Source organism: Corapipo altera, unplaced genomic scaffold, assembly GCF_003945725.1.
Source record: "Corapipo altera isolate COAL_440 unplaced genomic scaffold, ASM394572v1 22b, whole genome shotgun sequence".
In the NCBI taxonomy this organism is placed as follows: domain Eukaryota; kingdom Metazoa; phylum Chordata; class Aves; order Passeriformes; family Pipridae; genus Corapipo; species Corapipo altera.
The window spans coordinates 29,666,853-29,811,031 of NW_020884876.1; the positions used below are offsets into that span (position 1 = coordinate 29,666,853).

A 144,179-nucleotide genomic window follows, 5' to 3' on the forward strand; every position below is an offset into this window, starting at 1 on the left:
GGCACAATAGAAATGTGGAAAAATACGTGCTGTGAAGTAATCCTGAGGGATAAAACCTGAAATTATTAGCTAGTTTTCCTTTCACATGTGCATGTACAGAGAAGTGATGTGCCCTTTGAATGGTTCATAATTGTGACCTTGTTATTGAAAAAGATTTAGCAAAACTGGTGTGCTACACAAAGCTGAACATCAGCTGTGTCTTCTCTTTGGGTTTAAGCACACTGCTGCTAAAAGTGAGGACCTAAGGAAGAGGTTTACGCTGTACCCACTGTTGTACCACAAGCCTTTGAATGTAATAATTTATCTGTAGTTATTGGCCATTTATGCCTCATCCTATTTCTATACTTCATAATGATGCATATGAAGTATTTCTCTAGCATTGCCCATAGGCATCTGGTGTCATTTCAGATTCTAAAAGGTACAGGAAATACCTACATGAGCCTGGTAGGGGCGGTGTGTGATCGATGGCAGATGTGCCCTTCTGGGGCATTTCAAAGAGTGTTAAAAGCTTACAAGGGGCAACTGCATCCCATCCTCCCCATTGGCTGTAGCTGCAGTTTAGACACTTAGTTCCCATGCAGGTTCATATCTATGAGCCTCTAAATACATATCTCTAAATATGTTAACTTGATCCCACCAATAGATAAGATGGAAAGGAATATCCTGAATCACTGAGTCCATTCCTTCACTTTTCTTGCATGCTTTTACAGTCAATATTGTCCTAAACCAATATTAATTGCAGTCTAAACATAACATTGGCAACTTTACATGTAAAAAAGCTCTGAGGAGATGGATATGGCCTTAGTGCCAGGTAAGGTTATAGAACAGATTACTGTGAGTGCCCTCACACAGCACATACAGGACAACCAGGGGATGAAGCCCATCCAGCATATGTTGAGGAAAGGAAGGTCCTGCTTGACCAACATCATCTCCTTTACAACCAGGCGATCTGACTACTGGATGAGGGAAAGGCTGTGGATGTAGTCTACCTGGACTTCAATAAAGTCTTTGATACTGACTCCCAGCATTCTCCTGGAGAAACTGACAGCCAAAGGCTTGGGAGGTGTACCCTGTGCCGGCTTAAAAACTGTCTGTATGGCCAGGCCCAGAGAGTGGTGGTTAATCTAAATTTAGCTGGTGGCTGATCACTAGTGGCGTTCCCCAAGGCTCTGCACTGGGGCCAGTCCTGTTTAATATCTTCATGGATGATCTGGATGATCTGCATGATTTGTACACCTTCGGTAAGTTCACTGACAACAGCAAGGTGGGCGGCAATGTTGATCTGCTGGAGGGTTGGAAGGCTCTGCAGCAGGATCTGGATGGATGGGCTGAGGTCAATTGTATAAGGTACAAGAAGGCCAAGTGCTGGGTCCAGCACTTTGGCCACAACAACCCTAAGCAGTGCTACAGGCTGGGGACAGAATGGCTGGAAAGCTGCCTGGTGGAAAAGGACCTGGAGGGTGCTGGTCAACAGTTGGCAGAACATGAGCCAGTAGTGTGTCCAGGTGGCCAAGAAGGCCAGTGTCATCCTGGCCTGTATCAAAAACAGTGCGTCCAGCAAGACTACGTAAGTGTCCCTTTGTACTTGACACTGGTGAGGCCACATCTTGAGTGCTGTGTTCAGTTTTGAGCTCCTCACTACAAGAAAGACATTGAGATGCTGGAGTGAGTCCAGAGAAGGACAATGAAGCTGGTAAAGGGTCTAGAGGGTAAGTCCCACGAGGAGCAGCTGAGGGAGCTGTGGCTGTTTAGCCTGAAGAAAAAGAGCCTCAGAGGAGACCTTATCACTCTCTACAACTACCTGAAAGGTTGTAGAAGGTGGGAGTTGGTCTCTTTGTCCAGGAAACTCATGACAGAACAAGAGGAAATGGCCTCAAACCAAATGGTGGCAGGGGAGGTTCAGATGGGACACGAGGAAGAATTTCCTCTCCAAAAGGGTAGTTGAGATTGGGATAAGATGCACAGGAAGGTGGTAGAATCATCATGCCTGGAAGTTTTCAAGAAACAACTGGACATGACACTTGGTGCTATGTTCTGGTGGACATGGTGGTGTTCAGTCAAGGGTTGGACTCAATAATCTTGGAGGTCTTTTCCAACCTTAATGATTCTATGATTCTATATTCAATATAAAGAGTAAAAATAACTTTTTACGCTGGAAGGGTAGACAAATAATGTAGCAAGTTATTGAGAGAGGTTGCTGGTTCTCCATGCCTGGAGATATTCAAAACTCAACCAGAAAAGACCCTGAGCAATATGATCGAAGTCCTGCTTAGAGTTGGGTTTTAAACCAGATGGCCTTTGGATGTCCTTTCCAATCTATATTACTCTATGAAACTATGCTTAGTAGCTGCAAGGTTGAACACTGCAGTCAGGAAAGAGGAGATGAAATCTTTCCTCCTCCACTGGCATTCTCCAGCTGTCTGAGACTAAGGCTGGTTTCTTGTTGAAGGAAAAGGTACAAAGCAGCAACAGAATAGACCTGTCAGGAGCCATATAGATCTGAAAGGCCATTGCCAACTGGCTCAAAAAGCCTCTGGCCACTGACACATGTGCTGTAGTAAGGACTATGGACAACACACCTATGAAAGCAACCTCATGTATCTGGGAACAGAACAGCATCTTCTGAAGATGCTTCATATTATTTGAGGATCACCTTTTCTCCAAAATATATTCAAAATCCCCATTCCATGGAAGTCTGTTGATTAACAGGGCCACCATGGAAAAGCTGGTAAATAACTTGCTTTTTTTTTTTTTCAGAAATTACTTAAAAAACCCGAAAAACAAACCCAAACCCAAAAGCAAAATACCAAACATGGAGGATAAATAAGTAGACCTTGTTGCAGTCAGGTAAAGCTCTGTGATGACTGTTCCTGTTTGGAAGATTTGGATAACAGTGCTTTGCTTTCAGTTTCCATGTGAAAAGGTTTAGATGTGCTTAAGGGTTGGGGTTTCCATTTGTTGTGGTTTTATTTTTCTATTTTATTGTCTTGGTAAAACATAGGGTTCTGTGTAAGTAAAACAGATGCAATTTTATGATACAACATTTTAGAAAAGACACGTAGTTGTGCTTCCACGTTATTTCCCCTCTCTTTTTCTTATTCATAATGAAAATCTGTAAATGACCTTTGAATGTAGGACACAGGAGACAATCTAATGAGCAATTTAATTTAAAGACTAACATAAGCTATTTCATGTGAGTGCTTATCTTTCTGAGCTTTATATTTGAGATTTTGAATTAATACCATTACCTGATTAAGCATTTGGCATATTTTTTAGAAATCCCAAGACAAAATTAAGGGTAAATTAGTGTTGACTGTATTTGCAAATTAAACTCAAGCTGACTTAAAAAAAAAATCATAGCAGCTGCGTGTTGTGTTTATTCATGCAGTTAGAGTGCCTAATAACAAACAAAGCTTGGATTCTGCTTTGAGTTACTTCACTGCAAGTGTTAATTCTGTCTCTAAATTGAGGGCAGCTACTACAGATTTCCACCAGTGCAGAGAATAGCAGTGTAGAAAAGTCTGGCTTTCGGTCATTGATAGATTTCATTACAGCAGTGTTTATTTCCCTGTCTGAATACTCCAAAATGAAAATTTATTGTTAATATGATTTGATTAGTATATGTCTGGCCTGTAGATTAAAAGATTAAGTTGTTTGAAGTTGTTTTTATTTATCAAAACAATCTTGACACTGTGAGAAACTCAGGATATCCATTTTCATGTTGTTGCGTGCTGGATCTAAATCCCAAGCTCATTACAGATTGTATTGCAGCATTTGTTCACATCCAAGTACTGCTTGGTGCAAATTGAACCCAGGGAAAGATCAGCACTTGGATGCATTTGGTGAAACTTAGGTAGAAATAGGTTCAAAATTATCCTGAAAATTCCCATTCAACATGCTGCTCACTCCCTTAAGCATAAATCCATAGGTGCCACATCTTTTGTATTAGTTGTCCATCAGTGGTACTGAAATCCCTGCCTGTTGGGCTGGCCTCATGGGCTTTCCCTGGAAATTATCAGAGTTGACCTTGGAGCAGAAGCTGGATCTCAAGTTTCCCATCTATATTAAGTGTCCATCTCAGAGTCTACATTCGTGCTTGTTGTTGGACAAATATTCTTTCACTCGATGAGTCTTTGCTTCTGTATAATGTATTATACATTCAGCAGGATGAAGAGTCTCATCTCCCATGAGAGCATGGAATGGTAAAAGAAGCAGTTTCCTGGGAGGTGGAAATAGAGTGTGAAGATGCAACTGCACTCCTGGGGGACATTTAAATCATCAGGCCACATTACATTAAAGAGCAGTACCCTTCTGCTCACAAAAGAGTTATCCCTGTTTGGTACTGCGGAAGAAGGAACAGGGTCACAGCTGCGGTTCTTCAGATAAGGCAAGTACTTTGCTGATGCCTGAGTAAGTTGACCAAAGCCTGTGATTCTATAAACAGTTTTATATTTGACATCTGCTAATGGCACACACTCAACACTCTGACTTCAGACAAATGCCTGAATATCTCATTGAATAACTTGAACCATCTTCAGAAACTTTCAGCTCTCCCCAAGCACTGTAAAGAGAGCATCTCGCTTTCTTCTAAGTTACTAGACTGTATAGCCACTTTGGTAGAGCTACTATTGATTCTCCAGATTATTTAATAACTTCTATAAGTTCACCTTGGATACCCAGCCAACAGTCTGCCTCAGAGCTCTGTGAGCTCTGTCATCCTCACTCTTTGGGGTTTACCAGTAGTAAAGCTATCCCCAGTCTTAGTCAGTCCAAATCTATAGGGGTTAATCATCCCAGAACCACTCAGGCCAAGGCCTGCACAGCCAGATCACCTTCTCTACCTATGCTGGCAGTTACAACAACAGATGTAACACACTGCTCACACCATGGGCTGTATGCCTCCTTAGCACCTAGGGTCACAAGTGAAATGGTGAAAGAAGAGAGTTTCTGTGCAAGTGTCATGGTTTAATCCCTGCCTGACACAACCACTTGCTCACTCCCCCAACAGTGGAATTGGGGAGAGAATCACAAGGGCAACAAATGTAAAACTGGTGGGTTGAGATAAAGACAGTTTAATATGAAAAGAAAAGCCACACACACAAACAAAGCAAAACGAGGAATTAGTTCATTACTTCCCATGGGCAGGTAGATGTTCAGCCATCTCCAGGAGAGCAGAGCCCCATCATGTGTAACAGTTACTTGGGAAGACAAATCCCATCACTCCAAATGTCCCCTCTTTCTCCTTCTTCCATCAACTTTATACACTGAACATGATGTCATACGGTATGTTGGGTCAGTTCAGGTCACCTGTCCTGGCTGTGTCACCTCCCAGCTTCCCATGCACCCTCAAAAACCTTGCCAGCATGGCAATATGAAAAGCAGAGCAGGCCTTTGCCTATGTAAGGCCCACTTAGCAGTAATAAAAACCTCTCTATATTACCAACCCTGTGTTCAGCAAGAATCCAAAACACAGCCCCATACTGGCCACTGTGAAGAAAATTAACTCTACCCCAGTCAAAACCACCACAGTGAAAAAGCTGTTATTGAATAGCACTTTATTCCACTGGCATGACTACTGCTGGGAGAATTTGGCTTTCCTTTGCTCCACATTAAACACACTTGTATTTGACATAATTTCTCATGATTCTTGCAGTGCTTCTTGGTACCAGCTGAGCTGGTCCAGTGAAAAAGGTACTTTGCTTTCTTCTCTCATATACAGATGGACAGAGCAGCACCAAATGCATGAAAATACATCAGTATACTGTAGTCAGTCCACAATATTGCAGAAAATTCTTATCAGGTTTTACACGAAGACCTTTAAATACCTCTATATCAAAAGGTAAAGTCTCTTTTCCTTGTCATAATGTTTCCTCTGTAAGCCCCAAAACCATATTGAAGGCTTCTGAGCAATTCTGAATCCCCTTAATTGTTATTTGGTTTTGGGTTTTTTTAAGAGCTCATATCCAACATGTATGATTGGTTAGCGTGAATTAAAAGCATATATTACGAAATATGCTATCATGCTTAAGGTGGCTACATCTTACTGGTTATAATCATTATGGACAAGAATATTTCTCCAGGAAGTTCAAATTTTACACCCAAAATAAGATTCAATGAATCAATAAGATTTCTTAAGTGTTGTTTTGGTCACATAATATAGACCACCATGTCCCTCTCAAAAAAATAACTCTTTTTAATTTTAGTTTCCTTAGAACAATAGTAACAGAAGAAATCATTACTTCGTGTAGAAAGAACATAGTAGCAGAAGGATATCCCAATTAAAGGTCAGGATGTGAAGTTTACATATTTACAGCAAGAACTCTGTGTTTTTGATGACTCAGCTGCAGTTGGGATCCAGTTAAGGCAGAGAGCTATATTCCATGATCAACATCATCCTTGATCAAACCAAGCAAACAAAATATCCTACAGTATTTGAGTATACCTTTGCTGCAGTATCATGTAATAGCTGTGATTTTAAAGTGTATTCTTTTGCTTTGGCTTTGGGCAAGTTTTTAGCCTTCAGAGTCATTTATATATTCTTTCACATACACTGTGTGAACAGTGGTAGGTGATGAAGGAGATTGCTCTCTGCTTGCTCTTGCTTCAGCCTGTCCTTAGGGCAAAGCTGACATCAGGTAAGTGGGAACTGGCAATTGTCTGGTTACTTAAAAAAAGAACCCAACCCTTTTAGCCTTTCCTAGAATTTAATTTCTAGAAATGTCTTTGATAGGCATGATAAATCAAAGAACACTAGGTTTTTTCTAGAACAAAAGAAGTAACTCCTGGGTGCAGAGCTCTAACTTCGGCCATTTTCTTCCCAGCATTGCCTCCTAGATGTGATGGAGGCACTGGGTTTTGGTTAGCACTGTAGCCTCTTTTACCAGACTCTAGGGGATGGTGCTAAAAGACAGTTTAGCTTAAGGAATGCTCACACTATTCCCAAGCGCCAAGAAATCAGCAAAAACCTAGGACAGCAACAGCTACCTATATAGCCCTTAAAACCAACACCAAGAAAAGCTTGGCTTTACCTTCAAGAGAATGTGGCAAGCTGGGGACTAAGCAATGATGTCTGAAGGACAGAAGCTTCCTGGATGCACTTTTCTTCTGTCTGATGGTGTGGAATTCCCATGCATGCGATTGTTACTGACAAAGATCCAATAGCTGTGAAAAACAAACTCCCATGCTAGCTCATTCCCTAGTGTAGAGATCAATAATGTTCTGTGGAAACTAGAAGGAACCAGGACTGCAACAAAACGCCAGAGAAGTAAAAATTTCCTGTATTGGTAGCATATATTCATATCTGTGCTGGGGCATTCTCCTGCAGCTGAAAGTGGTTCCACAAGGGGTGATCGACCCTCCTGAACAGCCATGATGCAAGGACAGTCAAACCCCTTGGCATACTTTATGGGCAGGACATCAAGCACTGCAAATTCTTCTGGAGTGTGTATCATATGTGTTTTGCAGAGTGTAGTGCTAACAGACAGCATTCAGCATGTGAATCTCTCTCCTTTGGCAAAAATGGTTTATTGATTTTGTTCATATCAATAGGAATGAGAAGGGAGATTGGGATGCTTCCACTACACCTTTGGTAGCAAAAGGAAGGGAATAATGAAGGGAAAGAGAGGTGACTGAAGAGGAACAGAGCATGAAAAGGAAGGGAAACTGGTAAGAGGCAAAGAACAGAGAGATGACAACTATAGAAGTAGCGACAGTTCTGGAAAGGGAACTGTGTGACAAAATTTGTATTTACTACTTCAATTAAGATTTCTTAGACCCTCAAAGACCTTTTAATGTCAAGCTTATCCTGGTACGGATGAAACAAAAAATTTCCAAAAGTAGAACACCAGAATACGCCTGCACTGCTTTGTCTCCAGGGGGTCTCCAGGGGGCCTCCAGGGGGTCCCTTTCCTTCCTTACGCTGATCGCCTGTGCCAGGATGTAAAGAAACAGATGAATGTGTGAATGAAATCAGGGCTACTGCTGGCCTCACAAAAAATGAAGTGAGTGTCCAGAGTGAGGTGAGAGCCCATTCCACCCTTGCTTTCTCCTTTCCACTTCATTCCTCATATTTTCTGGATATTGTAAAGGATACCTAGGGCATTTCAAAAGTAGCAGCCAGAAACGATCCATAATTACCAACCTAATAATACTGATGAATCTGTCAAGCTGCATAAGGAGCAGCCTACTTTTAGCCAGTTTGCTATGACTGCATGCTGCAAAAATCAGACTGAAGTTGATACTCCTCTTATCACTGTGTTTCTTAAAACTGCTGTTTCCATGGCAAATATACAGACTTGGCTTTCTACAGTCACACTGTTTAATCACTTTTCTTGTAGATATGTGTTTCACGGGAAAATAGATTTCTTCTCCGCTCCTTCTTCCCCACCTCTCAAGCAGCACTGTCTGGAGTGAGAGTCACAGATCCTTTAAAGGGCAGTGAGAAGCCATTTGCTTCTTATTAAACAGAACAAGCATTGCACAAGTTATGCAAAGAACAAGTCTTTATGGATCCAATAAAGATAAAGATCTGCTATAAAAAGCTATCTGCTATAAAAATCTGCTATAAAATCTGCATGTGTTTTCCTAAGACCATAGGAGTTCTGCTCATGAGGTTTTATTTTTCTGCATTTTGCTCTTCTGAGGCATCTCTGGGTCGATTTCATTTTTGTCATTTTATACACAGAATTGCTTTTTCTGTTTTCTATCACTCAGGCCCCAGCGTTGCAACTGGTAGCGTGCAGATAGCTGTGAGGTTCTTCCGCTACTCATGAGCTATGGCCTGTTGCCAAACTCTGTGGCATTTGGAAAGGCTTAGTGAAATAGAAAACTAAGAGGGAAGGTGATAATACATCTTTAATACATTTCAATATACATAAATTTAAATTTAAGTTTGTCCATTATTCTGTCTCCTAATTTTTGCTGCTGTGCTTGAAATTTGTCCAGGGTTAGTTGAATACAGGACTAGAGCTTGTTGCTGTTCATAGGGTGGGTATATGAACTGCACTGGAATAAATGTGTCAGTCTAATTTTTGTAGTGATCTCGGTCTGATAAGGGTGTTCTAGTTCAGTAGAGTGAGTCACTTGATTTGCCTGGTGTTTTGCAACTGGCACCTCTGTGGTTTCACGTGTATCGTGTCAGGATATGGTAGTGTCTTTATTTCACTGAGATATGATTCAGGTAAGTTGAGACACAGAACTCAATCAGTTAGCTGCATATTTCAGAAGAATCTGCAAAAGTATCTCTCTCTAGGGTGAAGCAGTGCTGTGGCAGTGAGTTTTTTCTAAATGGATTTTTAAGCATATTTTTATGTAAGTAGGCTTGATAGAAGAGCTAAGGATGTGGAACGCCTATACAAGAGATTAATCTGATTTGCAACGACTGGCTGGAGTCAATTTCCAACACTGATTTTGATTTAACCTGCTCAGTTTCTTTTACAGAATTTACTTGATCATGTTGTTCTCCCTTTCCCCCTGATGCCAAAATTGGCAGAAATACGACTGCTCAGAGACAGTTTTGAGTCTTTAAGCAGCAAAGGTATTTATTTTGAGCAACGTTGGGGAATTAGGCAGCTCTCACTGCACAAACTAGCTCTGAAGTTCCCAGTGAAAAGTCAAGTAATTTATACAGTTTTCATGAGTGATTACAACATCTTTGCATGTATATTCATCTAATTTCACAATCTAATTATCATATTCATAATAGGTGGAGTTTAGGCAGAGCTTGAGGTGGAGTCGTTCTTTTGGGGAGTTTTCTGGTGGTCATTCCTGTTCTTCGGCCTCAGGAGGGTCATCTCTTCTGTTCTTCTTTGTCATGAACTTTTCAACTTTTCCTGACTACGTAGTGGGAGCTTGCAAAAACCCTCCCTTGATTCAGCTCGTTTGTCTCCCCGGATGTCCATTCTCTCTAATTCATGACTACTAATCATGAATTGTCCTTTCTATTATCTTTTCATTAGCACAGAACATACGCAGGCAGAGCTCTTGGAGCAGGATACCACTGTCTCTGCTACCCCTTGCATTAATGTTGCAATCCTCAGAGCGAGGGTCTGTAATATCTCCTCAGAACAGAATTCCAGCATCTCAGAACCCTTACTCGGTTTCACCCCTACTTAAAAAGATACTTGAGGATCTATGTTCCTTAAGACATTGTTTGAAGGTAGGGCAAATTGCCTCCAGATGTGACCAGTGATGTTGTGTTTTAATTTTTCCAGTCAAAAAAACTGGTACTTAGCCATGGATTTGCCAGAAAGGTTACTCCAAACTAGCTGAAATTTACTCTTCAACATAGTAAGAGTTTCAAAATTATCCTTTCCACCCAGACTTAAACTCTCACATTCAGTTACTATGTGGATTGTTACTAAGTGGAGCCATATTTTGTTTTCTTGCGAACTTAGATAATATGTAAAACTAATCCATATTGAAAGCTTCTCAAAATCCTCTGATCTTGCAAAAGAAGGACATTGCTCCAAGCTCTAGGAGTGAGCCCTCTGCTATTTACAAAGAAGCTTTTCCCATCATACTGAAAATAAATTTGAGAGACTTTTCTCTAGCTCATGCAATTAATTCTATTCCTAGAAAATTCAGTCTTGACGTGCCCTGGGAGAAAAACAAAAGGAGGGCAACATGAACCTCTGTGTGTTATCTTCTATTTGAGTAATTGTAGATTATTTGTAGTGACTAATCTTTCCCTTGGAAAAAAAGTGAAGTAAGGTTGAGTAATGTGCGATGCAATGATTGCTGCAGCTGGGAGTTTAGAGTTGGACTGGAGCCTGAAGTGGCCTCGTTTAGAAAATAATGAGCTTTGGGAGTGAGTACTAAAATCTAAATATATGTGTGTATGCTCATGTACAGTAGCCATGACACAATAAGTGCCAAATGAGTGCTGGGATTTGAAAGATCTCTCTGTCTTAGCTGTATCAGTAAGAGGAAAACTGGAAGTTAAGACAGTGTCAGAGTAGGTCATATCAAGCAGTAAAGGCCACCAGCAAATGATTTCAAATTGAAGAGTTGGGAAACCTTGTACCAAGTGTATAAGTATGATTTCTTATTTCTCAAACTACCTTCTTTTTTTGTTCGCATTTCAGATGGAAAGCCTGGGAGAATGTCAGAAGAGGTTGATTTCTTTTTTTAAAAATAGAAATAATAATAAAGGCTTACTTCAGCAAAATGTTTGGGGAGTTTGGTGTATTTAGAAAATTCTCAAATTAATAAGCTGTGTTTTTTGTCACCACACCAGTCACTACTGGTGAAAAGATGAAAGAGAAGAGAAAAGGAAAAGAAGCAAGGAAAATAACTGAGAAAAAGCTTTCAAAATAAAAATAAAAACCAAAACAAACCAACCAACCAAAAAGTAAAATTGCTTAAATTCATAAGCTAAGGATTTTGATTTTGAAAGCTTTTTGTGAATCCCTTTCCTTCTATTCTGTCAGTTCTGCTACAGAGCAAGAATGGTGATGCATTGCGACTGATATATTCTATCATATGTAGCTGAATGGTAGGACCTGCTACCACCTCTTTTGGCCACTGAGGAATGTAAGACTGCAGTAGGACACCTAGGACATTGTTCCTACAGGAGCTACAGGCCTGTCTGATCTGTTTTCTGAAGGGCCTTTAAATGCTCATGAAAAAACCAAGCAGCTTCCTAAGCCTAGCCAGGAAGGCACTGAGACATGCTCAATCCCTCTGCATAATATTCAGGCACTGAAAAAGAACAGGAAAAGCCATTTTCCAAGCATCAACTGTACTGTTCAAACTTGGTACTGGAGAAGAAAAAGGACCCTGGGAGCACAACCACTTGAGTGCTCAACATGAACCTCTTTTAGACTGGATCTCTGGAAGTATTCAGAGTGAACAAGGCCTGACCTTCTCTTCCAGCTTAAACCTTAAGCCACTATTTCCCTTGCTAGAGGGAACATGAAACATCTATTACAGAAAGCCCTGGTGTTTCATTGGAAGTCATGTTGATGGACTATAACCACCAGACTCTTTCAGAGACCTAGAAACAGCAGAGCAGCCACTGATTTAACCAGTTGCATCTTGGCCTGGGACAGGGGTGACTTCATATATTGTATTGCAGCGAATATCCCAGGTGAGAAAGGCCCAGTGACTTTTCTACATGTTTTTAATTTCTTCCAATCTCATTTTAATAGAGAGAGGAATCCTGTTCTACTCTTTCAACATCTGCCGACTTGGTTTCTCCAGCTGATCCTAGTGCATGTAGAAATGTCTTTCCACTCCTGGGGAATGCTGGACCTCTGAGACCTTTGGGCACAGATTATTTCTATCTCCTCAAGCTCTTTCTGTATATTCAGAGGAAGGCAAGTGATATAGATGCTGCTTCTCTATTCTCTGTTTACCAGAAAGCATTTCTGGAAGGTCTGGACTTGTTTCGGTTTCCTTGAAGCTTTTTCGGTTTCCTTTAACTTCTGCATTGTAACAGTAATTAGCTAACGGTCAGGTAGCTATTGTTTGCTTAGCTCTGTATAATTGTGTGATGTGATATTTATTGTTATCTGTACTTATACATAGCAGTAGCAAGTAGTTTTTATGTGTAGAGTGGATTATCTGTGACCCCCCAAAAATGCACCATAAAGAACCACAGGCATGGGATCAAAGCAGGAGCTTTAAAACACAGGTAAAGGATCATATCAGCAAACTCATGATTACGGACATCTCAGCACTGGTCAGTTGTTATAAATAACATACAAATAAGTTATCAAAGGAAAGCAACTCATGCAGCTGGCTAAAACCAGTGCTAGTGGTAAGGGAAGAGAACAAAGAATTAGTATATAACATATGTTCAACTCACAAATGAGGCTGCAATATGGTATCACAGACCAAGGAAGAAAGAGCAGAGTGTAGATGCTGTTACCAAACATAGAAATGATCCCAACCACAGGTTCTTGGCTGAGAAAGGAGAATTAACAACCCACTCTTCCCAGAGAGGAGATACTGACTGTGATGTAACTCTCTGCCCATGGCCTGGAGCTATCAGCTTTCATACCCAGAGGGGCAGTGCAAGGGTGAGCACAATACCAGAAAAAGGGGTAGGTTCTATGAAGTTTGTGTATATACCATTTTTAATTGTATTTCATTTGAACTGTAAAAATATCATTTCATTAAATGACTTAGTTTCATAAAACTAAAAATAAGTTCTTGATTTTGCACTTAAGGTGTACTCCCCTTTTTGCTCATGAATTTGGAGTATAACTGTGGAGAATTCAGACAATTAAGTCTTTTTTATGGATGCATAAAATGGGTAACTCAGTGCAGAGCAGAATCTGTACTGGGAGCAGCAGGGAAAAACCCATTGGTGTGTGTTGCAGTCCAGCATAAGCCTTGCCAGTAACCTGGGCCATTAATCAGGGGTGTTTCCAACTACTGGATGGGGAGTTTCAGTGGATTAATTTCAGTAAAAGGACTCACTGTCAATGACATGCAATTCTGGTGAAAATCCAAAGAAAATGTAACAGAACAGGGCAGGACAGGCTGTTCTCAGCTTCCTGTGAAGCTCCATGCTTCTATAAAATGGGTTGTATGGTCCGCTGGAAAATACAGGCTTCACAATTTTATGAGGCACAGTAAAATAAAATGATTGATGGCTTATTCCTGGCTTTTTAAGCAGCTTGAACTGAGCAAAACATTTTTCTGTCATGTGGTGTGTTAGGGCCCAAGATGAGTGCTTATGTTTGTGTACAAGCTATGCTCACCCTCTGCAGTAATAAAATTTCCTCTATGGACCCCATTTCAATTTCTACATGTTCTCGGTTGGTTTACCACTGCTAGCTACATTTACTGAGTTTCAATCAGCCCTGATACATTTCTGAGTCAGAGGGGTGGAAAAAATAGCTTTACTTTAGGATGGTGTCTGTTGCTGTGCAAGAAAATATGCATATCTAAAGTAGCGGCTAAAGCCTTCCTAAAACCACTCAGGCAGGCATTGTAGGGTGTATAGAAGAATACGTGACTGAAGGTGAATCATGATGTTGAGTAACCCAGAGTGGCAGGCATGTAATAAATTTATTTAATACACAGAATTTGTGCATGCTCCCTTTACTTTTCTTCGGCATTCAGCCTCACTCTTGTCCAGATCAGGTGTGGGGTGGCAGTGCAGCATGGCTCCCCCAGCCTGCGTGCTGGATCTCCTACTTAGGGCCACTGGCAAACTGGTGGAGAGTCTGGGAGGTGACTAGAGACCCCTGATTTGACCAGGTTGTGTTTCTATGGGTTTTTTTCCCCCATTTTGAGTGGTCAGCTTTATGTCAGTAAAAGGAGAATGAACCCTCCATTTACTCAAAAAGAAGAAATAGGAGGAGTCTCAGAAGTACAAGCTACCCTGTTTCAGTAGTATGTTTTCAAGGCATTTTTGAACTCTTACCCTCTAGCTATTCTTGCCTCAGCAAAATAGACATGAGGCTTTGGACATGGAAGGCCAGACAAAGGATGAAGAGAATGAAGGTCCAGTTACACCAGAGGTGTCAATACAATCAGAAAGACCAACCCCCTGTATTAAAACCACTTTCAAGAGGAAGAAAAGTTGCGTTATAGTTGTAGGCAATTCCTTTCCAAGGGGAACAGAGGGCCCAGCATGTATTTTCTCATCTGATATGGTGACTGAGGTGAGTGTGGTCAGCTCTGGAGCTGAAGCTAGAAACATCAGCCCATGAGCAAATCTGAAACTTAAAAACATTTGGGAAAGTAGGGAGAGGAGAAAACAAGTGCAGTCACCCTTTTTATAGTAAGCATTATGAATTCAGCCAAGGGTTTTCCAGCAACACCTAGCAGTCATTAAGCACTTGCCAAGTAAAATTTCCTTGGAATTTTAAGGAGAGTAATTTATCCTGCTGACAAAATAAAATTAAATAGTAAACATTTCAAAAGGAATGTAACAGAAAATGTTTTGGGTTTTGGTTGGGTTTGTTTTTTTTCCCTCCTTTAGATCTTGCTGACACATTTCAAATGGATTATAAATCCATTATTTTGTGACTTGATAGAGTATGTTTGAACTTGTACTTCAGAAAGGGTTAAGTTCTTGCTTTGATTGAGGCCTTAACAAGTTTGAGACATAACTTTTAAAAGTACAATTTAAGGAAGCCATTTTAATGGGATGACTTAGGGGGCTTGATTTTTCGGAAAAGGATTACTAGCACAGAAAATGTGCACATGATACTGAAGGATGAAAACCTCACATCATTAGTATAAGTAAGTTATATCCTCAACATGAATTCGTGATAGACTTCAAAGGAAACTCAGTATTATAACAGTTTAAAAGTCCTAGAGACAGTCATCTATAGAAAATATATAAAATATGATCAGTAATTTCAGGAACTCTTGCCAACAAACTGAGCATTAAACATGTATGAAGACTGTTGCTCCTGTGCATACTTTAAGAACATGCTGATATACACTGTTGAATTGAGGATTCTGAACTACCAGTGTTCCTATACAAAGCAATTATTTCATTTAGGCAGATCACCATAAAAATTTATTGGAATGTAAAAATTTTTAAGCCTTATCATATTGAAGGATATTGTGGACTACACAGTATTTGGTGGGACTTTTACATGTGTAATCATTGAGAATCTTACTGCTTTAATTGAATTTGAAGAGTTTAATTATTTAAAAAATCTAAAAAATCTGCGGTTCTCAACTGAAAACTACCATTCCTGGAGCTGTTCATGTAGAATATGGTAGAATTTTTTTCTTAAGAGGAAATTGAGGATCCATTATTAATTCTGCTTTGGTTACTGTTTACTTATCAAGGAAATTATTTTTGAGATATACCTGTCTATCCTTATCCAAAGCTTGTTGGAGAAAATGGGGAACCTGCAACTGATCTCATCCATTTTGTAATCTTGTCTTCGGTGTTCAACAGCTTAAACAAGAAGTTTACCTTTTTTGATGGGGGTAAATTTAAAAAAAAACCTCAGAATTTGTCAGGAAAGCTGCTTGCTAGCTGACATTTTTAATTACCATGGGAAAACAGACACATAAGAATTCTGTGTAATATTTGATTTCCAGCATAATTTTTCAATGAATATTCAGATTGGAAATGTATGTGGAAGAGAGAGGCACTTCAGATGAAGATGTTACTTGTGAGGTATATATACTGGTTGTTAAGGTAACAGAAGAGGGAACAAGCAGAAACCTTCATCTAAGCCTAATTCTCATTGAACTCAACACATTTTGGCTGACTAGAGAGTTCAGCATCTAAAAACTGGAAAGAACATAGCAAAAGGTCAAATACAGAGACATGTTAATCCTCTGGAGAAAACAGTTGATGAGTCTGCTCGAGTTATCAAACCGCTTCTTCAACCACGTGAAATACTCTTCATGTCCTAGTATGCGAGTCTTGTACATTAAAAAGAGAGAGACAAGGTTGTAACTCACGAATTACAGCAGAGGATAGGAAAGCTAGTGACACAGCAGAGCATCTCAGAGCTTAGAGCCTGGTAAACAAATGCAGTTGAGCTTCTAATGTTAATCACAGTTCACGTGTTTGGAAGAAAGCCTGAAAGGTTGCAAACCACACTGAAAGACTATTCAACCATAACTAAGTCTATTGGTTTGTCTGGGATAGAGTCAAATTTCCTCATAGTAGCTGATATGGGCTGTGTTTTGGATTTGTACTGGAACTAGTGTTGGTAACACAGGAATGTTTTAGCTATTGCTAAGCAGCGCTTACACAATGTCAAGGCAGTTTCTGCTCCTCACACCACCCCACCAGGGATGAGGCTGAGGATGCACAAAAAGTTGGGAGGGGACACACCCGTGACAGCTGAACCCAACTGACCCAAGGGATATTCCATACCATATGGCATCGTGCTCTGCCATAAAAGCTGGGGAAAGAAGAAGAAAGGGGGGGGACATTTGCAGTTATGGCATTTATCCTTCCAAGTACTCATTACGTGTGATGGAGTCCTACTTTCCTGGAAAATGGCTGAACACGTGCCTGTTGAGGGGAGCTAGTGAATGAATTCCTTATTGTGCTTTTCTTGTATATGTAGCTTTTGATTTATCTATTAAAGTGTCTTTATCTTAACCTGCAATTTTTTGTGCTTTTACTCTTCCAATTCTCTTCCCCATCCCACTGTGAGGGAGTAAGCAAGGGTCTGTGCAACAATGAGTTGCCCACAAAGGCTTGACTGTGACACTAAGGCAAAGCTTGACAAGACTAACATGCAGGAGGCAAGCAAGCTGCAGTATTGATCTACTCTGTAACTGAGACTCACTAAGACATTTATAGAAGCTGCAGTAACATAGACAAAGTAACTTTTCCCCTAGCTAAGCCTGCAAATGTAGCATACCCTTGGCTGGAGAGGGGCCTTTTGTTTCCATGAACACTTACTCAGACTTAGAAACTGCATGTCACATTAGCAGGGCTGTATTTTGCTGTAGAGCTTCCCAAAATGATCTTACTTTCTCCAGCGGACTGAGGTCCTCCTACATGTGCCTATGCAGACATGTCATTGAGAGAAATACATTTGAAATTCACCCGATTCTCAGCTAGAAAGAATAAGTCTGTATTTGTGGACTTATGTAGAGAGGATTTTATTGCAAGAAATATCTTTCTCTCTCCTTACAATTACAAAGGAATACTGCAACAGGATCCTGCTGTTCCATTGATTAAGACTATTCTGCTGTTTCTTCGAGGAATGCTAAATGCATTGCTCTCTTAGGAAGCCCAATTCTCTCAAGCAGCTCTGCCTCTGAAATCTGTAATCACAACAGCAGATTAAAAAACTCTCAGACTGTCCCATTAGCCCTTGGGCCAATGCTCCATGCTAAAATACGCGATTTTCTTTGTCAGTGCTCAGACTATCACCATCTTCAGTGTGGGATTTCAGTTCAATATCTGAGCTTTGTAATGTCTCCAGATTTACAAGGACACAGCTGCTTCCGTCCAACAAAGCTCTGTCTGAACAGGCTGTGATACTTGAATTAACAAATGTTTCAGATCTCAGGGTAGCCTGAAGGAATTGTATGAATGCTTGCTTGGCTAATGAGAATAGCATCATGGACCTAAGGGCACCAATGACCTTAACTGCCCTGAGTAATCTCATTTGGGGTTCCCACTCCATACCCTCTGTGCAAGGGCCTAGGAGTCCTGTTTGACCTTGATCCCAGGTCCGAAAATTTTGCCCGAGCTCACCATGAGGGAGCAGCAGGAATGGGGGCTGCCCCACACAGCAGGGATAGGACAGTGTACAGGGTGGCTCCACCATGGTCAGGGAGCTTGCTGTTGGGCAGGACAGGGCTGATGACAGCAACTGGCTCCTGCCAGCCCAGGGACAACCAGCACAGCACAAGGGGACAACATTATCCTGAGTCACTCCCTCAAAGGGCTGGGATTAGGGTGAGGCAGAGTGGGGTCAAGCGTTGCTGCTCAAGACAGTTAAGGCCACTGAGTGCCTTCATGACCTTGAGAAACAGAGTGGTTCAGCTGCATATTGCCTATTTCTCTGCAAATGATTTATCCAACTAACTATTTTTACTGCCTAGAAGTCATAAAGGGTGTATTTTCAGTTTCATGATGAGTATTGTCCCATCTGTGATGATGGCTCCCCATGAACCTAATGGCTGCAATATACAGAAAAAGGCATAAAAGCTGCTAACCAACTTAAGTAACCATAAGAAACATGTTACTAACATTTGATTTTATCATCTCCCTTCTATATGTGTTAAAACCGATATCCTATCTCACAAGCAGCCTTGATGCCATGAAAGTCAACTTTAATTCAAGGGTGACTTTGAAACTGGGACATCATAACATAATGACATTATTCATAGCCTTGATCATTTTATCAAGAAAAACCATGAAAATTTATATCAAATAATATTGAAATAGTGTTCCCTCTGTAGGAAACTAAAATCTAAAGGAGATATTGCATTTTAAGAGGGGATAAGGTTCTCTTTAGACTGAATTTATAATCTGAGCCACAGTAATCTGAAGGCATACTATCGTACTAATGTTATCATTGCTCTAAGCTAAATGTCCCATTTATTGTGCATACAGGAGACTGATCACAGCCAAGGTTAAGCAAACTAGGGTTAGACAAGAGGGAACTGTCAGGGTCTGGATGTTTCAGAAACATAAACAATTTTGAACAGAGAAATTCTACCTGATGAAACTAAATAAGTAATGAAAAAAATTGTAACATCAACCTGCTACCAATCACTGTAATTTATTTTATATAAACATACATTTAATGAATACTTTCCACACATTGACATCTACAATAACTCTATTCTTCATCTAGTCCTGCTAGAATAACCAAATTTTAATTCTTAATGGCTTTCCATATGCTATGAAGCATAGAATCACTCAGCTTGGTGCCATCTCCAAATTTGCTGAGGATGCCCTCAATCTCTCTGTCTATGTCATTAATGAAGAAATTAAATAACACTGGTTTCAGTATGGACCATTGAGGGACACCACTTGTTAGTGATGTCCATTGTGACTCTGAGCCATTGACCACTACCATCTGGATGTGACTGTCCAACCACTTTCTTATCCATCTAAAGGTTTACTCATCAAATCCAACTCTCTTTAGTTTAGAGAGAAGGATGTGGTGGAGGACTGTGCCAAAGGCCTTACAGAAGTCCAAATAAATGACATCTGTAACATTTCACTAGTCCCCTGATGTAGTCAGTCCATCATAGGAGGCCTCTAGGTTGGTCAGGCAGGACTCTTTCTTGGTGAATCTTTGCTGGCTGTCACGAATCACCTCCCTGTTCTTCATGTGCCTTAGCATAGTTTCTAGGAGGGTCTGTTCTGTGGTCATCCCAGGCACTGAGGTGAGACTGACAGGTCAGTAGTTCCCAGGCTCCTCCTTTCTACCCTTTTTAAAGATGGGTATTTTTTCCAGTCAGCTGGTACTTTGCCTAATCGCCATGACTTTTCAAATATCAGAGAGTGGCTTGGCAGCTACATCAGCCAATTCCCTCGGGATTCTGGGTTGCATCTCATCAGGTACCAAAAACTTGTGCACATTCAGATTCCTCAGGTGGCCATGAACCTGAGCTTTACTTATAGTGGGAGGGACTTTGCTGACACAGTCCCCATACTGCTGTCCATCCACTCAAGAGGTGGGGGAAGAGATGTTCCTATATCATCACTGAGAATTTTAGATCCTTTGGGGTTTTACATAATGTTTGAAGCTAGAAATACAAGTAATCTTTAAAACTAACCCCTATTTCCTCTCTTAAGAGTGGTAAAATTAACTTAGACATATAAGAAGGGGTAATATTTTTGCAGAATTACAATACAATAGTTTGGTTTTTTACACTCTTGGAAATTCCTCATTAAATGCAGATGTAGTGAATCTATCATACAATGTAAGCACATTTTCTTCTACAATTCAAATCCCCCATTTTTAGCCGCAAAATAGATCACAGTAGACCAAAATAAACCACAAAGAGATATTCCGTAATCGATACAAAATGAGCATTTGCTCATTCTGTAGCTGTGTACATTTGTACAACTCAAAAGAAAATGCAAGTGAGTCTACATTTCTAGAAAACACATTGATGGATCCATTGTTTCATTGCTGGAAAATGATATTCAAAACTGGTTTAGGCTGTATGACAATATATTTTTTTTATATTCATGATTGCATTAGGGGAGAGATTCACCTCAGTGCATTTACATTACTGATAGGGAGAGCTCTTTGAAGCAGACCTTCCACTCTGCCTGACTTACTGGTTGAATAACAGTCCAGTCGCAGAGTACGAAAACTTTTCCTTCCACTTATGGGTATTCTGTCCATAGGATCAAATTAGAGCATCTAGAACAATTCTGTTGCAAATTTATTCTAGATGCTTTGGATTATCCACTCTAGAACACCATACTGCTTACAAGTGCAGACCTGGCATAAGAAGACAGGGTCAGGAAGACCTTCTAGAAGCAGGAAGATATTTCAATCTCTTTTGTGGAGTGTTCAGGGAGGGAAGGTCCTATGGCAGGGCCACATAGCACCACCTGCAGCCAGAAGCCAACAGCTCACACAGCTTATGGATTCTCACTGAAGAGCAGAGAGCAGCTCCCTGACCTCAGGTGAGCTTGAAGAACTTTCCAGTGACCAAAGAGGAATGTATAGGGCTTACTTGCTGCAACTCAGAGAGTTAATGAGCTAGTCTGGAAGCAAGAGCTGCTGATAGAACATGGCAATCTGGGACAGAGCCAGGGATAAACTACTTTCATTTTTGGTTGGGCTAATCAGTTGGCCTGATCTAATTGGACTTCACTAGTAAATTTGGGTTATTTACCTAGATTTTACTCAGATCATACCTGGATTTTTGAATGTTTTGATCTTCTTTATGGAAAGGGACAAGACATATCCCCCTCAAAGCTTTGTCTGACTCAGCATTTCATACCAGGCCATGTGTAAAGTTAGTTCTGTGGTCCTTGCAAGGAATCAGTCTTTCACAGAGCTGGGCTAAATGGTAGCCCCAGTCAGACAGGTAAAGTCATATGGAGATCATTGAAGCCAAAAGCAGGTGAGGATGGTTTTCAGTGATTACACACTAGGTGTGTCAAAACTGCAAAACTGTAACATGTGATGAGAAGGTGCTGGATTGGAGCAATAGAGCTGACTTGTAGAAAATGTTAAAGAGACTGGAAATGCTGTTCTAAGACTGAGATGGCTTAATGAAGTGTCAAGGTCTCATTTTCTCATTCATGCTGTTAGTCCTTCACAGCACAGATGACCCCTGCAGAGTGAATACTATTTTATTCATAATAGACAAAAGTAGTGGTGACTGAAACACAATCTTTTAAAATCACCTAATGGAAATATAGTACTCAACAATTCTTTAAGGTGCTCAGCACACTGATTTTAAGTGAAGAACATTAAAGTTCATTTAGGAAGCTGAACGTTCATTTTAAAAGTGTGTCATCAGTCACATTTCAAATTGAAACTCAAGCTTGCTGACGATGGGAATGTCTTTCTTCAGCAGAGCATTCCAACTACTCATAGAATAATGAAAGCTGAATTTGGCTCATGAATAACAAGAAGAAATTTTTTATGACTTCAATTTATGCCCATTTCAAGTAGTTCTGAAAGAGTATAGTATTTGGAGGGAGCTTCAGAAGTACATAGTAACATGGTTATGAGGATGCCAGCAGAAAATATGCCACAGGTACAAAGAGTTTACTACTTGATTAGACATGAGGAGTAAATAATAATTACTAACACTTTACTGAAATATTGAAATTAGACCTTTATAATCAATTTATATACTAAACTGTTACCTGTGAGAGCCCTGATTAGGGACAATAGCAATCAGCTTCTGTTGCTGTAACTCCAGCAACTCTGTGCCTGAAGGCTTGGAAATGAAGAAGATATGGAAGGGGTTCTGTGTAATGCACAAAAGGATGCATCAAGTTCAATGCATATTGACATAGACATTTTTGAGCAGTGGCATAACCAGGATTTTTTTAATTGAACAGCAAAGCAGATCAATCTCTTTCAGAGAAAATGCAGCAACAAAGGCAGCATCTTATGGTCTGTTATCCACAAGTCAAACACGTGTGGATCTTGGCTGCAATCAGCAGAGAAGATTACAGTGAAAGCTGAAGAGAAACAATCCACTCCATATTCAAAGTTCACTGCTAAAATAGCTACAGGGATGTTAAATTCTCATTTCACAGGGCAGTTGGTACCTAGAAAGGCAGTGATCTGTGATTATTGCTTGCTGTAAACGGTTCACCTGTTTCATTCTCACGACTCCTTCTCAGATCCTTCATCTGTGCTTTATTTCCCTGTTTGTATCTTGTCATGAAACCAATATAATAAGCCCTTTTGAGCCAAGAATATTGGCTATGAAATGTCAAGTACAATGGGGTATTCATCAGCAGTTATGAGTTATGAGTGAAGTGAATGCAAAAATACATTGATGGGGGAAAAAAAAAACTTTTTTTATATTTTGAATATTTCCTGCGGATTAGGACTGTGAGGAGCAGGCAAACTCCTGAAATACTGATTCTGCACAAGTTCTGCCTCTGTATTTCAAAACACAAAAGGAAGTATGTATTTTAGCCTGGAGAAAAATGCAGTTGCCAAATATGAAAGCAGACCAGCCTATTGGGATCTTTTTTCTGGAGATACATGGAACTGACTATTTGTTTTAAAAATGGAGATTTAGCTGTTTCAGGCAAGATCATTTGGATTTTTTACAGAGAGCATGTAGCAGGTGAATGACTACTGAGGGGTTTGAGCCATAACATTGGATATTGAATGCTTCTTCAAATCTATTTTGATAAACTAAATCAGTAGACCTGTTTTGGGGGAAAACTGGTTTTGTGCTGTTTAGGGCAACAATGTTGAAAATCTGGCCACTTGTTTAGCTGCTATGGGTGATGGACCTCACTCACCCAAGCGTTAAAGTCTGAATATCTCTTGGGTTGACAATGAGTTGCCTTAGAGGCAATGATGGTACAAACAGCCTGGGAAGCAAGCACTCCAACAGCTGGGACTTTGGAACTTATATCCTAATAGAAGTAGGCCATGATTGCTGTGACTCTGACCTTGCTGACTTGGGGGATTTAAAATGATCTGGTCATCTAACAACTTGGAGGCTTTGGCAAATACAGCACCTACTTAGACTTTTGCAAGTGCAGTCTTGTTCCAGTATCCCCACAGTAAACTGCTGGAGAAATAATTTGCCTAGCACACTGTTTCTACCATGTCACATCTCTTTTTTGTGTGTCCTCACTGTCACTTCTCTTCCCTGGACAAAACACCTGAAGGTTTCCTGTAGCCCATACTTCCTGAATCGACCACCTCCTGGCTGTCTGCTGCCAGCATGCCAGTTCTTGCCCCTCTTCTGACAGGTGCCTGTGGCATCTGATCACTAATGACTGTTTGAGAATATTTCATGCCCTCTACCTTACCAATCTGCATGCACGAAAAGTGATTCTCCAGAAATCTCTACTCGGCCCACTGACAACCTGCAATTTCTTTCTGGACAAACCCCTCACGGACATGCCTAGGCAAATTTGACTTGAGTTTGAATGTGGCCTTTAATTGTGACCACTCTCACCATGTTTGCTGCTTTGTCTTCCTTTTGTCCCTTACCTAACTATCTTGTCCCCTACTGAAGTGATCTTTCAAGTCTTTTTCTCCTGCCTCCTGGGCATCATTGCAAATGTGAAACTTCTTGTGAATTGAAACAAATTGGAGAGCCTAACAGAAATTAAATGTTTCTAAGGTATAGTTTTTTTCAAGATCTGAGCTTGAGGCTGTAACTGGAATGGCAATTTAAATTAAATTAAATTAAATTTACAGGTACATTTATTTTGTGCATGATTATAAGGAAAAGTAATCTTTTTTTTTTCTATTGCTTGTCAACATGCCCAAGCCTGAGTATACATCCCTTTTAAAGAAATCTGAAATGTCTCCCCCGAGTCACTCTATGCCCTGCTTAGTGCTCCATATAGACCAATTTTAATAGCCCAGACGCTACCTTAAAATTAAGAATTTTAGATCAAGACAAGTGCCTATATGTTTTGTGGTAATACAAACATCTACAAGGAGGTACAGGCCTGTTGGTTGGAAATTGCACTAAGATAGGACTCTAATAAGTGATTCCATGTAATAAATAATGGAGCCAAAGAAATCAGAAGTGATAATAATATTCTCATATTGGTATTTCCTTTGTTATTTTTTGCTCCCCTGAGTCAATCTCTGGTTTAATGTCAGCATGAATGGGAGTTGGACAGGATCTGTAGTTGGTGTTACAAAAAAAGCGTTGGCAACTGATGACCGTGTCATGAGCTTTTGGTGACTGGAGTAGCAACAGCAAAAGGTGTCTAAGGGACTGACTTGGCTGGGAAGCTTGCAAGCTGGAGTCAGAGAAATGAGAAGAGAATCATGTGTTGTTTTTTCTGGAGAAGACTTTATGTTTTCCCTACAGGTTAATGTGGAAAAAACCCCAAACAATCCCCAAGCTATGGAGTCTTTATGTACTTATTCCATATATTATTGTTTACATATTTTTTATTTGCACACGCTGAATGTTCAAAAAGAGAATCCCCTTTTTTGGTGCAGAGAATCTCCATTTAGAGATTCTCCACTCTGCCAGGAAAATGTTAGTGAACATCAGATACATGTAAGTTCTGTTTATTAAATGTATCAGATAACAGACTTTTAGCAATAAAGAAAACTTGGTCATGAGCAACACAAAACCCAAAAATTTCCTGTGTGAAGATGCACTCATGTGTTTGTATTGTTCATATTTTTATCACCTCTGGATTATTAATACCTCTGATGCAAAAAGTGCAATCTGAATGAAAATGGTCACTTCTATTTTATGTGATGCCTACTTTCCCTTAGAAAGTACAGAAAGAAGACAGTTTGATGGAGTGAAGTATGCTCCTGTTTGGGTTTTCCACTTGTTTAAACAGTTTTCTGGTGACTAACTTTAGTATCTAATTAAAGCTGCTGTCTTCCTGGTGTACCTCTAGAGAAATGCTGCCATGCCATCCAGGTAATTAATGTGCTGTGCCTGCACTGGCTCAGATACCTATATTTGCAGCAGGCTACTTTAGAGCATGCTGTCTTATCATTGACCTTGGAGAAATCTGGTGCTGACCTCTCACTCAAACAGACTTCAGGACAAGACAGGCATCAGACCCGACTCTGCGTGATGATTCCCACTTTTCTAGCATTAGCATTTTCAGTTATATGAGATGCTGATAACATGTTGCATCACATGTGAGGAAGATGATTATATCTTTCGCTTACAATCAACTCATCTGTGCTATGTAACAGGAAACATCCTAAAGAACAATCAGCACTGATTTTGCCAGGTACCCTTAGGTCAGCCTCTTCTGACGTACTGGGTGTCTCTGAGTAGAAACATACTGCCAGATGGCCGCCTTGGCACTCATGATGTTGCTTTTCATAGCACAGCTTCGCTTAAGGTTCCAGGTGAAACAGACAGAGTTTCTTTGCCCTTCAGCACTGAATTCCTAGCCCAGACAGATTAATTAATTAATGAAATGTTACGGCTGCTTATGAAAGATAAGCCTGTGTGATAGGCCTGTAGCTATGAGAAGAGAATCATGTGATGTAATAGGCCTGTAGCTTCACCCGTGGCTGCAAGTAAAAGAGGTGAAGGTCTGGCAGGGTTTGTCTGTAACAGAGGTGGTATAAAGCTGTGAGACCCTTCTATCTGGTGATTAATGTCAAGATTAGTGTAAGTGAGCTGATATCTACCAAATGAGAGACATACATCAATCTTTCTTATATATATATGTATATGTACATGTGTGTGTACATACCTCCAATACGGTACTTCAGCATATATGTCTGTATCAATTAAAACACTTTTATATATATACACCTTGTAAATATTCTCTCAGATATATCTATGCAAATACATAGAATCATAGAATGGTTTGTGTGGAAAGAGATCTTAAAGATCATCTAGGTACAATCCTATTGCCGTGGGCAGAGACATAGTAGGAACATATACATATACATACACTAAACCACCCAAAATGTCTGAGCTATGCCTGAACAGATTTCGAGGAGAAAATCTGCTTTACCTATGCTAAAATATTGTGGTGAACTTTTCTTATGAGAATGTTTTTATTGTTCATGTTTGAAAGAAGGAATTTGATGTTAAGCAACCTCAGTTGAGATATACATTATTATAGATATATTTTCAGTTCTAGCCTAATTTGTTCAAATGTTAAGACTTATGGAGTATTCTTGCCAGGATTTTGCCAGCAATGGAGAGCAGAGTAATACCACGGTAATTTGAACAGTCTGATTTAATTCCTTTCTTCTTATATAGGGTGATGATGACTGCATCTCGAAGGTCTGATGGTAGTTTGCCTAGTTCCCAACAGTGTACCACAAACTAGTGAAATTTAGCATGGAGTGCTGCAAGGCCCCCATGTTTCCAGATTCAGGTGGAATTCCATCAACCCCAGCTGCCTTGCCGATTTTCACCTGCTGAACAGCTTTGAGGGTTTCTCCTAAAGTGGGAGCAGTATCCAATTCATACTTCACCAGTTGCTGTGTGATAGACTGAATGGCTGTGTCTTGGACTACACTGACGGTACTGAAAAGAGTCTGAAAGTGTTCAGACCGTCAATTCAGAATGGAGGTTTTATCTGTTAGAAGCGTTTGACCATCAGCACTGAGTAGAGGACTTTGGGCTTTGTATGTAGGCCCGTATGCTGTTTTCAGGGCTTCATAGAATCGTCTGTGATCACCCGTGTCTGCGCATAATTGTGTTTTTTTAGCTAGACTGATCCACCACTTGTTCTGGATGTCACGGAGTTTCTGTTGGAGCTTGCTGCACGTAATGCAAAAGGCTGTTTTTCTTATGTGACAGGATGGCAGTGCAAGGTGTGCTTGGTGGGCGGTTCTCTTCTTCCTCAACAATTCCTGGATCTCTTGATTGTTTTCATCGAACCAATCCTTGTTCTTCTTGAGGGAGAACCCTAAGGTTTCTTCAGAGGACTGCAGGATGCTGGTTTTAATTTGGTGCCAGAGTGTAACAGGAGAGGTATCTGTAGAATCTGTGGAATAGCTATCAAGCCTAGTTTGAAGATTAGCCTGGAATTTGGCAAAATCTACCACCTGCAACTCCTAGAATGCTTCCATCAACGCTGCCTTCATACAATCCTAAACATCCACTGGTCAGATTATGTGACTAATATGTCTGTTCTAGAACAAGCAGCAGTCACAAGTATTGAGGCCATGTTGCTGAGAACACAGCTGCGCTGGGCAGGGCACGTCTCCAGGATGAAGGACCACCACCTCCCTAAGATCTTGCTTTATGGTGAACATGCCACTGGCTGCCACAAGAGAGGAGCCCCAAAGAGAAGATACAAGGACTCCCTGACACAACATCTCAGCCTTGGCCATATTGATCAACATAACTGGTCTACTCTGGCCTCCAATCGGGAGGTCTGGAGACACACCATCTATAACGCTGCTGATGCCTTTGGGAAAGCACGCAGGATCACTCTTGAGGAGAAAAGACAATGCAGAAAGAATCATGCCCTGCAGAATGTACCACCTAAGGAGTCTTTCTGCTGTGCCTTTTGCAACCGGATGTGCCTATCTCATATTGGCCTTTTTAGCCACCAGCGTGCTTGTAACAAACATGGGTAGAGCCCTTCCCAAATCTTCGTTCACGAAGCCCAGCCATGATGATGAAGACTTATGGAAGAAGCCCTTCTTCTTCCACGGTTTCCACCCATACACTTTTTCCTTGGTTAAATCTCTGATGCATCCACCTACACTGGACGTGTTCTGGTCTGAAGCTGAACAAGGCTTGACCTGTAGTTTTCAGATATGAGATGGTACATGCTGCGCTGCATGCAGACAGGAGCTGAGAACAGGAAGGACTAGACAAGTTGTCTGATCTGACTATGTCAAATACAAGAGCTGGAACTGAGATTTCTGAGAAAGAACGTTATGTCAGATAGAAGCAGGTAAACCAGAAGCAGAAGAGAAGCAACAAGAGTAAAGGCTGGAGCTAGGTCTGCTCATGGAGCACTAGTTGATCTTTAAGAACCCTTTCAACTCAAACCATTCTGTGAGTCTGTGCTCTCCATGAAGTGTTCTGTTTGTGCTCTGGTTTTGATCCGAGATGAAAGACTCTATGCCCAAAGGCAGTTCTATTTGTGTCTCTTGGCAATGGTTGCAGGGCATGATAGTGGACATCAAATAATCCAGCTCACAGCCAGCACCGGGTTAAATCTATCAAAACAGTTCACATGCAGAAATCTTTGCAATAGGGATGAACTGGAAATGGCAACTTCTGCATAATAATGAATTAGGGAAACTAACTCTGAAATGGTAAGTTGTGACTTAATTGCATGAATATTTTAATACGTGTCCTTAACTTTCAGTTGAGTAAACATCAGGGAACACTATGTACGCTCCAGAGTGTTACACTATGACACTTGCAAGCACACTAAGTGTTAAGATAATACTCTGCTAAACCCCAGGGTTACCTGTAAGCAAGGATGAGGCTTTCCCCATCTTTTTTTTTAAATTGAGCATGTTTTTGATTTCTCAGAAATGGCCTGTGCACACAGGTAGTTACAGCATGGTCAGTAATGACAGCAATGGTCCAAAGAGGGACCCGAATGGGAATAGAAATGCAAATGTTGTGATGTAAGAGTCCAGAAAAATGGTCTGAACTCCCAGTTGCCTCTGAGGTAGTCCACAGTTTTGTAAAAAATCCAAAGACTAAAATATGTTTGCATAAAAACTGCAGTTTCACACAGTTAATGTATTTCTCAAATTAAGACCATTTTCAGATTATCTGCAATTGGTAGAAAGACTCTCCAGTGGAATGATCAGTGTTACCTGTTACCAAGAGCCTTACCTAAGACAGCTTCCCTTCATACTGCAGTTTTGAGGTTTTCAAAGGTACCTTTTTTCTGAGTAACATCACCTATCAGTTCCGTAGTAACACAGGGAGCCTGTATGAGTCACTCTTTGAATAAACAGGAGAAAGCTGTCAATTTACTTGTGTTCAAGGGGAGCACTTTTACAGTGTTTCCACATGAATAGTTTTATATTTGAATTTTTTAACCCAGAGAGAGTAAATTCTGCAACATTGTTCAATTATCTATAATTCTTCTTTTCATATTAATAAAGTAGATGTACTTGATCACAAGCAACTAAACCAATAAGTTAGCCTGCAAGGCAAGATGAATTGAGGGAGTTTTTATTACTAATTAATTGATTTTTGCTCTAGATGCTCATGCAAAGTAAACAGTGTCATTAAATAAAGATTTGTTTTAAATGCGATCGGTGGGCAATCTGCTTGCTACTATCCTTCTTCAGACAGGAAAGGCTTCAGGGGAGAACTTACTGTGATACTAATAGTACTGAAGAGACAACCTACAAAAAAAACCCCAACCAGCTGTTGTAGACAATGTGGTTTAAATAGAAACTGCCTTGCGGATACAATGACAATTCTGTGTCATATTTAATTCTGTTTTCCACTTAAGTCCCATCAATTTTCAAAATGAAGAATTTCTTGTGTCAACATTTGTGCCCTAGTTTTTTTCCTTGCTTTGCCTCTTACCCTCTGATTTAGAATTTAACAGCTGCCTATTTTGAATACTACAGATGAAATTTTAAGCTCTACTTCTGCTGTGGCAACTGAATCCCTCTTGCCTTTACCTCTCTATTCCTAGCTGCATGATTTTGTCAACAGACAGGTTGCTACTTTGTTTAACAGCGGAACATAATTCCTGCCTTTGATAAACATAAGGCAAAAAAAGAATCCTTGGAAAAGCTGGGAGTTGCAAACATCTGAGCTCTTCTTCGTAAAGTTTTCGGAAGTAGAGCCATAAATGTATGAGGTTATTTATCATACTGGATTCTCTGTTATTGCTAATATAATTAAATACTATAAGTCTATCCGGATTTATATCAGCAAAATAAAAAGCAACAGTCCCTTGCATGCCACAAAAACAAAAGTCTTCTTTAAATCTGGAAGAAAATACTTACATAAGGAGTGCAATATTCACTTTAATTCTAATTTGGGGTCTATGTTTACTGACCAGGGTAGAAGAAAGTGACTGAAGGAATGACTTTCAGTGAGCTAGTTTACATACCTAAATTGCTAAGCCAGTTAACAAAATGTGGAAAGAATATGATTTTGATTAAATTTTATTTACTGCCTGAAACTGTACCTGTTTTCCTCTCCCCAAATTGGGAGAAAATAGTACCATACCTAGTTCTTGCACTACAAACTATGAATACGCTACACAGTATGAACGAGATGAGTTAACTTATGTAATTTTTTTTAAGGTTTTCTTGAGAGCAGAATTGTGAGGGAATGATTTATATTGTCACTGCACATTCTTAGACAAAGAAATAAAATCTCTTGTTTAATGGTTGGTTGATTAAAATTACTAGTGGAACGAAGCGAAAGAAAGATGATCAAACAGCACAGAAATATTAAGGCTTATGAAGAAACCTGACAAGAGGAAGACTCTACACTTCGTGTTTGGAATGAAAATAAAATCAGGGATGCATGAGCAGTCTGCACAGGATGATGGATGAAAGATGCTCTTTGCAGCTCACAGCCTTGTATCTCTTCTATACTATGTTCTGTTTCTCCTTTCGGAGCGCAATAAAACCCAAACTGTTTCTGTAGGTCTTGCAGGATTTGAATTGATGTACTGAAGCTGAAGGTCCATCTGTTCTAGTGCCTTGTCTCCTACTGGTCTTGGCTTTTCATGCCTAAATTCTGTTACTAAAATAGAGAAGTTTGATAGCTTTCCCTTTCTGGGGAGAAAGTGACTTCTACGCATCAGTTTAAGATTTGAGTGGCAGTGGACATGGAGTTTGCGGTGGAGAATGCCAGTAGAGGTATAGGGGTCAGTCAAGTCTTGCCGTACTGGTCTCCACCTGGGATGAAAATTTTTGTGTGTCTACAATAGGCTCAAATTATACTTGTAAGACCAACACCTCCCATGCTTAAAAATGAGCTGGGCTCGTGGATCTTGTGAGGACAGTCACATTGAACTGCAGTCATTTAGGGTCAAAGATCTGGAAGTAGATGAAAAAGCAACTAGATGCTTGGGGAGATTTTCTATGGCTTTGGTGAAGTGAAACACGGGGGTGCTGCAGTCACCATCAACAACTTCCTTACACGTCTCCTAAGATGTGGTCGTCCAGCCTTTGGAACGAGTGGTGGGTGTCCGGAGTCCCAGGGGGGTCCAAGTCGCCTGGTCTGCCTTTTACCTGTCGATCCTCTCCTGATCTGCGCTGATGGAACAAGTGCTCTCAGCTGATCACGCCTCTCACCTCACCGCCGCGGAGGATGTGAGCGGGTGGGCGTAGGAGGCTGGGTGGGGGGCGCAGCTCTTCAGCGCACACCCCGGCAGCGGGTGGGCCGGGAGGGAGCGCGGTAGGTGTCTCCGCGCCTCCGCCCCTCCCTCCCTTCCTCCTTCCTCCCTCCCTCCTCCCTCCTCCCTCTCTCCCGCGGCGCATCCTCCCGCCCTCGCCTCTCCCCGGCGCTCGTCGCCTGCGGGGCTGTTGCCGGGGGTGGTGCCAGCAGCGCCAGCCCGACCCCCCGCCTCGGGATGTGCTGAGCAGGGGCAGCTCCGCTCGGGCCGCTCCGCGCCTCACCTGCCGCCTGCCCGTTCCCCCGCCGCCCCTCGCCTGCTCGGAACGGGTCGGGTCGGGTCGGGTCGGTCGCCGGTGGCGGAGGATCCCGGCGGTAAGTGCGGGACAGGGCGGGGCGGCCGCTGGCCCCGGGGGCGGAGGGGGGTCTCGGGGGGCGCGGGGGCCGCTCCGGGCTCGGGCGTGGGGGGAGCGGCTCCGCTGCGCGTCGGTGCTGCCGGGACTGAGCTGTGTCTGTGGAGCCGTGCGGGATGCGCGTATGTGGGTATGAATATATAGATATAATTATATCTATATATGTAATATCTATCTATCTATCTGTCTGTGTGTCTGTCCATCTATCCATCCATGTATCCATCCGTCTATCCATCTATCTATCTATCTCTCTGTCTATCTATCTATTTATCCGTCTGTCTATGTATCTATCTCTCTATATAGATAAATTTCCTGTTGAACGTCCTCGTGTGGGCACGGGGGAGGGAGGAGAAGCCGGGCGCCGTGGCCGCCTTGTGCCGACGGCGTGTCCGCGGGAGCCCGTGGGTGCCTACACGGTCGCGCCGCCCTGCCCTGCTCGGTAGGTGCCTCTCTATGTGTATGTATGGATGTATGTATATGTATGTTTGCACATCTGTATGGGCACGGCGCCCTGCCCTCTCCCTCCCTCCCTCCCTCCCTCTGCAGGTGCCTGTGTGCTGTGTGACACACCCGGTGCCGCACGCCCGCGGTCCCCAGGTGCCCCCGCACCTGTGGTCGCGGTGCTGCCCTGGGTGCGGGTTTGGGGACATCCTCGATGGAGGAGTCGGAGGGTCCCGCGGGCTGGGTCCTGCCTCCGCCCCGTCTCTCTGTATAAAGCACCCCCCCAGGGTGACAGGTACTGTAGGCAGTTTGGCTGGAGCACAAACACTGCCTTTCTTCACACGCTCGTCACGAGTTAGTAGAAAGCTGCGACAGCCCAGATGCCTTCCTAGACATCCATTCCTCCTACTCAGGCTCTGGCAAAGAAGAAAAGATAACAGGCAGCACTTCTGTCTGTGTGGGTGGAGGAAGAGAAAGGAATATTGATAATGTATTTGTTGAAGGGACACTAATTCTTGGTTTTAATTACTATTTTAGTGGTTTCAGTGTAGCGCTGTGCTGCATAGCTGCCACGGAACTCATTTGGTGACTTTAGTTCAGTGCTTTTAAAACCCTGCGTTCTTCCTTCTGCTTTTTTGTAAAATCCTTTCTCCGTCCTGATGCATACAAAGAACCCAGTCAGGAAAGCTCAATTTCCAGAAGAGGGATGTGGACTGTGTGCAAAATGCTGAACAACTGGAAAAGCAGCATTTTCTATTTGCTCCAGTCCTTCTGGGTTGTAATGGCAATTTCCTACAACAAATGAACATTTGTCATTCAGGAGGGATTTTGGTTAATGTGGTTTGTTTTGCAGGTTGGTCTGTTTGTTTGGGGATTTTTAAGTTGCTGGTGTTTTTTTAATTTTTTTTTTCTCTGAATGAGAGGTGGAGTATCATTAAATGCAGGGCTAAATCTTGTGATCAGCACATGAACAGAACCATCCTTTGGAAGGAATGATGCCTTGTTAGACAAGGAAGGGACTCATATCGGTGAATCCATCTTCCAACCAGTACTGCATTATTGGCAACCTCTCTTAGGATTCTCTGGAAACAGGATCTCTGTTTCCTATAGCTAGATGTATAAATAATATAATTTTTAAGTAATTGTGTTCCCATTCAGTTGGAATAATTTTTTTTCCCCTTTCTGGAATAAAAGACTTAAAAACTCTTATTGAAAGTGTACTGTCTTTTTTTTTTTTTTTTTCTCTAGAGCTGTGTGAAGAAAGTCTTCAACCATGGATGTGTTCATGAAAGGACTTTCCAAGGCAAAGGAGGGAGTCGTAGCAGCAGCAGAAAAAACCAAGCAGGGTGTGGCAGAGGCGGCAGGAAAGACGAAAGAGGGAGTCCTCTATGTGGGTAGGTGGGCAGCAGAGACCTAGTATTCTGAAAAAAACCCCTAATCACTCATAGGAGACCATTGCAAAACAAACAAGAGGAGAGTTGTGCCTCCTGAGCTCCAGTTCTTTAAAATCAAGTGTTGGTTCTTATGTCACGTGCTGGCCATGTGTCACTGCTCTGTGGAGCCACATCTGTAACACCAGACTGAATGAGGTTGTATCATGGGAGGTGCCTTGCAGTACAGGTCACTGGCTGGTTATTCTATTCAAGAAGTTGGTACAGTAAAAATAAATTAAAAAAAATATAAAAGCTGAAGTGGAAGGTAACTTGACAGCATTCTATAGAACGTGGAGTTTAAATAGGAATTTAAGAGACGACATTTGAGAGGTTAATTCAGGAATTGAGGTTTAGACAGGCTGACTGATTGGCGTGTTGACAGTAATGTTTTGTATGGCAAAGTGTCATGTCCTCATCGTTTGAATTTAATTTCGTATTTTGTACTTACTATTGCAAATTCCTAGCATTTCCATGACTTCTCCAAGAAGAACAGCTACAATTAATGGGGTAGGGCAGGTAGACCCCAAGGTAGCAAAGCAGTTATTAGGTGTCATTCTAGGACACAAAAGTCTTGCATAGAGGCAGGGATAAAATTCTTTTCAAATCCCAGATTGGTACTTTTATGCATGATAGTCATCTTCATTTTAGCAGGTATTAGGCTTTAGAGGACTGTCTTGCAAATGCTGCCATGAAAAATTCACAGAAAAATAATCTGCCAAGACTATAGGAGTAAGTGGTTATTTTTTAAAAAAAAGTAATTATGGATCTGTTTCTCTTATTTATCAAATAAAGTTAGTGTGTAATATAAAGGAGGGGAAAACATAGCCTTTTCTGTAGGTCTTTTCTATTTTGCTGATTTTGTAGCTGTTCAACTCTGTAATGGATGCTGTGTGTGCCAAGGGAGATGTGCACACATAGCAGAGAGAAGTTAAACAGAGCTGAAAACCGGAGGCATTTCTTTTCAATGGGAGCACTGAGATCGCTGCAATTCCAGTGTCTTTTTAGGATTCCCTCCACCCTTGCAGGCTAGTGCCAGTTTGTGAGAAATTATTTCTGCTCCAGATAGTGTGGACTACTCATTTGGAATATACTTCTCTCATTTTGAGCCATAGCAAAGCTCAGTGCTCTTGCCAACAGGGATGGCAATTATTTTGAACACTAATTGTAAGATGAGTCTATTTTAAAATGAGCATCTGCTCATTTTCAAGGTATCAAAATAGATGTTCTCTCACCATAAATTGTGCTTGATGTTGGAGTAATTTTTCAGGGGTGAGGCTTTCTTCTATTTTGTTTTCTTGTAGTGCTGACCATGCTTCTGGGGTCATTGCTTTCTTTGTATTGGAAACCTCAATTGCGTGCTGAATTAATCTTTGTGTTTGACCTGTTCTCCAAACTGTAATAATATTTGAACCTAGTTCTGCTCCCAAAGGCAACAGATTTCCTGTTGACTTCAGAGATGCTTTTGCTGAGGTTGAACTTTGGAGGGCATGCTTGCTATTTTTTTCAAGAATAAATGACTGAGGACAGCAGAACCCTGAGCCATGACAGGGACTTGTGCATGTGACTTTAGTAATGGTGGATGATCGTTCTCGTGCCAGATGCCTCCTTTTCAGAAGGAAGGAGCTGTATGCACACTTTGTTGTGCAGGTAAAAAAGCCTTTGGTTGGAAGCTGTCTCCAGGAGCTCTGGCAGCCCGTGTACAGTTGTGTGCTTGTCCATACCTGCAGGGTGTTTCAACAGGATCATGTAGGGTCAGGGGTAAATTGGGAGCTGGGTGTCTCTCTACTTCCCAGGGACACAGGAGAGGTGGCTCTTCTCCTGTACAGCGTTAGCAAGGGCCAGTGTGATAATCTCTGGTTCTGTAGGCTGGTAATGGTTTCAGTGCAAAAAATGGTGAAACCCCTTCAAGAGGAGAGGAGCAGCACAATGCAGTAGACCTCCTGAAGATTTCTCCCTCCCTTTATCGTTGGGTTTTCAGGTTTGAGTTTCACAGCCAGATTATACTGTGAAAGCTGCCTGACATCTTGTAAAAAAGAACCTAACAGCACTGGGCTAAGAGGGACGTGTTGATGGTTTTTAGTTTCATAACATTCAGCCTTCGGTTGCTGCTGGAGAATTAAGAAGATGCAAAGTCTTTGGTCCAGATCCTCTATATGGTATGGTCTCTCACTTGAATGAGTAGAATTGAAGTAAATATGGAAAACATCTGGACCTTCCTGTCCAGGCTGCTGTTAACTATTATGTGAAAGATCATAACATAATTCTATCTAGTAAAGGATTAACTGGGGATCTTTTTTTCCCTGTCTCTTTTTTCTTCCCTCAGTCCATTGTCTTTATCCTCTTTTTAAGTACTCAAGATACTTTTCGATACAGTCTACAATGTGTTTTTATGCTTTCATGTATTGTTTTTGAGGTTTCTTTCCTGCCAAATTCCTCTGCTGATGGGCTTCATCATTGGTCAGCTGAAATCGGTGGCTCTGTCTTGACTCATACAAGTGCAGCATCAGAACCTTTCTTGATGTTAAACAAGGACCTGATCATTGTTTAGAAAGGATGACTGAGGCTCAGTAGTCCTGTGCTGCTTGCGTTTGCTGTAAATTTAAAACTGGGTCTCTCTTTGTCCTTCAAGAGCTGTTGATGTGAAGCAGTGAGGAAGTGAGTGGCAATACTTACCCCCACTCGCTTTGAAACCAGGAACTGAGAGTAAGAAGGATGCATTTGCATGCTCTTGGTGATGTAGTGTTCAAGATGTCCACTGAGCTTTTTGTGTGCTACCAGTGAGCTGAAGATTTTGCTCAACTGACTCTTCAGTTCATGTTCAGTGCTCAGAAATGGAAGTTTCCAGTCCATTTTTTGGTATGTCCATACACTAACACAACAAAGGAATAATTCATCAGCTGCAGGGTTGCTAACAGATGAGTTGTTTACTACTCCCTGTGCTGGCACATGGCCGTAGAGTAGAACAGTGCAGTCATGACCTATTTGGCAAGACCATCCAAATTCCTCTGCTGCACTCTCTTTTCATGAGGTTTCTTGTTTTCCTTTGATGGTAGAAAAGCCAGCAGAGTAGTTGAGGGACTCAAGATCTGTCTGGTGGAATAATGGGCTTCAGGACTTGGAAGCAACCATTTTCCTTAGATGTTAATTTCTCCTTCCCCTAATTTGGGCTTATGTCTACCTGTCTTTAGCCAACTCTGATTAAGCAAGGTGAATAGTCTGTTGGTCTCTCAAATAGTCCAGAAATGAGTGTATTTCCAAACTGCTGATACACTCCTTCTTTTTGGCATAATGACAGTGATGATAATAAATTATGAAGAGAGTCTATGGTATTTTTTATAATTGCGAAAAGGCAGAAATTCTGTTTTGGCTTCTCCCTCGCCTCGCACGAATGTGTACTATAGCTAGGAAAAAAAGCATTACCGTGTACTACTATTGCTTCTAAGTAGTTTAGGTCAGAGTTAGGTTTCTTGGTCTTTATATTATCCCTACTCTGATTCCTCTTGTTTTGCAGGATACAACAAACAAGACTATTGATGTTTTGGGAATGCCAGAATGAAAGACAGCTAATTTCTCTCAAATACAATGTGGACGACCAGCTTTCCTTCATTGCCAGCCAGAAGTCACCCTACTGAATTAAGTTGTTGTTATTTATAGGCCTGTTCTGGCAGCTCCTAATGTAGTTCTAGATGCTGTTGTAGCTGGGATAGCAGAAACAGCTACTTGCATGCAAATGTGCGGTAGTGGGGCAAGTAGTATTGAGCTCTAACATATGCTGTAAGATCTGGAACACCAACTAGCTGGTTGTTTGCCAATTAATGGATTTGGCTATACATATCCCTGTTCGGTATGGGTCTATGAGCCGAGTTTTCATTAAAGAAAAGCCTCTCTTCCACTAACAGAGAATACAGAGCATTTCTTTATGAGTTGTGGTTATAGCAGTGTTACATCAGGGCGAGTGAAGTAAGAATCAGCTTACATAGATCCCTCTGGAGCTGTATGCATTGCAGAGGTCCTCAGGGAGTTCTGTCATACCATCCATCTCTTACTGGCCTCAGGGAACCGAGTGCTTGATAATTCACAGGTTTCCATGTCTTTAATAACTTGGCTTGCAGGCTGCAAATTCAACAAGATGAATGAGATACTGACCAGGTTTAACAATGCATTTAAAAGCATATGCTTAATATTAGGTATTCCAATAGACACAATGGTGTTTAGTCCCTTTCTAGAAGTCAGTAGAACAGTCATAGGCTTGAATTCCAGCATGTGTTCACAGTGCCCTGCTTTTTCAGGTCTCACAGTATCACAAGATTGAGAACCAAAATCTAAAACAAATCCGTAGACATTAACACCTTGCATTTAATGAAATTTATGATTCTTCAATGGTAAATATTTTCAGTGAGAGAAAACAACCTTTTTTTATAAAGAGAAAATTAGAATAAAGGGGGAAAATACTTCTCAGCTGTTTAACCTCGTCATTAGCTAACTGAAGGAACATGTCATTTTACTTGATGCAGTATTTTTTTCCCTTTTATTTGTTGTGGATTATTATTCTGCTGTTGCTCATGGGTAACAGAGCCATTTCAATGCTGTAATCAATCTAATAGTGTCATGAATAGATGGCTAAAGTTCCATAAATTGGCACTAGTAGCCAGTAGGACATGCTGATGAATGAACTTGTATTTTATTTCAATGTTTAATTGTGTTATTGTAACAATAAGTTTCTTTCTTTTAATATTTTTCTGCTCATGCATTTTCCTCTAGTATATTTCTACTTATATCAGTTTGTATATGATTTTTATAGGGTTAAGATAAAATTGTATCTATTTTAAAAGTGTAAAGTCAGAAGTATAAATTTTAATGTCTCAAATACTGAATGACAGAGACAAAAAGTTGCATTACAAATAAGGTAATTCTGTGTTGCTAATAAAAAAATTCATCCTATCTCTGGCAGACTAAGTCAGATGATTAACTAGGAGCCATAAACTCTGTCATTGTAATGCTCAATTGCACATTGTTAAGTGTCATAGTCCACAGATGGATACTAATCCCTGAAATGTAGCCAAATTCTAAAACCTGACAAGGACATGTAGAGGTCTGGTAGGGAAAAAGGCATGGAGGTAGATTTTGAACAGTGGTATATGCTAATTTGTTTCTCCTCCTGTTGAAAACATAAGCAATTCTTCCCTTTGATGCATCATGGTAAAGAGTTATAATCTTTTTTACTTAGCTGTTCCAAAAATCGGTTTGGTCTTCAGGATGACAATTACATTGCTTTCACAGCTCTTGTGTTATGACTCAATCTAGTACAAGTTCTAGGTTGCTGCCTGCAAATCATATATGAGCTGTCACATGTGCCTGTGACAACGAGGACACCAGATGCAAAAGACCTTGAGTTTGATTTCGGTGGCTTTTTCATATTTAAATCCTATCTACCATTTAAGGTTTCTCTTTTGTATTAATTTATGTCGAAATCTGGCTAGCACTACCAGCTCCCCATGATTTTAACCTCTAGGTCTTTCTGTAGTTCAGTAATGGTTGTCAACCCCTGCGAACTGAGATCTGGCCAAGTGTTGTAAAATGAAATTGTAAGGATCTTCTGGGAACTGTGGCTCTGATCTTCTCCAAATGCATGCAAGAGCCTCCTTAGGATGTCAACATTAACATGGTTTCTGTGCAGGATCATCCATGTGAGTTTGCAAACTGAGAGGCTTAATACAGCTGTTAGGAAAATGGCAAGGAAATGAGTATGTACAAGAAATAAACTGCAGAAGTGTTTCCACTGTTACTCACCTTTCCACAGTCAATATATATCCATGCAGTTGTTCTTTATTGATGGTTTTACCTCTTCCCTTAGATTAAATTCCTCTTTAATTTCTTTTAATAACCTTAGAAAATACTGTATGCAACTGTATGTAATCTATATATTAATCCCTCTTTATCATCTGCCTAGTCTTTAACAGTACTTAAGAATATGCACTTTCAACCTAATACTGTTCTTTTTTTAGGTTCTAGGACCAAGGAGGGAGTTGTTCATGGTGTCACAACAGGTAAGACAGTTATCTCTCAATTTCAACTTCATCTCTACATTTGATTAATCAACCATTTAGCTGTTAAAAATTCTTTTTGAGAGCACTACAATTTACAAAAGATAGAAAAACATCGGAAAATTGAGAGAGCTGGTTGGGTGGGATGACTGAAGAGAAATGGCTTATAGGAAAGAAACAAATTTCAGAGTTTTGATCAAATGATTTGAATTTTTCACAGTTATGAGTGTTTTGAGATGTTTTTGAGAAGTACCTAATCTCTCAGTAGCAAGACTACTTTCAGACTTTGGAATTAATGCCAGGCATGTATATTCACGATATCATTTCTACACCAAAAAAGGAGTAAATTTGCATTTTAAATTGATTTGCAAGAATCGTTTTAGGTATGAACTGAAACCAGTAATTTGTTTTAGGGGCAAAATGAATGGAAGTCTTTGATATCTACAGAGTGCAGGAAAGCCTTAGCTGACCATAGTGCGCTGAATAGAATGTGTAATTTTCTACTGTAGAATATGAGGCTTCTGGAGATGTGAAGAAAATGCATGGTCAAGAATATTAATTTGTTTTTCCCCAAAGAAATGAGAAAACAAATAAGGTAGTAGAAAAGGATTTTTTTTCTTAGTGTACAGCCAATGTATCATTCATGTGTGCTCACATAAGCCAGTGCCAAGGATAAACAATGGTACATAAAAATGTCAGTACTTAATATCACAGCCCATATAAATGATTGAAAAGTCAGTCAAGAGTATTTCTAGTAACAAAACTGAAGAGAACATCTATGATAGTCCTTCAGAGTTTAGCCTCTGGCTAAGCATGCGTGCTGTTGTTATGAGGTTTGAAATCTCAGCCTGTTAGACCTCAATTAAGAGAAACAGTCAAAGGGACCGTTACTTTAACCAGTAGAGGATTGCAGTAGAATGAGATTTGAGGCACATATATCTAATATCGTCACAGATGTGGGAACGACAACTGACAACAGTTGCAAGCAAGTTAGTAGAGGTGATGTACACCAAGCTGGGCTGTGGTAGAATCCAAGTCAGGGGCATTTGCACATGGATGAAACGTGCTGAAGCAATAGGACTCAAGTAGACTAGCTCAGTGGGGGACTTCTTTTCCATCTCCCAGAAGAAACTACTGATCTCAAACGCTGTGTCTTTCTTTATCTGATTGCAACATGTGTAGTGAGACAGGAAATTTTAAGTAAATGAATAGAATTTTTGACAGGTTTGAAAAGATGTTAAATTTTGTTCTGGAAGGAACAAAACAGATTATAAAGCCAAACATAAGGAGAATACATCTGTTATGTGCTGTGCCTGTGAACAGAAAATTTTGAAAAGTTGCTGTCAATTTTAGGCAAAACAGTGGTTGTTCCTCATGCACTTTATGAAATGGGTGTCGCAAAGTGAAACACTGAAAGCTTGGGAGTAATGGGGTTTGTGCTACAGTTTGCTTCCTTCTGGCCTGTTCAACTGTTTGAGATGAGTTTGGCTGTTGAATGGAAATGGAAAATGAATAGAAGTTGAATTTCAGGTTGAAATATGACTGTGAGGAGACTTCAGGCAGACTCTAGAGAGCATGGTGTCCAAAATGATACAGTATGGACTTGGTACTATAAGAACAGAGAAATTTCTTGGGTCATATTTTAAGAATAAAAACTAATTGTAAGTCTATAAAGAGTTGTTCTGGCCAGCAGAGAAGGTACATGAAAACAGATTTGGGTTCAGTGTAGTCATGCTAGGAGGTGTAACATGAAGACACTGAGAAATGCCAGTGAAGTTGCTGTAGAAATGAAATCCCTTTAAATCAATGCTATTAAGGTTGATATAACAAAACTGCCCTTTAAGACACTTGTAAAGACCTACTTGTCTCTTTTCATAGGACTGGGAGTTCACAAGTTCTGATTATCTTAGCATATTAACTCCCCAGTGCATCAGGTGAAACCTGAGGTGAAATAAATATTTTATTATGTAAATAAGAAAGGTTCGAGAGGTTGGAGACAGTCAAATGCAAACTAGAACCACAGATCAAAACAAGTGTGTTCACAGTTGTGCAGTTAGTCCTTTCTTACTGTCTGAGTTCCAAAATCTTGCTAGTTTTGCTATTTTTTAATAGTTAGTGGTTTAAAACCCTATGCTGGTGAGATAAATGTGAGCTGACATACCTCAAAGTGCTATAAAACTAAATACACTCTTTGGTTAATTACTTTCCAAACCCAGACATTCTCGACTGAGATGTTTCTTGCTTTAAATGTGACCTGATTGTACCACGTTTAGTGGCATAAAGACACTGTGAAATGAGGATCCTAGGCTGTGCTTCGCAGGAATATGGTGAGAGTGTTATTTGTGAAGTCATCCTTTCTCAGAACTTCTGAAGATGAAGCAGCTTTGCTTATTGGTTTTATGGGGTGTTTGCTTGTGTTTAGAATTGCCTTCCTAATTAACGTGTCTACTGGCCTTTGACTATAAATGCATAATTCATCCACCTTGCTTATCTCCCACGGATAAATGTCCAGAAATGAACAGTATCAAAGATAAAATATTTACAGTTCATCTCCTGATATTCAAAATAAAGCATTATTTGTAAATAGATCAGGGAGAAAAAGCCCTTGGTCCTTCAACCATGTGTCTGTTTCCTGAAAGTGAGTGAAGACACAATATCAAGTTATGAACCATAGTCAAGCATTTTGATGAATTGTTTTATCCAATCATTCTTGTTTTTCTTAACACAGTCTTTGGCATTCCTGCTGCGTTTATTTTAACTCCATCAGGTATCTTACAGAAAAATTCCATAAATTAAAGGACCACCAATGTATTTATGGCATCTTTGTAAGTGAATTCTTCAAGTACTTAAGACTAACTTATTGTCTGAAACAGATATTCAAAAATATATTTAGTGCACTAAGAAGAAATTCAGAGAAATCCTGTAGTTTTCATCTACTTTTATTGTTCAAAGTTGAAAGCAACTAGTTATCATTTTGAATTAAGCCAAAGGTTTCACAATGATATTGCATCTTACCGAGGTGCCTATAATAAGTAGGGAAAAGAAAGCTTCAATGCTAATATTTTTTGCACTGTGCTGTACTAAGTATTTGAACTTCAAACTCAAAGTTAGCCTCGGGATGGTTGTTGTACATCGTCCCGGGGTCATTTAATGGAATGGACAGTCTCTGCATAGACAGAAGTAATCAGGCCAGAGCACAGCAGAGCTCTGCAGAAGCTGATTTACTCTGTTTCTCAACACTGTGATGCAAAGCATGTATCAATTCTACAAAGACTTAAGGGCTTAAGATCATTAAACAACCTGGTATTCAGATTAAATTAATTAGTTGGAATCAACCCCCTACATTCTGAACTGATTTGTTAGTGCTTTCCCCTGCTTACTACTTAATGAAGGCAATAAAATATGTGAGACTATTTTGGTTTTTCTTCTCCTGTCACTGGGGTTTCAGAGCTGGGTGGTCACCAGGCTGGAGCTAATTATCAGAGTCACTCTGGTGACTTCGATGATGTTTGGGTGCTCTAATTTCTGAAGCACTGTGTGAGAGATCTTTCATGGTAACTCCTGTGTCAGCTTTCTTGTGCTATGTCTGTGTGCGGGTTTTGGGTGGGGTAGAGTTAGTTTTCTTCATAGCGGCTGGTATGGGGCTGGTTTGGATTTGTGCTGGAAATAGTGATAGTGTTGATAACACAGGGATGTTTTAGTTACTGCTGAGCAGTGCTTACACAGTGTCAAGGCTTTTTCTGCTTTTCACCTCACCCCACCACGAGGGTGGGGTGCACGAGGAGTTGGGAGGAGCCACAGCCAGGACAGCTGGCCCCAACTGACAAGAGGGATATTCTATACCATGTGGCATCATGCTCAACAATAAAACTAGGGGTAAGGTTGGTGGGGGGCAGCTGCTCGGGGTCTGGCTGAGCATTAGTTGCTTGGTGGTGAGCAATTGTTTTAATTTGCATCATTTGTGTTTCTTGGGCTTCATCTCTCTTTCTCTCTGTTATTTTCCCTTTTATTACAATTTGTTAAAGTTATATTATTTCAATTAAACTGTACTTATCTCAGCCCACAAGTTTTCTTACTTTTACCCTTTCAATTCTCTTTTCCCCTGTCCTGCTGGGGGTGGAAGTGAATGAGCAGCTGTGTGGTGCTTAGTATCCAGCTGGTGTTAAATCACAAAACAGTCTGAAATAGAAGCAATCTTAAATATATCTCTTTTGTTACTACTTTTATCAACATCTTATTGTTGTGCCATTAACGGTGTTAGTGGCCTGATTCTTTTTGATTTTACTTTGCATGTACTAAGCCTTTCCTAGGATAATATGTTTCTGAGAGGAGAAAACAGACTTCAGGCAGAGCTTTTCCAAAACATTCTAATAGTGGGAACAGCAGCCACTGGATAGTTGTGCTTGGTAGGTGGTTGTACTTGCCAGGACAGCATAGAAACATGGCTTTAATAATGGCATCAGGAATTAGGTGTTTTCTACTGAAGCATCCACAGTGCTCTCAATTCCACTCTGTTTCTTAATATTCTGCTTTTGAGGTGCAGTTTTTTTAATAGCTTCAGATAATGAAACTAATTATGACTTGGCAAGGAACACGGTGCAACCATAGTTTATCGTTTTATCTGAAGGGGTGAATCTGCTTAAGGGCAACTGAGCATGTGATCCTTTGTCAGCATTGAGCCTGCTGAATTTGTCCTTTATATGTTCTGCCATTCAACATGTTTTGGAAAAGAGAGTTTTCAAAACAGTGTATGTCACTTGCATAGAAAACAAAATGAACAGAACGAAAGGACCCAGATTTATAGAATCAGGGAATGTCTCATAGACTGGTTTGGTTTGGAAGGGACTTTAAAGATCATTTAGTTCCAACCCCTTGCTGTGGGCAGGGACACCTTCCACTAGGCCAGGTTGTTCGTGTCTCCATCCAATCTGGCCTTGAATATTTCCAGAGATGGGGCATTCACAACTTCTCTAGGCAACCTGTTCCAGTGCCTCACCACCTTCACAGTAAAGAATTTCTTCCTTATGTCTAATCTGAACCTTCTCTTTCAGTTTGAAGCCACTCCCTCTTGTCCTATCACTGCATGCCCTTGTAAAAAGTCCTTCTCCATCTTTCTTGTAGGCTCCCTTTAGGTGCTGGAATGCTCCTACAAGGTCTTCCTAGGGCCTTCTCTTTTCCAAGCTGAACAATTCTAATTTTCCCAGTCTTTCCTTATAGGAGAGGTGCTCCATCCCTCTGATCATCTTTGTGGCCCTCCTCTGGACTCTGTCCAACAGGTCTATGTCCTTCCTGTGTCAGAGCCCTAGGGATGGACACAGCATTCCATGTGGGATATCACAAGAGGGGCAGAATCACCTCCCTTGACCTGTTGGTCATGCTTTTGATGCAGCCCAGGATATCTCCCAAAAAATGAATGAGACAGAGGAAAATTGAAAAGCAATACTGAAATGTACCCAAAACACTTTTTTTTTTTTAATATTTTTTTGAGAATAGAATTTTTAAGTCTACTTCTGCAAGATGCCACTCTCTTTAACATCTCTGTTTGAGGTTTCTTTTTGCTATTTGAAATAATAATGGAAACAATAGAGAGTTTCTGTCTCATAATGTTTCTCAGCTTGTTTCTGCAAGACTCCGTGTACAATCAGGTCTTAACATTCTTTGCAAGATACAATGTGTCACTAGGACACACTTTAAGAACGTGTTTACAAGAACTAGTTACATGTAGAATCCAGAGCTTTTTGTAGTCTGTAGCTGGTAATAATCAAGTGGGGCATACAGAAGTCTTTTTGCACTTACTAGCATTAAGTCACACCTTCCCTGAGGGCAACATTTGCTTTACAGCAAAAACCACTTTTGATTTATTTTTTTTTTTTTCTGGAAAAAACATGGCAGTAGAGTAGTGGATGTATGCAATAAAACTTCTTGAGAAGTTTTTATCTCATTAGCATGTATAGTTATGGAACAGACTTTCTCTGTTTCTTGTTTCAGACGATGTATAGTCTGTTGTGTCCTACTCTGTAATGAAGTCTCCTGGTCATAGCAGAGATAATACTCAATTGGTTATTAACTTTTCCCTTTCACTTAGAATGAGCATTAAATTATCAGCATCCTTTTTCAGTCAGCAGATATTTATTATTTGGGTCTTTAATAAAAATTGTATTGTTTACCTTTCTAGCTTTTTCCTAATTGCTGTTTTTAATGTCAATCATAGCAATGTATTCTGCCTGCCCTGCGATATGGATGGCTGATACTCTTTATGCAAGAAATTAAAGAAATGTAATTTATCCACAGAAAGTCTAATTTTTTGCATGTGCTTCCTCAAAAAAAAGACTCAGAAAGGATGGCCTAGCTACCAAGCAGAATCCATCCTGTGCTCAAAAAGGGTGCAAATAAAGCTATGAATACATTTTATGGATCAGAGGGAATTTATCCTGGAGGAAAATATAGAGTTAGTTAGAATTGCAAAAGTATATGGGTGTTTTTGAAGAACAGTCTCTTGTTTAGATGAGTAAATGTGTTTTTTGTTGAAAATCTGGCTGCATAACTTTAAGGCATGAAGTCATTCCATTCCTTTTCTTAGTTCAAGCTGCTGTCAGAAAGAGCCCTTGGGAATGAATGAACAGAAAAGAATCGAGTGATATTCTGAAAGGTAGAGTGGCAACTGCTGATGTATATGTAGGCAAAATGAGTTATTGTTTCCCTGGGGCTTGGAAGTTAGCTATTAATCCAGTTTGCTTTGGCATCTTTGGCATTCAATCTTTTTGTAGATTACTATTTTATGTATCAGCATCAGGGCAAAAATCTCTAGAGGGTCCAATAAAAGGCTGTATTTGAAATTCTCTGGTTGAGCATTGGTAGATCTGCTTTTTAATGAAATATATTCTAAAAAATGAAAATACAAAGAATAATCAATGCTTTTGAGTCTAATGAAAGAAATCTTGTCTTCCATGCCCTATACCATGCAGCAAGTGTTTGGTGGACTAATTAGAATGCATTATCAAACTGGCATACATGACACAGTGAGTTGAACATAATAAGGGCCCTTAAATCATGACTTTTCTTCCCTAAAGTACAACTAGACATGAATGAAAATGTCAAATATCTTTCACATGAAAGATATTGAGCCAAAAATAAGGGTTATTTTTACCTCTACTGCTCCAGTGTTATCAGTTGGATAGTTTAATTTCTTAAGATCCACTTGGGGTACAGAAAATGTAATGACTTTATGGCTTTTCATGATGTTGGGCTGCCAGTGATAAATAAAATTCTCTGAAAACCTTAGAGCTCCCAGAACCCTAATGTGTTTTTCCATCATCTGTTTCTCCTCAGTGGCTGAGAAGACCAAAGAGCAAGTGTCCAATGTTGGGGGAGCTGTGGTGACAGGAGTGACAGCGGTGGCCCAGAAGACAGTGGAAGGAGCAGGGAACATCGCTGCAGCCACTGGCTTGGTGAAGAAGGATCAGCTGGCCAAACAGGTTTGTTTATTTACAGTCTTTTCTAGGTGAAGAAGTGAACAATGAGTGGTCTCCATGAACTGAAGGGCAGGTGGATCATTTTCTGTCTGCCAGTTGATCATTTGTGTTACGCTAAAGGAACAGCAAAAAAAAGTCTGCTGTTTATAGCTTGTAGTTTGAGTGACTTGAAGAATTTGAGAACTTGAATAGGATTAGGCATGAAACTTTACTATTCTGAAATGTCTTAGCAAATTTGTATCATGGCTTAAAGTGTGATCTAGTGATGATTCTGAACTCAGCAGCCTCTAGTGGAGGCCAGCCACTGTAGAATAACTGTTTCATTGAATGAAAAGGTAACTGTTTTTCCCAGTGACTCAAGAAACCGGCTAGTGCTGAAAGGTCAAACAGCAAATCTCAGGTTTAACAGCACAATTTGTGTCCACTGTAACTGAAGATTGGTACAATTTTGTGTACCAATCCACTGACTGGTTAGACATATTACATCTAAAGTCAAGATCTAGCTGGAGAGTCTCTATCTTCCTTTAATATAGCGACACTATCTCAAAAATGCCTCCAAGTATTCTGAACTCTTCAGATTAAATTTGCTCTAGCTCATCCGGTAAAGCACTCTGTAGGTGTTTTTATTCCAGTACCAAGGTGAACATAAGTATTTGCACAATATGAATTGTTACTACATTTTTTTGCTGATACGCTGTGATTATGTTCTTCCACTTACACTAGGTGAAAAGTGACCCCAACTGGTGGGAGCAATGATTTCCAAAATGTGTACAGTGTTGTTTGGAGGCAAAAATAACCCAGAAGAGACAAATACCTCCCTTTGTGCTGTTTTCTGTATGAACATTTAAGACTTAGAAAAAATAGGATTAGGAAGAATATTTAGTATTTGCATAAAGATACTGTGTCACAGATTTAGCATGAAGTTCTATTGTGCATGTTATTTCCAGTTGGCATCCAGAGAAGCTGTTAAAATTGAATCCTTAAAAACTTTTAGTTTTTTCCTTGTCTGTTATTGAAGTGTATTCTTATCTGCCTGACAAATCCTATTGGTGCTTTAGTATGAGGAGCAAAAAGGGATATTACATTGTAGTAGGCATTCATTTCATTGTGGTGGATTGTTCTTGAAAACATCTCACAAGCAGTTTTATTCTCTTTCAAAGCAGTTTTCCTGGGGTTTTTTGTTTGTTTGTTTGTTTGTTGGGGTTTTTTTTAGTATTTTTTATTCAGCTATGGCGAAATGTTGCTTTTTATGTGGTCATGGTCCTTTGTAAAAGCTATGTTGAAAATTAGCAAAACTGAGTATCCAATGAACTGCCAGGGGATACATGAGTATGGCATGGCCACAGTAGTCTATGCCCTTAGTTCCCGCTAAAGCTCTTCCGTAGTTTTACACAGAGAATACTCATTTCTGTTCATAGCTCTTCAAACTCAGTGTAATAAGGATCATCACTGTAGTAATGCACTATTACCTACTTTAGTATTGAGCATAACTAATATTTTTTATGTCAATATACATATAGAAATCCTTATAAAGTATAAAGCAAATGTCTTCTGATTTTCATTTAAATATGTTCTGTGTATTGTTAAGCTTAAATTTAAGTCGTGATGGCTCTAACAGAATAAAATCACATCTGTGAAATGAAAGAACATCCAGAATGTACATGCATATTATTCCACGGCCCTATAAATAGCAACATTATTCTGAACTGGTGCTTTGTTCTTTAGATATGTAAAACCATTCATTTGATTCTTGATACCGGTATTTTTAGGCTAAGATTCTCAGTCATCTCTGCAGTATGACCATGTAGCTGATAAGTATCTGTGGCTCCTAGTGGTCTGCCTTAGGTCTCTGTCTCTTTCTGATTTTGCAAGGGATGAGTGATCATTAATATCAAAATTGAATCGTGGTTTTGCATTCCTGTGCAGCTCAGAGGCATGAGATAGACTTTTGCTTAGCTTTTCCAGGTAAAGTGACAGTTGGGTAGGCCAGTTGTGGGCATCCAGAATACCAATGGGACACAGGTCTCTTGTGGGAAACAGAGTCTTTCTGAAATTACAGAAGGTGTCAACCAAGCGTTCAATCAAAGTATCAATATAACTTTGTGTTTTATCTCTGTAAGGTTATGTGACTTAAGGCTGTGATATATCTAGTCTACTCTAAATGAGGAATGAGACCATGATTAGCAATAGCACACTCATTCCCTGAGCTTCAGTGTGGTAGCCAAATGCTTTTGGCAGATTATTCTTCCCAGGGACATCTACTTGGAGTTTATAAACTCCATATAAAGCAAATGGCTGGGTATATCATGTGCAAAATGAACACTTTGCTTGCTTACACAGGGTAAGCCATTTGATTTAACAGGGAATAGCAAATGCAGCATACCACTGAAAGCAGATAGAACCATAATTACAGACTGTTTTTCCACAGAAGGCATTAGCCAATAATATGTTATTTTTAGTTAGCTTCTAAACTTGTGACAAATTATTTCTTCCAATTCACGTGAACCCACGTAATCTAATCCAAATTCTCCAACTGAACATGATAAACAGTGATCTCCTGAGGTCCCTTCCAATCTGAGTTATTCTGTGAACTGCTATAAACTCAACCTGCATGCGAGTGAAGAGGTTTGCATATTTGCTGTCAATTGCAGAATCAAGAACTGTGAAATAAATACAGAATCATAGAACATCTGAAGTTGAAAGGGACTCCTAAATTATCATCAAGGCCAGCTCCCTACTCCTTGCAGGGATTAGCTGCTTCAAAACATGTTTCTGGAAGCCCCCTGAACTAATGTCATTGCTGGGATCTGCTACTAGTTGATCTGCTTGCCTGTGTGAAAGCCTGCAGTCTTGTGGGGTGACTGGCATTTTTCTTGTGCCATGATGGAAGTCTGGTTTTGACTTTCAACCAGTTGAAAACACTTGTAATTTTCTTTACCCGTGGATACGACATTACTTACGCAAAGGAAATACTAAGCAACTTCTTGGAAAAATCCTTTCTTGAGAAGTTTGTCCAAGCTTACTTAGTGCAACCTTCAATATTGGAGTGCTTTGGAGCATGAAAGAGCGGCTTAACCATCCGACTGAGGCCAGGTTGGAGGGCTACTGTCACACCACACTGTCACCTACCTGCCCCGCAGCTGGTGTAAGCAGGCAGTGCAGAGTGACAGCTGAGACTAGTGAGAGACAGGGATGACTCGACAGTGCCCATCTGAGGGCTGCCCAGGGGATTTCTGCTGTGGCAGAAACTCACTGCTTAACACAGCAAGGGCAGTGGCGGTTAGTAGGCTTGAATTAATTATAAAAGGGCTACTGTACTGCTAGCAGTATTTTAGTAAACAACAAAGCATTTATTCCGTGCCTGTACATGTTTTATTTCTGTGTACAGTGTGAATGTGCTTCTAAATTAATGGAGTTATAAAAAGAAAAAGGAAAATTATCGATGATTACATTTAACTTAGAGATGAACATGTTTTTTTCCTGAGTTAAGAAAACTGTAAAATCCAAAGGATTTTACAATTTGAATATTCTGTTTTCAGCTCAACATGAATGTATGGACCCAAATAGTCTGGAGGGGTACTGCAGTGTATAATACTGCCTGAGAACAAAACACAGATTACAAAGTTTATTGTTTTCAGATAGGTGATTAACAAATTAAAGTTCTTAACCTCACTAAATTAATGTAATTTGGTTCCCTAGCATCTAAAGAATAAAACAGTTTGTAAGTTCTGTGATTTGTATGGTGAATAATTTTATTTATACTAGCACCAAAATCCCCAGTCAAGCTAAAACCTCACAGTTCTCTGCATACCATGTCAGTATATAGTCAGATAGATTTCATGTGCTGTAGATTTACTTAAGTAAATAGAATAGCAGACCTTGTCCTTACCATATTTGGGGTCTATATGGTCTATATGGGTTGTTTGATATCTATATGTGCTAAATCCTTTTTCTTTTTAGTGTCTCTTAATTTAACACATTTATGGTAAATACCACTGTGAACGCAAACATAAAACTACAGTACCAGGTAACGTAGGTAGGGAATGTACTTACAGAGCAGGTAATATAACTCATTGGTTTAATTACAAAGCTTTTAGAGTTTTGTAAAAGCTTAAAAGAGAAAAAAGACTTTTAAGTGTCAAGATTGCCAATTTAAGCATTAGGCATTTTCTTCTGTAGGGAATATTACTTAACTAAGAGCCCTTGCTAATTGCATTTTATGTGAAAATTAATACAGAAGAATGAAAGCAATGTCAAACTTGCAGTATCTCCCCCTCCCCACCCCCATGCATTTCCTGGCACTCCTTAGAATTTGAACACTGTCATAGCATAAACATTCAGTGCAGTGGATCCCAGGCATAGAGTATTTCTTGTGTTATTAATTTTCTTGCCCAGCCCAGAATAGCTACTCTTATGAACAACCAAAATTTTCCATGCACCATTAACCATTGTTTAGAGCCAGTGTGAATCCATTCTGTGGAATCACCATAATCAAATATACAAATATGTAGGAGCCTTTTTCATCCTTTTTACAGGGAAGCTCCATGAGAATAAAGACATGATGAAACACCCTTTAATTTTGATGAGAGGAGAGTGACTTCCTTTTGATTAAGACACCAAGCATTATAGTGTACTCCAGCCAGCTATTATTTGTTCATTTGGGAACTCTTATTAGTAGAAGGAAAGCAAACCCTGCAAGTGTCTCTGAAAATTTGTCTTTCAGTGGCAGAATGAAGGTTTCTTTTTGTATTAAACACTGGGTTTTTTTAAGTGCAAGTGAAACCTCTTCTTTCAAAGATTTCTGTTTTGTCTTGTTGCAGACTAAGATTCCTGTGTTCCCAAAGAAGTTTTGATTACCATCTGTAGTTTAAAAACCCAAAAAGTTTAATATGAAATCTTTAAAGTGCAAAGTTTTGCACTTTATATTTTGAATTTTAGATCAGCTTAGAAACCCTTCTGTAGAAGTCTTATGGAGAAATAACCACAAACTTAGGATTGGCATTTGACTTTTACTGAAGTTATCTTGGGTATCAATCACAGAAATTTGAATACCAACATTGGAGTCCCCAGTGCTGTTTTAGAGTTCTCCTTGCTACTGTGTACAGTATAAATGCCTGGCTTGACAGATGAAAAAGCTCCAACAGGCATTTTCTCATTTAGTCTCTTTCTATCCTTTGAGATCTGTTTAGTGTATTATTTTATTTCCTGCTGTGCCATAATACTGCCGTGTCACATGAAAAATTTTTGAAACTTTTATGTCTAATTTTTTAACGTACTTTTTTTTTTTTTGTAAATAGGATTCCAGACATGGCCAAATTTGGATTTAGGTGGAACAATGTATATTGATAGAATATGAATATCTCCTGGTTTTTTGACCATCTTTACATTCAGTATACTGTACAGGATGCATGAATGTTGAAGGATCACTGCTTCTCATCTTCTTTCCAGTCTGTAGATGAATCAATTAATCTTGAAAAACTTATCTCAAAAACAAAAAAGGAAAAGTTAGGGAGCAGAGATATCCAATTTCCTTATTCAAAAGGGAATTAGGGATTTTTTTCCAGCTTTGCATTATATTTTATGCTATTTGCCAGCTATGTCCCAAAAGGTAAACAGACCCTAACGAAAAGCGGAACAGTACATGCAAGTTGCATGAGACTTAAACTGTTGTTCTTTAGTTGGAGTAAGCAGGTTTATTCATCTCTGATAGCACTTAGTATGAGCAAAATGTCAAGCCTAGCCTTGAATTAAGCAAAGAAACTTCAATAAGCTTTTGATGTGCCAAATGCAGAAATAGCTTCCACCCAATTGACTTCTGGAGCTGATACTTTTCTGTAGACACTGTAGAGTGAGCAGGCTGCAGGGGCTCAGCAACATCTAATTTCTCTCCTCAACTACTTCTTGCTGTTTATGGCTCTAAGAAAAGGTCACAGTAGAGAATGGATAAGTTTATGATAAAACGTATGTAACCTAGATCCCTAGCCAGCCTGCCAGGCAGCAATGGGTCTAATCCTCTACACTTGAGCCAAGTAGTGCCAGTTTCTATCTTCCTGTGCAATGCAGAGAGGTGGGATTTCTGGTTGTTCAGGGTGGGCCTGACCATGGTTCTGATGTGACACTCTTGTCTGGTCTGTAGGAGCAATTACAGCAGTTTGGAAATCATAGAATCGTAGAATGGTTTGGGTTAGAGGGGACTTTAAAGATCATATAGTTCCAACACCCCTGGCATGGGCAGGGACACTGTTCACTAGACCAGGTTGCTCAGAGCTCCATCCAATCTGGCATTGGAAGCTTGCACAGTGTGGTTTCTGGTAGGATGACTAGCAGTCAGTCACTCTTCCTCATGGAAACCCAAGTGCTTTAGGTGGTGTATAGGAGGAGGCCTGCTCAGGTACTCACAACTAAACATCAGTCAGACCACACTTGCTTTCAAATTTCTTTTTAAATCATAATGTGCAGAACACATGGTATGAGGCCGATTTTTCTTTATCCCTTATGATTTTATTTCTTGATCTCTGCATAATGTATGAGTGATTGCTGCAAAACAGAAAGGATATTTAACAGCTATTAGCACTCTTTCCTTTTTCAATGTATGTAGATGGATTGAGAGTGGAAGAATATTCCCCATTAGGAGATCCACATTGCTCAGGACTGAATCACAGAAGACCCTCTTAAGGGAAAGCATTTGTTAGCTCTTTCTTAAAATTCATGAAGAAAGTGGGACTGTCAGTGAACTGATATATCTCTTTGATTGTGGTGTAGCTGGACTGATTTATTTTGGTAGGGCTTTTTTTACCAAGCCCAGAATTAATGATAGTGTATTGCATTAAAACGTCTGTAACAAATCAATTCTGTAAAGCTAATCCATATTCTTTAAGCAGGAAACTCTGGTTTATTATAATCACAAGACACCCATAGGTAGGTGATATAAAAGTTTTGAATCTGCTCTTTGTACACAGTCAAATCTCCTCCTCATGACAGTGCATGTATTTTTTTGATGGGAAAGCTCATGAATCATCCGGGTTGTGCAGAGGTATGACTGTCAGTGGACTTGTGAAATTGCACTATGCTCCTGTATGAATGCTCTGTATTGGAATGAGAGTGGCTTTGATTCAGTGATTTAAATTTATTAATGAAACAAATTACAATTACAGTTGAATCCACTTAATGCAGTTTCATTAATACAGTCCTGTTTCCCTTTTCTGTTTCCACATGGACAGATGTCACATATGTAGCTTAGTATATGTTGATAGTGCCTAACGGCACTGTGAAGAACAGTACAGAGTGCTTGAAGCAGACTCTAATGTTTACAAGCAATTTTATTCGATGAAATGTGCTAATGTTGCCCACAGGAAATAGGTGGATAATAGGAAGGGCAGAGAAGTCACAAAGACGACAAGGAAATACCGTGTTTTTCTTCTGACTTTCCTTTTGTTTTATAAGATGTTCTTACCTGTCACTTCCTTCTCAGCAGGTATGTGCATGTTCTGGTAGCACTTCTGGACATGAGTAGATTAATTTTATTTCACTTTGAACACCACTGTTTGAAATATTTAAAATCAGGATGGGCAAGATAGAAATGAATATGCATAGAAAATAACAATAATTGAGGAAAAACCAAATGGCAAAAGATCAGTGATTCCAGATAGGAGTGCCAGAGTTTCTGTATTTGTTGAAGAGAGTGTTGAAATGCTGGTAGGATTTTGGTAGGTCAACTTGTGCTTGGCCTCCCTGATTGGCAGAGAAAATTCCTTTCCAGCTGTGGGACATGTTGTCAGTACTTTTTCTCAGAAGGCAAAAAACCAGTATTTGAAGGAAGACCACATTATCTCTGTCAAAGCATTTCCATGCATTCACATCTGTGACTTAAACAGAACTTGAGGGAAGAAAACTTGTGTGGTGTTACCAAAATATCCTGGGGGTTATTGCTCTTCATTAATTCAGGAACAGATATCAGTCTAATCTAAAGGTCTTGTGAGTTTTCCTGGTTTCCTAATGGCTTTCATGCTGTGAGATAACATTTTAGTGCAGACTGATATTCAGGGTCTACCTGCTGCCTTCCATACTTCTGACCATAATGTTTTCCTAATTACCTGTGGAGAAATTAAATTAAGAAGCTTTTGGGTGGCATCACATTGTTCTTTGTTTTTTAGCAATTGCTCAACCACAGATTTATCTTTGACCCTGAAGAAATGAAGTACCCCCATCTTAAACTAAAAATGCCAATCTCCCTTGATGTCCAAGAACAAGAATTGTTTACCAGCTGATAGAAATATGAACACATTCTCCATTAGGAATTGTTCATGTCATGATAATGAGATAATATCTGTAGTATCTACAAATAACAGAACACAATTTTTCATTTCTTTTTCTTTAACTTGTGAGGGAGAAGCAAAAGACACTCCCCATCCTTTTACCAGGAGGCTGCTCTTTGCATTTGTTATAAGGGTTTGCTTGTCTGCAGTCTGCTCTGTTTCATCCCTCATCTTTACTTTGGTCTCCCTTCCACCTCCTATATCCTCCATCTCCAGTTTCCATTCTAACCAACCTAATACACCCCCATAGCGCATTCCAGGCTGCTCTGAGATTGTATATATAGCTATTTCACTATGGGATTCTCTCAGGCTAACTATGGGACCAGTTCTGTTTCATAGTGCCCCAGTCTCTCCTGTGTGTCCCTCTGTGGGATTTCATGAAGTACTCACAGATTATTTTTTTTCCCCTGCTTTAAATAATTGCCAATCCTATGTTAAATGTTCAGGAAGGTGCTACTTGCTGAGAGGAATACTTGTAAGTTTATTTGAGGATGATTCATATCCATGCCAGTTATTCCTGTTCTTACCCACTGTTGTGTGAAAGATTCGACTGTTTCAGATGGGAAATAGTTTTATGTAACCCATGATAGTTGGGCAAACTTAATAGTGGCATTTTTGTGCAACTTGAGGTAAAGGTTTTATAAGCTTGCAAACATTACTAGGTTACAATAACTGTCTCCTTAGCATCTTCTGCCATGTTTCAGTGCTCCTTTATTTTGCTGCCAGGATGGAGTGTGTAGCCTTGGAAGGTAAGGAGCTTAAATGTGATTCATTCAGTGCCTATCTGGAAGTCATTATCTTCTGAGGATTTGTGATGGTAGCTGGTGTGACTTCCTGATGTTGTAAAAGCCCAATACTGCAGCTGGCAGATTTTTTTTAACTAGCAGTGAAAGTTTATGGTGCTGAAATGACATTTTGGCAAAGCACTGCAGTTTGTGTTTGTGTCCGCCGGTCTGTTCAGTGAAGCACTGCAGTGAGATGCTTAATAGACATGAGTGGCAAATTGGGGTTCTGGATTGAACTAATGATGAGGATTGTATAAACTTCAAAGACTGAAGTGTGGAGTAAATACCTCTCAGTGGAGAAATAGATTAATCTGTGTTTTCAGAATGTCAATCCAATGTCAGGTCCCACAACCCCCCCCCCCCCCCCCCCCCCCCAAAACCCTGTAGGTTAAGAGGGAGAGGGAGGATGAAAGAAATAAGGCAGGATGCTTTTATTAGGACTACCTAATTATTGGCAGTCCTGTCATTACTGTTAGTAGAATGGAAGTTTATATCTGAGTACTTGTGATGATCACCAAATACCAGTGGCATATGATAGCATTTTGGTGGCAATTTTGGCCACTAATAAAACTGCCTAAACATATATATCCAGTAATAGGTAAAAGCTTGTACATAACCTGTTTATATCTGGGACTTCTTCAAAGCTGCTAGCACATAACGAAGGAGATGACCCATTTTTTCTACAGTAAACTGTTATTAAACTTTTTGGCTCCCACCTGCTTTCAGCTGTGTTAAATTTGTCCCTTAGAGGAAGTTAAGTGGTCTGTATAATTTTTCAGTTTTTAAGTTACTTGTCTAAGAGTGTTTCATTGTATATATGGACACTGGAGTTTGTTACTGGAGAAAGCTACATGGAATGTCTCAGAAATGTTTCTGAAAATTTAGATGGCAAATGTCTTTTTTGCCAATCTAGTGCAAAATATTCCCTGTGAGGAAACTGGAGGTGTAAGCTGCTAAAGTTGTCCTCAAAAAAAACATGCTTTTTGAAAGAGTGAAGCAGGCAGAGAGCCTGCTTCTGAAATATATTTGACATATTGATTGCCCTCCATGCTTTTGGTGTTAGCTTTCAGAGCTGTTTCCTTTATTAGCACATACCCAGGAGGTTTGCCAGGCTTGGGTCAGAAAAGTCAGAATGAAGCTGAAGATGAGGAGATGCAGCCAGTAAAGAACTTCTTTTGCTGTAGGTTAGCTATAAACAGAGAGAGAAGCTGTCTGTAACTGCTTCTGCTTCAGAAGCTCATAAAACAGGATTTGTGCCTTTGAAACTGCTTAATCCCTCTGTCCCACCTCCCACTTCATCCTGTGTCAGCCATGCGTATTTCTTCTCTGGGGCTGTGGGACAAAGCAAAGGCTCTAGGCTTTTTTGGCCAACCTTTGCTATACCTTTTCATTGTGTAATGTAATTCTTTCTTTGTGTGCTATTATATGTAAAGAAGATATGTGGATTTATTTTTTTTTCTTTCTAATTCCCTGTGATGGTTTTAGGGAAGGGTTCACTGTGGTCTAAACCGACATGCATTGCCCTGGAGCTGTATGAAAAATTCAATTAGGGTGTCAGGGTCAGTGTCACTCATAAGAAATGTCTTCTTATCCTTAAAGACAGTATTTATAACAGGGAGTGTCCGAGCTGAAGAAGGGAAGCAGCAGTGGTTGAAACAAACTATCATATCTAAAGAAAACTATTTTTACAGCTAATAATGCTGAATCTGCTTGGAGAAGGAAATTATGAGGGCAACTGAGCTGGGTTAGAGAGCATTTTTAAGACTTGAAGCTTCTCTTGATTTTATGTGAGCCTTTAGGAAGGAGGCTGGAAACTGTAAAACCTGTTAGCAGCTCTAGTATTAAGAACTGACTATGAACTTCTGATTGCTTCTAATGCAAAGTGTTCGTAATTAGTTAAGCTAATAATTTATAGTAAGTTAATACTTTAAAGATGTTGAAATGTGTGGTTTAATTCTAAGGATACGTGCATTGCTGGCCAGTTTGGTAGAATTTATATCCCTAATGCAGTTTATAGATGATAATATGTGCATGAAGCACTTTTGCTTTGCCTAATGAATATTCTTATGTCAATTTAAAATAATAACATTACACTAGCGGCGTCAAACACTTCAGTTCATTACTTAACATCCAGCATATCTTAGGTATGTAAGAACTGCACTCAAAGATGCTTGTTTAACCCCTGTCCAACTTAGCTAGTACTTCATGTAGTTGATCTGAACAAATGATTCTTTTCAGATTCCTAGTAGCATCAGTTTTAATGGATGGGTCATTTTTAATTTTTTGAATGTGATATGTCATCTTACAAATCCCTCAAGACATAACTGCCCAAGTTCAGATAGACATACTGTACGTAAATTGTTTTGCAGGGAGAGGTCAGAGATCAAACAGAGCTGGAGGCTGAATTAATTTCCCTCTCTGGAGAAAATTATTCTAGCAGGTCAAAAGTGAAGTCACTGGCAAGGTGATGTAAATGAGAATGTGTTTTGCATGGTTCCTCAGGTGGAAGAAAGATTTCTCCTCTCCTCCTCACCTGTATAATGGTCTTAGAAATTTATCTGAAGTGAATTTGTTGTGTTTAATGGTGCTGGACCAATGCATTTAGCAGCTAAACACCCTTCCTGATCCAGAGCATGGAGACACTACCCTGTTATGAGCAGAAGTTTAAAAGGCAGAGACAGGAGGGGTTAGTGATGGCTGTTGTGACAAGAGTACAGCACAGGGTTATTAGACTAAGAGGTGGAAGATGGAAACTTTTAATAGGAACCTTATGTCAGTTGTTACCTTTTGTTAGCTTGGAATTTATAAAACAGCTTCTTGAAATTAGGGTAATTTTTTTCAAGTATTGTTATTTCCAATAGATTCCAGGTGTTTACTTTTTTTAAAAAACATAAGTAATAGCTATCCTAGTAGCTTTGAAGGAGGGCATGTGTTCACATACAGCTGACCTGATGTCTAAGCCATTGCTTTTCACAGTCATCAGCATAATGTTTCCTTCGTAGTCTATTTTTGGAAGGGGTGGTGTGCTCATCATTCACAGGAAAGGTAACAAATTTAGCAGTGCTTCTTTCCACCTCCTACACACCATCTATGAGATGGAGTTTTTAAGTCTTAGCTGTCTCTGCAGTTTTTTCCCTGAGTTACATTTCAGATATATGCTTTATAATGTGTCTGGTTGGGCTGCTGTAAATGCCAGCTGTTGTCCAAACTGAGAAATAGGAGAGGCTGGGAGAAGAAATGAAACCAATTTAAAAAGAAAAGCTTAGATGTTGCTTTGGAATCTATTTGTGGTAATATAATCACCTCAATGACAGCTGAGAGTAGTGGATTTGTTCGTTCGTCTTTTCCCAGCTTCTGTTTTCCTGAGCTCAGTTGTATGCCTCTAGATTGTCTGTGGTACATACTGGGAAGGGAAGCAACTCAACAAGAGTCTTTACTGGCCTCCTGAAGGAGAAGCAGGCTTGGCAATTCATCCTGGTATCCTCTAGTTAGCAAAAGTCTCTTCGTGGAGACAAAGCTGATGTGGGGGATGAGTTGGATTCAGGAAGGATGGAAAGACTGAGTAGAAAATATCTGATGATCAGGAATCAGAGGAAGGAGGAAAGAGTGGCCATGTATGAGAGAAGGCAGTTCTTGTATTCATCTAACATTCAAGCACCATGAAGCAACCTCTTAATCCTGTTTCCTTGGGGTATGGGATGCTGGCACAGAACTCCCCCTCCAGAAATCTGTTTCTGCTGCTGGGAACAGGGAAGAAGGGCTAAATCTGTGATAGGGGATGTGCAATGGATTCTATCTTTCTCTTACACCCAGTTGCTCATTTTTTTACCAGCAAAATAGTGTCTTGGAAGTCTAGCAGCTCTGGAATTTGAATATTTCAGCCTGATGTTTTGCCTTTTTGGTGAACATCAGTAATGAACATGAATCCCATGGGAGGAAAAAATTACATTTCAGATTCTTTTTTATAACCACTCTGCATCAGTCCTAATGTTGATCCCTTTGATAATTGCCGGGAAACTTACTTGGAGCAGAACTTGGTGAGTGCTGACTGTTTTGAATATCACATCCCAACACTTACAATTGGATTTTTTGAATGTTCTGTCTTAGTTTAGAAAAGCAGGGCTTTTGAGTGATTGTTTTTTCAGGGTCACAGATTCAACTGAGATTTCAAATTATCTGAAAGGACTTATACACAGTCCATCATGTCATGTCCTCCTCTTCTGCTTTCCTGTTCCACCTTTCAGTGCCTGAGGCATGTTTTAAGCTATGTGCAAACCATCACATCAACCTGTGTTCCTAGATTCTGTGTTTTGACATCTCACTAGCTCACCTAATTAGTACCCCTTACCCCAAGGAGAAAGAAAGTTATCTTAACTGATCATATTCTGAGGATCTTGTATTTGAATGGGTTTATATGCATTAAAAAAAGGAGAAAAATAATTTTTGAAGATTATTGAGTATAAGAAAAAGATGCAGCCATGTGCTTTGTAGATGCTTATTAATTTTCCAAGTTTAAAAAAAATCGAAATACCTTCTAAAATTTCCAGTGAGTTAAAATCTGTTCTTACTTGGCATTAGGTTCATCTCTCCTTCAGGCACTCTTACAGATTGTGGAGGAGACCTGTCCTTTTGGTTTGCACAGGGTGCACAGTGTTTGACCAACTATTTCATCAGTCTAGTGCAACATCATTTTGTGCCATCACAGAACCATCACAGAATGGCTTAGGTTGGGAGAGACCTTAAAAATCATCTAGATACAACCCCTTTGCCATTATCCAGCCTCCCTGCCATTATCTTCCCTCCTCCTTTGTCATGATCTCTATAGCTGTCCTGAGGAAGTAAAGATGACCACCTTGTATTGGCAGACACTAATCTCCCTTTTACCAGGATGGCAGGGGGACTGACTGTCCATCCGCCATTGGGCACAATACTGACACTCAAAGGAAGTGGCAACAATTTCAGCGAAGTGTAAAGAATTTACACAAAGTGTCTGTTATGTGCATACCAGAGTTGTAATCAATTCCTGCCCCTGGCCTCCCTGGTAGACTGATAGGAGATCAGAACTGGATTGATGCTTTTCTGCTTTTCTTACAAATCATCAATTGATTTGTAGCAATTCAAGCTAGCTTTTTTATCACCTTAATGCTCAGCTTCATTTATGTAAATCTGTCAAAGGCTACCTTGCTTGCCAATGTGTAAACAGGTACAAGAATTTTATCCAAACTATTTGTGCAGTAGAAATTGAACATGGAGCTTGGCTAGAAACCTCTTTATTGAAATATAGTGATTGTCCAAGGGAAGTAAGAGCTCAGGCTGACTTTTTGATTTTTCTTTACATTTAACTGAGTGTATCTGGCATTCAGGGAGAAAAACACGCTGTCATAGCATTTACCAAACATTCTTTAGAAGGAAGAAAACTTGAAATAATTTGTATTTTTTGTTTTGACATGAACTGTCCACTGCTAGCAAAAATCACTTCAATGTAGCAGTTAAAATCATGACTGTGTTTTAAGCTACTGTATGTAGCATATTTATGAAGAACTTTTGTGTTGCAATATCTCATCTACTACATCTCTTATTGTAAGACTGTCATGCAATTTCAAATTGGATTGTTATGGTTTTTTTAAATCTCTTCTGGAGGAGAGGAGGGAATTTGGCTGGTTCATCCCCAGACATTGTGGCCTGTCTTTGAAAACACCCAACTCTGTGTTGATTGCTGACTCTCTTTGTTAGAACACACCACGCTTTGACAAAATGTCATTCTGCACGTGGCCACCATTTGAGAATGATTTGAGAAGTGGGGGCAAAGAAGTTCAGAAATACCAGTTATCTTTGCATTAGAGGAACTGTCTTCCTCACAGTGAGGCACTGCATGAAGTTCCCTCACTTGTTGTGGATAAGTAGCTAACAGAGGTTTGGAAGAGCTGCTAGTAGGATCCAAGCTATACGAGCTTAGGAGTGAGGGACTGGACTAAGAAGCTCCTCTTTTGACTGATGAATTGAATTGTCCCTCTCAAGAGGCACAGCTTGCTTCAGTTCCAAAATCAAAGGACAAGAGACCAGAGTCCAACTCTTGCATGCTCTGTGGTTTAGCATTGGAAAGACTTGGGGTATGCATGCAAATCATTCACTGAAAAAACAGACTTGTGCTTGAGTGCATGCTTCTCATAATCATCTTTGTTCAGGAGTGTTAAACGGGCTTTCTTACACTAATGTTCAAGCTGACAGTGCATCAAGGGTAAGACTTCCATTTTTCAACCACTCAATAGTGCTTTGGTGAGCAGGTAAACTGAACTGCAGTGAGTGGGGCTACTCGAGAATATGGAAAAGTTTCATCATTTGACAGGTGATTGCAGGAAAAAAAACAAGCAGAAGTGAATGGGCATATCGATAACAAAATAGTCTAAAGTATATACACAGGTATGTACCTAATTGGTGAGGTAGAACTCTACAGGATTTTAGCAATGATAGTATATAATTTTGTCGTTGTTCCGATTAACAGTAGGCTTTCTCAGTTGTGTCTGCACATATATTGGCTACAAGGAGGGCATAGTTTCATTAGGCAAAGTCAGCCCTTGGGATATTTCCATGCATGTTTTGTTTTGGTTTTTTTTTCCCCTCTGTATTCAGAACAGTTGTGACTCATTTCTGTTTAGCTTTTGCTGTTGGAGCAGTGCTGCAGTTTTCAAATTTTTATTACTAATCTCAACCATCATCTGGTAAAGTTGTATATGAGAGAGAAATTATAGTAGTTGTCCTTGACAAAACAAAACAAATCAAAACAAACTCCTGAGAGTTTTACCACCAGGCATTATTGAATAATGATTAAAGAAGTCTCTAGAGGGTGGAAATAAATGGAATGTGTAATTTTTCTGGCTTTAAAATTTGACATGAAAATATTTTGTTCTTCTTTGTTCCTTTTATTGTTCTTGCATAGCATCTGGAGTGTTGTCTTCTCTACTGTGGGGGTCAACATTAGTCATCTGGGCGGATGCTCTTCCAGAGTCATCAAGCTGTAGGTGGATAACATCCAACAGTACAGAGCAGCAATAACATCATATTCTTATTGTGTGGAATGGTGTTGGGGTCTGTTAAATTCATCCTTTATTCCCATTTGATACACCTCTTTGGCTGCATGAAGAAGGGCTGTTATAAGCCTGTCAACTGTCAGTTCTGTCTTGTACTATTGTTTTTTTTTGATCAATCTGGTGTGTCTTCTAGATTGGCAAGGTTTTAAAGAAAACAGAATTTATTAAGGACAGGAGGGTAAGGCTGGTAGAGTGGCAGCTAGCAGCAATTAAGTTTTCTTACTTCCTTTGACAGTTTTTATCTCCCTGTTTGTGCAGCCACTGACACTCTTTGAGGATGAGTACAGCAAAGAAGGATGAGGCAAGACAGGAAGGGACGATGTTGTCAGTCAAACCTACCCAACAGAAAATTTGTTTCATTTTCTTGGTGTTTTCTTTCTATTCTTCTTTCTCTTCAAGATTTTTCTGATCTTTGACTACTTAATTATGCCATATAAATAGTTTTGTTTTCAAGACTGTGCCGACTGAACATCTGAGAATCTGAGATAATTTGGTGCATGGCTGTATTTCTTACCAAATTATTTATTCCACTTCTTGATCATCAGCACTAATATAATTGTGATATTAGTAAAAAGATTAGGAAGTACAAAAGCCAGGGAGCAGGATGTTCTTGTCAGAGGGAAACTGGTTCTTCAGCTGCGAATATACAAAATAATGTTCTGTCAAGCATTGCACAGAAGTGCATTGCAATTAAAAAAAAAAAAAAATCACAGATGTTACTTGTGCTATTGGACAGATCAGTCAGACCATCATGTGTTTGCTTTCCTGAAGTACCATTGAATCAATATGCTTTTAGTCTTGTGTATGTGCCATGGTCAGCAACTCTTTTCCCTTATGAAATACCAGCATATTTCATACTCTGTACACAGGCTTTTTAGCTCTGAGGTAAGTAGTAATAATTTAGAATTATCTTGTCCTTTTTTATTGCTTTCCCCTCCACCTTTCCCAACCCATGTAGTTTGGTTCATCATTGCCATAGTCCCTGAAATACAAGTAAGCTATTAGAGTCTTCTTCAGACTGCCAGAGAAGCAGGTTATTACTGCAAGGTGATGGGAGTTTTTGATTTGATACAAGATAGTGATCACAAGGCTGGTGACCTTTGGGTTTTCAAGCAGTTACTTTATGAGGGCAGAGTGGTGGAACACCATACATTCTAGTTCTTGTCCTTCATGTCCATAACTGCAAAGAAAGGTGTTTAGGTGGAAATGGAACAAAGGGAATTTTGTTGCTTCTGTGGAGTTTGGATTATTTGAATTTTTTTCAGTCTTATTACTGGTACTGCTCAAGGATGGAGGCATGTTTACAACAGGGAGACCTTCTGGAAGAATAGACCTGCAGCTATTAAAATATCAGTGGATGTGTGTGAAATTTCACACCAAAGTAATTGCACCTTTAATTTCAGGGAAAGAATTTTACCTTGCTTATTTCTGCCATACCTGCATACTAATTCTTTTATCCTTGTGGTTCAAGTGTTATCTTAGTACTTGGGTTGTATTTGAAGTGTTTCCTACCAAAGCACATATGCAGTAGCATGAAATGTGATAGCAGTACCATTCTGTGCATGTTTTTCTTGACAATGTCTTTCTTCTGTGTCACATTATTTAGACAGGATTGGCTCAAGTGCCACATATAAATGTCTATTTCTGTTTGAGAAAAGAGATGGGGAACTGAATTAAATGCTTAGTGCCAATTAATATTTAAAGATACATAGTTAAAAAATATGTATTCAATCAACCTGAACTGGCAACACTTAGCTCAAATGTGGTTTGTTTTGGTCGTCCAGACCTAATAGATGTAGGTGCTGCAGAAAAAATTGGATTTGTGTGGCGATACTTCATTTTAGAAAATGGTGAGCACCGTGAGTCCTAGTCAGTCTCTCAACATTGACTGCATCACCTTTGAGACCAGTCCTTGTGGAGACTGAATCATTCCACCCCTCATATGGCTGGGGAGGAGGGTGCCTTCTACCTTAATGGATTGCAGTGAGGTGGGATGCACACAGGCCATGTTGGCCTGAAGTTGGTTTGTTGATACTTTTCTTTGTGTACTTCGAATCCTGGACCAGACCCCCCAAAACCACGTTCCCCAATCACAGGGACTGTCCTCTAAGCAGCCACAGTGCTTTCCTAAAATACAGTCTAAACTGTGAGTAGAGCATAGCATGTTTTTTAGTACTCTTTGGGTTAAGACCCCCATGATGGTTTTCTGAAGTCACACTGTACACATGAAGAGTGTAGTTTGAATGGATGGAGAAATACACCTCTCAAAGTTTTGTAGCTGTACTGCTTTGTTGCTCTGGGATGTATTTGTATTTTATACAGGGAAAAAAAAAATGTGACAGAAATGTAGCTCATTAGAATAGGATCCTCAAACATATAAACTGACAAAAATCATTAGTCCTTACACTCTGAAAAGTATGTGGATTATTTCAAAGCACTTAAAAGCCAAATGTCACTTTTCATCTTCAGAGCAGATGCTTCTAATCTATTGGAAATGCAAGGCAGGAAGCTTGGATTTCTCTTGCTGTTTCTGAAGCAGAAGAATATAAGCTACATTAATTAGTCCTATTAGTAATGTTGATGTCAGAGGTGCTAACCTGAACTAGTCAATTGTCTGCCAAACGTGGATGTGTAAGCATCAATTCACTGCCTGAGTATTGATTTAGACACCTACAGGTAGTGTTTAAATGGTTTATTGGAACATCCTATGGGGCTTTACCAGCAACTATTCAGACTGGTTAATATACACCAGCACTCCTAAAGCATTTTAGAAATTGTACTGTCAACAGCTTCTGAACACTGAAAGAAATCTTAACACCATCTGTCTAGTGAGGCACAGCCCAACCCTCATGAGTTGCTTGTCCTCTTAAATTTAAACTAATTAAATTTTTAGTTGAGTGATGACTGTCTTCAGCTTTTTTGAGATTAAGTTTCTTATAGTAACAGGAAAAGAAAGCTTGGTAGCATCTCTTTGAACAATGTTTCTATTGAAAAGCTTCTAATACAAAGTCAAGGGAGAGTTGCACAGAGTGGCATGAAATTCAAACGTGACACTGAGTTGAACTGTTCAGGCTGAGAGCTGCATCTTTGGATATTGCTGCTTTAGTGTTCAGCATTGGGACAGATTTGCAATGTAGATTTAAATTGTTCATCATGCTTCTTGAAGTTATAATCATCACTGGAATGTTTGAAGTTTCTTATGGTGTTAATATTATGTTGATTTTTGAAAGAAAAAAATGGGTTTTGGTCTTCTACTCTGTCATCTGAATTCAAAGGAAATGTTTAAGTTTTGTTTGAGTGAACAAGACTCAAATGGCTGGAACTTCAGTGTACATGTATTGCCATAGTCATATTTGTTTCTTGGGTCAGAAATGCGTAAAAATGTATATCAGTTTGTCTGGGAATTGTTCTGTGAAGCTACTGTTGGTTTTTTTGCTTTGTTTTTGGTTTTTTTGGAGTTTTTTGTTTGTTTTGGGTTTGGGTTTTTTTGTTGGTTGGTTGGGGGAGTTGGTTTTTTGTTTCTGTTTGTTTGTTTCTTATTTTCTTTTTTTTTTATTTTGGGGATTTTCATTTGTTTGTTTTATGTTTTGGGGTGTTTTTCTGAGTTGTTGTTGTTTTGTTTGTGTGGGGGGGTTGTGTTGAGTTTAGTTTGTCTTTTTTCTTGGGTGAACCAGGTCAGACTGAAGGTATATTAAATTTGAGATGTGATAGCAGGCTGAGAAATCCCTCTGTCTAGAATGATGTTTTATAACATGAGACATGTTTCATACTCAGTAGGCAAGTCTATCCTGTTGCTATAGAAGAACACATGATTTAACTCCGGATTATAAACATGCAAATAGGTCATGAGAATGACAGCAGTGAGCATTCAGTACTAAGGACAGAAAGAATTTTCCTCCTCAGAGAAAAAAAGAAGGGAATTTTGAAACTAAAACAAAAAAAAATAGTGGTGGGTCTCCTGTAACTTGTCTACTCTCAGCAAGGGTATTTTTCTTACTTAATGATGGGTTCCTTGTGACTTCACTTGCCATTAGAAGACATTGATATTACAGTAAAAAAATCAGACAAACATTTAAGGGCATTTATCTACAGGATTATTCACTTCTCAAGTGAATAAATAATATTTACCTTCAAGGAGATATGGTAAGTATAAGGAAAAATAACAGCTGAATCAGTCCCTATCTTCTTGAGAACTTCCTTCCAAAATAACTGGAATCAATTGTATGGTGAAGATATTGTGAAAGCCATAAGGCTGTTGTTTGTTTTTTTTTTTCAAATCCATGGAGGACGGAAGTGGCCTTTGACACATTCTGGATTCTTGTGCTTTCCCTTCCACAGGTGTAAGCTACATTGAACACATTGCTCTGTATAAGGGATCCGCCACTGGCCACTTTTTTTTCTCTTCCTGGTGCCTATGGACTGAGAGAAAACTTTTCCATCTTCAAGGAGTCACATTCATATCCCAGAAATATGAACAGTTGCTACAACTATCAACTATCTATTCTCCCCACCTTGACAATGAGCATTAGATGTTTTAGTCCTTTTGCTTGTAAATACATCAGATATATTAACCTAAAAAGAGTTATAAACATTGGTGTGGCATGGGAATCTCATCTCGAAGATGCAGGACATGCGTGGCAGGGTCTCATTCTTCCCTTGCCAGCGGGGATTTGCAATTGAGGGAGTTCCTAATTCAGAGGTGTCAGTAGGCTATATGAAAAGCCCTGTGTTTCTCTGTGATACCTCTCAACTTTCCCAGCAGTTATTTGAATCCATGTAACCCTCTGCAGCCAGTATCCTACTGTAAGATTTTGATTGTGGCACTGGTGATTTTATTTAAAGTCCTTTAGTTTTCATCTGTGAAGACAGCTGATCTATCATTCCTTATCCTCTTTGTGCTGTTTAGCAGCTAAAGGTCATGTTGATGATCAAAAAAATATCAAATCTGAGCTCTTTCAGGTGCTCTTCATCGTAATATTTTTTGGCGTTAACTGAATTTCTGTTTTTATTTGCACTTCCTGAGAAATATCCACTTTGCAATAAAATGGGAAAGAAGAAGAAATCCTACATTTTTATGAAACTTACTTGTTCAGTAGAGCTGTATTTTTCTTGTCTTAGACTGAATGATTATAAAGAAACTGGGGAAGAAAAAAAAGGATAAGCTTTCCATCTTGGTGCTAGTAGCCATCTTTTTCCTGTAGTACATTTTCTCATTTCAAAACTTTATTATGCAGAAAAGAAATTTAAGCTGTTGTGTCCATAAATGATGTGTAAGCAGATTTCGATTTTCATTAATTTTCCCATTATTCAAAATTATTTGGCTGTTTCAGCCAATAAGTTGCTCTGTTTTTTGCAATTTGTTATTTGTTCTGTCTGTTTGGTCACTGATCGCACGGAATGTTCTTGCTCTTGGATAGAAAGGCTTCCAAGCTCACAAAGCCTTTCTGAAGGAACTTTGCAAATAAATTACTGCATGCATATTTGCAGTGGCTTTTCATGTGTATGATAGTAGAATGCAAATAAAAGGAATGGTGAATGCAGTTGAAATGGCTATAAGAATTGTGTTCATATGAGTATCCTGGAATATTTTATGATGGCTTAGTGTTACTGCATCTCCTCATGAATACTTTTAAAAATAGACATTGTAAATACATTGTCCTCAGATTGTGGGTATATAGGGGTATTAGCTGGGTGCTGGTTTTGTAGCAAGACTTACTGAGATAATTTTGCTGGCCTTTAAACTGTTGTTAGGTTTCTGACCTAACAGCTGGAGGTGAAGGGGAGATGTGATATCTCTGAGCTGTCTTTGGGTCTTTCTGGGGTTGTGAGCACACACGTATGTAACAGTTATGCTTGGCTCACATTTTCAAGACTTCCTGCTAGAAATAGCTGGGGGGGAGGGGGGATGTTAAGTGAAATTTTAAGCTTATGATCAAATTACTTGTGGGATAAATTCTGGAAGGTTTATGCTTGAGATTCAGTTTTTAGATTTTTGTTTTCCTGTTCTGCTGCCAGAAATCAGAATTTCTTCCACTTCATTACCACTTCTAAATCTGTGACTTGTATGCTGTCTTTTCTGTCACAGATCCTTAAGGAAGATATTTTTAAAAAATCCCTTTAGTAACTGATGAGACACTTTCCTTCAAACTGAAACGCTGTCATTTATTGTGACTCTTGCTTTTCAGTCTTTCACTTTTAATTCAAAAGGCCTTGTTTTTATTCAAATCAATTTGAATTAATTTTTAAAGTAAGATTTTGAGGTTCAACACCAGCTGCTTGATTAAAATCTAACTAGATTCATTTCACTGTGTACCCTTAATACACTAATTTTGCAATTCTGAGCAAAAGAAGCAATCTTGTCAGACAAGATTTGCTCTGGTGTTTTATTCCTCGTGATTCTGTTTCCCTCCAGGAGCAAGATTTTCAGCTGTGTGTAGTGTTGGCTGTTGCAGTCAGAGGAATAAGTACTGATCTCCTCTCTGAGAGCAGCGTTAGTGCCTCTGGTGCAGTTCTCAAATCCCTACCCTGGCCTGCTCATTTTTTTGTTCATGAAGCGCCAGAGCACCCTGCGACTGTCAGTGGTTGTTGCTTAGCTTTCATCAATGCTTATTTTGGACCACCCAAAGATCTGGTCAAGCATTTGATTGAAAATGTGGTAGGAGAGTAACCAGTCTTTTAAAAAAACCCAGAGTATTTCACTTCTAGGAGTTCAGTTTCTTTTTTTTTTAGTTTGTTTATATAGGCTTGTACTGGTTATTTTACTCTCTCCTCCAAAACAACTGGAGGGAAGGTTTCCTTCAAATGGAATGCTCTTACTCTGTCTCTAAGACTGTGAAAAAGGAGAAGCAATGTTTGCTTGAGAAATTGGAATAACATACCCATTTTAGCTTTTTAATGAAGCAGTTCTCTACCATCAGCCTGTGCTTTCTGTACAATGGGGGCCTATTCTTGGCAGTGGAGAAGCAATTCAGTGAAGATTTATTTGCAGATAACTCTGCAATTTTGGCTATTTCCCTGTGAAGGAAACTTAAATTGCTGTTTGTCCTGTTGTGTTAAAAAGCACCAACTAATTACTTTGTTTGCATCTCAGCAGCAATGGAATAGATGATGTCATTTTAGTATTAAAAATTAGGTCACTATTTAGGGTAATTGTTGAGTGACCCATAATTAGGATTCTAACTTCAGGGTGTCTAATTTGAGATTAATTAGAAGTGTCCTGAAATAGGTATTTTTAAAGTGCTTCCAAATGGACTTCTCAATGTTACTAATGCTGAACCACTCTTAAATGAACACAAACTTGGCCAAAAAGTCCAAGAACAAAAGTTCCTCAAGTTGGTGATTAAAACCCCACACTCCACCCAAATGCGTGCCATAAATAAATGACATACTCCTACCATGACAAAATTAATTGAGGAGAAAAAAGACTCATGGTAAAACTTGTAAATGTCATCTTTGTTAGCACGGGACATGTAGGAGCCTTTTCTAAAAAGGAGGATTCAGTGCTCTGTGAATAGACGAGTACAGTATGTTAAGGCTCGTGAATAACATAGTAAATCTCAGTGCCTTGCATTATGCAGTATGATATTGGGAATGCTATTTTTCACTGTTTAATTTGTGAGATGTACTGTTCTACCAACTACAATGCAGCACACTGAAATTATTGATTCTTTGGGGAAAATGAAATTAAATTAAGTCATTGGTTTCATCTGTTTGGGACTCTGAGAATGCTGGGATTGTGTTTTGTTTGAAACAAACATGGTAAAGAGTTATCCTAGAGTTTGGGGACTCCAGATTCATAACAGTGCGGGTACAACTTAGGACAGGTGAGACAGGAACTTCATTCACTGTGGTCCTAGTGAAAGAACACTGGGACAGTGTTCCCCCCTCTCCAGTACTATTCTACCTCAGAAATGGGGAGTTGGAAACTATCATGGACTGTTAATAATTTTCTATACCATTGCTTGAAGTTCAGCACCTTTTATGTTTCAATTAAGTTGTTCCCCATTAAAACAGAGTTTGATGTATAATTCTGCAGGAAAATAGTTATATTATGGTTCTTGGTGATTTCTTTGAATGACCTGCGAAACTCTAAGGAATTTGATTCAAACAGAATCAAGACAAATGGAGATTTAGGATTGTCATAGCAGGAAAATAGAAATTGGCCACAATGTGTCAGAAAACTTTTCTGTGAACATCCTGCTGGAAACTGATGGAAAAATCACAGCAGCACTAAAACCTCTGAGTGCATGTTCTGCCAGCATCATCCTGCTGTGAACAACCTGAATTCAGCATCAATTACCTGGTAAAGCTTTGCTTTGGTGGTAATGCCCACCAAATGTCCCAAGGACGAACATGCAAATCGCAGGTGGTATGCTTAGTTACACTTTGAGGACTCAACTTTCAGTTCCTGTTGGAAAAGAAAATAGACCCACATAGTCATCAGAGCAGAAGAGAAGCCAATAATGTTGCACAATCCCCACCTTAATTTTTCTTTTAAGGGCAGTGAACAGAGGTGCCAGGGATTACAGAAGGAATGACAGATAGTGCAGTTCCTGCAAGTAGTTGGTGGGTTATTTCTTTATGGATGAAAGCATGGGAGCTGAATGAATATCAGAGTTTGTAAGTTGCACTAGGTGATGAGGGGATGCAGCCAAAACAGATATACACAGCTTGTGGCTAAGGTAATGATGAGAGCTGTGTACACTGTGGAAGCAATCTGTCTTATTCCAAAGAGGGACGGCATGTGAAAATAAATTAAAAAAATTAGTTCAACAGGCAAAAAAATAATAATAGTAGTATCAGCATATAAAGTGATCAGCAAAGACCCAGCAGGGTATCCAATGTGGAGAACATGACTGAAAAACAATTTAAGGCTACCTTTTTCTCAGCAACAATTGATGTTTTGGGGGAGAAGAAATACTCATCTTGAGCAACGTTATTTGGGTGATACACAAACTTTCACATGGCTCCCACTGAAAACCTGTTTAAATGAGGAAAACTTTTTTTTTCTGTACATTCATGTCTTTTTTTCCCTGATGAGGACTGGGAGGGAGCTTTGTGTGTGAGGCACATGCAGGTGGATTTTCTTCGTAGAAGACAAAGCCATTCACAGGGTGAAACTGGGAAAGAGAACATGTGAAGGTTTTGTCAAAGCATCTTTAGTTGAAGTGTAGTTATGAAGCTGGTGAATTTTGGGCATATAATCATTAACAGTTAGATGGTCTGTCCTTGGAAACAAGCACTCAGAGAAACTGACAATAATGCAGGATAAGCTGCCTGATGGCAGACAAGCATGTGGTCAAGAGAAACTCTGCAAGATGTGGGAAGTGACATTTGCAGCTGGTGACCCCATAGTGAACTGTGTGCATCCTTCCAGATGTCGAGAGAAAATCAGAAATTATTATATTGTATTGTACTGTTAAAAATGACTGATTTCCATGAATTGTTGTTCTGTTGGGAAAAGGGATAGTGATATTCAGTTAAGGATTAATGTAGGAAACAAGGAAGAAAATTTAAGGTTGGATGGATCAAGTGAAGCTTTTTACAGGTTCTCTCAAGTACCAGTTGTAAATTAAATGGCTGATACTGAACACAAGCTGCTTCTATAACAAAAGGGATCACTGAAACAACTTCCAGGAAAGTAAGATACCTTAAGGGCACATTGCTAGGCAGGATTAATTTTTAACTCCAGAGCTTAAAATGCCTGGGATGCATTTTGAGCTACTTTGAAATTTGGATCCATGGACAGAGGTTGCTAGAGAAGTAGGAGGAATGGTTCTGGTCTATCATAAACTTCCTGCAGCCTTACATTTAATCACTGGAGACCTAATAAATCTGTTTCCTTACCTGCAGAGCTTGCAATATGTTTCTTATCTATGTAAAATGTAAGAGCTTGGCATGCTGCTGTAAGCAAGTGGAAGACTTTTGAAGAGGTAAACATCAGCATAATATTTAGTAAAGCATCAGTATTTAGTAAAGCAGTGCTAAAATTCATGTCTGACAGAGATGTATAGACTGTTTGATCTCACTTTAACTCCATGGCAGATCTTGAGCACCACTCTTCCTATGCAAGACAGGTTAACCCTGGATATTTTGTGCTGGGTGATCTATTGGCCAGAAGGTGATCAAGTGAAGATGGAGTCCCTCAATAACTGGGGCTCATAGGTAATATAGCTGCTGTCATAATGGTAACCCTAGGAAAAAGAAAAAATTAAAAATTGAAGCATTAAATGGAAATTATGGGAAGAGGGGTTGAACGTAAGGTGTCTGAAGCAGTCTTACTAGCTTTGGGGTTTTGTTTTATTTCTTTCTTTATGGGTTTTAAGTAGTTGAGAGATCCCTTTTCTCACTTAATTCACATATTTCCCATCAGAAACTCTAGAGAAACAGAGTGGTCAAACCAAGGGCTCAAGAGCTTCATCAAAGCTACCATGAGGCTTTTCCTTTCATTACACCATGGAAGTTGGATTAGTAATGATAGCTTTTCCTAGTTCATTCATTTTTTCAGTGACCACTGTTAATAGCAGCTTTGGAATGCTGCTCAGGTGATCATCTGATCTGATTTGTAGTAGCTTAAAAAGATGGATTCCTGTATGTGTGAGACCTATGTCTGCTCTCCCCCTAACAGCTGTACTAGAACTAGCAGCCAGAGATCGACCAAGCAGCTCATTTTATGATCTATCCTCTTCCTTCTCATTCTTACATTTACATTTTAGGTAGGAATTTTAATTTAAATGGTTGATTTAGATCATCTGCACTGACAAATACATAAATAAAAATCTGGCCTAGGTTTCTAAATGGACTAACTAAATAGAGTATTCTTTGAGAAATAGGTTTCTAAAAGCTGTCTTGTTTTGAATATTCAACCACCTCTGATAATTCATCCAAAAGAATTTCTTACAGGCAACTTACAATTCTTTGTCTCCGCTGCCCGAGTTACTTGTAGTAGAGAAACTGTAATTATATAAGTGTGGGCAATGCTTAGGCACTTCTTCTTTACTGTGCACTTAAATTATATTGCTAAATATAATATATACCTGATAAGGTTTCAAATTTTCCATTTCCAGTATATTTTACACATTTTGCCTATACTTTCTTAGTCTAGTGTAGTATAGTAAGGAACTTCTGGGTTTGGTGCTGTAAGTTTTGTTTGACATATCAAATAAATGTTTTAATTTTCATACTGCTGGTCTATCAATTTCTGTATTTCCTACTGTGAAGAAACACGTCTCGGTCCACTTGGCACTAAGGAAACCTCTGAGCACAAAACTGTGTATTAAAAATGACAACAAAAAAAGGTTGTTACTTGGAAAATAGGCTGAGGATTGTTGCTTGTGTGGCAGGAAAGCACAAAATTCATTGAATAGTTAGTGATCTCAGTGGTTTTAAATGTGGAGAAGGAATGCCCTTTTATTGAGGCTGGAGTCTCAGCAGTGAAGGAGAGGAGGAGGTGACTTTATAGGAAGTATTCAAATGTTCTGAAGTCCTGGTTTCTCACTTGTTCACTTAGGGGGAGAAAAAGCTGTAAAAGCAAGGAAATTACTAACTCACTGTTTCACATTGGAAAATATAGATAACAAAAGACCAGAAACTCTGAGAAATGCCTCACATGCATCACAGTGCCAGAAACACCAGGACTTGGTCATGTAAAGGACGGAGTGTATGCTTGGATTCAATGTTCTGTGTGGGTACAAGAACTCGTGTATGTACGTAGAAATCCCGAGTGGGATTAGGATGTCAGGGTGCTGTTGGTAAGTTTAGCTGGTAGGTATTGTTAGTTGAATCTTTCTTGTGGTAACCCCAGTGCTTGGACTGACGGAGGGTCCTGGGGATCAGGGCAACATCACGTTCCTCCAAGTGGTGCAAGTCTCCTTGCACCACCTATCTAGGCTTGTGCCTATTTCTTCCTTAGCACACATGGCTTTAAAATAGCTTCTAACCTGGGAGCACGTTCTCTATTTTCTGGCTATGATAGATACTGTTGGTGATACAGGTCTTGCATGAGTCAGATATTAGTCACAGAGCCTTCTGCAAAGATCCAAGCTGTATCATGCAGAGAACAGAACACTTTTATGTAGTGCAGCCCCTAATTTCCATTTCAAACAGATGATCAGGATGATGGGGTTATTAAAGACTTTGGATCTTATTAAAGGTCGAGGCTAGGACTGAGGTTTTGGTTGACATCTATATAAGGGATGCAGTGGGGAGACAGCAGGGCATACAAATTTATTTTTTTTTTATGTTTATTTTTTATTTTTTTTATTCTACAAATAAAGGGACCCAAATCCCTCAGGTCTCAACTCAGCTGTGCTGAGTCAGATGAACAACACCAATCAGCAGCATTGCTTGGGCTGCCCTGCTCCACCTGCCAACCGAGGGTGTGCTGGTTCCTCTCCAGTGCCTACAGCACTTGTCATGGGCTGTGCCCTGGTGTCAGCGGGCAGTGGCAATGACATACTTTCTGTTTCAGAATAACACTTTATGTAAAAATAAAACCCATGTGAGGCAGCTGAGTAACATGTAATCGTGATAGTGTAAATTTGGCAGGAGAGTCAGAGTTTGCACTCGTTCTCTTAGATGCTCAGATGAGGAGAGAATGAGATTGTAATCGGTATGGGGCTTGGTGTTTGAGTAATGCCTGACTTACAAAGGCAGACAGTTCAATTAACTTGTCTGTCAAGAACTATACCTGTGTAAAAATGCAACTTACAACAGGATTTTTCAGATAATCTGTGGTCATAGTTAAAACCAGATTTTTGAGAGATTCAGTATTCTACCCTGGATCTTAAATGTGGTTGTCCCTTTGGTACCCCTGTGGAAGCTGAGCTACTTTGAAAAATAGTCCTTGGAATATACTTAATATCATAAAAATTTTAGCAGTGCAAATCTGTCTAAATAGTTTTAACTTGCTTTTTTGAGCTACTGACTTGTACTAGTTTTCTCAGGCATCAGGTGGATTGTTTTTTTTTTTTCATTTATTTTAAATAAAATGTAATTGTTTAACTTTTGATTGTGGGAGCTGAAAGCATAAGAAAAACACCCAATATCATCAGGAGGGTGACTAATGTTGGCAGCACTGGCGATGCTGATAGACATTAGAAGATAAAGGAGAGCAGATGGCGTTTCATGATTTTTTGAGTGCTTTGCTTATTTTTACCTCTCTAATGTAGTCCTTTGAAGAACATTACCTGAATTTTAAACCTTTTCCTTCTCTCACACAAAAAAAAAAAAAAAAAAGAAAAGAAAAAGAAAAAAAAAGAGTGAGAGTAATCATAATGTTTTCAAAGCAGAGACTGTATTATGGTCACATCTGGTACCCAGAATGCCTCTGCATGTCTACAAACATTTGTTTGCACTTGAAAGGCACTGCTTTATATCAGCAGTGAGCATTTTATTTTCAACTTTTCTCTCCAAAATTTCCAAAAGAAAACAGAAATTGCAAGTAAACATGGCATACCCTTGACTTCAAAACCATGGCAAACTTCTGGGATTGTTTTGCTTCTAGCAGGGCAAAGCTCATCACTCCACACTTCCAAGTGAACCTCAAGAAGCAGTCTGGGAAATGCAGAGGTTGTCAGGGAACGGGCTGGGAGCTGATTCCTGCTGTGCAGTTTGTAAAGAACAAGCACCAAGAGAGCCTTTTTTAGCTTGTGAACTTTACAAACTTCAAAATAAGGCTCTTTCTCAGCAGTCACATGGCACTGGGAGTAAACAAGTAACTACACAGTCTAATAATCAATGAGAAAGGACAGAAATATTGTTGGAGAAGTGCTGGCACATCTATACTCTCCTCAACCTGGCAAACACAGAGTTAAATCTGTCACTGACTATATGGGAAGCTTGAACAGATTCTGTGTATATTGTGAAAGGTTGTGGTAGATATCTGAGGAAAGATTATATTTAGAAGGCAGACAGATATTGGTAGAGGTCTCTGAGGAACTTAATCCCAAATGTTAACAAAGCTTTTATAGTAAAAAACCAAAAAAAAGTTGAGGATGTTTTTCAGTGTGTGCTATACTGGTAGAAGAACTGCATTGCAAGAGCTGGTGCTGGTGTAGACACATCAGTGTGGACAGACTGGTTTCATGATCCCAATAGGTACAACTAATACAGCAAAACTTTCCAGTGGAAACTTATTATGGGTGACCTAACACTCAGACAAAGCAGGAGCTGATGACTCCAGACTTCCCTATGCTTAGACTGTGCTTGTATAAAAGACCGGGGGTTCCTTGGTTTGGGATCCCTCCTCAGAGGCACCAGTTTGAGCTGTTATTCAGTTACTGCACTGTGATTAAATTATTTTAAGGATCAGGATATCTGAGAGTCTGCTATGGGAAACTGGGTGTGACTGTGTGACTGTGGGGTGTATAGCTGTGAAGGGGCCTCAGTCCCAGCTCAGGTGGTGCAAGTGTGACTTCCAGAGTAGCTGTTGGATGGTATGGTCGAACAGAGAAGTTTCCTTAACAAGCAGCTGACTTTGTTAAGTTCTCATGTAGAAAGACAACTTTTAATTTGCTGTTGGTTAAATATGAGCTTTTGAACAGATTCCTCTGTGGAAGGGAATAAAAAGGTTTTTTATTTGAACTAGAAAGCTCCTTTAGTATTTTAATGGGCACTCACTGCGCTGGGACACTTGAACATCCTACTGGATGGTTCACTGGTATTTCAAGTCTCTGGGTCAATTAAAATGTGGAATAGACGTGGTGAAGTAGCAGCATTAATGTTCCCCAAGCTGGAGTGCTGAGTGATGTTACAGATTTGGTCAGTACTGCAGTTTGGTGACCTTCAACTACTGGGCCAGTATGCTGGAGGAATTGTGCTGACAGCCATCCAGCAATAAGCAGGGCTTGGAGCAAGGCAGGTGGTCCTTTGGGGATGTAGAGGAAAGAAGCTTCATCACTTCCAAAAGTCTGGCCCCTTGGGCTCGACATCTTCCCATGTAATGTTGTTCCTTACAACAGGTCAGCACTGACTGGCCTTGGAGGACTGCTCTTACCCAAAGTGAGAAGCACAGTGAGAGGGGGACAGTGAGGTCCTCACTGAGGACCAGAGGAGCTGTGACAACTCATGCGGCAACACATGGCTCTGGGTTTGCAGTTAGTGATTCTAAAGTGCAAAACAAAAAAAAAATCTAAAGCAGAAGGGGAAACAAAATGTATTTCAGGCAGAAAAGCAAAGCCACCTGAGACATGAGCTCAGCTGGGCTGGGAGGGTTGTCAGCTGTGGGCTGCCCCTTGCTGCTGTGAGCTCAGGTCTCTGTTGTCTGACAGCAAAATATATTGCTCATATGTAGCACATCTAAAAAGTAGGTTGTTTTCTGTGTTTCACCACATCTGTGCCATAAAGGTATTTCTTTTAGGCAGACAAGAGGCAGAATGAACACTTCCTTTGGGTTAGCCACAGACACTTGTCCTGTGGAAGGAAATTACGTTGTGTTTCCAAGATACGAGTGCAAGGGAATTATCCACTTAGCCTGGTACATCCAACCTTAGTTGTATTCTAGGCTTTTGTGGGTTCAATCTGGCATCCACAGTCAGGGGAAAAGCTTTCGTCTTCCTCTGTGGAGAGAGCTATACATGAAGATCTGTGCCTTTGGCTTGACTGAAGCACACCTCTTTAGCTGAAGTTAACCAGCTCTCTGGGAATTAGTACCCCGAAAGATACAAATAGTCTCAATCATAAGCAATCTGTCATAGTAGATAAGTGGTCAGTCACGGGGTCCAAAGTCAACACAACTACTCTGATGTGCCAAATATGTGGTTGTAGATAACCCATATGTGGTATCTAATAAATATTTTAAGAAAGTGATATGTCAAGGAGTGGTACAGCCTTGATGTATTACTTACATATCTGTCAAGTTTCTGATAGATGTCTTCTGTGTCTGTGCTCTAATCTTGGTATCAAATGGTACACTTGGCAATGTAAGAAGTTACAAGGGACAGTTATTCTGTTAGTCTCTGTGATGAAGCCTCTTACATTGTCTGAATGATTGACAGGTGTTTTGGCATTTTATGAGAGAGCAAACTCTCAGGCTGACTGGTGAACATAAATTTATATCACTTATACACTGTTAGTTTTTGCTAACAGTGCACTCTGCCCTGGTGTTTATCTGTGCAAAACCTGTTTAATCTGGAATAGGAGGCCATGTTAAGTTGGTAGTTAGTGTTAATAAAAAAAGGTCATTTTTCAAATGGAACAAAATGAAGTTGCTACAGAAATAAGTAAGAGGCAGTTAACTGAAATTCAAAGGAGTGCAAAGAAGGAGCTGAGAATCTGATCTAGTGGTCTGGAATGCAGAAGAAATGGCCAACAGTCCGTCAAAAGTCAGTGCCTCCTCTCCAGGACCTGCAGTTCTTCTCAGTGGCTTTCTCATTCTCATAACACAGAGAGAGCCTTTTGCAGAATATTTTGAGGGATTTTTTTTCTCTTCCCCTGAAGAATAAATCAATTTGCATTCATTATTTATTCTAGGTTTTTCGTACTGTTGAACAAGCTAGTCAATGGTTTTCCTACAGGAAAGGTAGGCTGGGCTGTGATACAGGACTAATTCCCTGTGCAAGCAGTGACCTGCTGGCCACTCACGCAATTTAACCATCACATTTTGAAGGCTGTAATTTTGGCTTGTAGCAAATATCCAGGAAATACTCAAGCCTAGGTTGAAAAAAAAAAGGATTCTGACCATCAGATATTTTCAGTGAAGTTACAAAGTCCTTGCTGAACTGCAGGGCCTGACCCACAAACTCCTTCCCTTTGTTTGTAATGCTGAAGCCAGAATTATTCGTAGAGTGGGGTCTCAGAGCAAACTGCAGAAGCCAGTGTGCTTAAGGTGATTAATGAAAAGTCTGAGCTGGTGCTTTACGACATAGATGAGTCATCAGTATAACAGACACACTAACAAGCACGTGGAGAGGGTTTGTGTGGGAGGGTGGAAGAGTCATCTCTGCTTAGGTTGCTACAGAGTTGAGCCCGAGCAACAGGTCTGGTTGCATCTCAGTGCTCCCAGGTGCTTAATTTCATCTCACAAGTTAGAGACACATCCCCTCATACAATGTGATTAATATTACAGTATAAAACAATCACACTTGCTTCAATGGAATTATCAGGTTCAAGTGCATTAGGGTGTTGCTGCCCTCGGGACCAGTGTCCTATGCCTTTGAAGAGGGTGGTGTTAATGCTGCATTCAGTGTGTTGAGTGTGTCTCCAGCCACTATTCTCAAGGCACTTAGTTTTGGAGGGGGACACGGTAATTAAAATTTACTTCATAGAAACCTCCACAATGTACATGTGTTCTGTGCATACAGGTTATGTAGCTTGTGGGGTTCACAGCCCTATCTTCTGTCTGTTTATATTGCTTCTGTCTTCTTTTTTTCATTAGTTTAGAAGGCAGATCGATGTTTCGTTTGAGGATTTTTTTTCCTCTGAAGAAAATGGTGGGCAAATGGTCATACTTCGTATTCACATGAAGGAAGTAGTACTAGATTTGAAACCAGTTAAACAATCCCGGAAGGAAAAAATTCCTTTCTTCCTGACTGCTAAATATTTAACAGGCTGCTGCATGATCAAAGGTCCCTTTAGGATTTTAAAATGACAAGATAAGAACAAGTTTAAATTCTCTAACATTTGTGTTTGTGACAGCAAGAATGTGAGAAGCAATGTCAAATGCTTGAAGTCCGCCCACTTGTGCAGTGATCACTGAGTCATTTTACTGATAGAAGCCAACTCAGAATACTTCACCCCTTCTATAAATGTTGGACCAAACTCAGCTGGGAAATGGGAGCATCACCCACACAACACAAGCCACTAGAGCATTTTTCTTTTGTACAGGGTAGTCAGCAGCAGTATTAAAAAAATAACTTCAGTGCTGAAGGGGTTGTTTCTGCAATGAATAGTCATTGGGGGAATATTGGCTTCTAAGTTTGCTTTGCCTTAAATCTTGGTTTCCACGGGGTTGTTGAAACGTGTTAGGAAGACACTGGGCTTGAATGCTGTCTCTTTATATGTGAATCTTATGCTCCTATTGCAATGAGGGTACAGTAGAAGAGGTCACTTGTCACTGATTTAATTTGGGAAATTACAGATGGATACATGCTGAGTCTGTCTATCTAACTTCCAAGATGTTGTACCTTATCATACTAAGTAGTTTGGGGTTTTGGCACTTGAAACACTTTGGATTTCTGAAGTTTGCTCTTGATTCACTACAGTGTTATGGTACTGTTCAACATATGTAAAAGCTTTGACTTGAGTGCAACTAACTACTTGCTGAAGCATATGCTTGAAAATCTTTGCTGAGTCAGGGTTTAGACGGATTTAAATGTTTAAAAATAATCCAAGTTGAAGTAGATTAGCTTTTAAGATTTCGTTAGTAATGGTATTTTAATCTTCTCTTATCAGATTGCTTACATATATGTTGTGGTTTAAGCTCAACTGGCAACTAAGTACCACGCAGCCGCACAATATGGTATACGTTTGTTGTCGTCATTGCAAAGAATGTGTTGAACTCTTTTTCTGCAATAATGCATTCAGAAAAATGCTTCTGAATACTTGAGGTACTGGTTATTCTTCTGTAAATAGCTTTTTGAGGATGCTAGATGGTCCAAGGCACAACCTGGCAGAAGTGTCTTTTGTTTAGGTAAATGTAGCCCACTAAGCATCCACACTTTGCATATATTTGTTTGCAATGTTGCAGGTATAGCAAAGAGATTAATAACATTAGAGCAGTTAATTGTTGCACTTTCCGATGCCACTGCCTTTCTTGGATAATTCCTGGCAGATGGGCAACTAAACTGGAGAATAGGGACCAGTTGGTTTGTTGCCTGCTCTTACAGAAATGATACATGTATAACAGAAATCACTGCCATTTTCACTGGCACTTCACTATTTCCTCATTGAATCTACTCATTGAACAATGCTTCTTATGAAATAGTAAAACCATTATCTGGCTTTATGCTACAAAACTACAAAAATTATCATACTTTAATGAGAGCCATTGAAACACCCCTATGCTGGGAATGCACAAATACTTGGCAGATAATTGAAACAAAATGATTTGGGAATCATGATTAAAAGATGATGATGCAGCATACTGCTGAATTTCATTTAGTTTGTTTGCTCATGTCAGACTACATTTACTTTTAACCTCATGTTCCACAGAAGTATTTCCTAATCTGTATCATTTCTAAAATGGCATTTGCATGTAAATTCACCAGCTGAGTGTCTAACTGATACTGCTTGAGCATTTCCTAACACTTGGGCATCTGGCTATGGCAATCTTGCAAGTGAGTTGTGTTCAGATCTGCATGGGTGATTCTCAAGATCTGGCTGTCCTTATCTAAATGTTAACGTGTAGAGAAACATCTTTATGGCTGGTAGCAAATAGGTTTTTGTGTTGCTTTCAAACTACAGGGAGTCATAAATACAGATCTTTTTCTGAAGCATGGACTAATCCTGCCAGTCTTCTTGTATCATCCTCAGTTCTGAAAATACAAAGCACTATGATGGAGAAAATGTTTTATTGCTTTGGGGAGTGTATCGATGTTCAGGATCTGCAAATGTGGCTTGTAGGAGAAAGAACTGCACCAACTGTAATTGAACATGTGTTCTCTCCTCCTCTGTTTTAATCAAACATCCTTGTCTCTTATAGAATAAGCTTTGTTGGTAATCATTCTCTTTGGCATGACATACATGAAATTATTCTTCCTCAGCTTTATCTGAGCTTCTGTAAATCACATGTAGCTTACTGTTATGCCATGAATTTGAAGAAAAGTGGTTTGGTTTGGTTTTTCCTATTTATCCCCAAAGTATAGGGTATAATGAGTGCAATTACTAAGCTGTGTATCACTCAAAACTTCCTGACAGAATTGTGGTTTTACCTGCTGTTCTGGATGTTGGGAACAGAATGAATGCTTTTATCTCAACTACATTTTTTGTATGCTACCTCTCTGGTGTGTATGCATTGTTTTTTCCTCTGGTATGCTTAAATATAAATGGGGCAGTGGCTGGAGTATGAGTCCCCTCTCTCAAATCATAATAGTAGATGTGAAAAGAGATATTTCCCTTTTGTTGTGTTCCCTGTGGCTGTGGGACTGACTGCTTTTCTGTGAATTGTAGCAATTCATGGTGATATCTTCACTGTGACTTAGGTGCATTCCTGGGTGCAGAGGGCAGCCCCTGCTTAGCTGGTTAAATTCATACAGCTAATGTGATTAATAATAAGAAATGACCAGAAGAAAAGTGTCATTTTAACCATTCTGATAACTAACATTTGATGCTTCTTTGATCCTTTAAAAGCAGCTTTGCATTTTAATTTCAAATGGTTTAACAGAGTTTATTAATAGAAGGCTCCTTCTGGTAAAAACGGTGAAGTAACAATTCCCTTTTGAAGATTCATCTGTGGCTGAGATCATCATCATCATCCCACGCTGGTTCAGGTAGTTTTCTGACTTCAGGCACCACTGGGGCTTGCCCTCCTTTCCTCTTTCAGCAATATGATGAGCTGCATCTCTGCCCTACTTGACTCTGTTCCAAACACCAAGCAGCCACATCCCAACTCTAGCAAGACTTGCCTTGCATGCAGTTCTCATAAATGAGCACCAGAGACACAGGGTAGGGGATGCTCAACAGGTTTTTCCTAGCTGTTTTGTATGGACAGAATAAACTGGCTTACTCAAGAGAAGACTGAAATGAGTTACGGTAATGGTTTTTCCAGTATCAAGCCCTTACTACAGAGAGAAAGGAGACTGTGTCCACTGGAAACAGGACTAGAAATATTGTTGCTAAGTGGTAGTGAGAGAGATCAAGGTTAGACACCAGGAGAGATGCTAATGGTAACAGTAATTAAGTGCAGGAATAGATTGCCTGGGGATGCTGCCTGGGGATGCTGGGAATTTTTGTCACTTGAGGCTTTTAATATGGCTTTTCCCAGACATCTGTTGGGAATGATTTGAAGAAAGCTGAACCTGTCTAAAACAGAGGTGTGACTTAGGTGACTCCTCAAAGGCCATCCAAACTTGCACTCTTATGATTTTCTCTATATGAAGTAGTAGTGAAGATTTTTATGGATCCCTTTTGGGATAGCAGCACATGTCTGAAGAGAGGGTTATAAACACAGCCTGCTCTCAGACATACAGGTATTAAGTACAAAACTGGCTTAGTGGGGAGTAGAGTACATCAGGCTTTTATTGACGTAGAAGGAGCAGAATTTGGCCTGGATAAGACTGTGTTGCATTGAACTCCACTCTCGTGCAGTGTAGATGATAGCAGAGTTCAGTCTGTTGCTTTCTGGCATCTAAGGCAGAAGTGAAAAGCAAAGATAGCAGTAACAGTGCTGGGGGAGGAGGGAAAGAAAACACAGACACTCAAGTATTATATATTTAGGTACTAGTCTTTTATGAGTCTCCTTAACTATTACACCTTACTAAGTAAACTTTATTAAATAATTCCTTTCACTTAGTTGAAGAGTTATTTCTTCATCTATGGAAGAAGAATAAGCTGAAGAGATTCTTATGATGTTTGTGTTTCATGCCACTGGACTGTGAAGAAACCTTTCCCAATTCAAGTGAAAGCTCTGAATAGTTGTGTACTTGCTTCTAGATGAAGAGTGTCTCTTCAGGAACATAAATTTAAAATACAGGCTGACTCTCTAGTCTTTTGCAGTGTTTTATCTGCTGCTGAATAGATCAAAATTGCAGGAAATACATCTGAAACCCTTATAATTCAAATAATTGTTGCAAGTAGTTTTTTTAGAGCAAGTGCTTGTTTACTCCTCAGAAGAAATATATTTTAAAATTCCCCAGCTAGGTAAAGTGTTGTAGTAGGTTGGAGTTGAAGGAATGCTTTAGAGAAATGCTCACTGATAATAACCGAAGGGTAACCACTTCACTTACAGCACGTACTATCAATCAATCAATCAATCAAAGCCTTTGAAGGTGGCTGTTCTACCACTAGATCACCTGTGAGCCCACCACTCAATGTGCTGGAGAGTAAAAGCAAAAGAGCCAATGCTGACTGCATTAGCTTCTCCCCTCATACTCTAGGAAATAGCAAAAGGGAGAGAAACCTGCCCTCTTTCCACTACCTGTAGAGAGATCTTCCCCTTTCTTTAAAAACTTCCTTGGGAGTGAGTCAAGTTCCTTCCTTGCCTTGTGAATACAGTCACACGAAATAGGATACAGAACTGAAATGTGTACTCTCTCTGGGACCATGTGTAATGGAGTGGGAACTCATGCTTTTCGTTGTGCTAGAGGATGGCTGGTCCAGCAGTTTTTCATAGGGGACTTCTAGTTAATGTGATCTGTCAAGATCATGTGTCATTATGTTAGTTTTAGTCAATGGAGGCAAAGCTCAGGTATCATCCTTGGAGATCGTTCCTGGTGATGGGTTCATACAGACTGGAGAATCCTCCATTACAGCAAGGGACAGGTGGGTTTAGCTAATCCCAGGACGCTCCTGACAGACATAGGGTCTGACAGGTTTCTTCATCTTTCCTCTGTTTTCTAGGATGTGAACATTCCTGCTGTTCTCCTTTGGGATCTTCCAAAATCCCCAGCAAAGTGTGTTGTGTAGGTTGAATTCTGTATTCAGGAGAAGGCACTCTTGGGCTGACTTAGACCAAGCAGGTTACCTCACAGACCTTGTTAATACATGAGAGAATGGCTTGCCTTTTTTGCAGTGACATGACATTTCTGGCTTATATTATTCTTTGGCTTTGTAATTATTTCCTGTACACCATTTGCCCTTCATCTTTGATTTTGTGAGCTTAAGTGTCACACCTTTTCCTGTTGAGGTGCATGTTATTTATTTCAGCCACTTACTCAGTTTTGTTAATGTACCTTTGAATTATGTAGTAAGAATAATAAAAATAAACTCAGGCTGTTTATTGTTCCTTCTTAATGCATAAGACCGAGCAAACACATAAGTGCAGTCCTTGGTCCTTCTTCCAAATCCTTATTGAAATAAGTGGTATTACTTGACTCAAGATTCCTGTGAAACTGCACTTTGAAACTTCAATTTTGAGAACGTAAATCACAAAATTTATAGTAGCTGTTGTTCAAGCAGATCCCTTATCCTAAAGTATTGTTATTACCTTGTTCAGGAGAATGTCAAGAGAGGCAGATCTGTGACCACATCCCTCTGATGTGATGTCCAGTTAGCATCTGTCATTCCCACTGTCTTCCAATTGGAAATTACTTCAGTCTTTCCAAATGATAAGTCCTAGTTTATTCTTTCCCTACCTGTGGAGTTTTCCATGTCACCATAGATTTTGGAGACCAAAAAGGATGAATCTGAGAGGACTGTGTGTTCTGGATGCACTTACATGCATCACTGATGTCACATTGACTTATCCCCTGGGCAATCTCTTATTTTAAGTCACCTGTAATTAATGCACATGTCCATCATTGTAGAACTCATATGACCTGCTGGTCTGGCCTGAGAAATGAGTGGCTTCTGCATGTAATCCCTATTTATCAGCAAATAGCAACATACCAGTAACTCTAATTAGGTATTTTATCAACCTGGTTAATGCAAACACGAATCTGAGTTTCAGTGGAGTTGATTCCTCACAGAAATGTTCCTGTTTTACTCTGAACTGAGTCTCATCTTTGCAAGCAATACTAACTGGGGAATTTTAAAGGAAGGGAAGAAAAAATGTACACAATCTGTGTTGTACTGAAATTTGTTTTTCAATTAATTTGAAACTGTTCATAAATTGTTGTAAACAGAAAGTATTTCCAGCCATTTATAAACACCAATAAGGACCTGTAACCATGGACACTCAGTCTTCACATTCGTTCCTCTCCCTATAGGCTTCAGTCTTTTTCCTTTTCACTTTTGTCATTGCTAACTGAAAGGCATAAAACTACAAATTAAAATGTAGCCTGTAGCACTTGCAGGAACTATCTTAACCTTTCATTGGAATTGTGCTGTTGAGGTGATATTTATTTGTTTAATTAAATGTCTCTTCTTTATTTCAGTTCTCCATTTAAGGAGAAGAAGGGCGATAGTCTCATTTCATTATTGGTACTCTAAATGAGTTGTGCACCGGAACAGCTAGTTTCCTTCACACATAATGCTTTCTCATCAGTTCTTTCACTTAGGTGATCAGCTTAGGGATAATTAAAACAATTTACTTTATTTCTAGCTAGTGTGCAGATACACGTCTGTATCTCCAGAGTAAAACCGCTAGACTGATGATGATGCTTTGTCATTCACAGCTGAATCTTGAAGGCACTGACTATTGCAATGAGTGAGCAGGAGCTTTAAAGAATCCTGAGTTATAACCAGTGAGCTCCATGAATTTAATGTCTTAGGACTAGGAAAGTAGATGAATTGAGGCCATTTTAGCATATCTTTGTTGCCTCTTGTTGGAATTGTTTGTTCAAGGGTTTTTCTCCCATCCAGATAAATTGGGCTTTATGGTTAAAATATGTGTAAAATATAAGTTACCAAATGATAAAAACAGTTATTTGTTCATTTTGGTCCACTATCCAGCCTCTGAGTGTCCTGGTGGAGTATGTTTGGTGGACAAGGAGAAATACAAATTATTTTCTTTTCAAAGGGGAATTTTAAGCCCATTGGCACAATTGCTGTTCAGCTTGTAGCAAGAGGTGAATTTGTAGAGTAACCATAACAACTGCACTGAGGGTATAGAAAAGGAATCCCAAAATTTTTCTTTAAGCTCCACCATGTAATGACTGACAGCTCCCAACAAAAGTTCTTACAGAGGGCATAATACCAAAATGAAATGGGTTTATTCAGGCTGGAGGGATATTGAGTTACCACTGAGTTACCATATACTGAGGCAGCCCTGCCGAATTATAGGTTTGGGATGCGATAACGGGCACAAGACCAATAGCTTTAGGGATAAACAGGTAATCTCTAAATAATGATATGGTGATAAAGACAGATTACTGGTGCAGTTATCCAGACTCTAACAACAGCATATTCAATAATTCACTAATACTGGGCTAGACTTAATATCTGGGCTCACAAAGATGTACAAGACCATGGCTGTCAGACAGGCAGGAAGCAAGGATGACTTCTCTGAACAAGCTACTTGGATCAGTTGACAAGTTCAGGAAATGTCAAATTCCCTGATGGGAATTCCATTTAGTTGTTGAGTCAGGAAAGCACTGTTTCCTTTTGTTCACCAGGCGTCATATCCCACCTCTCAGCCAGTTCTGTCTGTGGTGTGCACAGAGCTTGCTAGTACAATATAAGGCAATCCCACCGTTACTCTAATATATCAGTACATGATAATTTTGCAAGATAATAATGCTTTGGATGTGTATTTTTTTATTTTGAGCTCTTGCTGGTGCCACCACCTCGTATATATGAACAACAAATTGGACTGCATTAAAATGGCTTTGCATAGAACATTTTGTTGGGGGTCTTAAAGGACTTTCCAAAAGGGACTTTAAAGGTCTTTACACCGAGGTATACCAAAATTACCTTGTAAACCAGCATTTTCCCTATTCCAATTCACTGCTTTTTCCATAGTGCCTCTTATCTTGATTCACAGTTAGTCAGTAATTATGAGACACAAAATAACAGACTGGCAAGTGATGTAGTGTGACCAGTGCTCACTGAGTTTATAATAATCTATTTTGTTGAAACTAACAATGACTTCTCATGTTGCATTAACTTTTTAGGTGTTTGAGACAAGCTTCACCTTGTTTTTATGTATATAATTGAATGTGGACAGTAGAGAAAAGGTCCTTCCACAATATCTGCGTGGAAAATTTCATAGAGGTCTCAAGAACAGACAGAAAATCAGCAATTGTGAAACAACGTGAATCCTAAAGTTTAAGGGGGGGACTTATCAGTGAGTATAAATATATGGTGGCAGTGGCGGTAGAGATTGAACCAGACTCTTCAGCATTGCCCAGTGATATGTCAGGAAGCAGTGGGCACTGATTGAAGTGCAGGAAAGTCCATTTTTATGTAAGAAAAAGGTTTTTCACTGGATGAGGTTATCCAACAAGATTATGGACTCTCCATTTGTGGGAATGGTCAAAATCTGATCAGGCATGGCCCTGAGCAAGCTGCTCAAGGTGGACTAGACAGTTTCTGGAGGTGTCTTCTGACCTCTGTGATTAGTGGCTTCCAGGGTGATCACCTCTTGGCAGGATAAATGTTTTAAGAGCTGACAGTTTGGTAGCCTGGTTTATTTATCTTAGAATGTGGAATCACTGCAGAAGGAATTAGTCTCCAGTAATTATGAGAATATGCATGACTCTAAGACTCCTTCAGTGTTCATAATGGAAGGAAAACATGTTACTAGTCAGGGAGATAGCAGATTGTAATGCTTAGATCAGCTGCTAAATTACAATTAAAATGTTTCCTTTTGAAGTTGCTTTTTTCTGTGACTTGAGATATATTTATTTCTGGTGGCAATAACTTGGCATTCCAGCACACATCACTGAGAGGACAGAAGGCACACTCCTGAAGGTGCCATCACTACATGGTGCTGACATAGGAGCAGCACCATGGGCAGACCATTTGATCTGTTTTCCATGTCTGGAGGATCCCAAACAGTCTCTCCCCTTCCAGCAAGAGTGTTATGAGGCAGGAAAGAGAGTGAAGGGAAAGAATGAGGTACAATTTTCACCAAAAACACTGAAATAAGAGAAACCCATCCGGTGACATTTTCCTGGTAAAAGGATTAGACCTGAAGTTTTGTCGAAGAGTCTATATTTTAACAGGTCTTCATTTTAACCGAGTCTTCAGGAGGACTTTTTCAATAGTTTCATTACTCTTTTATTGCAAAAGTGGGTCATTTCACACTGTCATGCACAGAGCTTAGCAGGATTCATTCCCATAGTAAAGGAGGAGGAGTCAGCATTTTGGAGCCATAAGAGCACCTTCATCTCTGAGAGTCTTTAGTTAAGCTTTTCAGATCATCTAATAGAAACCTTTCCCTCTGGAAATGACCTTCTGTGTGGTCTAAGAGAGGTTGCTACTTCTAGAGAAAAATGTGTCTTTCATACTAAGACAAGAATTGGTCTGTTGGGTGGTTTTCCTCTTCCATAACTGAATTAGGATATGGAATTATTGATCACGAGAAGGCAAAATTGCATTTCTTTGTTTTAAAGGAGGTAAATTATGATATAAGGTGTACCTTAGATGGCTCTCGTTACTGTAGGTGTTTGTTTGCTTTTGTGATATCCTGAAATTTAAAAAAATGATACTTCAGAAGTAGAGAGCACCACCATTAAAAATTATGTGGTCACCTGTGCTCTTCATTTAAATGTAACAGATGTGACCTTGAGTAATATCATCCTCATCTGAACTGCAGTGACATCAACATGGATGGGGGTGTTTATGTTACTATTTGCAGCTGGACAAAGGTGATAAACCTATCCCAGGCAAAGAGTTCCCTTGGTGGTTTGGTACAGCTTTTGATTTGCTTCATTTAAAAAAATAATGGTGGTGTGATTGATGTTGTATTTTTCTAGTGCTGCTGATTTATTTGAAGCTGTAGAGGAATCTCCATCCTGAGCTTGCTGAAGGAACTTGGGAAGATGATAAGTTCAGTCTTTTAGGCATTGTGTCTTTGTAATCCTGATGGACAGTCCAGATCCATGGCAGAGGTTCCTAACAGACAGCAAACAAACTTTGAAGCTCTTATTTGAAATTCGACTGGCAAGTCTCTTTCTTTGTCGTTACTAATGATCCTGGCAGTTTCACTTGCCATCTGTTTTCCTGCTACAGATAACATTAAGCTGCATGCTTTCTTTCTTTCTTGTGAAACCCCAACTGTTCTTGTGCACAGTTTTACTTGATTGTTAGCTGAAACTGTTCCTTAATGATTGGGAGAAGCAGAAATTAAATTATATTTTGGATTAAACAGGAGACTAGGAGACTGGAGGTTTAGGTCCTTAGAGCTGATACGTTAGATCAAGTGCGCAGTAACGGCTTTAAAATTTGCATCACGCACACTATTTGGCTATTTCAGTCATAGCTGGTAGGGATTGATGCTACTTCTCATAAGAGTAAATAGGCATAAACACCATTAAAGAATTTATTTAGAAGCTAGGTTAAATAAAAATGAAGATCAGGTCATCTGAGGAGCTGAAGTGTTTTGATAAGCTGAGGCAAAACTGTAATTGGGCCTAGTTTTTCTGATAATTTCATGCTTGAAAAATTACCTTTCATTTTCACCTTCAAAAATTACCTTTTACTTGAAAAATTACCTTTCAATTACCTTTTGAAACCCCCAAATTATTGGCAGTTCTGGGAGACAAAGGTACCTATTAGATACCTAAATAAAGGTATTTGCAACCTTATTTCTTGGCGTCCCTTGGCTCTTTGGAATTTGTCTGTGTTACCTATACCATAGAGTGGTGCAGGATGTTGACTCACAGCAGGCACACCCATGGAGGGTACTTGGCAGAATAGTTATTAGGTATTGACTCCACGTGGACTGTACTGTTTACCTCTAAAGGAAAGAATTTATCTGGATCCACTGAGAAGCAATGGGACCAGATATCTTCATATTTGACCTTCTAAAATCTGAAATAAGAGCTAGAGAGAAGAATCCATGTTATGGGAATAAATTCTGCACATCATAGACTTTGATGATAAGGGTAAAAAATGCATGTACCCGCATATGCATCAGAAAAGGTGACATCCAAGGAAGAACAGGATTACTATCTGGCAGATAAAGTCACAATCTGGGGAGGTGCAGAAAATGAGGAAGAGAGCATTATGACTATGGTCACCTGATTAAACCACAGAGGGAACCAATATATGGCAAATGGTGAACTTGTGTATTATACTCTATTTTGTGTTAAACTTACAGAGGTGAGTTTCAGGTTTAGCTTCTCTTACCCTTATTTTGTCTGTATCCTAAATTTAATTTAGCACCGCTATCCTTTAAATTGTAGACTTTGAAGAATTACCTCATTAGTCTGGTTTGTGACTTACTTAATTTTGTATTTCTGTCTACTCTACCAGCCTGCAGGTGGTTTTTTTAAGTGAATTTCTTCCTGAGTGTCTGTGATTGTGTTTTAGTGCATTTCTGTCTAGACCGACAGCTGGTATAAATCAGCGTGATCACAATAGTTCCACTGAGATACTCTGCCTGTTTTCATATCAATTTTCTCACAGTTCAGGATGAACTCCAGCAGTTTTTGCTCTGCCAGAACTCATGTTTCTTCTCTGTGAAGTTCTGTTGTAACAGCTACAATGGGGATTGGCCCAACTGAAATGTGGAGTTTTTTCCTTTGTGCTTGTTTCAGATGGTAAATAGTATCTATAGTTCTAGGACAATAATACGTTTGCTTTAATAATCTTACTCAGCAAGTTATTCCTTACACCATTGCAATCCCATTAATTCTAAGAGGCTCTTATTAAAATTGCTTTATAAAATAGAAGTGCTTCTGTAATAAAGACAAAAAATGAAAGAAGCTGAGTGACAGGTATTATATTATACCATGTATCATATACTAATAGTGTATAGAATAACATGCTGGTTGACATAGGAAAGAATGTAGAGGTATGACCCATTAAAGAAAAAAAGCATTTCCCAGTACAATTGGATTCTAAAAGTGAAGAAAAAAACTAGCATGCAGTAATCTAAGTCATAATAGCTTTCCCTTTTTTGGCCACTTTGCAATGTATTTTGAAAAAACTAAAACTTTAAAATAAAGATTTATGAGGGTGTGAATGTGTCTATAATATTAAAAAATAGATAATTGAATTATTATTTCATTTGTGTGTCTTGGTACTATCCAATTCTGGCCTGCAGGCACTTTTACGTACCTGTTACTGTATTGCCCAAGCAGTTAAACAGGAATTAACGTGATAACTTAATGTGATGCTTAAACAGTTTGCATAGGACTCTGTTTCCCAGGTCAGTTTCTTAAGGCACAAAACCACTTGTTTTGGTTTGCTTCCTGTCTTGACCAAGGCATTTTCTGTGGGATTAAAATATTTTCCAAAGGTATTCAGCAAGTTGATAGTGGTACTGTTCTTTTGTTAGGATTGACTTCATGATCTGTTCATGGCAAGAGAGAAATGGAATCTCAGCTATTCAAAGAGATGATAGTAGTCATTCCCACAGATACCCCTGTGGAACATGGAGAAGATCTCTCTGGAACTAATGTCCTCTAGCTCTTCACAACCCCTGGCAATCCCACAACCAAAGGACAGGCCAAGAAATCTTAGAGGGAGGAAATACGCGCTTTGGCTTAGGTGGGGAAGCAAGCAGTTACTGTCACTTTTCTTTCCCTATTTTAAATGTAGAATGAAGAAGGTTTCCTACAGGAGGGAATGGTGAATAATTCAGATGTTCCTGTGGATCCTGAGAACGAGGCTTACGAAATGCCTCCAGAGGTAAATCTGTTGTGGTGTTTGCAGTGAATGCATGTAAGAGAAGGGCACGGGAGGAGGCTGCATGCATGAGTTACGTGAGCCCGGCACACACTGATGCTGTGAGCTGCAAGGGCACAGCAGAACTGTGGTCTCTTTGACCAAGGTCTGCCAGAGGTGCTGGGAATCAGAAAATTAATTGCTATTTTTGTTAGTAAGGGAGTAAAATGGGAAAATACTGTGTGTGTTTCAAAACACTTGATCCTGGGTTTCTGAGTAATGCACAGTAACCTTGTATCTTTTTCGTATGTTTAAAAGCGAATGCAGGACAAACTGCATCTTGATAGATTGTTTTAATAGCTTGGCCACTTACCAGTCCATCATGCTTTGTAAAACACGATCTTAAGTTAATGCAATTATGAGAGTAAATTATTTTGTTGGGTTTTATGAACCAGCTATCTAAAATATTACTGCAATATCTGGTGTGATGCATGAGTAGATGGAGTAGCAGTTTTATGGTAGCGCAGATTAGACTGAAAATGAGAGGTATAAAAAATTTAGGCCATGATCCAGTAGAAGACTTAAAGGCACATTTGAGCATAACATCTTGAATATCAGTGGAATTTTGGATGCTGCTCATGCGTCTATAGTTAAAGACTCCTTTAAATGATTGAGCGACTTGTATGAGGGTCCGCAGCACCTGGTGTGCCGCTCAGCCCAGAGGTTGTTCTCCTCCGTTTGCAAGTGAATTTTCATGGGTGGCCTCATGAGTTCCTGGCAACATCAGCTGAATTACGTGTTAGTCACTGTAAAAGTGAGAGTTAGTTCTCTTCTAAGTTCCATATCTTGTAAGGTACAGGATCTGGAAAATGTGACAAAATATAAATAAATGTCAAGATCCTGATTAAATGAGAATCCACACTGTTTTGGCATTGAATCCACCAGGACTAGAATAAACAGTGAAAGTAGAATGTATTTATCTAAAATACTAGCAGTGCTGATTTCTGCTCTCCCCATTAGGAAGAGTATCAAGACTATGAACCCGAAGCATGAGAGTCCTTTTCTTCCTTTTATCACCTGAGATCTACTAACTACTAAAGACGTCCCATCCTGTACAAGTGCTGAGTTCCAATGTGCCCAGTCGTAAAATTTTTTTACAGTTTTTACAGTGTATTTTGAAGTCTTCCATCAGCAATGATTGGAGTATCTGTGACCGCATCCACCTTGTTTCAGCATTTCCCTCCTGCTGAAATGAAACCGGTTGGCAGGGTCATTGTTGTGCTGTGGATATTGTGGCTTCAAGTTTAAAAGTTAAAAAAGAAAATCTTAAGTAAAAACACCTAAGTGTCTAATGCTTATTTCTAATTCTGTACATGTTTTGTTGATAGGCTGTCAGTAATTTGATATTGTTTATGATACAGTTTTTATTTGTTTCCTATGACTATTCTTTCTGTGCAGAGATGACTTATTGTGAGAGCTTTATATATATGTGTATGTATTATACATATAAAAAAAGTAATTGAGCATGAACTATGCACCTATAAATATTAGCTGTTGAAATTTTATTGTTTTGTGATGTGTTTTATTAACTTGTGTCTGTAAATAATGGTGTTCAACTGAAGCAAATAAAACATAACCCATTAAAAACAAATTTCTAAATTAGTGATGATTCCTAACACCACCTTTCCATTCCAAAAGGCCCTGTTAAAGCCTTCAGACTTGTTGCTTCTTGTAAAGGAACTGGAGGAACAAAACCAGCAAATGGCAGCCCAGTCTGTGCAAAAAACCATGGTGAAGAATGAGAGCATCAGGGCTGCTACCTCAGCTGGAGTAAACTGTTGACCAAATAGATTAATTTGTAAGTCTAATAAACTTTCTGTTGTAAGGACAACCTGAAAGTGACTGAAGTCATTAATAACAGGCTGCAGCAGATTATCAGGAAATCATGAGGCCTTTGAAGAATTTCTGTTTCGAGGTTGTTAAAGTGCTGGGGTATACAGTGATGGATTAGTTGCAGTGAATTTGTCTTGTATAAAGTTTCAGTTAGGAAAAGTACAGTCTACTGTCTGTTTTTAGACAGATTAATGTTCAGTTATTATGTTGCCTGGGCATTTTTCCATATAGAAAAAAAGATTTAAATGTGAGATGTTTTTATTTTTATCATGTTTTATTATTTGTTATTTTGGATCTAATGTTACCTCTAACCTGAAGTAGTTTTGTATTTAAGGTTCACTAGTCTTGAGTAGGATTTTGAACTTCCCTTACAGCTAGTCTTCAGTGGTCTGGTTAACAGCTAAGTATCATTGTCTGGCTTTCTAAATGGGAAACTTAGGCACAACCACATAGTGCATATCACTGGTATTGCACAAAAAGAGGACCAAAACCCTGGAGGCTGAACTTTCCAACTTGTTCTTGAATTGAGTTCCTTTCTGGCTTTCTGCAACCTCCCTGGTATTTGCATGCCCAATGTGGAATAGATCTTTCCAAGTATGAACCCATCCCAGCTGTATACAGCGAGGGTTGATGGTGTAATACTGTGAACTAAAATCACACGGACACACTGGTTTCTCTATGCTTAGAAAACCAGTGCTTCAATTTCCCATGTCACCCCCTGGTCCCGCCCCTGTATTTCTAAGGAATTTCATTTATTTCAGAAGAATTTCTGTATCTTTTTCAAAGCAATTAAAATTCCCCTTGATCGTTTCAAACAACTTGCAGGCATTTTCATCAATAGTTTAGTTGCTTAATGGAACCTAAAGTCCTGTGCTCTTTAGCAAAAATCTTCCAGGATAGCCTGCAACAACCCACTAACAGTTTGCAGTCTCCTTCAGAGGTGGTGTGTCAAAAGAATTTCTTGACTTGGATGCCTGTACTGTTAAAAATCAGTGCCTCAGTGACAAATCTATTGATTGTATCCCTGGAAAATCAGGACAAGACACAATGTAAGATACTGCTTTTATAATTATTAATGTTGTTTTAGGATCTTTCTATTCTAGGAGAAGGATTTGGGAAGAAAAGCCCAGTGCTGTAGTGTGATTTTTTTCCCCAGCATGGCAGCAGGGACTCATCCACTAAAAGCAACAACTGAGACCAGTCTAATGCTTAATACTTCAGAAAATAGCACTGGAAATAGTAACCTAAGTAGAATATGTATTTCTGTTGTTCGTCTTCTCTTCCACAGCCCTCTGGGTCTTAATTGCTCTATTCTCTGTTAGGGAATAAAATTAAACTGGTTGTTCACGTGTTGCAAATAAGTCATGCACTTCTTAAATAAGCTATGGGGAGCAGTATGCCATAAAGAACAGCAACAAGAATAAATCTACTCCTGAGACTGGTCCATTGTCTGAAAATGTAAGAGTTAATTAATTTCTTTCGTTGGTTAACATCAGATCATTTAGAGTTTTTAGGTAATTTAAAATGTACCATAAGTGATCAGTTTAGTTCTTGTGCCTCTTGCAAACGTGCCCTCAGATGGCCCCAAAAGTCCATGGGACCCCTGGTTACTATGGCAGCACAGTGTGATGCATTGTTCTGGTAACATGCTGCATTTTAATTAGATTCCTGTAAGGACTGTCAGACCATCCTTTCCAGGTAAACTAAGTGCCATTTTGTCTTGCTTTCTGCAGTGATTTTGTCTTACTTTTTGAGATGAATACTGACGTGTGGATTGCAAATGTCAGAACTGTGTTGGCTGCTAAAGCTGAACTAAATAGATACTGCTGCATTCAGATTTTTTGAAGTGTCTACTCTGGGAAATAGAAAATGTTTAGATAAAATTTGTTTAAACAATGTCTGCCAGAGAGGAATATAACTTGGAGCTCTTTTTTTCTTAAGAGCTTGGATTTTAACTTAGATGAAAAGCAGTCTTCTATTCTTATATAAATAGCTAATAATGAGCCTCAGCATATCCTAGTACTCCAGGGGAAAAACACATGTGGCTTTTTTGTTCTAGTTTGACAACTTTAATTGGTCTTATAATGATTCCTAATTAAACACCTTGTAATAATATTTTTATTACTGTAAATCATAGTGTTAATACTTGTATTACGTGCATACATACATATAATGACTTTCAAGTAATTTTGTTTCCCTGCCAAGACTTTCCTTCATTCCCTCAAGACAGCTGTAGACAAGTTAAGGTAAATTGCAATGTCATGCCTGCATATCTTCAGGAAGCACAGATTTTATTCATCCTGGCTTTCATAGCTTGGGTGGCCCAGACTCAGGGATTCTCATATATGAAGAATCAAACATGGACAGTGGATCCATCAGCTGCAGCAAACTCAGAGTAGAGACTTCTACCTCCAAGAGCTGTGAGACTGGAAGATTCAGGGCTGTCCATTTAATGCCTGAAATTATTCCAGGAACACAACAGAAGACAGGTACAGAATGGCTGCCTACACATATTCATAAAATCTTACTATACCAAGCATATATATATGTGTATATATATATATATATATATATATATATATATATACACCAAATAGAACTTCTTAATTACCTCTAAGATTTGATCCAAAGTTTACTGAAATCTGTGGAAAGATTCCTGCTGGCTTCAAGTGGGTATTTTAGGACACCTATAGCTCCACTATACATTAGATCTTCTCATAAAAAATTCCATGTGGCAATCTGTACTGATGTGATGAGTTTCCAGTTCTTTTCTCTTTAGGGAGAAAATAACTGCTGAAAGCCTGGATTCTAGAGTTTCCTAAGGCACTGGCTGTACAGTACTTAAATCAGATAGGTGGTATGCAATGGGGGTGATGCTCCAGGGCTCTGAGCCCTAACTCGATGAAAATAAAGAGAGGTGTTTTTGTTGACTTACATGGATTTGGATGATTCCTAGTACCTCTCTTAAGTCTGAACAGAACTAAGACAGCAGAGATCAGGTGATCAAAGGTAATTTACAGAATATCTAAAAGTAGCAAAAGTAGCAGAAAAACAAAGATATCATAATAATCCCACAGATAAGTCTTTACCAGACTTTTGCAGCATAGCTGTGGTCTTATATACTGGCAGAATACCATACCTCAAATGTTGGGTTTGAATAGAGTAGTTGCCCCTAGGTATTGCAACCTTAGAGGTAATTACTCCTTCAGGTAATAGATATTTATTCATATATTAATCCAAAGTAACTCTGTGTTCTGCTCTGAAAGACCTTAGGAGGTAAGTGGGAGAAGACAGATGGTTCCCTGATACTGGTTTTGGGTTCCAGTGACTTTAACTAAATTATCTGATACTTTTTTGCCCCTAGCTTGAGGCTTTTAATATTACTGGGAAAGACTCTAATAATGAGCTTCACAGGGTATCATTGTTCTGCTTGGATATATGGAGGTCTGAAATAATAGCATCAGTTTTCACATAAGCAGACCTGCCCTTGAGTTAAGATAACCAAAAGCAAAGCAGATCTTAGCCTTTAGTGTCTCCGTGATGCACTTTTAATGGAAAATATTATCTGTTTAAATGCAGACATAAATAACTTTTCTCCAGCCTGCCTGACATTTCATGTGTAACTCAGAAGGTTCCTCTGATACAAAAAAGACTGGCAGATGGAGAAACAGCAGGTGGAACCTCAGATGAGACAGCCAGGAGGTAACAAACTAGGTCAGATGAGATTTCTTCCATGTTGGAATCAATGCTTTCACAAATACTTCCTCCAGTGGATGCATAAAAGTGGTTTTTTGGCATTTTCCATTAATATTCACATCTCTGAATAGGTCAGACTCTATCAGCAACTGATACATCTATGGGTAATATTTCTGTGGGAAAGGCAAAAACGTCTGAGATTACAAGGTGCTTTTTTCAGCATAGGAGAACAAGAGGCCAAAGCACCTATGCATTTCTGATGATTAACTTGAGATTTAACAAGGAGAATGTTTTTAGGAAAAGGCAACTGCTGAGATACCTCAACTTCTTTCCTTTTTCTTTCTGCTCACCCCTCTCACATTTATTTCTTTCTCTCCACTGATCTGCTAAATTTTCAGAAGGTTAGCTCTTACCCTGTACCCACTGCTACGAGTGTCCGTTTCATTGCAAAATTTTACTCTAGATGTGTCTAGTACATTGTTATAAGGCTGCAAGCATGCCTGGAGAGCTGGGGTTTTTAGTCTTTGATCTTCTCTCTAAAAAGAGGAAGATGGCTCATCTCCTCCTTGGTGTGCTCTGTCACTGCAGCCAAGGCATTGCCCCTGGAGAGGCACAGTGCCTGTTCAAGGAGGGCCGAGGAAGAGGTTTGAGAAGCAAAACAGACATGAGAGCTATGCTGAGAATTGGCTGGCATTCATCCTGCCTCCCTCCCCTGGGTACTGCTTCTGGTGTCAGAGGCTAATGATAGAAAATAGCCCATGGCTTTACAGTTCTGCCAGGGACTGGCACCTCGAGGAGCCAGGTAAATTCAGGGGCTCTCCATGAGGCAGAATTCCCGTGCTGTTTGAGGAGAATTGGCTTTTATCTTGAATTCCCTTTTCTATTTTTCTGCCACCAGAAGTCCTCTACACTAAGAAAATAAAAGCAATTGACCAAGTAGTGTACTAGATTAATAAATAAAGAACTAAGTATGAAAGCTGATTTTATCAGTCTCCTGCATAGAAGAGGGAACTGCACAATGCCCTTGGGACTGTATCCTCTGTTGTTTGTTCAGGTGTTTTATTCATGTGGATTTCAGTTGCACAATTCCATGAAGCCTTGCAAAAATAACAAAGACAGTCATCTAATGTTAGCACTTGATAGGATAGCATCCTGCTGAATTGGTTGCATCGTCTACTTATCAACCCCAAAAAAATCTCAAAAGGAGCAGCCTTAGCAAAAGGACATAACAGTGTTGTTGAGTAAAGGAAGAAAACATGTTAATGGTGAAAATGTAAAGGACAGTAATTTACAAATTATACATAATAAGGCCAAAACCAAATTAAATCTGTGATCTCAAACCACTAAGTGGCAACTTTTCTTGGCAAAGAAAGGTGACAGCATCTCCCACAAAACACTTGAAACAAAATTCACCCTATTTATTCAACCCCCTCATTCTGAACTTGAGTTTCCAGATCTGGCCCAGATTTGCAGCAAGAGAGTGATATATTTCATTTGAATAATTGGATGTTCTTAGATGTGAAATAAATGGACTTCTGAAAGCCTTCAGTTTTCAATCTCGGTTTTATGAAAGCTCAACAAATTCAAATACAATGATAATTTCAGTCTGTTGTAGTCTGTGCAAAAGGCAGTTGCAGTGCACTAAAGTGACAGCTGTCCTCTACTAACACATTTCAGGTGAGTTTTTCCTGCTTTAATTGTTCAGAATGTATGGACATTGTCATTAAGTACTATAAAGTGATACTATTTTAATAATTGTCTTTGGAGGTGAGGAGGATTATCCTAAATTCAAGGAATCCATTTTTAAGGCACTTAATATAAATACTAGGTAACATATTTGAAAGCTGCCAAATTCAAGCCTTACAACTAACTGGCCAAATCTGCAGTAGCGGAGTTTTGTAGGTGTAACCCCATAAAACTCTACAAATCCGTATGTGGCTTATCTTACCTACAGTGCAGGACATTATTTGGTCCCTTACAGCAAAATATACTGTATAATAAAGATGCAGTGTTGCTACTACACTTCTGGACTAGATGTTCTTGATGATACAGCTACATCAGTCAAGAATCGCGTTTTTTCTCACCCACTTTTTTTTATGCTCTTTTAGGGGCTGAAGCCCTTGTCACAGTGCCAGTTCTGCTTAGCATGATAATGAAAGCACTCCACCTAGAAACCCTGGCATTTCCTAGTTACACAATGGATTTCTTGGCAAACCTTCTGCTCCTAAGAACTGCATGGCTTTTCTGAACCCAACTGCCAGTGGAACATTGGCTCCTATGTGACCACAAACAAGCTCTTCATGTCAACTGTAGACCATCATGTAAACAATCACATTAAATCAGGGTAGTCTGTCTCTCTCTCATAAGGAGATAAGCTGTGCTGCTTAAATAAAGGGAATTATCCTGAGCTTGACTATACAGCTGAATAGATGAGTGTTACCAGTGCAGCTCTGCCCCAGCGCAGCTCTATGACAAGGCAGCTCTGGGCTGGCTAATGCAAGTCAGTCTAGAAACGAGAGCAAAAGTGCTCCCTTGCTTGGGAGGGTGGGTAAGTCTGAAAGGTGAGAATTGATGGTGAAAGGAGTGCACTGTGGGGAGAAACAGCATTTAACATGTTGATAAATCACCCATCTGTTTTCTTTCTTTAATCACTTTGTCTTGTCTTACCTGTTACAAGGTTGCTGGAGAAAAGGTTATTTTCTGTTTCATGACTGCTCAGTTCCTTGTACAACAGGACCTCAAATATTACTGAAACTTAAGTGCAGTATAAGGATAATACTGTTAACCTGGAGGTCGGTTGTACAGAGTGAGGTGTGTTGCCTCTGGAGACCCTTTGGAAATACGCAGAAGAATGGTATGAGTGGTGTGGGAATGGAGTTCAGCTCTCAACCACTGTGGGCTACTTCAGCTCTTTGTAAACTATTGACTGAGTTCCTACCAGGCTTCTCATTACACAAAACACAAGTGCTGTTGTGGAAAAAAAAGTTTGAGTTTACTCAACAGCAAAGAATTTTGGCATTGCTTAAAAGTATGTACCTGTGCCTTGCCAACTCTGCCTCCAGGTTAGTGCCTGAACCAGCTCCACCTCCACCTGGCTGACCAGGATGTAATTTCCAGAGAAGATGCTATCTTAAAAGTGAGATTTACTTTATCTCACCACAGAAACTCAAAATGGAAGGAAAGAAAGAAGAGTGTGTGACTTCACTGTTTCAAAAAGCAGATACTTTCTAGAGGTAAGTGGGAATTATTGCTTTATGATTTCTTCAATACCTGCAGAAGCAGTGCAGCCAGTGTAGGGCCGTGTCTTCTGCTTTTTGTGTCTGTGATGGGCATGAAGGGTTATGATTAGAAAATTAAATCAGTGGGCAAGTTCAGATCCCACAACACTGCAGCATAGCAAGGGCTGTAATGTAAGATATAGAGACAGACTTTAATTCAAATTCCACTAATTGCTTATGGTGTTGTGGTACGAAAATCACTCCAGCTCATTTATGACCCCACTGTAAAACAGAAAGAGCTGTGCTTGCAAAGTGCTTGCAGATCTGAGAGGTGTTATTACTGCTAACTCTGAAGCTACTTTGACTCCCTTTAATAATATGGATGCAATACAGCAGAAGAAGATAAAGAACTGGAAATTAATTTGTAGCTAGTTGCCACAGCTTGATGTTGCTCTTCCTCTTCCTTCTTCTGTCAAACTTTTTATGTCTTTTACCAAGGCTGAACGGCTCTTGTGACTTTAGGAAACACAGGACAAGATCAAAACAGCTGAGCCGGAAGGCGTAAAAGAATGAGGTTGGAGTCTCCCCTGAGTCATGCAGGTATTTGTATTAAAATGACCAAACCATACTGTTGATAGATGGTTGACTTTTAAAAAAAGAAAACATGACCACGAGGGTTTTTTTTACCCATTTATGGTTCTACTGGTGGAAAAGAGCAACAGCAGGTTTTATCCTCCAACTTCTTAATTTAAATTGAAAGCAAAGAATGGGCTCAGTGAGATGTAAAATGCAAGCAAGTCTTTAATCTTCTCATTAAGTAAACTTAAACATGAATGTTCACATGGATATTGTTGATTTGCATGACACCAGTTTGCAGCTGAGGTACCTGAAGATTAATGTGTGTATATCTTCCCTGGTTGGGGTCATGCCACAGACACATGCTGACCCCAAGACTGAGGTCCATCCTGCAATGACACCTGCACTAGAGGAGAGCTATGACTTGCTCTGATCAGCTCTGAGTTTGTTGATTGGGGTGGCAAGATTGGGGTACTGTGTGCCCAAGTGTTAGGAGTTGGATTGCATCCTTCTTAGACTTTTTTTTTCTTCAGGGTTCTTCAGACACTGTTTCCAAAACAATGTTACCAAAGAATAGTTTGTTTTCTCCGTTAACTTTTGTCCTTGTCTTTCTGCTGATGTTACAGTGTTCAGTTACAAAGCCAAAGACGTGTTGACTGTCAGATCATAACCTTGCACATCCCTGATGCCCTGTGGAATATCTTTAGAGCCATAATGTACAGAAAATGCAGGGTTAATACAATTGGACATGTGCTGATTTAAAAAAAATAGTCTGCTTTTTCTTGTTTTTATTTTCCATTTATGCTGTTTCTAAACTAAATGATTATGAACATATCCATTTTTGTGGGCACATTGCTACATAGTAAGTAGGCAGCTTGGCCATCTGAAGGGAAATAGAGCAACAGAGATAGAGAATGGAAATGAGCATTGCAGTGGCTTCTCCACAGTTATCTTTCTGTATTGGTGATTCCAGTTACGTATCACAGTGTAGTGAGTTTGGATTTGCAGAGCCAAGAGGGAACCTTGGAATAAGTGGTCCAGGTGAGAACCAGGTGTGAGTAGGCTCTAGAGAAGCAAAATCCATTTTTAAATATAAGGACAATTAAACAGCAGACCTCAGAGTCCAGATTTAATTAATTGCTCATTGCAGTACAAGTAGTTTATTTCGTGCTTGTCAGTCTGGTTTTCTTTTTCCAGAAAGGAGACTGGGGTCACCTTGGTGTTGCTTTTGAATCCCAATTTGCACAGTACTCTGCTATTCAAAAATCCAAAAATAAGTGATTTCCTCTTCCTGCTTCAGATTTCTGCCTTTGGGCTTCAGATTTCTGCCTCTCTCTTTGCTGATGCTTATCAGGTTTACCTTCAAAAGTAACTTGCTACGATTTTTGTGAGTACGCAAGGCTTTACCTATCACTTGAGAAAAGCTTGCTGAAGCACAGAGGGACCTATCACTTTCCTGTTGCCATTCACCCAGGTTCACACAGTGGTGTATTTCCAGTGCCATTTTTAATTATACTTGTTGTAAGAAAATCAGTATTTGTGACTGTCATGTACAGTTTGTTGGCCAGCTTGCTGGTATCATTTCTGTAGTTTTTTGTGAGACTGCAAATTCTCTGGACAGGTCTGCAGCCTGTTTCAGATCTCACTTTCACAGTCATTACATAACCATGAAATCCCAGGTCCTTCAGTTGTTATTTGTTGTTGATGCTAGGAGGGCATCCTCAGGCCCTAGACATGACTGGGCCAGGAGCTTTAAAACACCAGACTGGAGAAACAAAGCTGACAAAGAATGTAAATGTGTTGGCTGCTATTTACAAAGCCGAAAGGGAGATTAGTTTTTGGTGGCTTTTTAGAACATCTGGCATATCCCCAGTGCCATGCAAATAAACAATATTGCAGGAAAAGGCTGTAAAATACTTTTGTTTTAAATGCCAGCAGTCCCCTATTTGCCACAAATTACATACGCCTGCAGGTGAGGAAGATTGTTTTTCAAAGTCAGTTGGAAAAAAACGTGGCTTGCAGACTGACTTGCTAGGGATTGAGTACTGACCCTCCAGTGCATTTTCTGATGAAAAAGTGGGGAAACTGTAAAGTACTGTTGGTGGCCGAACATCAGGTGTCAGGATAAGCCAGCACTCACCATGCTCCTCACTTCGTTAGGATGCCACCACAGGGGCATGGCCAAGCGTTTCCCTTCCTAAGCTGTAGGATCACACTTTACCTCTTTAACAGAGGAACAAGGGTGCTCTGATGGGGATCTCTGCTGAAGGGGTGCAATTGGAAAACATCATCTCACCCCTACACTGCAGACACCAAGCACAGGTGCAAGGCAGACAGCACGGTGCAACTTCATTTTTTCCTGCTAAGTGAGATTTTGGCAAAATTCCCTCTGTCCTGTGAGGGATTTAAATTTGAATGGAATTCCTTAAGATTTTTCATGTTACTTTTGGCACCACATACTCTAGAAAGATCTTTTCAGTATTTCTACCTTGCAGTAAGAAACTGTCTTAAACCTGTGTGTTATTAGAGGGATAGAAGTATCTTAGTCCTGTCTTCCCCCTTCTGCCTCCTCACCCCCAGCAAATTCTGGTCTGTAGATTTATCATTCCTATTATTTTAGATTAATGATGCCCCCCAACTTCTGAGTCTAACCTTATTGTGGAGCATCTTGAAAACCACCATCATCTTTCAGGGCCCATGTCTGAATATACTTTTAAAAACCCTACTAAGAATGTTATTCATATGGCATCATTTATATACTGGTTTTGAATTGATTCTTCTTAAAAAGGACTTTGAAAATCCCCCCCAAAACCCTCTTATCTGATTTGTAGCACTAATATGCCTGGTTTTTCTTTTCTTAAACGTGATTTACCATTCAGACCATCAGACAAGGAGCTGAGGAGCAGATAAGTCTGTTTAGATCTGAGGTTTTTTGAACAAGTGATTCACCAAATGATAGTATGCTGTTTATATTCCAGTTATTCTAGTGATTAAATGGTATCATATTAATTCCAAGTCAGGCTCTCAGTAAGGCAAGGCAGTGCATATGAATCACAGTGCCTGCTCATCTCTGCCTTACTGCTGCTGCTTCTGCTTCCCCATTTCTTCTTCCTTTGCCACATGTGCATGTGCAGCCTGAAATGTCTTGTGCAGCAGAAGAGCTTGATGAAGCTTGGGGAGTTTCCAAGTCAAGGCTTTAAATCATGTGCTGGTGGACACACTGAACTACAAATATCAAGTTACAGACAGGTGCAACCTTTTGTCCGCGTATTTTTCCAGGAAGTCAGGGTTACTGTGCTAACACCTGAAATGCTTCACCTCTGTTTTTAAATAGCAGCTTTTTTATGGACACTCTTAAAAATCAGACTTCACAAGTTTTTAGCTCTAGATGTGTCAGGACACAAGTCAGTGTAAGGGACATGATTAGTAAGATTTTCTTGGCTTGTCGTTTTATTTGGGAGGAGGTTCTTGTCTTTGCAGCCTGTCCGATGCTTATGTGCAGTCACGCCACAGAGGCTGCTCTTGATTTTTAAATTACTATTGATTAGAAATCGTGATCCTTTTGTCACTTGTAGTCTGTAACTCAGAGGGAAAACAGCATCTGCTAGAATGAAAGAAAACAGGTATGTTCTGTTTTAGCAGCTTTAAAACCAGTCATTTAACTTTGATATCTCAAATATATCTCATTTCGTATTAGTGAGTTCGTATTTCTTCCATCAGCTCTGACTTTGAGCAAGCCTCTTCCCTGTCACACTCACCTTGGACTACCTCCATGGTCATTTTAAAGGAGACACAGGGTGTGTGCTTTGAGGGGGGGACGCATTTGATTTTGAATCTGAGTTTTTAATTTATTCTTTCAGCAAGTTAAAAACCCAGTGGCAAGTCCTAAGGAAAGTGTGGGGGTGAAGCCAGCTCTTTCTCCCCCAGTTTCTGGAAAAACTACAGAAATACCCAACAAGGGGCATCTCCCAGTCTGTCATTTTCGCACCGGAAGTCTCCTATTTTTTTTATCTCTATTTGTGCACTCCCAGTTTCCCATTTTACCACCCTGGAGATCAAGGCAACCTCAGGAAACTCCAGTATTTGCTGATACTTCTCACTATTCAGCTGTAGCCTATAGGAATTGACTTTAGATTTTGCACCAACTGTCCAAAGGCTGGGGAAAAGGAGGCATGCAGAGAGGATGGTAGTGAAGCTGAGCGAGAAGAACATAAATGCTGAAGAGAAAGATCTGTTGTGAGGAGACGGAGAACAGAGCTGCTTCCTTTCCTGCCCTTAGTTGCTGACTGGTGTGCTTGTGTGCTTGAAAATCGGGATCTTCCATCTCAGAACAAATGTTGTCACTACCATGTTTAGACAAAGGAAAATGAGTGGCTGCTTGATGGCAATAAAATTGATAGAAACAGGCTGGACTCAAGCTGATGCCCAGTGTAAAATAGCGTACTGCAATTATACCATGCCATTTGTTTCTAACACACCTGCTGCTGTTTGTTGTTTATTTGTTTAATATTTCTTTATTTGTACATTGCACCACCCTTCTCCATTGTTTGCCAGAATTCTATTGCTAATGATTAACTGCATGTGGTACTCCTGCAGTGAGGTGCTCAGTGCTGGGTTATATCGTGCAGTGCTATAGCAAAACAGCAACAGAGAAAATTCAAGCCTAGAAAAGCAATAATTTGTTACAGTAGAAACGAGCACAAAATGAGTCACACCACTGACAGATTGTGACATGCAACCAGTCTATTAGAGGTTTGCTTTTCTACAAGATTTTTCTCCCTCTCTCTGTTTCAGATGTGTTCTTCATAAAGGCTGCACAGAATGCACAGACAAATATTTTCTGTCTTGAAACTTTCTGTCTATCTACCAAAGCTTTTAAAAAAAGACTCTAAACCTGGAAATTTGTAAATGTGTCAAGGGGTAGCAGGGCCTTTCTTCTGTCTTATGATGCTTTGACATTGTTAGTAGAGGATGAATGTTAACAGCAAGTATTTTGGGACTGTAAAATATAGCCTGGAGGTGTAACTACCTGGTTCTGTGAAAGGTTATTTGTGTTAGCCAAGTTTTTCCAGGAAGAGATGTATGTCATTATCAGTTTCCTTGGACTTTAGGGCATTTGCTCATTGCCAAGATATGAAAATTTAGATTAAGGCAGCACCTAGAGGTGCATCTTTGCCCCCAGGTTCATACTGTAAGTACTAGGTCAATCATCCTTTACCTCTTAATGGTAAGCAGTCTTCCTAAAGAGCACGGTATTGAAACCTGCTAATGCTTTTCTTAGGACTGAAGGCTCTGTGATTTACTGTGGGGGTGACTGTGCACTGGAACAGATTGCCCAGAGAGGTTGTGGAGTCTCAGTCCCTGGAAATATTCAGGAACTGTCTGGATGCCACCCTCTGCGATGTGCTCTAGGAGGCACTGTTCTAGCAGGGAGGTTGGACCAGATGACCCCACTGGTGGTCCCTTCCAGCCTTTCCCATTCTGAGATTCTGTGATTTAGAAGCCTTGATTATCTCCCTGTCCACAGAAGAGTCCTTCTGTCTTGATAACAGCGCTGTGCAAAGGGGCAAAAGACAGGAATGCTCTTGTAGAAACTGCAACAAAGTGCTGCCTTCTCCACAGATGAATGATGGGTATCTTACGTGATTAGTCAGTCTTTTAAATTCAAAGTACAGCTATATTTTGCACTGTGGGATGGGGGGAGGCTGAAGAATGAGACTGAACTTCATTACTGATCCTTATGTGCAAACAGTTTGTGAAGCTCAGAAGGAGTTGCTAAGAAAACAGTGTGAAATAATATTTGAATATTGACAGTGACAAGGACTGCATAGTCTTCGGACACTCCCTCAGCCCTGAGTTATTCCTTAAAGGAAAAGCAGCTCAAGAAAATGATATATGTTTAATTCTTTCCATATAGATGTAGACACAATATTGAGAAACTTAATCAAATCTTTGCAAGAGAGGAAGAATGGGTTCTATTTAAGTTTAGTGTTCATCTACTTACTCTAGTGGTTTGTCTGGAGGAGGCAGGCTTGAAGACTTTAATTAGAAATAATAGATAAGATTACATACTTCTCAACTGTGCACCAGAATCATAGTAAGTTGTGTTTCTCAGTGGGCAAATACAGTGCATTTTTTTCCCTCAAGTGAGGGAACAGTGTAGTGACAGTGCTGGAGGGGGGACCTCCAGGAACTCACTCGTCAGTTTTATCACAAAGGAAGCAAGGAAAGGGACAAAGATGAAGCCTGGTAAAGATCCTACAGAAACTGGGTTTGAGGCATTTCGTTTCAGTAATATAAACAGTTACAAAAATGAACACAATAGAAAAGATCAAGGACATGACAGAGTTTCTGAGAGTTCTTTCAGCAGAAACTTGACTTAATGGCATTGATGGCTGGAAAGAATGAGGGAAAGCAGCTCCAAACATCTGCTGTACAGTGAGTTCAAAGAAGATGGGGAGGTGAAGAAGCAGCAGCAGAGGTGGGCCCCGGCATGAAGTCACAGGCAACAGAGACAGAGCTGAAATACTTGCTTTTAAAGTTCCACCTTCCAAAAGGGCTCAGCTTTCTAATTAGGAAGCGGCATGTGGGACTTACTGCTTCCACAGAGCTGTTAGTGGTATCTTGTGTTGTGTTTGTTTTTTTAAAAAAATACTTATTGCAATTGCCAGCCTCACCTTACTGTCTCGAGAGGGAATTAAGGCAACACTTGCTCTGGCAGACACAGCTGGCGGTTCAGACAGGGCTCACAGGAAAGGAAGCTGTTTCGGCTTAAGCTGTTTCATCTGCAACCACTTTGCTTTCCAACAGGGACCTTGGGTGCACAGTATTTAAAACTTAGGTGCATTATTAATAATAACAGAGTATAAAAGAAGATGAAGCAATCTTTAAGTACACCCTGGTTATATGTTCTCTGAAATGGGCCTTTGGCACACAGTCACCTCTCAGGAAGCTGCCTGCTCTTAAAGCACTGGCAGATTTCCATGCACAGTGCAGTGGGGGTTTTTAGATCAGCCTTGAAATGGGATCTTTGGTATCCCAAAAGCAGTAGTTATATCTGCAGCCTGTGCTTTCAGCTGGCTTTCTGTCTTTCACTAGGAGGTGGCACAGTTTTGGGTGAGGTCACCTGCATCTCTTCTGCTGAAATGGTTTCTGGAGAGCTGGAGAAACAGGTACAGTTCTGTGTACAGTTCTGTCTGTCACTGCCTACAAGGCCAGGGAATTGATTCATTCTGCCATAACTTTAGATATGGTGCGGTATTTTTCCTGAAAAGTGTTTTTTAACTGCAGATAAAAACATGTGAGATTGAAAAATATTCCTAATGGGGAGGAAGAAAGGTGTAACTGTTGGTAGTTACTTGTATTTTGACTCTCAAAATATCTTGATCTCTGCACCACATACAGGTATATCACTGGAGGGGAAGTTGTGAGGTGGGTAATGAGTTTTGGAGCTCGGGTAGTGGAAGAGCTGGAGAAGTGCAGTATGAGCAGAACACTGCTACATGGGCCAGGCAATGTTTCCACTTAAAAGCACAACTAGGAAAGTATTAATAAAACTAAAATCAATTGATGCATTCAATAAAAACAGTATCTACAAAACTGCAACTAATGCTTTTGTAAGGACTCAGAATATTTGGAAGTCCTTAGACTTGGAGAGAAACTGCTGGGAAAGAAGTACCATACAGGGCACTGCTGCCATAATATTTCTGTAGTGACTAGATGGTACCAGAATGTTTCTAGCATTATATGAGCTGAGGTCAAGTTTCTTTGGTGCTCATCTGAATTAAAAAAAATTGTCACTTATTTCTAGTGCCAAAAGAAATGCAACTTTCTTCCCCCATACATAGATATTCAGATGATAGTTCCTTTATTTTCCTGAAGGGAAGGTATTATATGGGTATCATAATGGTAAAGAGTTTTGTTTTTGTTTTTAATTATCTTTGTTTTCTCATTGCCTCCATAAAATTCATTATTTTTCCCCAGCTTTTTATGTCTCCCTTCTGAAGACACATGCTGTTTATGGGTGCACTATTGTTCTCCTCCCCCTTAATACATTTTTATCACTATTTCCAGTTTCAACTAATAAGTTCGTTTTTATCTCAAGCTGGAGAGTTGCAATAAAAATTTGCCATTTAATGCTTCACAACTGAAAATATGCTGATAGAGCTTTTGATGTCTCAGGTCCAAACTGGGTTCCACTTTGTTAAAAGAACTCAATTCTGGCTATTGCCTTGTCAATACAATACAGATTTCTTAGTATTGTACCGAGTGCTCAACAATGTCTGGGCTGGAATTCAGTTTAGAAAAGGTGGAAACTAATGTCTTCTATCCTTTCAGCTCACGTGTGCAGTCCTTTCACAATCTACTGGTCACTCACTATATTACATTTCCAACTTGTGCGGCATCCTGAAAATATGGGAAACAAAGAACAATGTGATTAGCCCAGCTATTGAAATGCTGCCTATTGAATATAAATGGTAAATCAGCTTTCCAGACAAAGCCTCTCTGAAGTAGAACCTCCTTCTCAAACCACTGGCATGATGCTCCTACTTACCTCTTTAGCTGATGTAGTCCTCTGTCTTGTCACTGGTATTTCTTCTTTCTGGATCTGTTTTTCTCTAGAGTTGTTTTCTGAGAAAGAGATCTTAATCAGTTGAAGTGTGTGGAATAGTAGTATCAGCCTTTTCCTTTCTTTTCATTTTAAAAACATATATTTTGCCTTTTTTTTTTTAATTAAGATTCAGTCATTTAGCAGCAGTTTGTTCATGATGCTCAACTTCAGTTATTTTGGAAGTGCTTGAGTTTTCTATGAAAAAAAGTCTATTCTGATTTTTAACCATCTCTTTGTGTTAAATCAAGTTCCTTATATACTGATTTGATAGGTTAAAGAAGACTTAAATTACAGTCTTCCCTCCACATACATAAATTGCACTTCTAGCTCTATTGAACAGAATTCATAAGTAAATTATTTATTTATTTATTTTTAAATAGAGATTTTACATATAGAATGTCAAGTATCCATAGGCTTCAATTCTACTACTGTGTGAAACTATGGGAAATGTGTATGGCCTTAGGAGTAACACTTCAAAGAAAATGCAACAATCATTGCACGTGCTGCAGAACAATGCAATTATGGTGCTGAGAAACAGCTTCATATTGCAATCTTCAAATATATGTTTATTAAATTAGATTAGTTGTAATACACTCATGGTCACTGCTGGTTAACTTATGATTCAGTGTATTCTCATTAACAACAATGATATTTTGTTCTGTGCCAATAATTGCCACTAATGGGTATTTTCTTGTTTTGTCCTGGGTGAAAAATATTCCTAGTAAATGACCCTTAAATACTTAAAAAATTCAGAGCAATAAGATGAGAAGCTGACTTGCCTGCCACTCTTCTAATACAATGAAAATTTTTCAGAGGAGCCTACATTGTTTAGATACCTGCCATACTTTGCACTGCAATTTATTTATTTTACTCCAGGTAACCCTTGAATCTCCTTCTAGTGTTTTAGACACAACTCCAAGCCCAACATGAAGTGATGGAGTGTGCCTCTCAGGGAGCAGCAGCTCAAAGAACTGGTTTTATTGATGATGGTGTTTTTAAACAGAAAATGACAAGTTGCTTTGAATAATCCATTTTTTTTTCCTACCTGTAGTGGAAATGTTTTCTATTTGTAAAATCTGTGTTATTTGTGCTCTGTAAGCCTTTATTCTACTGAAAAATTTCTATAACCTCTGGGGTTTAAATTAATATTAATGTATTTTTGTGTACTGTCCTCAGGGAAAGAAAAGTACAAACTGTTACTGGGATGTGAATAGAGATGTATGTAGTTCATTAGGCATCTGTTTTTAAAATCAAGCTGCTCACCTGGGGGACTGCACCTGGGGGCTCTTGACTGTGTGCACCAGGCTTCTACCTAGGTCAAGACTGGGAGTTGGTGTATAGATACTGTTTATGTGCGCATTTTCCTGCACTCCACCCTTCAAATCTCTGGATGAGCAGCCTGCTCCTTTGGCCTGCTTGTGTCTGTGTCATCTGGGCAATCCAGAAAGAGTAGAACTTTTGAATCCATTGCTTTCAGTGGAGGTTCCTGTGCCCCAGTGTGTGTTTCAAGATGGGGGATTATCTTCACTGCTTCCTCATCCTGAAAAGGGAATCTGCCTCAGAAGTGTGTCTTCAGGCGATGATGGATGCAGTATTTCAAAAGGCAGTGTACTGCCTAGAATTTAGACAACATAGTGATGTCTTTGTCCCTAAAGGTTGGTCTTTCCACCAGAAAAATGTCAGAATTATATTCTCAGTCATTATTTTGAGGGAAAATCAGCACACGAACATATAAGCACAAAAAATAATTGCCCCAAAACACTAGAATCTTTTGTGTATGAAAAATTAATCACCCCTGCTGGGGAACAACTCCTGGTACATGTGAGGAAATTTCCAGTAGCTGTGAGAAAAGAGTAGCAAAAACACTAACCAGCAGAGATCTCTTAGGTATGAGCACAGCAGAAGGACTTCAGGGAAGGTGATCCCATGAGAAATTGTGGATGCAGGTTTCTGTCAGCAGATGAAAGCAAACCGTCTCAGGAGACGGAATGCTTTGTGGGGAAAGGAAAGCAAAAGTATTTCTGTCCCCTCTTACTCATAGCCTTTCTGAACAAACGCTGTCATTTCCTGGGCCTCTCCATCACCCTTCTATTAAGTTTGTCCACAAATTGTGTTATTTTGCTCCTTCTCTGATCCACAGAGGTAGATGATCTATGACTACATTCAGTTACCCTATCAACTCACGTATCTCCAAAAGCCGGAGTCAGCCTCAGAGTTTGTAAAGACTAAACCTGAGGGGGGATCTGCCACCCTCCCTTAGGTATAATAGAAATGCATAGGCAGACTTGGGCATGGGGATACACATTCTGGTTTGAAGCTACCAGATGGTAACATGGTGATGAAAGGAAATGCATAGATCATCTTGCTTTTCTACATAGATGCATCCCTGCCTTGGCTGGTGTATAAATTTTCAATGAAGAACAGCACCTTTTTTGTCTTTTGGCACTTAAATTGTTTATCTTTATTAGTGTGATACAACTTTCATTTTCATTATTGGAGGTAAGGATCAGTGCAAATACTAATGTACTTGTATTTCCTAATACCTGCTCAAGCAAGGCTTTCTTCTTTTCTGTCTTTGAAGAAATCCTATTTATTTTAGTAATTAATTTTAGGCTCATTTCCTTTATGCCATTCCCAATTATTGGCTGCTGTTCATGCTGTATGTGCATGGCTTGAGGCCAGCTGTGCCCATCAGGGGCTTACGCATGAAGGAACCCCACCCACCCACGTGGATTCTCAGCGGGGAAGGCAGGAATGAGCTGTGGGAAGATCTAGAGAGCACATCTAATTGTGGAGCTGTTCAGCACTAACTGTGCTGCCTGTCTGTGCTGCATCATGAAAGCCCTTGTTTGAAGGTTTCCTGTCCTGCCCTTCACTACTGCAGGCTGATGTTTTCTGCTGGATTACCTGCTTTGAAATGCAGCATGGCCTCACCTCTCTGGAGCCCTGTGGAGATGGGCTGTGGGATGTATCCTGTAAAGCAGGCAGAAAAACCCCAGCTGTGACTGTAAATGTCACAATAGGGGTTGGGAAAGATGTTAAACATCAGGCTTCAGGCCTTAAGTCAGTCTCTAGTTGCCTGGGATCAAGATGGGGTGACAAACTTTTTTGCGTCTTGTGGTCTGGTCCTGGCCTTGCTGTGCTGAGATGGAGAGGTGGTCTCTGCACATCCGAGCAGCACAGAGCAATTTCCATAGCAACATGGTCAGCTTGTGTTTTAATTCTTATTGTTAATAATGCTATTAATTGAAGAGTGGCAGTGTATATGGGTTTCAGCCTAAAGTTTCAAAATTCTCTTGTGCTAGGTGCTGTACAGTCATAAATAAACGTTTCATGCCTAAAATGCTTTCTAATAGCTCCTTTGGGGTATTGTACTGGTAAGTGACACCTATATTTACTTATTGCTTTTGTTTATTTCCAAGATACTTTTTGAAGAGCCACATGCTACACTATTACCGGGAATCAGGTAATGGCGGATGTTTACTTTTCACAGTGCTTGAAGGTAAATCTGTGTTACCACATGCTGTTGTATTGTAACACTGGGAAAAGGAAGGAATGCGTTGTGCAAGCCTGTGTGCACAGTAAAGGAAAATGTTCAATAAGTTCATGATCACCTGGTTTCATTTACTGAACCTCAATGGATTTTATGTAATATATTAAATGTCATATGTAAACATGGCTGCAGAGCTTTTCTTCAGGAACTCAAGGTTTTGTCTCTCTCCTGGAAAGCTGGATGCTCAATGTGTCTCTAAGAAAAGGGAGGGTGTTACAGAGCTTGGTGATCCTTCTCCTGTAGGTGCTTGTCACCCTGCTGAGAAGCGTTCCTGCTCTCTGCCTACAGCAGACACTGGCACTCTGGATAATTGTTGCCTGGTTAAGGTTTCTCGTACTTCAGATTTGAAAAATACGTTGATGCAACATTTGTGGAAAGGCCTCAAATCCACTTGATATTTCAGTTCTGGCATAGATCTGGATCTTTGGAGTGGCGTTGGTGAATGTTGCTAATTCCAATGGAGGGGAAAAATTAAATTATGTCAGTACTAATATCATTACATCTGTCATCTGCTTAGAAGTTCAGGTATTACAAAATATAAATGGCTTATACCTGTATCACTGATCTCTGTTCTTAACTTAACAATCACTTTTGAGGCTCTCATTGAATCATATGTAATTATATGTAGGAGGAAGGGATGTTCTTGTGCAGAGATCTTGAAGCAAAAAGTTCAGGGTTCAGCTGTCTCCAGGAGCATACAACGTCTTTGCACATCCTGTGTCTTGGCCCAGAAATGAGCATGGACAACATCATGGTTGCCCTAAGTGGCTGTCACAGATGGGGAGAGATGGCATAAGGTACCTTCAAACATTTTTCCAGACAAACCTGGCACAGTGCTGCCCCTTCTAACTTAACTGACATGGATGAAGGCTAGAGCAAGGTGTGTGGGAGGCGTTGTGTGGCACCCTATTTACAATACAGTAAATTTCTACTGCCAACAGAATTTCTTCTATGTACCCCAAAGTACGTAACAACTTGGGTCTTTGTGAAACAAAAGAATACAGATATTAAACAAGAATTTACAAATATCCTTGCTTCCCAGGGTAAAGAGTTTGGTGGCTTTTTTGATAGAATAAGTTGTCAAGAGTATTTTTTCCTGTTCTCCAGCTTTTATATAGAGGCTACAAACTCCCACTAGTATGTGTGGCATGACAGGAAGAATTGTTGCATTAGCAAAGAACTGCTGACCAAAAATTGAGTTAGCGTAAGCAAAACTCTGCTAGGTGTTTCCAAGACAGCAGCTTTCCCAGTCGTTTCCTATGCTGCAGGCAAATTCACAATGCAGTTTATCTGTGGAACAGGAGAGAGGCCATTGCTGCCTTCTGCCCCTCAGACAGGATTTCTGAAAAAGCAGAAGACATTCATGCCTGATCCCTGTGTTTGTCCTTTATATTCATCAAGGTGGGCCTTTGGAGGACTGCTAGCATACCCTTATTAGTGTAGGACTGCAGGGAGAAGGCGTGTTAGAAGGATGAAGAAGAGTGGGATGGGAAACTCTTTCATACAGATGTCAAATGTCTGCTGATCAGTGGTCCCTTAGTGGTCATAGGTTAAAACAAGCTGAGATTGCTCTGACTTACTACCAGGGCCAGGACAGGAACCAGTGTGGCTGAAAGCCTACCCTGGAGACTGTTACTACATTTTTGCTAAGACATTCTTTAGTCAGGATCAGATCTAGCCCCTGCACCTTCCCGTGGAGAACAATGCAGGGAAACCTTGCCAAGGAGGTATTAGCCAAGGGGATGGAGAGGCACAAATAAGAAACAGTGCAGTGCGGGTTAATGTAAGTGCTTTTAATCCACAAACCTCCTGTCAGGATTAATCATTTCCATCTATAACACATGCTGCTGTTGCTGTCAGAGTTGATCCTCGTCCAGCTGGCTGTTGCAACATTGCACAAGATGCCAGACTTTCCCAGAAGCCAGGATTGTTAATGCCATGAATCACCCAGCCTCAGCTGGCTCATGCTGGGCTTTGTTTCAGGGACCTTTGTGTCTGCCCAGTCTCTCTTGCTCACCTTGAGAAGTGCAGCAGGGTTTGCGCTGTCACACTTACCCTTTTTCCTGTGCGGTATTTATCCTTATGCTTCTAACATATTTGATTTCTTAGCTGTTTTGCTGTTTTAATTGGCATCTGTAATAAATCCATGTGAATGCTACAGGAATACGGGAATGCTTGTTTCCATTTGCAAATAAATTTGCATCTCTTGCATCTCTGTTATTTAATTTCCGGGGCTAAGGGACACTGCCTTTTATTCTGTGTTTATGAAGCACTGGAGCTCTGTGCAATATGGTGTCCAGGCCCTTGAAGTTGAATGGCAGCTCTGAGGTCCCCTGGGGCCTGAACCACCATGATCCTGTTGCCTGGCTGAACTCAGTGCGAGTAGCCATCCAATTTTATCTCCTTTTTGGTGCCAGGGGGAGGGAGACCTCACAGGCAGGGAACACATGCACAACCCTGCTCTACTTGGGACCATGGCTCTGCTCTCTGAAGTTCTTCCTGAATGGTTGCTGCTGTCAGGAAACTGTGGGCAGGATCCAGGTCAGAAGGGAAAATAAAATCTGTGCCCCAGTCCATCATCAGTAGGTATAAGGATGGTTCCTACTCCTGGAGCTGAACTTGGGCTTCTTCTCAGGGTCTGGACAGTGACAAGAGCTCTTCCTGTACTACCCTGGCTATGACTCAAGCTATGCCACCAAGTTCACCACTGTTAATGCTCTGGTACTTCCATGTATGCTCCAGAAGGGCACCCAGTCTGGATTAGGATATCCAGGAATGGAGACTTGCTTGCTTTCATTCACAGTGTGCTTCTGTGTTTAATCACTGTCATGATGAAAAGTTGTGTGTTACATCTAGTTTTAATTTCTCTGGCTTCAGCTTCCATCAAGTGATCCAAGTTACTCTTTTCCTTGCTAGATTAAAAGGCACTTCAGGACTTTCTTGTTTCCCCTCCAGTTAATTACTGTACATTGTAATTACATTACCTTTCAGTCTTCATTTTTAAAATCACAAAAAAGATTTTTCTCCTTAAGCTTTTCATCTGCAAGGTGTATTCTTGGTTTCTCAGGTCTTTGTGAAAACTCTTTTCTGCATCTTTTTTTTAATCTTTGCAAAGGAACTAGTGATACTTAGCTCAGTGTCATTGTCATATGTTCTTTCTGCTGCAGGACAGTATGACACTGCAAGCTCAAGGTGGGCTTTCTGGATGTTATGGCATAACCTTCCCTGAGTTGCTGGTCCAGGATGGATTTTGTCATCTTCTAAGTTTGTTCTGTAGTCTGTGTGTTGAGATACAGTGCTTTGTACTGAAACCTATCAAAATTAAAATTTCATGTCCAGGCCCAGCTTCTCATATTGTCTCTGTCATTCTCTGTGTTTGCTTGTCTGTCTCAATGTTTTCATTCGACTAATCTTTGTCATTTGAAAATTTGATCGTTGGAGTTTTTAAAAGTACTTCTGGATGACAAGTGAAAACAATTGTATCAGAGTTGTATCAGATCTAATATACTTCCATAAAAAAAGAATCTCTAGAAAAAATGTGATTTCAATTATGATTGTTTAATAAATTGGTGTCTGTCAGTCTGTCAATTCAAATTCATTTATATGAGCCATTTTTTGTCTCAACATACTGCAAAGATTAACTGAGCACTTCAGCAAGGTCTATGTATACTACAATACATTACACTATACTGCATACCAGCAGTTTTCTCTATTAAACAAACCATACATCCTCAAGGATGTTTTACCTTTTACATACATCCTTTTACCAAGGATGTTAACACCTCTTGGTGGTGTTAATTACATCCTTCACTGACTGTCACTTGAATCTTTTATTAATTTCCACATGATTTTATTTGGGACTGATGTTAATTTCTTTGCGTCATCCTCCTTTTTCTTCTTGAATTTTTCAGATGAGAACAATGCACTAACTGTGCATGACAACACTAATGTATATATTTATTTTTTTTTTATTTCTTTCCTGTGCTGTTGTATCCCCAGGTATAGTTACACTACTCACATAAGTGGTAAAGACATAAGATGATTTCTCGCTTGTCCTGAAAACAGGTAAAAATGAACACTGTTGCCTGATAGCAAAACAATAAATGTTTGTTTATTTGTTTTAAAACTACATCTGCTTGAGAAAATTCACTCCATTTTATTTAGGAGCAGAAAGAAAATTAAACTCTTCATCAACTAGATACCTGATTCTGGCATTTTTTTTGTATGCTCATATTGTTTTCTTCAGTAGTTCTTTGATAGAAGTTTTCAGGAAGACAATATTGGCTGGAAACAAAAACGACTAAGGACACCAGGGCTAGCAATAGCTGGCCCTAATTTGTGGGAAGAAAAAAAAAAGTACTCTTTTCATTTTAAACTAGGAATGGTTTTGCAGATGAAAGTACATGCATTTTAGCAGTTTTCTCTTTCTTCTGGTGACCAAAAGAATTAGTTTTTTAACCTTAGATTTAAGAACCTGTAACATTATTTTTGTATGAAGCTTTGCACTGCCTATTGATTTTGTTGCCACTGGAAGTCTCCGCTGACATTGGGCTGCTACTGACTCAGGGTCATGTCATGTGCCAGCAAATACAGTCTAATCAGATTGTGGTTCATTTGAGACTGAACAGGGGTTTCAAAACTTCTTTCCCTCAACTCTTCTCTTTTTTTGTATAACTGGTGAAAAACTATTAGTACTGAAACTGTTTAATTTGTTCTGCTCCAGCTCTTCAGCTTTGAGTTGTTGTAATTGCTTTTGAGAATTGAAGTCTCTCGTGCTTGTATTAATATGATTTTTCACTTTGTTTTTTATTCCTGACAAGCTGGTACATGCAGAAGAAACTAGATCATAGTACTAAAAGTATAGTCTGAAGTTTACAGAACAAGGGTGATGTAATTTGCAACTAGCCTACCTCTTTCTGCTTATTTCGTAAGAGTGGCTATAACTTTAAAATTGTTTGTAGCGTCACTGCCATGCAAATGAACCAACTACAGAAATGAAAAATTCCCAAATGATGAGAAAATATGTAAAAATATGCTGAAGGTGTGAGTTTAGGTTCTGGAATTTAATCCTCTACTTTTCCTTTTTCCCCTGGTCTGACTGATTCTGTGTTTGGGTATACTCTGTACAATGAGGATACTCTTACTCCGAGCCAAAGCCCATGAGAGTCCATTCCATAAATTCCTCAGGTGATGTCCTGTTTTCCTCCAAACAGCATTAAAGGTTAGTAAGAGTCTCATATGTGACATAGAAATTTACTTCCTCTGCAGATCAGGAAAATATTCAGTGTACCTACTGAGTGTGAGAGACTTACTGAGTTTTCATGCCCCCTCCACAGCCCTCCTTTTCATTCTGGAAATACTCAATTTGCAATAAACTGGAAAAAGTTCACACGTCTTTGGGCCAAGAGCACTCCAAAACTTCTTGGATCCAACATATCTCAATATTCAAGAGGAATGTCTTTGCTCCCTCTGTCATCTGGATTCATCTTCTGGTGTTTTACAGTTCTTAACTGAATGATCCAATTTAATATGAATCTGAGAAAGAATGTGAGGCTGCTTAATGCCTGGGAATAAAAGAAAATCCATGAGGTAGAGAGACAACTGAAAAAAAAAGAAAAAATAACCATTGCCTTGGCTGGTACTTTATCTCACTGCTACCAGCTCTTTTTATACTCAGGTTAGGCAGGCTGCCTGTTGACACAGCCTAGACTGCATGCTTTTACATGAAAAAGCAGCATTTTTAATTAAATACACTTGCTTCTTTTTTCTGTGACAAGCCTGCTGCAGTTTACAGTGTTATTCATTCTATTTAAAACCGAGTTTCTTATCTTTTTTCCCAAACCAAGAGCTTTCATTCTCAAAGTCATAATTTTCTTTATCTGCAGTATTTGCCTTAGTTGACAAGAACAGTGTCATATTAAGGTTCCTTAATTTCCCTTAAAAATTATAAGTCTGCTGACTTTTCACTTCAACCATTGCAGTGAGGAGCAGTCCAGTCTTTCCCTTCTCCTTCCCCTTCCCCTTCCCTTTCCACTTCCCCTTCCCTTTCCCTATCTCTTCCCCTTCCCCTCTCCTCTTCTCTTTTTTCTCTTTTCTCTTTTCTCCTCCTCTCCTTCTCTCCCTCTCCTCTCCTTTCCTTCCTCCTCTCCTGCAATCCTTTCCTTTTTCGTTCCTTTTTTTTCTTTTTTTTTTTTTCTTTTCTCCAATCCTTTCTGTTTGGGCTCACTGATTTGCAATATTTTTCAAGTGGAAAGACCAGTTCTGTTTGCCACACAGAGGTGTTGTTGATTAGCAAGTCACAGTGAGAAAACTGTAGAGTAATTCTGGCTCCACTGATGTGAGTTTGTAGCGATGCCATTTGTACCACATTTTCCCCCTTCAGGGTCTCCATTGGATGGAGGTGTCTCCAAGGGTCTTTGCAAGACATACATTACCATAACGACTGTGATTTCCATCTGCTGTCAAATGCAACCGAAGAACTTGAGGTAAATGAAAAAAGCTGCAATGAATGTCTTCAGTTGCTCAAAGCTCCGTTTGGCAATGCTTTATTTTTCCAGTTACATTCACGTTGGACATAACCATTCATTTGAAAAGAATATTTATTCTCAGCTGATGTTGGCATGAGTGGAGTTCTGTATGAGTCTGCAAGGGCTCACAACATCCCTAGCTGCAAGCATCATTCCTCCAGCCAACTCTCCAAATCATTAGCATTAGAAATCCTGAAGGAAAGACCTTCTCAGACAGAAACCAATCTGTTATATTTTTTCTTCTGCAGTGAGCTCAAGCCCAGATCTCTAGGACAAGCCCAAAACAAACTTTCCTGAAGAACAGCTTTTAAAATTAATCCTCCAAACTATTACGAATTTGATTGCAGTAGTATGTAGCACTTAAATATGAGGATTCATCTTCAACCTAAAGTATGCACACTATGTAGTAAATTTAACTAATTAAGTCTCATCAAAATATTACAAATTGCAAACATCTTAGGAAAGACTATTATAATTATATTGGAGTCAGATGTTCAATTAAAGTATTAATAGTAATAATGAAATGGGAGAAAAGTACCCCATCCTAAAACCTCTTCTGTATTCCATAATGTTAGTAAGTAAGGATTTAGCAAGCAAGTTGAAACATAGGCAGAATGTTTATGTTCTTCTGTAAATTCCAGCCTTTTAGCTACTGCTTAGGGATTAACATATGAAAGCAATGTCTTTTTTGATTAATTCTCTTTAAATTATGTTAATTGTTTCTAGGAAACATGTTAATATGAGTGATATTAGCAGTTTCCCCTCTGCCTTTTGTCATGAAGTAGACAAGCCCAAAGATCACTCTCAGCTGTGAAAGGCTTTTGAGAAAAACATTTTGCTGGCTATCTAACAGCCAGGGTAACTTGAACTGCCAGGATTAATTTTTCTTGGAAAACCTGGAGTAAATGTATTGCAAAGTTGTTCGTTTAATATATGTTTACTTCTGGGCTTAAAAGTAAATCTGATCCCAAAACAGTATTCACAAATCATAGTCCATGGACATCTAGTCCAACAAGGAGGCAAGGCTGAGCAAAAATACGTTTGCAATTTCTCTCCTTACCTCTAATGTATATAATTTACCAAATGTTTACTAGAATTTTAATGGATCTAGTAAATCATGGCAAAGATGCCTATGGAACTAATTTTGTAAAGCAATTGGAGATGAATATTTCATTTAGTCCTTTGTTGCATCAGTACTCAAAATAACATCTCCAAATTGCCATGAAAATATGGAGGAATTCATCGCCAAAGGCAATGGGCGATGTTCATGTTGGAATCAACCTCTTGCTCAGGGGCCCAGGCACCTACTTGTCACAAGGGTGCTACATCCCAGCATGGTTCACTTGCTCCAGTATCTCTGAGCAATACTGGTGGTATTCATATGTGGCTGTTGCACCAGACACCTTCTCTAGTGACTTGTATTTGTTTGGGGGCACTTCACTGTCAGAAACATCTCTAGAGAAGGGATCGTTGTCAGGCGCTTTAGTTAGGTGCTTAAGAAAGGCTGTTTTCTGAGTATAAGCAGTAGGAACCTCTTCTCTTGTTGACTAGAGGAAGGGTGTGCTAACCTTTCTTAGGTTGCAAGAGTTCCCATCTGGTAAGGAGAGATTGAGCAGCACAATGTGTACTGGAGCAGTCTCAGCCATTTCACAAGAAAGGCCAGTTCCTAGTCCCACTCTCACCACCTGTTAAGTGAGCCTAGACTTTGAGACTTTGAGATCTGGATTTTCAGGGTCTCTTTCTTACTATTTCAGCTTTCAATTAAAGAGGAGATGGGACAGTAGTATCCAGCTGGATGCAGAAGAAGATCTGTCATTCTGCGTATGTCACTGTTTTTGTTTTTAATTTGATTTTATGATTTGATAGGCAGCCCAGTCTTGGCCTGTGCTTAGGCTCAGTGCGTAATTGCATTGTCTGTGAGGATTGCACTGAATGACACCATCCTAGAAATTGTTTAAGTGGCTGTAATCCAACTTCCCAGGACCTTTGGAGTCTTTTCTGACAAGTTGTTCTACGCACCGAACTGAACAAAGCTAGCCTTTGGTTAAGAGCCCTACTGCTACCTTGTATCTGAAATATATCTGGAAAACACTGGTCATACCTCTGGGAGTGGCTTTTTTCCAGCTCTTTTGAGGCACAGGTGCCCTGGTCTTGCAGCTGGCCAGATTATGCCTGTTGGGGAGAGTAGTTTTGCAGAGCTACACAAGAGGACAGGAAGTGAAAATCACACTGCCTCTCTGTTTTCTCTCTGAAACAGAAACTACTTTGCCAGTCTTGGAAAAGTATTTCCATTATATAGCTGCTGTTTAGAGGATGAGGGTTAGCCTGCTAAGCTGCCCAGAGAGCAAAAAGGAAAAAAAAAGGTAGGTACCAGGGATGGTGGGAGAGGAACTCTGCTCCAGTTGCCTGCTTGACCTCATTCTCAGAACTTGTACTTTAAATGGCAAAATAATACTTAGCTTACACATCATGCGGATAGAGAGAATGCCCACCAGCAGGTTTGCGGAGTGTTGCTTGGGAACACAGGAAGGAACACGATTCCCCAGTAACCTTTGCTCCTGTGGTGCCAGTTTTCATTCAGGTACAAGTGAGCAGGAAGCTGAAATTCTTTAGGGATAAGGCACGATGCAGAAAAAACAAGGAAAGCTGCAGCATGCCAGGTGGCGGGCCCTGTAGAAGTTTGCCAAACTGACCTTTTCATAAGGGAAAACTAGCACCCATTGATGTAAATTCATTCTCTTCCGCCTTTGCTTTGCTAAAGGTTGCTGAAGGTGGTGTTTTTTAAATTCATACATTATTTGAGTGAAAACAGTGATGTATTAGAGCTGGAGTTTTTTCTGCTCCCACTTGACACATTGTTTTGAAGATTCCTGATGTTGACAAAATTGTGCGTGATTCTTTCTTGTGCAGATGTTAAGGCTGTAGTTACTTTATGCTGTTGGAACTAAAGTAAGCCACCATACTGAAACATCCATATTATTGTTTAATCCACCAGCAGAAAAGCAGTGGGAACTGTCTTCAAATAACTTTTATTCTAGAGAGTAGTACCACACAGAGATCACTTAACAGCCAGGGTCTGCAGTTTATGAGACATTATTTGATTCCTTTAATTTGATTTCTCCTATTTCAGGCAGAAATCTATGAACCAGAAATCAAAGAAAATTTTATTTCAAAAGCACCTGAATGCAATATATTTGAAGCAAAATATTTCTCTCATTTGGCAGCTGCTGCAGGGGACCATAATATTCCTGTTGCCAGCCACAAGGTCTGTGGAGCAGTGTGGAACCCCTGAGCATGTCTGCCCCCTGGAGATCCCTGCTGTACAAGACACTTCAGAGCAGCCCAAAACTTCCAGCTCCTCCATCCCAACTCTCTCAGGGAAACACTGGCATTACTAAGAGCCCTGTGTCCAGCTCTTTCAGGATGTTACTCTAGAAGCTGGGAGCAGAGTGTGGTCAGGTTCTGAACCTTCAGTTCCTTAAGTAGGTACCCAGGAACCCAGAATAGTATTCAAGAAATCAAAATCTTGAAGTAACTGGACTAGAGTGAAATGTCAGACTTACATTCTGCATTACTCGTTTTAGGGTTTCTGTACATAGCATTTTAAATTATTCAGATTGAAACAGAATATGGGTGCCAAAAATGGGGAATGTTTATGCAGTCTTAGACATATCAGGCATAGCTTTTCATTTGAACTGAGATTTATGAAACAAACCAGTTACCTGCAAACATGACACAGTAGTGTTGATTCCTCAGAATAGTTCCAACTCATGCCTAGCAGGGTTGACTTTGATTTAAAAGGTAATTCTGAAGAATGATTTGATTTGGACTTTCCTTTCTGTAGCTTGTCTGCAGGTGTCTGATGAAAATATTCCTGAGGTAAATGTTACTACTCACACAGTCCCTGTATTCTCACTGCAAATTATTCACCTTTTGTGTATTGTAGAGGGTGGTAAAAAAAATTGGAAAAGATATGAGCATTTTTCTTATAATAGCATTGTATATCTAATTCCTCTCTTCCTGATGACGTTTTCTGATGTGTAAAGTGACTGGATCTTTTCCAGGCCGTTCCATACAGCTTAGAGATATCCTTCCAGCAACTCATTACTGAGTTACAATAAGCATGATAGACTGATTAGACTAATAGTTGGCTTGGATTATAACTTACAGGCTTTCCTACTTTAATTTGAATGCATGTAATATGGAGAGTAACAACCACACAATTACACAGATTCTTTCTTAGAAATTGCCCAGCAGGGATGGATGATCCCCATTCAAATTTTCCACTGAAAATTACAAATATATCAGAACTGCAGTTTTAGATTCTTTTTTCTATTTTTTCTTTCCCCCACAGATGAGTAATATGTCTGTAGGCCTTGGGAACATTGATGTGTCTCTGAACGTGCCTTTTTTTGCGTGTGTTAAGTGGCTACAGAGCCAAGCTGAGTTTACACTACACAATAAGACTCAGAGATACGGCAGTACTGATTTCTGTTGATGTCAAGAAAAGTCCTGAAAATGCCATAGGACTGAATTCTGAATAATTGGGGGGCATTCATATAGTTTCAGAAATTTCTAGATAAAATCATAGTCTTAAAGATAAGTAAGAACTTTACTGACTTAATGCTTAAAACTGCTGGATATTCTCTTTCTTCAGATGCTGCTGCTTGAATATTTATATTTTCTTTTTCAGACTAGAATGTTCGTAAGCCAGCTTAGATGGATTTAACCTGCCACAACGTATTTCACATATTTGTCATTTCATAGCTCAGAACATATTTTTTATCTTCATCTTCTGGTAGCTTTCATTTTGCTCTTAGGTACAAGTGAATAAACAGTCTTCCAGTAGAAAATCTGATGAGCCTGATACATTCTAGGGAGGAACTTGAACATCGAGTCTTGAATTACCTGCATGGTCTCATCTATGTATGCTTTCCCAGATGAGCTTGGTTTATGCTTCTAAGCTATCAGTGCAGAATAGATATTGCCAAGAAACTAATTGATAATCCACTGGGGGATGGCACATTCCCCCTTTTCTGTTCCTTATATACAGCCTGTAATTTCTGTGATGTGTCCTTCTCTGATGTTCACCACATAGTATCTAATTTTATCTTTTCAACAGTTACCTGGTTGCTGGTTTTCAGTTGCTCTGAAAAGACTAAATACTTTCTTCTCTCTCCTGGGACACTTTTACTTATTTTTTATCTTTTCAAGCTCCTCAATGCCGTCCTGCTCTGGCTATTTCTGTTACATTTGAGTCATAGGAATGCTGAAAATCTGGGGTTGGTTCTCAGGTTGTACCAAGAGTGTGTTGTGACAAGGGTGTTCATCAGATGCAGATGAGGCTCACAGAATAAGTTCTCTTCACCTCTTCTGGAAACATCTTACTAGTGGTCTACACAGATGATCTAGAGACAAAAGATGCACCAGGCTTATGCACCAGACCAGCCGCTTTGATATCACAATATCGACAGACAGGTCTGAACTTTTCAGGGTGACTCCTCCTTTTGTTTAGGCATGTGAAACTCATTTCTTTAAGGTAAAATAAACTCAGGAATTTTAATCCTCTACACAGCATATACCAATATAGTGCTTTAGGCAATCTAATGTCCACTTCTAAGTCAGAAATTAATAGATTTAAAGACCTACACAGGGTTACAGCTTGAGGAGGTAAAATGTTGCTGTGGTCTGTGTTTTCATGCTCCATGATGGCATTTACAGCACCTAGGAGCTGGATGTTCCTGCTGCTGTCCCAGGTGCTGACATGGATAAACTTCAGGAGTTCAAGCATACTCCTGGGTCCTTACTAGTTACTTTCATGTTGACCTACAGAACAGCTTGTACTTGCTCTTAAGTGAGCTGTAATTGGGAATGTAGTGCTGTTTGTAGATTTGACAGATAATGGATTTGTCTCCCTCCTTCTCCGCCTCTTTAGTGAAATCTAAAATCTCATCATCTAATGTGATACTCTCTGCTCATTCTTCTTTTAACTCTCTAAGATTTCAAGGTAGGTACAAGTTTCCCATTGTGGCAGCTTCTGGATTTAATGAATACTACCAGCACGGATTAAGGCATCATGAAGGGAAACCCAGACGCACACTGAAAATATAAATTCTCTGTCATGCTAATGTTCTTTCTCCCGATGACGTCCTTTTCTTTCCCCACCCGCACCTCAAACTCCCACTCTGTAGAGGCTCTTTTGTGCATGATTAGTCACTGCTTCTTCCTGCCAAAATAAACCTACCTACATTTTTCTTGTTATCGTGTCTGAGAGTGTCCTGAAAATCTCTGACTTCTTTGTTTGAGTGGTTCATCCCTTCTCATTTCTTTACTTCTTTCCTTCCTCTTTACCATTAGACAGTGTACACTATAGGGTGTGAGAGGCCAGGAGAGGTCTGTAAAAATTGTATGTGTGCTTTCAATCAACTGTTTACTAATGGTAGGTAAAATTTTTGGAGAGCTGTGCTCAATATTAAACCATTTCAGGGTAGCTTTAGAAATTGTGCATCTTTTGTGAATTTTGCTTTGCAGAGCTATATTCAGCAAAACTGAGATGGCTGATGAAAACATGTCATCCTGATACTCTGAAATTTCACCAATCATGTGGTTTTGAAGGCAGCTTGCAGTTGTGAAAGTACTGTGGAGCCATGCTGCTTTACAGAATGCAAGAAAAAAAAAAGGCCCATATTTAACTTAGATAAGATTTTCTTTCAAATATGAAAACTTGTTCTTACCTCCCTCCCAAGAAACAGATTTGAGTGTTCAAACTGAATTGCAAACAGTTGTTGGGATGTAAGTAGATAGAAAGGATGGACACTGGTAATAATACAGCTACAGTAGTCTCAGTGCTGGACTCCAGAAAATGAATTGTGTTCTCAGAAGATAGAGATGGAATCTGCATTAACATTTTTAAATTCATGCATCCTTTTCTCTGATAGCGCTTGCAGAGCTAGGTCTTCCAGACTTAGGGAATATGATCTGAGGTGACTGAGCCTTTTGTATAAACACACACTGAAAGTCTCCTTATGGTGGAGGAAAGGTGGCCCAACACACAATCTAAGCAGCTCCTCTGAGAGCGCTGGAGATTTCTGATTGTTGCAAGTCACTTCAACATGACTAAATGTAACAGCAGCTTTGCTTCAAAGGAATTCTTAGGCATAAATTTTCTTGCTGTCACATTTCAGCTGGCCCAAAGGGCTACACAGAATCATAAACTATCCCAAGTTGGAAGGGACTGACAAAGATCATTGAGTCCAGCTCCTGGCCTGGCACATGACCATCCCCAAGAATCACACCATGTGCCTGAGAGTATTATCCAAATGCTTCTTGAACTCTGTCAGGCTTGGTGCTGTGACCACTTCCCTGGGAAGCCTGTTCCAGTGCCTCACCACCCTCTGGCTGATGAACCTTTTCCTTATATCCAACCTAAACCTCCCCTGACACAGTTTCATGCCATTCCCTCAGGTTCTAGTACTGGTCACCACAAAGAAGAGATCAATACCTGCCCCTCCTCTGCTCCTTGTGGGGAAGCTGTACATAGTCAAGGTAAATATTCAGACAGAGTGTGTGCAGGAAAAATTGCTGAATTTTGTCTGGTTATGTTTTAGAAATAGATGGGAAAATAAAGTGAGAGGCATCGGGAATAAATCTTGTACCTTTCTGAATGGGATCTGTGAGCTCTCACAGTGGTAAGGAGAGATTTACCCAACTGAATACGGCTGTGGGGAAAGGGGGAGTTAAGTAAGGAACTATCAGACATGATCCAGTATTTAAGCATCAGAGGCATATGCAGACCCAGACAGGTATGTCACTGAAAAATAAGAAAGATATTAAGCTATTAGAGAGTATCCAAAGGTAGGCAAAAAAAGGCCTTGAGGGGAAGCCATATGAGGAACAGTTGAGTTTACTTGGTCTGTTCAGCCTCGAGAAGAGGAGACATGGCAGTCTACAACTTCTTCATGGGGGGAAGAGGAGGGGCAGGCACTGATCTCTTCTTTCTGGTGATCAGTGACAGAGAATGGCCTGAAGTTGTATCAGGGGAGGTTTAAGTTGAATATTAAGAAAAGGTTCTTCACCCAGAGGGTGGCTGGGCACCAGAACAGGCTCCCCAGGGAAGTGATCACAGCACCAAGCCTGACAGGGTTCAAAGAAGCATTTGGATGATACTCTCAGGCCCATGGCATGACTCTTGGGCATGGTCCTGTGCAGGGATAAGAGTTGGACTCGATGAGAATTGTCAGTCCCTTCCAACTTGGCATATTCTGTGTTTCCGTGTGATTCTGGATCTCGCAGCGTGGGAATCTGCCGGGAGCACTCGGTTTCACTGACCGTGCATCGCCACCTGGTGACCGGCCGGGGAGAGGAGCCCTCAAACCTCGCCTTCGCCACCTTGGTCCCTGACAGGGCGCACCCTCCTCTCTGCTGCCCCTTCTGCCAACACGAGCCCCTCGCCGAGCTCAGCAGCCGGGCCCGCCGTTCCCCTTCTGCCGTGGCTGCAGCCGCGGGGGAGCGAGAGCTGGTGGGAAATGCCGCTAAAATGCCGCCGACAACTTTCCAAAGAGGATTAAAAGTATTAGCTCTGGCCTAGGGGATGATGGTCCTGGGCTCAAAACTGGTTCTGTGTTTGCTGCCCTGTCCTCCCAATTTTAGGATCTTTTTCCTCTGTCAGCTTTGAAGGTGATCTTCCCCACATTCATTCTGTGTCACCAAATCTAGTTTTTCTCTTAAAATGTAGGGAAAAGAGGAGCTGGTGAGCTGACGTGTGTAAACAAATATTCATTTAAGCACTTGGTGAAGCATTGCTTAAAAATTGGGACAAACTATTCCCTTATTTTCATCTATATATTCATCATTTGTATAAAAATACATAAATAAGAAACTAAGTGAAATTAAGAAAAATTACATCATTCTGCTCATGTATCACAGATGATACACACTATGCTGAGAGAGAGACAGATCCCAAGTGAATTGAGGCAATCTGACTGCAAGATGCTCAGTCTAACAAGGGTAGGTGACTCATTCTGACTACCAAAAAGACTCAGAATATTTTTTCTTTTTTTTCAGAAATAAGAAGACAAACAAGCAAACAAACAATAAAAAGCAGCCCAGTACTTAAGTTTGTTGAAATAAAGAAATCAGTAAAGCTTTGGGATGTCTAAAGGAATCACTAGAACCAGCAAACACTCCTGAGATTGTGAAGAAATGGAAAAAAGACAAGATCTTACATATAGTAGCTGAATGAACTGATTATTTTTGCGAAAAGTATCTATCTTTGAGAATGAAAGAACTCTTTGAGGGATAAAGTTACTACCCCCAAGAAGCACAACGACAGGTGTAAAATGTATTTATACATTGACTAATGATTTTATCTAAATAAAGAAGAGTATGAAACTCCCAGTGTTAATTGCACTTCAATTTGAGAATATTAATCACACTAATTAGAAAATCAGCATAAGTAATATTAACAAATAGCAACATGTTTTTAAAATATAGCAATATTTTTATATTTTATATTAGTTTTATATCAATATGTATTATATTAAGTAATAATAAAAAAAATTGGTTTAAACTCCAGAAAAATTTACATATGGTAAAGTTAGATATGGCTGCAGATGTTTAGCTGGAAGGATTTCCTGGAAGTCTAACATTAGCAAATCTCTCTTTTAACCTGTCTGAAGGTCCTGTAAACACCTGTCAGTACAATGCTCAGTGTGCCCACTGCAGAACAAGCTTAGAATAATGGTTAGTGTTTCATACACCCTTTGGGAAATCAGAACAAAGAAAACCCATTTGGACCATCTGTAAAAGCACAAGATTACACAGAAAACAGTTGTATTGTGAAGAAATAAACAGAAAAAGAACACTTTTGGAGGTGATTAGTTCTATACTTGAATGAACTAAGAAGAAACCATTATCTGTGAACAACACTATTGCTTGAAAGAGGAATGCATTTTTTCATTGCCTGGAGGCACAAACAAGTCATATTAGTGATTAAAAATCTGGTTATATAAATAAAAATTATTAGAGAGGGAGCAGTGAAGGCAAAGCCATGGCTTTTCAAGAAATCTACATAACACTATAATTTCTACATGTACTGCTTAATTTTGTAAGTCCTTCATTATTTTAATGGCAGTTGGTGAACTCAATATATAAAAGTAGCAAAAAGCAAAATTATTTTTCATTCCATAAATTGCAAGTCTTAGAGGCTCTCCTGGAAAGCACTCACTATATACCAGACACTGATCAGTAATCAGAGTATTAAATTTCAAAGAAGTATAACTACAACATAGCATCTGTTGAAAAAAAAAAAAGAACAAAGAGCTGTAAGGACTACACTGTCCTGTATTTCTGTTTACAATCCTGGTTTTTATAACTAATTGGACACTACTTTTTTTTCACCATACAGAAGAAGGTAAGAAAAATGGCTTCTGTAAGATACATTGGTGATTAAAGGTGAGTGGGATGAACCCTCTCCATGATGACGAGTGAATGTGCTAAGTGAATGGATGATCACAGCTTCAGGGAGGCTCCAGGGAGCCAGGTGAAGGTCACCAGGAAATCATAGCTTGTCATGCACTACAGTGATTTTCTCAAGATCTGTCTCCAAACGTTATAGAGGTTTAGTAGTTAAAAAAAAAAAAAAAAAAAAGAGAGAAAAAAAAAGAAAAAAGGGGGAAGACCCACCAAACTCCTGCATGTAGTTTATTTAGCAAGTTAATTCATATAAAGAGTTAAGCACTAGACTCAGCAAAACAATATTGCTGCCTCTTACTTCAGCTTAAGCTGGTAAGGCTGCAGTTACATTCCATCTCATTTTGTTATTAAGACAGCATCTAGGTCAGGTCCCTAAAATGTAGGAGTTGGTTGTTCAGTCTGAAACCATCTTCCGGGGCCCCCGTCTAATGAATGTCCTTCCCATTTCTTGGTTTTACTGACACTCAAGCTCTCACTGAAGCATCCATGCACATTTACATCCCAACTCCTCCAGGAGAAGATACAGTGATTGCACACAGAAAGACACTTTCTGCTTTTAATGGTAGCCACAGCCTGTCATTTTCAGGTGGCTTTGGCTGCTCAATTTCCCAGTCATTGTGAACCTATCAGTCAAGTGTCAGGGGAGTTGTGTTCCTTGAGCAGAGCCAGAAGTGCTCTCCTAGACCCCTTGACGTTCTCTATGTTGCCTTCTCAGCTCTTTTCATTTCACAGCTCTACTTTAGGTGTAATTGAGTTTTGCTCTCTTACTGCTGGAAGACCAAGGAATGGAAAAGACATAGCAAAATCAGAACAAAACAGCTTTCAGGAATGAGACTAGAAAGTTCCTTTTCTCTTCCTTTCTTTTTGGTTGTCTCCTAACAGTGGCTTCTACTAAGTGGGGTTTCAAGAAGAAAAACACTGGCCTGCACAAAAAGCTACTACTGTGAAAATACATGCATCTTAAAAAATCTCATTTATACGGGTGGAGAAACTGTCATGCAGGCTGTTCATAGACCCATGACGAGCTATTTTGCTGTTGTCAGATTATTTACTCATGGTAGTTTTCTTCTGCAAAGACCAAATGTACATTATTGCATGACCGTGCCATGGTGTGGCACAGGGCTTGGAACAGGGTGTGCAACCCTCACTTGGAAAAGCAGTATTGCTGACAGACAACAACTGGTGGATTATCTGGCTTTAAAAAGTCTGTGCAGATTACACAGTTAGGAAGGCTATAGTTTCTCTGAACTCAAGTCTTCCTCGCCTTTTGGCTAACACAAGTATTTGTGCAGTCAGATGACAGGCAAGACTCCAGGAGCTGAAAAATAGCCTTGCCAAAACCAATACAGAGATTTATTTTCCAACCTGCTCAGCACTGCACAACATTCACAGAAAAGCTGCTGTTAGCACAAGGAGGGAGTGTGGAAACAAACAACTGGGGAGAAGGGTAGGACTGCCTCTTTCAATGGCTGTGCTTGCTTAGGAAGGCTGAAAGTGCCCTTTGAAGTACAGCCAAAGGCTAGTCATCTAAAAATGTTTGAGTCACTGCACAGCCCAGTTTGATTCCCTCTCCTTTGGAAAACACAACTCAGGCTGTCAGTGCTGTTAGGAAATCTAAAATTTGGAATGTTTCCCCCATCTGGATACTTACTTTGGAAGGTAACCTTGAGTAAATTTTTGAGGTAGCCTTGAGTGAATTTTGGGAGAAAACAATCAGACTGGGTAACATGCCACCACTGTTGGTTATATTCAAGTCTTTGTCAACTTAGCACACAGAGAAACGGGATCCTTGAGAGGTTCAGCTTTGCTTGCCAGGGCCAATGAAATGGGAGCACATGATGGGAACATCATTATTTGCTTTCATCAGCTTGCTCTTAAGGCCATGAAATCTTGACTCATTTCTCTTGCTGGAATATTTAGGATAAGGTTACATGAATACTTCCTCATTGAAGAGAAGGAACTGAGACAGATATTGGGTGCTCTGATGCCAAGGACTTCATGAAATACTTTCAAGAAAGCTGTGACTTTGTGTCAATAATGCAGAGATACTGTAAATATGAAAGAGTTGATGTTTTTATCTCAAATGTACTGATGGGGTAAAAGCTTATAGCTTCCTTTAAATAAGCAGGTAATTTATCTTGCTTAGACTGTAGAAGTGCATATCTGCAGACAGATCTTTAAAGAGTGTCTTTAATGACTTTAAAGACCTTTAATGACTGCCCATCACCTTGTCTGTCTGACCTGAGAGATGATCAGTATGAAAGGAAAACCACACTACCAGCAAGGGTTTACTTTATGACTTTGTGACCGACCAAAGGTTTCTGTTGAAGTTAATCTGTTTTATTTTGTAATAAGTATCAGCAATGAGCAAAGCAAAAAATGACTGACATTAACTGGAGTGCGTCTAACCTGGTGGTCAGCAAGATACAGCAGACCACTTCAGAAACATTGCCAGAGGTGTGGAGGGTATGAAGCAGCTGCCTGATATACAGCAAACTGCAATGGCACCAGCAGCAGCAACAGCAGCTGTAGTACAAACACTGACAAGGTCCAAAACAGGCTGAAGACATTAGTCTGGAATAAAGAGATAAAGGAAACCTTGTAAAATCGGAACAAACTGTTCAAAGGAAAACAGTACCTGCAAGGAGGTAATCTTAGCAGGAAAAAAAATCAAGGTCATTGTAACTTTGCAGCAAAGGTGTTCTTGTTTCAAGACAGGAGGCAAAATCCTTTGTGTGTGAAGCATGTTGGAAAGGTTTTGACAAAAAGTGTGAAAGAAAAAGGCTGTTTAACTTGAGCCAGCGAATAGAGAGAAGACTTATGAGATCAGTATTCATTAGCTACCATTATCAAGGGTAAAGTATGATCAGAAGTGACAGTTACACAGCTTATAATCACCCACCAATTGAACTGTGGTAATTCAAAGTTGATGGGCATCATGACTGATGGAAAATAAAGCAAATACAAAGACCATGAGACAAGACAGAAGTTCACTTTCATAAGACTAAGCTTGAGCTGTATCCTCAGGTACCAGCTAACCAAGATTGATGTTTAATATTCTAATCCAATAGTGATGAATTTTCTGTTACCTTGAGAATTTATGGTTTGTTTGTCTGAATATATAAAAGCTTGCAAATCTGAAGATAAGGCATGATTTAAACTCAGAGCTTCTCCCCAAACACGTGTTCTCAGTAAAAAGCAAAAATTCAAACTAAATTTATGTTCAGGGCCTGATTTGGCACTTGACTCTTCCAGTATGTTCCAGGCATCAATCAAAACACAAGACCTTTTGTCATCTTCAAAACAACCTGTTTAGAAGCTCTACAAAATTCCAAATCTAACATAACTTTAATGAAAAATGAAATATACGCTCTACTGCTGCTGGATGAAATGGTTGGTGGTGAAGAGAGAAAAGGGCTCTTTCTGCCTTCTGATCATCTCGCAGGAGGATGTATTTCATAGATGGAGACTTTTCAAGAGCTTTCAACTTCACAGATATATATATATATCTGACATCTAAGAAGTCAGAAAAATGCTGGACTGTGGATGCGGAATAAGAAAGAAACATCCATCAGGTGAGATATATGCATAGCTCTGAACTCATACCTCATCTTTTTTCAGCTAGGTTAGTCACCACTAAGTACAGCGCCAGTTACCTCACACATGTTCAGTCAAGCCCCTACTGTGTCCTCAGAGTACTTGACAGTTTTGGGCTGCTCTTGGCTTAATCTGAACTTCTTTAAAAATATGTTAGAAAAAGTGTTTTTGTTTGTCTGTGTACCTGGAGAAATATAGGCAAGAGTCCCCCTGGTATCCAGAAGAGCGTAACAGGATGTGCCTGAGACACAGGCTGCAGAACAGCATCAGAATGCAGCATCTCACCTCACCAGTACTTCCCTTGACAGGAGCAAAGGGAATTGTTTATTCATTACAGAAAGGGTCAGAGCAGGCTAAGCTGGGAAAACTATAAAATGTGAAGTTATATAAAATGTAAGTATTAATTAGGAGTTAATTATCTTCTGTTACTAACTGATTCACGGGTGTTCTGAGCCTCAGAAAATCAGACATGAATTTGTAAGGTAAGGACAATGGCATTTTCACTTTGTTGCAGAACACATGTTTCTGTCTATTGTAGTTTAGTCAAATGGTTTAATTCATGCACTTTATTTTTTGGAAGAGAGACCTAGAGAAAACGAAATATTACTACACTGAAGGGGTACCACCAGTTCCACTTTGTGACTTATGTGACTGGTGCATGTGGTCAGTCTAAGATTACATAGAGAAATGGAGTGTGGAGGCTTTTATTTGTCTCTTTTGTTTGAATGCATGTATTTTCATGCAAAATCAGAGGAAATTCCAGCACAGGAAGAGAGGCTGGGCAACTAGTAATGTGAGTTTATAGATCTAGAGATCCAGTCACTTGATGCTACAACCGCCCAGGACAAACCATTTTTTACTATAGTGGTAGCAAACCCTGTTTTAATACTGCTTCAGTGGGCTATCCTCATGCTCCTGTTGGAAGACTATTCCAGGAGCTCGGTCCCCCTCAAAATATCCAAGTAAGACTAATTTTTCACTGATTGGTACCTGTTTGGTTTGCTGCAAGTACAGTTCAGTAGTTTAAACAGTGTTCTCCATTTGCAGTAGGTTCCATTCTGAGGAAAAATCCTAGTTCTCTAGCTTTAATTCTCTTAGGTAAATAAGCTGTGCTCTTTCAGGTTTTTTTCCTCATAGCTTGCCTGCAGGCATTTCTTGGTGTGTAAACCATTCTTCATACAATTGCTAGATGCAGAATTGTAAAGAATGTTTTCTTTTCATCTTTGAAGGAGTGATCTACTGCTTCTCAGCCATTTTGAGGAAAACATATTTCCAAATACATGCTCAGAAGACTGCAGTGAAACAAAATGACGTGGGTATAACTAGAGATAGTTTCTGGTTTTGTTTCTGTGTAGAAAACCATTGTCCTGTGCTTCAGCAGCACTACTGTACTTGACTGCCAGCCACATGTGCTGGTGACAAACTTGTGACAGCACACCCTATTGGAGTTGATGATGTCTATTCTGATGTGATGCCTGATTCATTTTTAATCCACAGAAAAACAGAAGTGCTTTTTTAATTGCTTTCCATTATTCAGAAGGAAGAAACAGAAGAGCAAGCTCATTTAGTACCACTGCTTGTTGCCCTCTCTATATTTGTACTATGCCAGACTACTCCACAGCAGGTCCCTTGAGCTTTCTGAAGATGTAATTTTGTTCAAGTACATGAAATCAAGCATTTGGGCTACCAGGTCAGACAATGGTAAGTGGCAGAACGCTGTATGACTCAAATTAAAAGCAGTCAGTCTGGAATATAGACTCAGATCTTCCTTGCTTTTCTCCATTTCATGCTTCCACAATTTTTGATATGGTCTTGTACCCAAGCTGTGACTTATCACCACTCCGTTGTAGTTGGATCAACAGGAGAGTGCTACTTGTGGTTTTTGTCATTGCTTGAAAAACAGGAGAGAATGCAGGAAAACATAGGTATTTTCCTTTTTTAATGTATTTTGATTAAGCAATAAAGGTTATAGAGGTCCTTCTAACCTTAAAATAAATAACTGGGGGGAAAAAAATTTTAAAAAAATAAGACAACTCTTTAAATGCTTGGAGCAAGCGAAAAGTAAGGAAATAAGTCTGTGTTTGGAAGTAAATATATAATGTAAACAGATCTGTTTAACTATGAGAGTTAAATTCTATTTTTAACATGGAAGTTAGCTACCTCTTAAGCAAATTATATTCCCAGGCAGAAGGTATGTCACAAATGTAAAACTAACAAAGTGCAATTTACATTTTGAAGTGATAACATGAAAGAAAAATTGCATTTCAATGGCTTATTCAACCTTTGTCAGATCTTTTGTAGCTCCTCAGATAGTGTCAATGTAACACCATTATTTTCTGTAAATGTGCTATTTTCCTCTACAGTTATTACTCAGAGTTCACCAGAGTGCAACAAAATGATCTGAATGTGCCTGTTGCAGACAGTGTTTTATTCCACCTTGAACTGCTCGCTGGGTATAGATGGAAAAGTGTGCTCACAGTAAATATTGAGCTCCTGTAATTTTCCAGAAAACCCAGTAACTCCCTTTGTTTAACATAAACTAAAATGTGTGTCAAGCAGAGCAAAGAAAACCATTCCAACCTTTCTGCTCTGAGGAACAGTTACAAAATCTTTGACCATCTGTATATGGAGAGAGGATTCCTAACCTGAACTCTTGGTTGGAAGGAGATTGGAAATATGGGGAAAACCAGGATGATGCCAGCCAGAATTTCACACCAATCTGCTTGAAAATAGAACTTAAATTTTATTACAAATGTATCTGCTTATTCTCTTTATATATTAAAATTTAGTAATAATATTTTGATTGCTATTTATTTTAGTAAAAAAGAAGAGCAAAGCTTGCAGTAGGGGGATATTAAAAAGGATATTAGAAGATTATAGAATAATGATAAAGTAAATATTGTTACTGCTCAGGCAGATATTAACCATGCAAAGGAAATTGGAAAGAAGTCTTGTGGAGGAAAAAAAAGAAAGGAAATGGGACAGTGATGTAGAGAGAATAGAATTGAATTCAGCACCATTTGCATCAGTTTTCAGTGAAGATTGCAGGAGAGGCTGCTCTGGCCTGTAGAAATAAATAGCTGAGCATTGAAACCAGGTAAAAAAAGATTCTACAGGTTAAAAAGGTTCTACAGGTTCAAAAAGACAGAGCAAAACAGGATATTCTCCATCCCAGAGCTCTGGCTCAAGGTGTAAAAGATGTAATTTTTTACTTTAAATAAACATGAAATTGAGGTGTCATAAATACCATGACCATCGAATAGCAAATGAATAGCTTTTTTTATGGGGAAAAATTCAAAAATGAGTTGCATAAACAGTGCATCTGATCTCAGAATGCACAAAATTCCAAAACCTGACAGAGAAAGGTATACGGCAGATTGAAGCAAATTAACCTTCAGATCCATGAGATATAGGCTTTTTTTTTAAAGACAAGAAAGTAGAACAGTTTTCATCTACTTACATGTAAGCACAGTAATTGATTTCATATCACCAGAAAAAAGTACAATTTAAACTGAGGGAGGCAAGATTTAATAAAAAAATACAAAGCGGATAAAAAGCTGCTCAAAGGGCACATGGGAGTGGCCAGTCAGGAGACAGCTGGCTGGGGGAGGTAATGAGGAGCAGGTTTGGGGGTGATGTCTTTGGGCCTTTATGGTTGTGCAGATGAGCTTCTATCACGTAACCTAACAATTATTGCTAAGTAATTGATACTGCATGATGTGGACTGTATTTGTGTATTCCCGATGCTCAGTGTACATAGGCTCTCCTGCAGTACATGGCATGTATGGTATCCACAGTAGCAATGCCAAGACTGGCCACATGCATGCTCTTCAAGGGAAACACACAGCTCAGTGGGACTTGCTGAGTCCAGAGCAAATGCCAAGCTAAACAGCCAATCTCTTAAGCTCAGAGCTACTTTTTTAGCTCCCTGGAGAAGCTGAGGAAGGTGAACAGCCTCTGTCTCAGGACACTCTAAAGCAGAGCAGGCCAGCACTGTCGCTAGAACATTCAGTTGGATACATTGCTGGGTCCACACTCAGCATTTAAAGAAGGCTTTGACTGAGCTGCTCAGTTATTAGCATTTTTGTATGATTGCTGCCCCTTAGCAAAATGAGACATATCTCTCCAGATGTTGTCACTTTTTCACACATTACAACAAAGCGTGAGATTTCTACTTATCAATTCACTTAGCTGAACAAAACTATTCCAGTGAATGGCAAATAAACAGATAGAACATAACAGAGAGTGTTTTGTAAAGCTATTATGACTAAGCTTGGATTTTAAGAAATGTAAAAGCAAGAAAAGACAGACTATTAATTCCATCAAAACGACTGGCCTAATTTCTAGTCTAAAAATCTATTTTAACTCCGTGTAATCACAATATTGAGTTGATTAGCTCACTGGAATGTAATCTTATTAGTGGTTCAGAAGGTTGCATTTAATCTAGATGATTATGCTAGTGCATCTCTGAGCAGTTATTTCTGTATTGTTGTGGCTCCTAATGATCTGACTGTGCATTAAAATTCACCAAATAAAAGTTACTACCTAGCTTATTGTTATTTGTTCTAATGTTCTGCATACACTAGTCATTTTCTCCTTTATTTGAAGTCTTATGTAAACTTGCTAACAAGCCACCAAACACATTGTAGCATATGTTTTCTCTATGTCAGCATCTATTTGCAGTCTTCATAGTTAACAACAAACAAATAAACAAACAAACAGGTTTTCTTCCCATGGATACTAGTGTAGCTTGTTCCTACATTGTCACTCTGTTGATTACATGTTTGGTAAAGGGTGCCTGACTTAGTAGCTTCACAGCTCCATTTGCAGTAAGAAATTACATCTGCAAGATGGGCTTTGCAGTGATTTAATTTTCTTTCAGTACTGGATTAGTGCTTATATTAATCCCTATTAAGACAAGTAATTGTTTGTAGAGATCAGCTTTAATAGCAATGCTAAGGTTTTCACTCTGCCTTTACCTATGTATAGAAAGTCACTCAGCTGTGAAAGAATACATTTCTGTCTGGGGACTTGTGCCAAGAGAAAAGGAAGGTCATCCCTTGCGAGTGAACAACAGAAGCACTTCCTGCAGCAATTGCTGGTTTGCTACAGGAGTTAAAAGCCAGGACAATGGAGCTATGGCTGGTTAGGAAATAGGAAATGTGGAACAAAAGAACAATTTTAGCCTGGTTTTAAGGAGGTTGTAACCTCACTGAAGCCACTGTAATCACACCAGGGCTGACTTGAGCCACGCTGTCTTCAAAGAAACAAGCTGTATCTAGGAAGAATAAAAAGTGTATTTGGTACAGCCTTTTGAAAGTACATTAGCTGAACAGTGACATCTTTTGCCATCCCTCTTTCCAGCACATAACACCACAGAAAGCTGGGAGAGTGCAATGTGTCCATCTTTCTGCTGCTCTCCTCACTACTTCTCTGTTTTAATTTCCCGTATCAGGGAAAGAAATACTTACCTCTACCCTATACAGAAGAGGCTCAGCATTGCAGATGTCTGTGAGGGGGTAATAGTGTTGTAAATCTAGAGCTGTGCAGTGCAAATCAGGGATGCTTGTACACATTTTCTAGGTGTTTATTGCCTGTGTGTTTTAGGCTGCATTTGCTGTGGCAGTTCCCAAAGCCGGAGGAAAGGGAAAGGACCTGTGGGAATGTTTTCAACCTCAAGATCCACTTCCAGCTACCAGTGTGAGATGGCCTAAATTGCTCAGCATTTCCTCACATCTCAGGGGAATCTTGGTTACAAAATGCTGCCAGAGTGATGCGAGGTGCACACTCTGGTCTCTTGCTAAAACGAGGCATTTCTTAGCAGCACTCAAACTGCCCAGCTATTGTGTATCAACATATACCTTCACTTGGCACCACCAAGATGACTTGTGCTCCCATGCATGGTAGCTGTGTGACATTAAAGTGCATTTCAAGTGCTCAGCCTTTTTTCCATCCATCAAATTGAGCTTGACCAAGAAGTCAACAAGCGTTACAGCTGTTGATAAAATGGTATAAAGCTAGAATTGGAACTAAAGGACATAAAATTGCTTGAATTTACTGCTTTTAATTTATTTTTTTTAATTAAAACAGGTGCCTTATACTAACAGGTGAATAGCAATTTCTTAATATTTGTGTGAGGCACCTCAGGCTATTTTTATATCTAACTTATAGCCGTGTTGGTGATGGGAATAAGCAGCCAAACCCAGCTGCCATCTCTGGGCCAGCCTGTGTAGATAGACAGTGAAAATACAGAAAAAATACTGTCTTCTTTCCCCATGAGTGAGGACACTTAGATCAAATGTAGTATTACAACGTTAGCTATACACTGCCTCTGAGGACACAGTTTCATGATAACCTTACTGAACTAGAGGTTCTCGCTGCCTTAGGGGCAGCTTCAGATGTGAGCAGACAGCCCAGAGGCTGGAAGAAGGAGTTTCTACTGCGCTATCTACAGAGAAACAGAAAGTGGACACAACAGCAACAGTAATAAAGTTGTTGAACAACAAATCACAGAGTGGCTGAAGCTAGAAGGTACACATGGAGGTCATCTGGTCCAGTCCTCCCTGCTCAAGCAGGGCCATCTAGAGCAGGCTGCCTGGGATCACATCCAGGTAGTTTTTGAAAGTCTTCAGTGATGGAGACCACAACCCCTGTGGGCAAACTGTGCCTGTGCTCAGTGACTGTCACACCGATAAAAGCTGTCAAACTCAGCTTCTATATACTGGGTTAGATATTTAACTGGAACTATCCTTGCAACTGATGTAGTCTGCAGTCCATGCTTTTGCTCTGTAGTGGAAATTACCTTGCTCTCCCATGCATTTCAGAGTCCTTTCAAGATTCTGAATCTGCCATTCCCTCTAGTCTTATGAGCTGCCCCTGGCTGACAAGATGGATGGATGTTTTCAGAGTGGAAGAAAACCTCTATGTTTTTTTCCCTTCTTCCTACATGTCTTTGAAAAAAGCCCCAAAAGTCATGATCCAAACTCTGGGTGGCACACTGTGGTGCCACCTGGGGAAATCAGTGTACCAGACACTCAGCTTATGCTAACTACCAATGGTGCCACCAGCAAGTAAAAGGACAACAGTTCATGACCATAATGCAGCTCCCATATTTTCTTTCCAAGCACACTCCACGGGAGAAGGTATATCAAATAAATCAAAACCTCTGTTTTCATTTATTGCCCTATGACAGCCCCACCACAGAAGTGCTGTGTGTTTTCAGGCACCCTGGGGAGCAGAGGTGTGCTCTGTACGTGCCTCTTTTCACTGTGGCTTTCCACTGCAGCTCACTGTGCATCTCCAGACAAACAGCTCCATAAAGGAGCTGGGGAAAGTCTGCTTGCAGCAAATGTACAGCTATGAGCACGTCTCTCCACTCTGATTAAATGCCTGCTTTTTATTCATGGCTCCTTCCTCTCTGATAAACATCAGAAACAGCCTAATTATGTTTTTCTCACTACTCAACTTGTGTTCATTAATCTTATCTACACGTATCTCCACATAATACCATAGAGACTTGGAGTCAGATTTTTCAAAGGCTTTTAAGCACCTCATACATGATGATTTCTATCAACTGTGACATGGACAATTTCTATAAATTCTTGTTTTCACCGATCAGTGTAAGGAAAGCTGGTAGCTTAGAAAAACATTACACAAATCATCCGAGTAGAAGCAAGGTAGAGAATGGAAAGTCTGGTTGTTTGTGGGTTTTCAGATTTCCAAATTAAGTTTCATACTTGACAGAAAAATAGCTCTGAAACCGAGTCGATTTAAACAGTCTGTATTCCTCTATATCACAGTAAATTGCTGAATAAAACACCTAAAACTGTATTCTTATGAAATGTAAGCTATTATGAAAAGTGGCATGTTACATTATTGTCAAAATTCTTTCCCTCT

At 39.7% G+C, this 144,179-nt stretch overlaps 1 protein-coding gene across 3 annotated transcripts; it reads left to right on the forward strand.

The window, feature by feature from the left end:
- Positions 1 to 32,022: 32,022 nt before the first annotated feature.
- SNCA (synuclein alpha) lies at positions 32,023 to 95,790 on the forward strand. Of its 3 annotated transcripts, XM_027636133.1 has the most exons (7): positions 32,026 to 32,214; positions 32,556 to 32,691; positions 33,942 to 34,087; positions 40,132 to 40,173; positions 47,500 to 47,645; positions 94,074 to 94,163; positions 95,160 to 95,790. In XM_027636133.1, the coding sequence occupies exons 3-7, from the start codon at positions 33,967 to 33,969 to the stop codon at positions 95,190 to 95,192; spliced, it is 432 nt and encodes a 143-aa protein (XP_027491934.1). In that variant the 5' UTR covers positions 32,026 to 32,214; positions 32,556 to 32,691; positions 33,942 to 33,966; the 3' UTR covers positions 95,193 to 95,790. The 3 variants fall into 3 exon arrangements, with proteins under 3 accessions (XP_027491936.1, XP_027491934.1, XP_027491935.1); XM_027636135.1 differs by lacking the exon at positions 32,556 to 32,691 and having other exon boundaries at positions 32,023 to 32,214; XM_027636134.1 differs by lacking the exons at positions 32,026 to 32,214; positions 32,556 to 32,691 and adding an exon at positions 32,297 to 32,382.
- Positions 95,791 to 144,179: the final 48,389 nt, after the last annotated feature.

Bases quoted from the DNA above. Each gene is read 5' to 3' on its own strand.
- SNCA (XM_027636135.1), top strand. From the start codon at position 33,967: ATGGATGTGTTCATGAAAGGACTTTCCAAGGCAAAGGAGGGAGTCGTA. The intron at 34,088-40,131 runs GTAGGTGGGCAG...TTCTTTTTTTAG, and splicing joins AGAGGGAGTCCTCTATGTGG to GTTCTAGGACCAAGGAGGGA. The intron at 94,164-95,159 runs GTAAATCTGTTG...TCTCCCCATTAG, and splicing joins CTTACGAAATGCCTCCAGAG to GAAGAGTATCAAGACTATGA.